The sequence below is a fragment of the Squalius cephalus genome, assembly GCF_949319135.1.
Source record: "Squalius cephalus genome assembly, chromosome: 12".
In the NCBI taxonomy this organism is placed as follows: Eukaryota; Metazoa; Chordata; class Actinopteri; order Cypriniformes; family Leuciscidae; genus Squalius; species Squalius cephalus.
This window is the reverse complement of record NC_137133.1, coordinates 9282221-9424037: the sequence shown is the minus strand read 5'-3', so window position 1 is coordinate 9424037 and position 141817 is coordinate 9282221. Positions and strand designations below refer to the sequence as shown.

Here is a 141817-nt window from a genome sequence, read left to right as displayed (position 1 = left end):
GAATCCTGAAATATTCTCTGATAAATTAGGTGCAACAAAATCACATTTTGTAGTGTGTTATGCTGGAATTCTCATGTCAATACTTTTGGATTGGTTCCAAATAATGATAGATATTCGAGCATGAATTTATAACCTGGTTTATGTTCACATCAATGCAAGTGAATACTGATGAAGGTAAGGTAACCAGTGCCTCTTTTATACTGCCTCTTGTACATTTGTCAAAATAATAAACTGTGGCAGCATGTTTCAACAACCCAAACTATTGAAACTATGTTGCAAAAGGACCAAAATAATCCATCGTGCTCGAAAACAAGACTCGTTTCCCGAATAGACTAAAATGCAGAACATTTAAATGTCAGTTATTTTTGAAACTAATGGATATCATGTACAAACCACCAATGGAGCAGCATGTGTACTACAGAAACGTGGGACAGTGTGGTGTGACACACACGTTGTGCTCTGCATGTGTTAAACAGATGAAAGCCTCTTATGACGGTCTTATAAACTGCCCAAGAAATTCAGTCTCACCTGTTTTGCGAGGTACTTGCTGAGTTCGTTGTGACTTTTCTCGATATGTCTTGAGATTGCACCCAGAGACGTCAGGCTCAACTCCAGGTTTTCCATTCTATCATTTGTCGTGATTATAGGGATTTCCGACGATGTCTCTGCGGCTGGCAAAGGCTTTAATATTCCAAGTATTCTACGTGATGGGAACCATAAGACTCATCACTCGCTTTGCTGTCCAGGTTGTACACAACACAGCGAGCACGTTCCCGTCAGTATTAAAATCCCTGTCCACATGTGAGTAAATGAAGAGCACTTCCGGGTCATTCGACTGTGTCTGTCGCGGGGCTCACGCTCTCTGTGCAGCAAACTAACCTCAAAGAGATGTTTCTGTGCGAGGATTTCGCATTAAAACGCATTAATAATTTCGACTAAATATGTTATTTTGGGCGGCAACGGTTCTGAAGCCCGTGTGTGTCCTACAGCTGTATTTAATATCCATCCTCTTCAATTGTAAATGGATTTCATCAAATTTGGTCAATCAACAACACAGAGCTGTGTAACCTTATTTTAGAAACATTTAAGACGCAAAAAAGAAAACTGTTGGCAATGTTTGAAATAAGGGCAATGTAGCTATATTATTATATGGAGTATGTTTTGTTCAGCAGTTAGATTTAAGCTTTATTGATTATCGTTGCAATCTATAATAGTATTATATTTCGCAAACAATGACCATAAGAATTTAAAGGGAAATTATTTTATCAAAAATATTTACTGTTAATGTTATTAATGTTGTACTTAATGTACTAAATAATTGAACAAATTAACATTTCATTATTTTGCCATCTGCTTAAAAAACATGAAGATTTTATAGATTTTATATAAATATATTTAAATGTATGTTCAATATATTTTAGGAAAGGAGAGACCGCGGGAAAATTACGTCACTTCCTGTTTGGCGAATGTGTACGGTGTAAGGATGGCGCGGAGCTGGTGGAAATATGCTTCAAGATTTTTTTAAATCGCTGTCTACAAGCAAGTTGAAAGTTGCTAATTGACTGTAAATTATATTTTATGCGCACGATAGCATGGGTGTCACATCCTGAACTCCGCTGTACAGTGTTTGGTCCATCTAACTGTTTTATATCCGCCTGTTGTCGTTTGCTCACTACCAGAGATACAGGTATTGTTCATATACTTTCATTTAATTTCACTTTGTACACATACTATACTAATAAATAATTAATTTTGATCGCTTTGCTTCATCGGTGTTTGTGTAAAACCCACGATCTTACAGTTGCAAGTATATTTTGTGTAAATAGTGGATTTTTGTGTGTGTGTGATTTATTACTTTTTCACCTTAATAGTTGACTCTTGTATTAATATCGCATATAATTTGCATTAATTTACTTAAGTACAGTGTTTCTTCAGTAAATGACAGGAAGTGGTGTAGTTGAACTGACACATGCCCACTGTGGTGTATTGTCACTGTTTTCAGGAACTTGTACTCTTTTCTGTCTTTCAATTAGCAAACTGAAAATGGATTTAATGGATGAACTTCATGGAGATCTTATTGATCAGCCCTCAGGTAAGACTCTACTGCTCAACAGGTGTACTTTATTTTCACATATTTAACATGTTTTCTGGTAGGATCAGTAGAGTACAATTGTATTATCAATCATCTATGGATCTAGCATTTATTGCTGCCTTTATCACGAAGTTATAATGTAAATTGATCTTAGATTGATCTTAGATCCATAATAAATACTTTAACAAGACCACATTCTTGTCTAAATACATTTCATTTTCAGCAATGTATTGTACGGTGTCACTGCAATAATACTTTAAGTGTATTCTTGATAACGCTCATTATAGCAGATAATCAACTTTACTAATAATTTCACAAGATCATAGACAAGTCAGGCAAAATAAACTAAATGTAGATACTTGCAGTACAATAACTGCATTTAAAATTGAAGTCATTTAGTCCATCTGAGTGTGCTTTCTAATATTTGTTTATCTATATGAATGTAATTTGATCCAGATAATGTTGTTTGGTTTACCTTTTTTGTTTTATTCCCCAATTTCTTGTCTTAACAGGTTCAGGCCTCAGCTCTAGTAAACAAAACATACATGTATTGGACAGGTGTATATGCTGGAATTGTTTTGCATTATGACTGTATCAGTGTTTGTATTTGATACAGGTAAATCTCTGCATTACAATGAGGACTCGGTGGACATTTACTCTGGCCTGGAGAACAGCCCTATGGGTGATGGGCACAGAGGTGGGTTCAACTTTCATCAATGAGTCTTGAATTGAGTACATCATATTTTATAGTTGTTTAAGTAATTTGTTCATGTATTGAGTACCAGAGAAATAGAAGGATAAAATAATTTAGATTGTTATAATTGTTTATAATTAGGTGAAGTCAACCCGTTCATTTCCCCACGGACAATGGAATCAATGGATATATATGAGGAACTTATCAGGGAAGAACAGGAAGAAAAGGAGGCAACTTACAATGAGGTCTGTAAATTCAATTTACAATGAGGTCTTGTTACTTGAACTCTAAACTTTGAATATGGTTGCATGGCTTGCTATTGGTTTGGTTTTGATTTTGCTTTAAAAGTTAAGAAATTGACAGAATATTTACATTGTCTCATTGTACATATCTTTTATTACAGTTAAAGCAAAAATTTGATGATGCACAAAAACAAGTTAAGGAACTGGTCTCAAAGTTACAGCTACTGCAGACAAAGGTGTTTACATTTTTAACGGTTGTTATATAGTGATACATAATGAATACCAAAAACTTGGAATAAAGAAGTCTGTTTTTTTTTTTTTACTTCTTATTTAAAGAATTCAAGTTTGAGCAGTGAAAACATACTTCTGAAGAAGAACATTTGTTCTCTCGTCAAGACGGCTAGAATGGAGATTGTGCGTAAGGATGAGGAGATTAGCAGACTCAGCAATAGGTAAAAACTTTAACTCTGGTACTGAGATCAGCAAACAGATGATGGACCCTGGCTTGTGTCAGGATTGGATGGATTTATATTAAAGTCACTTAGCTGTTTTTTGTGTGTTGCCATCACAGGTCCAGTCGAGGAAGTTATGGTCAAAATTTCCGTCGATCTCAAATGGAAAGTGGTCCGGCAAACATAAGGCACAGTTTAAACAATCCTTCAAGTTCTGTTTTAGGATCACAAGGTGCTAGACAAGATAATACTATGAATGAAGTAAATCAACACAAGGGCAGAAACACTGTGTCGGATCACCCTGCATGTCCGCCAACTGCAGCACCCAAACCATTTGAGGTGCTCCAGAGATGCCCTAGAACTGATCTTGAAAGTCCTCTAAACTGTCAGAATAAATCTGCTGAGACCCTGGCTGTCCAATCAGAGCAAGACTACAGACCTTACAGAACATCAGGGAGTATTAAAGATCCCTCCACAGTTGCAGATGTCTCGAATGCTCCCAAAACAAATAACTCTGGACTGAGAGCTCCCGATACAACTACTGATTGTCGATTCAGTAGCTTGAAGGGAAATAAGAACCCCCCCTTAAAACATATAGGCAATCTAGAAAAACCACAGAATTGCACAATAACTGAAAAAGAGCTTGCAAAAGATAGTTCTGTGTCTACTGAAAACAGAAATCAGCAGCCTGAGGTTCCAGTCGTTCTTACCAGTTCAGAACAATCGAAAAGCCCTTCCTCCCTGTCACACAAAGCCTCACCACCTGTCTCTTCACAGCCATCTAAAAGTTCAGTTAAGACAGCTGCAGATGTGGAGACACAGAGTAAAGGGCACATGCATAATCAAAATGCAGACAGAACTAGCAGAGAAGCAAGACACTCTGGCTTGAGAAGTACAGATTGTTCTGTGGTGGATGAAGAAAGCCATTCCCAAAACCACAAATGGAAGAAAAGAGATTCAAGTGGCCATGGAAGGAAAGAGAAGAAAAGTTCCAGTGCAGTGAGGAGCAGCAGCAGCAGAATGGAAAGAAGCAGAGACCATGAGCAAAAGAGGCCAAAGGAGAGTGAGAGGAGTAAAAGAGTTGAGGGTAACAATTGCAGCAGTAGTAGTAGAGAGAGAAGCAGTAACAGGTCAGACAATAGCAAAGAGTATGAGCGAAGAAGTACAAAGGAGACGGATAATAAAGATGAAGATAAAAGATCTAAGAAACAAGTTGATGCCTTTGACAGTAGGCAAGATTTTTCTTCTCCCAGACTTGATTCTCAACGAAAGGATGTTTATAAGGGGAAATCATCAAGCAAAATCAATGAGCCATCAACAAAAAGCAAACGGTCTCATTGCTATGATAATTCTAGAATGGAGGATTTGAAATGCCCTGTCAAAAATGGAAGTTCTGAAAAGAACTGTTTTGAAGACAAGGGTATAGTCAAGGACAGAGAAAGAAAAAGAGGTGGACATTTGAAGGAGCATAGGGTACAGAAGCATGGAGAATCAAAACATTTTCTTACCAAAGATGACAGAAAGAACTCTCGTAAAAAGCACAAACATGCCAGAAAAGATCAAGATAGTAAGACTGAAAAGGACAAACATCTTGAATCTGTTCATGCAGAGTCACCATCAGTGGTAGCTGTCAGCATAAATCCCTGCCAAACATCTGAGGATAATAGTCCAGACAGAAAACTGAGTTTCATGGAGACATTGAACCTTACCCTATCGCCTCTTAAAAAACAGAAGCAGTCCTCTGAATCCACAGAAGCCATTGGAGCAGCATCTGAAGATGCCTCCTCATATAACAGCAGATTATCTGACGTTGGGGAGGAATTCTATGTCATAGATGAATTAAAGAACAGCCAGCACAGCGATGAGGAAATGGATAAGAATCTTGAGGCCACAACTGTAGGTGAAAAAGAAGACTTTACCAGTTCTTGCAAACAGTCTAGTGAAGTTGTTGATCTCTTCACAGCTGTAGCCTCTGAGATGCCGTCAGCAGAACAAACAGATATGGAGGTACAAGAAGAGAATGCCACTGAAAGTCAAGAGGCTGTGGACAAATTGCCATCCATTGTTAAAACCTCAGAGGAGAAAAGAGGCAAGACTTCAGATTCCAGTGTGTTAGACAAAGACTCATTATCAAAATTAACCCTTACAAGTGAGTCTCCAAATCATGTATGTGAGAATGACACAGAAGACTCTCTGGGAATTATGAGTAATGCTGTTGTCTCAATCACTTTTCCCTTTAAAACATCAGAAGTGGTAGTTTCAGATAATACTCCTGATTCAATAGTTGATGGTTGTCAGCAACAAGATCGTTTTGTCACTTTAGCTGAGGAGACTTCTCACATGGAAATCCAAAGGAATCCTCAGGCCAACTCTCAAGATTTACTAGCAGCATCAAAAGGGATTTGTCAAGATGATGTGTCATGCTTTGACAAGGCACAAAGTATTCCTAATATTAATTCTTCTGGGAGTTCTGTCAACATGGAAGTTTCGTCTAGTACAATAAGTGTAGATCTAGGTGACCCAAGTAAAGTTATTTGTGATGTTGAACAAGTGGGCACTTCAGAACAGGACAATAAGAGAGCAGGGGAAACATTTGAATATTCAAAATCTATTAAAAAACAGCACACATCTGAAAATTTGAAAATATCTGAAAAATCCCATCAAAGTCCAATATGGAGTCAGAACACTATGGCTCCAAATAATAGCACCACTGTTGAAGAGGATACCATGTCGTCATCGCAACCTGGTTTCTTAGAGCCAGATTCCACAGAAAAAGAAGAACAGGACACAAAGTCATTGAACCCTGTTGTGTTTTGCCACGATGAAGACTCCATGATGCTTACCCTGAGGAACATCAGAGTTATTCCAGAGCCCATCAGCCCTCTCACAAGCCCGGTCCGTCAGGTGAAAAAAATACAGCCTCAGCCTGCTGAGAAGCAACCACATGTCAAAAGTCTTAACAAAGGTAAGTGTTTGTTTTGTTTTTGATAGTAATGCTTTGTTTAACATTGTAACCCCTGGTTTCACAGACAAGGCTTAAGCTAGTCCCAGACCAAGATGCATTTTTGAGCTGTTTTAACTGAAATCAAGTTGCATTGATATATCTTAAAATATGTCAATGCCATTGTTTTGTCTTAAGATGCAAACCAGTTATGTTTTTTTCTAGGGCATTGTTTTATGATTTTTTCCTGGCTTAGTCTAAGCCCTGTCTGTGAAACCCGGCCTATGTTTCCCATAATTGCCAAAATTGCACTAATTATTCTATTGAAGTGCATGTTTGTGTGACTCTTGCTATAATTGGCCCAACAGGTTAATGTTTACATCTTGCTAATGTTAATTTCTTTATTTCTTTTCAAGATCTCTCAACCGTAACAACTGGCAGTAATAAGGATGAAGTAAATATGGACATGAACAAGGAGAATAAGTCACCTGACTCTTCTGTCACAGCTTCTTCCTACAAAGGGACAAAAGATGCCCTGTCGGCTTGTGGAACTGAGGAAGATGAGCTGGAGGATGGTGAGATAGTGAGTGAGAGTGAAGAAGAGGGACCTCTGTTTATCCAGACTCCTCCAAGAGAAAAGGAAAAACCAACCTCAGGGACTCCAAGTCCAAAGCTACCTGCAGTTCGGAAAAGAGTGTCCCAAAAGAAATCTTGCGCCCCTGCTAAATATTCAGAGCAAAGCAAGTGTTCAAAGTCGTCTGCTTCTAACGACAGTCCTACCTCAAGCAAGAGACGCTTTAAAACTGTCAGCCCACCATTCAAAGCAGCGGTCTATACGCTAGATGGATTTATGGACATGTTAGGATCTATTCGAGTTGAGCTGAGGAAAAAGTACATGAAGCTTCAGAAAAATGTCACTAAGACTGCCTTCTGCTGTATAGTGGATATGTCTCATGCCTCTTTTACAGAATTTATCAATGCGGTTGACTTGGATAAATTGTGCTGCCAAGGTAATGACATCAAAGTTAGACTAAATAAGATTATTTCGTCAATAATGAGCAAGGTCACCAAGAATGGGATTGTCAATCGTATCTTTGAGCAGAGAGCTGGAGACCTCAAGCAGAAGTTGTGGACATTTGTGGATGGGCAGTTTGATTTCTTGTTCAAGGAACTGAAGACAGCACTCAAAAGTGAGTCTGAGCCATCCAAAAATGTATCAAATGAAAATAAAAATGCAACCCTTAAAAGAAAAGAGGCTGAAAGTAAGGTGGTAGAAAAAGAACCATTTAGCACACCTGGGCATCTTTACAGGGCCAAGAAGTCAAAAGTTGACACAGGAAGTTTCGTCAAAGAGGCCCCTGCAAATAATCTGCTTCGCAGGGGCCTTGGGAGCCGAGGTAAAAACATTAAAGCTGTCATGAATGAAGACGATCAGCCGGCAAAGGTGTCAACATCACAACAGCTTCCTACTTCATCCTCTGAAAGGTCTTTCCACAAAGGTACCTCAGAATCTGACAATAGAATCTCTTCCTATGTCCGACGTCTCTCCCATAATGGATCGATTCAGGATAAGTCAGACTTTGAAATTCTAACCGAGCAGCAGACATCAAGCTTAACTTTCAACTTGGTCTCTGACTCTCAAATGGGAGAAATATTCAAGTGTCTTTTGCAAGGGTCTGATTTGCTTGAATCCAGTGTACCTGTTGGTGACAATACAAGTTGGCCACTCAGCACACCTCGAAAAGAAGGACTTCCAGGGGATAATTTGATTGGGATTATGACCCCTAACAAGACAACCCCATCTAAATTCATCACATCCTGGTCTTCCTTTTCCCCCTACAAGTTTGCTTCAAACAGCAAAATGCTGGTAGACCCTGCAATTCTAGATGAGAGCTGCTTGTTAGAAGTTCCCTCTAATTCTGAACCATGCCAGCTTCCTCTTCAGTCAACTGTAATCTCTCAAAGGTCCTTCTCTATCTTGGCGGAAGATCTAGCCGTGTCCCTTACCATTCCCTCACCGTTAAAGTCCGATGGTCACTTAAGTTTCTTGCACCCTGGAACAGGACAGCCATTATCTGCCCCAAACAGTGTCCTCAGTGCCCATTACAGTGAAGACGCTCTTCTTGATGGAGAAGATGCCACTGAACAGGACATCCACCTTTCTCTAGACACCGACAACTCCAGTTGTGGGTCGAGTCCCAGCAGGACATGGGAGGGCTCTGATCCATCCGGTTTCCAATTCCAACCTAATTTACAAATGCAGGCTGTGGTAATGGAGAGGTCAAATGATCATTTCATTGTGCGAATAAGACGGACATCTACTGGCCCAATTGAAAGTAAACAAAATGAAGGGAGAGTAGTACCAGCATTACCAGAATGTTCAGAGCCATCTCTTAAGCCTGATCTTGCTCTGACCCATGAAGACTTGGGTCCTGCACCTGGAGAGATGTTGAACAAAAGCCCAACCAAGGTAAACGAGTCATGTCACATTGCAGATGAAGCAAGAGAAGCTCAACAGTCAAGCCAAAAATCCTCACCTGAAGGTGCTTGTGATGACAACTTGTCCTGCAACAATGCTGAGCCTGTTTCCATAGAAGCATATGTTACTGCTCCTGAGGAAAGCAGTGCAACAGAGGCTGAAACATCAGAGAAGATATCAGGAAATGTAAGTAACACAACTCAGAGCCCAAATCCACCAGAGTCTAAATCCAAGAGGGTGTCAAAGAAACGCAAGGAGCAACAATCGGAGCCAAGGGCAAAGCGCCAAAAGGTAGAGAAATTTCAAGATAAGCATTCCAAGTCCAGGCATAAGAAAAGGTCAAAATCCTCCAAAGAAAAAGGCTTAAAAACTGCAATACCCCAGGTGTCCCCTAGCAGCCTGTCTGCTAAGAATGTAATCAGGAAGAAGGGGGAAGTGGTGGTGTCATGGACCAGGTGAGTTTAATGAATTTCCACTCCTGTTTTCGGTTATTAATTCTGTGTGCATAATGTGTGTTTGTGTACTTAAGTTTAAGAAACCAATAAAAAAAGCTGATGTCTTTTAAAGGGATGAAGATCGGGACATACTCATTGAGCTTAAAATGAAGGGGACTTCACCCAAGACATTTGCTGCTCTGTCGAAAAGGTTGAAGAAGTCAACAGAGCAGGTATGCTTTGTTATTATTCTCTTATGACGTCAGCTAACTGCTTTGTCGTAAACTAATGATTGCTGTTCTTTGACAGATTGAGGAGCGATTCTCTCAATTGATGAAGCTATTCAAGAAGAAAGAGAAAATGGAGAATTGATCGAACAAGAATGAAATTGAACAGACTTTACAAAGAAGTCTATGGAGATTTCAATGCTTGCATCAGCATCCAACGGCAGAAATATAATACATTGAATATGAAAATCAGTGGATTATATCTGTTAGTGTTGTCCATCTGTTTGAAAAAGCACTTACAGTTGTAACTCACCAAAAGATCTGCAGTAAATGGTATAAAGTTATTTTAGAGGCTTTTTTTTTCTTTAGTTAACATTCAGTGTTATAAAATTCATAATTACTGCAAACCAGACACCAATCAGGCAACATTTTCAAGAATCTATTAACTAGAGAAACATTTGCAGTGTGGTCTACTCTGAAATTTACATTAATCTGTGTCAAGGACATAAACAGACACCACAAAGTAGATAAATGACGCTTCATGGTATTTTTAGTGCTTGAAGCCCTGTATGATGCCTTAGAATTGACTTGTTTTTCATTATTTTGGCAAGTTGGTCATTGCACAAAGTACTACAGTTGTCGCGTTTTTATGCAATTAAATGAACAAAAAAAGTATTTAAAGGACATTGTAAGTTGATTTTTGTGATATTTGCAATGCCTTTTAAACCTACCTCTGAACTACAAATGTTTTTAAATCTTTAACCTAAATGCTTATAGGCCTCAAGTTTTGATCACTTAGTTTTTTTTTTTTCCTTTTGGTTATGTGAATGAGGTGGGTGTAGGAGTAACTTGGCTCTAAATGTAGAGATGGAAAAGATTCATATTAGTATTTTAACATTTTTTCTTCTTTTTTTTTTTGGTCTGTAATTGTCAGGATTTGAATTTTCAATCTTTGTTCCATTAGTCATCCTGAAAGATTTGATATTTTCATATTGATGACTGAAGAGTAACATTAAGAGTACCAGTTTTATTTTATTTTTTATTTTTTCTAGGTGATGAATGAGGTGTTCCCTTGTGTATATATTTGTAAAGTTGAACTGAACAAAGATTTTTCTATGATCTTTTTTTTTTTTTACATTTTTTTTTTTTCTCTAAGAGAGAGAAAACTAGATGTGGGAAAAATACCTTGTATGTTGTTTGGAAATACATTTTGTAAATATTTGTAAGTTCTGACAAATCTTGAAATAAATCTTATTTATGAAATCTTATGGCAAGTTCCTTTTGAGATGAATATTTTGCGGTTTTCAAACTGCATCGAAGACTTATCTAAACTTTTGGATCTACAAAATAACATTTGTCGGAAACAAATTTGATATAAAATATCAAAACAATGGCAAACAAAAGATATTTGGCTTTTCTGTTTTTGCAATTACAATTGACCAACTGGTGTCAATTTGATTTTTAGTTGATGTTGGCCTATAAAGTCAGTTCCTATCAATAATATATCACCATCATGTTTAGGCTTACTATTATATCACAGGGGATATAAATCCAGTGATTCATTGAACAATTCCAAGCTCACTGACAGTCCTATTGTCCAGGCAGAATTGAGATATTTAGGTCACAGTCTGGCAGATGTTAACCTTACTTGACCTCTGAAATCAGTGTTGCCAAGTCCGTGGTTTTCCCGCGGAATTGGGCTACTTTTACACTGTTGAAGATTTGGTCGTTATTGGGAGGGTTTTGAATAGCAAGTGGGCTGGTTTTGTTATGCAAACCTGGCAACCCTCTCTGAAATACACTGATGTAACCTAAATGAATGTGCCAGTCCGAAATTCGCATCACTTTATATCTAACCAAAATTCTTCACATTTTTGTACATACACACTACAACCTGTTATTAAATCTGAACTTTGCACCTAGTGAAGTGTTTGGTATGCAATTGTTAAACTCCACAGTTAATTACATTTCTATCTGCACTAAGCTATCAACAGCTGGCTTACATTCTTGAAGGTGGTTTTCAGCTTCTCTTTTGTTACATCACCCTCAGACTAGCCTAAAATAGCCCTTAAAGCATTAGACTAAAATCGGACATGACATATTGATCATCATGTCTCGCCTAGACTAGTGCTATGTTCAGAGAGGAATCTGGCTTATTGCTTACTGAATACTGCACAGTACACACTGTACATACTATTTTTAAGAATTAGTGAAACTGTGTATTATGAAACAATACATTTATCAAGAAGCAGTATGCTACATTGTTGTCACATGACTTCATCACAATGCATGTGAGTGCAATTTTGCACATGTAATGTAGAGTAAAAATGAAATCCGATAAAATGAGTAAATATAAAACTGATACAAATTGCAGCTATAATTATTTCCAGTTCATTTTCACACTGGAAATGGAAGGTCAAGTCAAACACATTGCATTATGGGATACAGTATTTCATGTTAACTGCACATTTTAGCCTTAGTATTCCAACTGTGTGCTGTGCATATTGAAAATTTGCATACTGGTTGCTGTATACATACTCTATACTATAAGAGTAGTGTGTCAGTATGCTATTCCAAACAGCCAATATTTTATGTGCATATATTCGATTAACATTAAGATAATGTTGGGTATGTTCAGATTTTACAGTTCATTATTAAGTACACTTTGGCACATTTTTACACAGGCCATGCGGTATTTTGGGATTGTATGTTCCCCCTGACCTGCCCTCAACAGTTGTGATGCAGTTTAGCCCCCTCAGGGTATTGTCCAGCCCACAGATCGATAGTAGCATTGTATGAGTTCAATGCACAGAGAAACTGGACTTCATTCAACAAAGCAAGGTCCACAGAGGAGTTCTAATTACTCCCACGAGGATGAAAGGATACTGGACTTGTCTGATATTGTTTTTAGTGTGATGAATTGATGCAGCAAGTGTTCTGTGAATACCACTAACATAAAATGTAAGTTTTTATTTTTATGGGTGTAATTAATCTAACCCTTTTAATGTGACCTAGTATAGTTGAAATTCTATCTATCTATCTATCTATCTATCTATCTATCTATCTATCTATCTATCTATCTATCTATCTATCTATCTATCTATCTATCTATCTATCTATTAAATATAGGCTGTATCATAAACAATATTTTTTCTGTCCTTGTAATTTATAACCTTCACTCTTTCAGTTTTAGGCCATGTGAAAATGGGAGATTGGAACTTGTTAGGGAGTATCTTGGAGGAGGTTCACATTCACTCCACCATTGTGGGCAAAATCTGGCTCACCATTCTTTTTATATTCCGTATGCTTGTGCTCGGAGTTGCTGCGGAAGATGTGTGGGACGATGAGCAAAGTGAGTTTGTGTGCAACACGGAGCAGCCTGGATGCAAGAACGTCTGCTACGACCAGGCGTTCCCCATATCTCTCATCAGATACTGGGTCTTACAGATCATCTTTGTCTCCTCGCCATCTTTGGTGTATATGGGACACGCACTCTACCGACTCCGAACGCTAGAGAAGCAGCGCCACAAGAAGAAAGCTCAGCTGAAAGTGGAGCTGGAGGAGACGGAGGCTTTGGAGGAGCACAGATGTATAGAGAAGGAGCTTAAGAAGCTAGAAGAGCAGAAGAAAGTGAGGAAGGCCCCTCTGAGGGGTTCCTTGCTGCGCACATACGTGTTGCAAATCTTAACCAGGTCAGTGGTGGAGGTGGGATTCATAGTGGGGCAGTATGGGCTTTATGGTATCGGACTGGCGCCATTATACAAGTGCGAGCGTGACCCCTGCCCCAACAGCGTGGACTGCTTCGTTTCACGGCCGACGGAGAAGAGCATCTTCATGATTTTCATGCTGGTCATTGCAGGGGTATCCCTGTTCCTTAATCTCCTGGAGATATTCCATCTTGGTGTGAAAAAGATCAAGCAGACCATATATGGATCCAAGTACACTGGAGATCCAGATAGCATTTGCAGGTCAAAGAAAAACTCCATGGTCCATCAAGTATGCATCCTTACAACCTCCTCACCACAAAAACAAATACATTTGGTGCACAATACAGAGGTGCCAGAAGGACAGATGGCACCTTTGCCTCTCTATATGCCAATGGCTGGTCCACCATATAGCCACGAGGAGCCAAAAGGTGACCCTAATGGATCTGAGCAACCCCACAGGGAGAACCGTCTTCCTAGCCAGCCTGAATTTCAGGCTCTCCAACAGCTGGGAGCCACAGAACGACGGTCCACTTTAGACAACCGTCAGCACTCCTGCAGCAGCGACGAGTCTGGGCCCAAGGGCTCTGGACCACCCAGAAATGTTGATCAGCAGCCCAGAGCTTCACTCAGAGCCAGTCACACAGAGATAATAGCAGCATTACGGAAGCAGAGCCGTGTCAGTCAATGTAAAGACTTCAGTGAGGATAGTGATTCCCCGGAGAGCGTGAATTATCCCACTGCCAGGAAAGCTAGCTTCATGTCACGGGGGCTTTCAGAGAGCCCGTCTGATAGTCCAGACTCCAAGAGTGGATCGGACACGGAGGCCAACCGTATAGCTCAAGGGGAGAGTCCAGCTATGACACCACCCCCTGCCTCTGGACGCAGAATGTCAATGGTGAGTAGAGGAACATATAATCCACTATCCGTTTGTTGTAAGTCGTGACGAAACAAATACTGTTTCTGGATCCAAGCCTCAGCTCCGTTTCAAGTGACAAAACTTCTGTTTATGAGCACTATTCATTTATAGTGCACCTTTAAGATAAACATTTAAAAACTCAAAATGTATAGTATAGTCTCCGGGCTCATGGTGTCTCAAACACCAATATTTAAAGATTTAGTAAAGATGAATCACTGTCTTGCCAACTAAGATTTTGATATGGAGATAAAGGTTAGGACTAGGTTTTTTCACAGCAAACCAAAAAAGAAAAAGTGATGTATAAGTAATGCATAACAGTGTCAAATCATGAAATTGTCTGTTATTTTTCTCAAAGAGATAAAATGCTCATCATAACAATAACTAAGGAAGGGTTTCAAGTTTTTGTCAAAATAATAAGTTTGATATGTTAATTTCATTACCCTAATGATTCATGCAGTAAATATGAATAATTTCTTCTTTTTCAGAGCATGATTCTGGAACTGTCTTCAATCATGAAAAAGTGACATTTTGGAACAGTCTTCTAAGTGGATAGCAAAGACGGAAATTGCTGTATATTCCGCTGGTTTAATTCTCATTGACTCCATAATTACTGCATATTAATTCAAAGGACATACTGTAGTGCTACTCTCAATAAATGCTTTCACAATAATTAGGCCAACTCTTTTTTTTCTTATAATTTGTAAGGGGTTTTACAGTCAAAGACCCAGAACCAGATATGATGAATGAAGACCCGGAGTCAGAATTATAATAAATTAAAGATTTTTTTTTACTGAAGATAGTTTGCAGTTTCATCAGCAGAATCAGCTTCAAGACTCACAAGGAGTTCGTAGGCTGCCCCACTTACAGTTACAAAGATATTTGGCTAAGAAATAGATAAACATAGTAATTTTCCACACATATACAGATAGATTGAAGCATATCTCCATCGATTATGCAGCTGTATGCAGGCATGTCATGATCTTCCAGGTCGCAGATTTGGGTTGCTGGGCGCCAGCATGTCCCGAACAACAACAACTCAGTCTATCTCCAATAATGCCAGTTGTTCCTTAACCTGTAACAAAAAAGACACACACACACACACACACACACATACCGACACACAGCTTTCCCAAGGTTGGATTTGGCCAGGCTCTAACTATAAACAGGAGAGTCGTCTCAAAACATCAAGATAATGCATTCTTTCTCTCAAGGAGAGGACACTTTAATATAACGCATTATAGTAAAACTTTAACAAAGAAATAGTCCCTTAAACTATAGACTTCAATGACCCCTGTGACCATAGCTGTTAGAGTAGCCTACCCTAGAAAAAACAGATGAATGTATATCACATGTTGAGGGTCTCCTCTCAAACCCCTCTCGCTATGTGATTTTCTCACTCAGGAGATACAGTTATCCCAAGGCCCCGTACATGTCAGCACGGCCTAGATACAGAGATCCGAATGTACCTAAAAAGAGCTAGTTAAACACTCACAACAAACATATGATCAAGAGTAGGCAATATTTGAATCATTCATTGAATATAGAAATGAAATAAATAATCATTCAGAAGGATAGCTATATATAAATCCTTATGGAATGAAGTGCTTTTGTATTCTCTGTGATATTATTATCAGACAATTGGTTGTCTTTCCTTAATATTTAAATAAAGGAAGGGTAGTCAATTTGTTCAAGAAACATTTTTTGTTATGCTGGTTGAAAGTCTCTTCACATCCTGATAGCCAGAGATGGGGGACTCGAGTCAATGACTTGACTCGAGTCAGACTTAAGTCGCAAATTTTAGGACTTGAGACTTGCTTGACAAATATTAATAAAAGACTTGACTTGACTTTGACTTGATATTCATGACTTGAGACTTGACTCGGACTTGAGGTAAATGACTCGAAATAACTTGTCTTTTTAAAAATAAATATCTGTATTTGAACGCACCGCAACAATCCCGTGACGCAGCAGGAACGCGCACTGTGTGAAAGCCGCGTGTCGTAGTGATGACGCTGAAGCGCGGGATCGTTCGCCAGCTGTGAAACGGTATGTAATGCGCAAGTTTATGATCGAATCAGAGAGAAAAAAATGCAGAAGCATGGTTTCTCGAGAGAGAAATCGCAGCTCATAAGCAAACTTAAGACGCTGCTGAGACATTAAAGTCACATCGATGTCATGTGTCTTTACGGGATTTTTACGGGTTGTGTGTGAACGCACTATCTTATTCTGGAAAATCACTGGCAGTGTGAATGAACCTAAATCAAACTAACCCGAGTCAAATCTCGGGTCACTTTATCCGTGTATTTTCCGGAATCTCTGTGTGAAAGGGGCTTTGGTCACACACCCTGACGAAGGCTCATCCGCAACGCATAGGTGTGCAAGTAACTACTTGTCACCTGATTTTAAAATATTAAAGCCATGATGAAATAAAGGCTTTCTATATATTTTTAATAATATTCGAGTGCCTTGGATTAATGATTTTTTTATGATCTGAATAATCCCTTACATACAAAAGCACAGCGAAAAACAAAACATTTCTTGAAAATTAAAATCGGGTTAAAATATGTTAAAATATGCCATATTCCAGTTTTTCTTACCTGCATACATCCCTTTGTACTGTCTAGTTATATGCTACCAATATAGTCTGCTATCCCAGGGTTGACTTGAATGTTAAAAGAAATATAAAAAAAATGTAACTGTAATTTAATAATAATTAATAACACATTGGTACAGAGTCTACCGTTCTCTGGGATTTGTTTTCATGATAATCGAATGTAAAGAGTTTTATCTCTAAAAACTGATTAGCTTATAACGCTAGTATATGGGGCATAGAGTAAGTAAAAAGAAATCGCTAGTTAATACCACTAACAAGCACCCTCATTATGCTACCGTGTTAGTGTGGGGCTATTTTGAGCCTTGTTAGTGGTATTAACTAGCGATTTCTTTTTACTTACTCTATGCCCCATATACTAGCGTTATAAGCTAATCAGTTTTTAGAGATAAAACTCTTTACATTCGATTATCATGAAAACAAATCCCAGAGAACGGTCGACTCGGTTCCCATGTGTTATTACACCCCAGGTTCATTTTCCGCCGGAGTTGTCCTTTAATAGCATAATAGCATGTGTACAGTGTCTAATAATTGGATAGTTTTTGGGGATGCACATAAAAGATTGTAAAAAGACACCTACACACAAAGAAAAAAAAAACATACAGACTTTCGAACCGAACCATGCATACACAAATAAACAAAACAAAAATTCAAACTTGCAAGCACAACCATGCACACATGCAAACAAACAATACACTCTTCACTCATACACACGCACACACATTCACTCACAAATATTAATGAATCAATCACACTCAATCAAATCACCTCTCTCTCTCTCACACACACACACACACACACACACACACACACACACACACACACACACACACACACACACACACACAGAGAAAGTCAAACACAACCATGGACATGCAAACAATACACCTTTCACTCATACACATGCACACACATTCACAAATATTAATAAATCACTCACTCACACAGATTAATAATGTACAATAGTCAATCCACCTGATTGACAGGTTTATGTTTTGTGTTAATTCAATTATTACTGTTTATTTCTTGTTAATCTTTTGTTAAAAAGGAAAGATCTAACTTGTTGTTAAGGATGTGTTCATGTTCCATAAAGGGGATGCCAGTTTGAAGAATGCCATTTGGTGGCATAGGAACCATTATACTTGAATTGTGAATTGTTTAATATCTTTTAATGGTCTACTGCAATGTTTGAGGCATATTTATTTTTCATGCTTTAATGTTGGCCTAATTTCAGTTACATTTACATTTTAGGCTATGTAGTTTGAAATTTTATTTCTTTTTTAGATTTTTAACCACTCAGCTGTATGTGGAAATGCATATTTAAAAAAATGTTGCAAATAAAACCATAGTCCACAACTTATGTAGTTTTAACTTATTTTAATATATAAATTCTGTGAAATCATCAAACGTTTGTATGACTTGCCGTGACTTGTGACCCAAGCTACGACTTGACTTGACTTGCTTGACATAAAGCAGTGACTTGACTTGACTTGACTTGCTTTTCACAAAATTGACTTGGACTTGCTTGAGACTTGAAGGTTAAGACTTGAGACTTACTTGTGACTTGCACATGTGTGACTTACTCCCACCTCTGCTGATAGCAATCACTAAGTTAAGTGGTCTAAATGTATTTATCTATCATCTGTGGAAGGTGTAGGAACATAAGTGATTGTTTATGTTGTTGGTCCAATCATTGAATTCGGTCTGAATGCAATGATACGATATCCTGCCTGCCTGTCAACTATCTTCATACCTCCGCGTGGCCTGCTCGCGCAGACAAAACACACATCTGTGAGTTTCATGCTATGTAGAGTTAGACAGACGCCGCCACCTTTTAACGAGTCTATACTCATAACTACTACTGTTATTTGGAAGAGATGGAAACCCGTGACATTATACTCAGAGCAGTTCGTTTTTGATTTTAATGCGTTTCAATGGCAACACAATCAGTGAGTCTGCAGCAGTCAGGTGGTACAGGTCAGTGCTCTTTAAACTGTTTATGTTCGTTATTATTGTAATGTTATGTGCTTTGAGACATGGGGTAGTTTAACGTCATCTCTGATGCTTTTGTTTGCTCTGGCTGTGCGAATTCATGTGTTTTGGAGGCGTGGGTTTGTAGACCCTCTGAAGGGAGGGTGGGATCTTATGCTTTCAAAGCTAGCCTCTCCGAAAAATACCTATCCTAGATTTTATAAACAAAATCTCTCAAATCCATCCTTTTTATTATCACAAACTGTTTTATTTTATTATAAATTGTTCTGAATGAAGTTGGTGAGTTCTGGTTTACCACAAGACAGTGCCATACTGCCATCTGGTGGTGAATTACATATTATAAAAACGTTTGACCTTTAACACTAGAATAATGTACAGCAGAAAATGAGATTATAGGGGGTTGACCTAATACACTTTTGTCAATGCTGCCGATTAAAGTTAGTTAAGTATGTGGCAGCAACATACAGATCTATTGTCTGATTTCAGTAAATTGACTGAGACAGACCTCATTACACACACACACACACAGGCATTATGTTGGATTAATCTGTTCAACAGGTTCATCTTGGATGCATCTGCTTCCATTTCCTCACAAAATTTGTTTTTCTTGTCTATCACTCGATATTACAACTTTAAGGCAAAAACAATGTCAAATATTTACTGGAAGTACTAACAAATGTATTATTAACTTCATAGAATGAATTGACTTACAGGATAATTCTCTCACTACAAAGTATTTTCATATTTTGCATAGGGGTTTTGATTAAATCTTAAAACCACTAAACAATTTCTTTACAGTTTGAGTGACTGAGTTGACCTTGTCACCAAGAAAAATATATAAAACTCACCAGAGTGTTTGAAATGTATGAATACAGTTGTGAAATCTGACTGTGAAATCAAAGTTAACCTCTTCTTTTATGTGGACATGTTAGTATTTTAAAAACTCAATATTCCTTATCTCAAGAATTAATATTACACAACATTTTATTAGACAAATTTGCTGAATAAATGAATTATTTGTCTAAATCTATTTATTATCTTATTATATATTGTCAGCACACAATAAAGGCACAAAGTAAATAATAAAAAAAAGCCTTAGAAAAATTGTTCTATACACTCATTCAACAATGGGAGAACCAAGCAATCACAACACAATGTACATGATATGTTTCTTTATTTCATAAACAGAAATGGTGTCTAGACATAATCTGTAATTTATATAACACTAGCAATTGAAATGCATGAAAATGAGTTCTGCACAATACCGTATGTACAATGGTTTTTAAGTCATTAAATGCATTAGGGTCATGTAGCATTTCAAAATGAAAAAAGTAAAAACTCTTAGTACAGAATAAGCAAAGAAACAGCTACCTCAAATCGACAATATTAACACAAAACAGTCTTCTAGAAAAAATGCGATAAAGAGTCAGAAAGAGATAGAGAGAAGAAAACAACTCGTGTGACTACTAGCCAAAGAGCTATTCCATTAAAAATGATGCACCAAAATCTACCAATACAATAATCCATATAATCTGTGTAAAAAGCATGTAGAAAAAACACCTGATGCAGTTTGCTGATACAGTCATTGACCAGTAATGAGAGGTATGAAGGATTTCACAGGTAGATAAGTGTGAGAGAGTCCGCTCTGCTTGCCGAAACATGGGGGCTCACAGCCCCTGCATACACACTTCACTTGAATGTGAACTATGGCCTCTGGAAGTTCTAAGGCAAAGTTGGAGGTGCACTTTGTATTCATGGTACACTGGAGCATCCCCGTCGGGCGAAAAGACAACTTGAGGAAAAGGAGCATAGTTATCAAACGGCCATTTCTCTGTTCGCTTGTAAAAACGTACAAAACAAAGAGACAGAATGCTAAACCTATCCATTCGAACGAGCCTCACGATTTCTATGTACATGGCAAAATTCTCGTAAAACACAACACCTTTTTGTAAACATTTTGCCTTTTTCTTACGCCGTTTTCTGCCTGCGCGTTCAGTCCGAATATCAAATGTTTTATAAAGTTAAGCAAATTGCGAAAAAGGCAAGTTTTTTGAGCAACCCTTTGGAACGCCAGTGTTCATATTTCCGAGAAGCAGCACGAATGAAACAAACCGACCAAATTATTCAAATGACATTAAACAGGAGCTTACGTAGATGAAGAGATGTAGGGTGTTTTCCTGTACAGTATTGGGTTCTCAATACATGTACAGAAGCTTAAAATACGCGTCTTTTGACCGTAATTGCAGATCGAAAGCTTAAACGATTAGCTGTATCAGCCAATTTACAACCAAAAAAAACCAAACAAACTAATAGCTGGATTTCATTTCGAGATATTCCATAGCCCTTGTTGGGGTTTTTTTAAATCCAAAATAATTGTGCAAATCTAGGTTCCTCTATGCATCAATTATTCTTAGCTTAGAAACTACCAAAAAAAAAAATAAAAAGAAAAAGAAAATAAAAAGAATTCAGGCTACCCACCCTTTAGCTTTATGAGAAGACAAAAATGCAAGACACAAAAATAAGTGACAAATGAAAGCTGAGCTCACCAGCTCCCATCGAAAATGTCCGAAGACCAAATAAAAATAACAAAAAAGACGTTGGCACGCACCCTGAGACAAGATACAAGAGCAACCACGAGTCCGATACGAAAATAAAACCTCTGTAAAACAACAAAAACTAGCAGAAGTGTTGTTGAGAGGAGAGCTAATAAGCTTATTTTAACCTGCGAGGCTTTCTGTGACCAGGACGAGCCCTTGAAGTCACTGTGTAGGCAAACATGATGCAGCTTTTAGTAACAGAGGCTAACAGAGGTCAGAATTCCAATCCTTGTCACTCAGACTCTCGGCTTCTTCCACCGTTTCTTCCACATCTTCATCGAAGCGTCGGCCTGAACCGAAGCATCCCCAGGCTCTTAAGGCCAAGTGTGCAAGCGTGAGGAGTCAGCCATTTCATGTACAGCCCAGAAATACACAAGTACACGACAAATGCTTTGCTATGCGAGGAACATAAATAAAAGCAGATTTGGGAAAATGTTTTTGGATAGCCTTGATGCAGGTGCGACCTTTTTGTTTTTTTTTTCCAGAAATGTCAAAATTGTGTACGACAGTGTGCTTGTCAAGTGGAAGGTCATGCTTTCCCACGCTTCATTATTTATACAACAAGAAATAAGAAAAACGCATCATTATAGGGATGATTTGCATATGTGTGCACAAATGTCCACTTGGACCCATAAATCTTTAGTTCTAGTCTTGTACCTGATTACAATTTAGAAATGGCAAATACTGTTAAAATTTCTTTAGAAAAAGAGAAAGAGAACAGATCCACAATGAAAACAACAGCACAACTATCCATCACAACACCTCTAGATTCTACATCCCTAGGAGAGACACTCCACCCAGTGTGACACGTTCGTGTGTGTGTATGTGCGCGTGTGTGTGTGTGTGCTTGCATACGAGAGGGAGAGGGGATGTATTACACCTTGAAACGTGTCTGAATATCAAACTATCAGACTCGCAAATGCACAAGCACGCACACATAGAGCTCTAGGGGTCAAAGGTCATTCAAATAATACATGGAACTATGTTAAATGAGTGGCACTCCCAACTGTGTTGCATTACTTATTGAGAGATCCTTTTTTTTTTCGAGATAAATGCTCTTAGTTTTTGCTCAACTAAACCAGAGTGAACTCATCGAGATTCAAACCGTTTTTCCGAGGCCTACATTTTGAGGCAAAGAAACTCTAAACAAACTATATAAAACATACAGGCAGCATGCAATCCCATTAGTATGGATATACGTGTCTAACAAATGTACAATAAAGGGAAATATAGGACGACTTTAAAGAATTGGCTTATTCCATCCAATTCAGAGCAGATTTTCGATGCTCTCTAAAATAGCTTTTTAGTGTCTTCCATAAATATGCAATTGAACTTTTTTTATTTATTTAAATGAACCTGAAAACGTTCTTTAAAAGATAGCGTGTCGTTAAAGATCATCTGCTAGGAGAGACACTTTTAAGTGCTTGATTTCAGACTTTTTAGGGTTCTGAAAAAGAAACCTACCCTTTCAGAAGTGCTAAATGGTCAAAGAGTGCTGAGGGGGGGGGGAAATTCAAGGGCAAGGCCCTTTAATTGAGTTCAACATCATTTCCTGTTCCTGTCCGAGCAGTAAAATGGGGGCGAAACTGAAAGTTTGTGGGATCGTGATGACGTTTGTTTTACGTAACACTGTTCGGAGGTGTCTGCAAGCACACTGTAAATACTGATAAAAGAGCACGTTTTCACATTTAAAGGAGAACAGCTCACCACTACGCACACCATTTACATCCAGGTTACATGCAAGGGCTCTGCGCGCTGCACTGGGGGGTTCGTATGCGAGCGTGTGTGTGCATGCGTGAGTGTAAGAATGCTAGTTTCCTGAGTTTAAGCACACCCATCGTCATGGGGAATTCATTCGAGACAGGAAACAGCAACGATTTTTCCTTCGTGGCAAAAAGGTGCTTGATCAAACCCCAGAGAAAAGAAAGAAAAGAAAAACGAATCAACGGAAAAAGCCATCTAAACTCCTACCTGTACAATATTACCGAGACCGTCTCCATGCGCCGTACTATTTACAATACGCTTTCTGCCGAGCGAGCACTTCTCGAAAAAAACATCCAATGGTACAGTATTGCTGACGCAAAAGGTGGCCGAAACTGCGATTCGAATCGTTCGTCTTTCCGTCGTACTTTCTTGCGTATCAGTGCTGTGGAAGGCAAAGGAGGAATGTTTTTAGATACCACCATCTGTACAAATTAAGTGTTGCGGTACACAGACACTACAAACGTATGATGCAGAAGACATTTTTGCATATGGACATTTACAGTCTAGCTGCTGTAGAAAAAAAAAATCTGTATTCTTTTTTTTTTTTTTTATGAGTTATACTGAACATTCAGAATATTTCCTGAGTTTGAATTTACTGTGACAAGGGCCACAAAGAGAAAGAGACGAGAGGAGGAGTGATAGAGGTTTAGAGGTAGAGGGCAGAAATAGGGAACGGAGGTGGGGTGGGGAGAGAGAGAGAGAGAGAGAGAGAGAGAGAGAGAGAGAGAGAGAGAGAGCGCACAAAATGCTGCTGCTAGGTCCATAGAGGTCTGAATTTGAGATGTGGTCAGAGCCCATCCCATCTGAATGGACTGTAATTGGAAACAGACAGTGTTGTACTGTCATGGAAAGGTGTAGCACCATCGTGAAGTTCTGTGAGAAGGTCTCAGCCACTGCCATGGCTGAATGAGAAAAAACCTGGAGAACAGTATTGCTGCTGTTAAGACAACTGTAGTGTCAACCTTTGTTTAAAAAAAGACAATTACAAAGACATAAATATGTATATAAAATAATCAAAAACACTGGCAGAGGCTGGCCATCTCAACAGCCCTCGAGTTTTGAGGGGTTGTCAGAAGACGTAACTAAATTAAATAATAAAAAAAAAACATCTAAAAAATAAATCAACACAGAGAAACAAACCACCATCATTAAGTACAGTCCTTTCTGTTGGGCTGTTCGTCGGTTGTACATTTATCTGTCATCTCCTGACAGAAGTCTACTGTCACCGTCTGATTGGACTGTTCCAGGGACAGCCCCGCCTCCAGGTAGGCAGAGCCGGCCTCTTGCTCCTCCCTGTCGTTGCCTACGTCTTCAGACCCGTTTCCGGTCTTCCACTGGGCCGGTCGCGGTTTTCCGTCTTTTGCATTGGCCGATTTAAGGAAGCTCTGTTCGGGGGTGGAGCAAGTGGTGAGGTCGATGCTGCCGGTGGGCAGGGCCTGGTTGCCGGGGGCGACGGAGGCGGTGTTGCCGGGGCGCAGTATGGGGCAGTAGTGATGGACCTGTTCTGGGCTCAGCTGCACGTCTCGACACACCTCCTCAGACAGACAGGAGAAATTCTCCCATAACTCTCCCATGCACGCCTTCAACTGGTTGCGCTCCGTTAAGAGCTTCTCCTTCTCACACACCTGTGGGGTGGACACATAAAAACACATTTTAAACCTGTGTGTGTGTGTAAGGCAGCTTATACACGTTTTGACCAATAAATAACCAGTTTTTTTGCATGACCCTTCTGATCATTTGGGATTCTTTTTTTAGAAATCATTTTGCAGAGAAGATTTCTGGCAGATTTGTCGGTCAAGTTATTAATACATTGTCATGATTTAAGCATTTTCGTTAAGACCCTCAAATGACGCGCTCTTCTGCTTTACACAAACACTCAATGAAATATTTTAGTGCAGTGTAAAAAATCACTATACTGAATATATATTATTTGTACTGAACAGTATTTACATATAAACAGTACTATTCAAAAGTTTGGGGTCAGTAAGGTTATTTGTTTTAGAAAAAAATTATATTACTTCTATTCAGTAAGAACGCATTAAATTGATCAAAAGTGAGAGTAAAGAATTTTATAATATTAAAAAAATTTCAGTATTTCCTTAAAATATTAAGAAGCACAAATAATAAAATAAAAACATTTAAGCACCGAATCAGCATATTAGACTGATTTCTGAAGGATAATGTGACACTGAAATTATGCTGAAAATGATGCTTTATAAAAAAAAAAAAAAATCTTTATATTAAATATATTTTATATATTATTCTATTTTAATATATTAATATATATATATATATATATATATATATATATATATATATATATATATATATATATATATATATTAGCTCTAATAATATTTCATAATATTGCTGGTTTTACTGTATTTTTTATTGGATTACACTGAACATAAATATTATAGAATACCAGCATACATTAGTTTTTTACAATTTTCATTTTTTTCACTTTTTCAAAAAAATGTATTGAGAACTGTCCTAGCGATTGTAAAAAAAAAAAAAAACCCTGTAATGATTTAGTGAGTTTTGGTTTTACACAGCACTGAAATATTTCATTACATCTATACTGAATATAGATATATTAATTTGACCAATTTCCATGACTTTTCCAAGATTTACAATCACAAATTCAAAATTCCCTGATATTTACAAGTTTTGCTTAATTTGGGGGACCCTGTACATAGAAATAAAAACTTTTTGAGAATATGTACAGTATGTTGGTTTTCATTTAACATTATTCAGTATGTCTATTAAAGGGATAGTTCATCCAAAAATGAAAATTTTGTCATTACTTACAGGTTGTTCCAAACCTGTATGAATTTCTTTCTTCAGCTGAACACAAAAGAAGATATTTTAAAGAATGCTAACTGTTAGCAAACTGTTTGGTTACAAACATTCTTTAAAATATCTTCTTTTGTGTGTAGCTGAAGAAAGAAATTCATACAGGTTTGGAACAGTTTGAGGGTGAGTAAATGATGACAATATTTAATTTTTTTGGGGCGAACTATACCTTTAATAGACATACAGTAGTACATACAAATTATTTCGGGATCCCCACAATGCCCTTGGTCTACACAATGTAGTCAAAACCTGCTCCACACGCATGCATACACGCTTTGTTATGAACGTACAGTGATCTATAGGGACCAGCTGAGATATGTAGGTCACCCTGTAGCACTAACACTGTCATCCCGCTCTCAGTCTCCATGGATATCTACACACATCATATATTTCCTGTCCTCATAAATTCATTCATTCTACAACTTCATTTCAGTTGTGCTTTAATATAGCTGTCAAACTCCAAGATAAGACCAGGAGGAGGAGGAGAAGAGGAGCAGAGGCATCACTCCTGCTGCTTTCTGCGAGATTATATGGAGGATGCGCATGTGGCATCAAAGCGCGGGCTGTCAGGCTTCATGCACATACAGTACATGGCTTCACACATCAAAGACAGTCGGCTCCGCCTCCATCACGGAAACACGGGACCGGCTCTGTGATTGACAGGTAGCCCTGCTGCCATGGCAACGTGACAGCCTAGGAGATGAGTTCCCCTGCCGCTTATGGGGACTGATAACAACCTGAAGGCCGACGTGTACAATAAAGATGTTATGTCACACACAACAGGACAGAGACAGCGAGAGCTGTTTGTGTAGGCTACTTACCAGTTTGTGTATTTCACACTCAAGGTTCAGGATGCAGTCAAGTTTCCTCTTGCGGCAGCGCTGGGCCGCGATGCGGTTCTTACTGCGTCTGCGCACGTCGTGGATGAACTCCAGCTGCTCTGAGCTCAGCTTGTGCATTTTCACCATCATTTGGAAGTCGTTGCGTGGAAGATTTGTGATTTGATCGACGGGGAATGGAAGCTTGACCTGTAAAGACATACATTAGCAAAGTGTTACTCTATGAACGTTTTGCTTTTCTTCCATGAGAGCATTTCTCCTCAAGCCATTAAATCAACATAATCAGAGCTCATCTGGTTGACAGCTGATGGCAGAACAAGAGAATTCAACACAATCAGCATCACACAAGGAGATTTACTACGCCATTCGTTTCAAAAAACATCTTTCTCCATTGACGGCCATTGAAAATGATCTATGTATTCTGATGAAATAAAAACATACTAAAATGTAACCTAACTTACTTGCAATGTATTTCGTCACCGCTAGATGGAGGCAGAACACAGTCCTTCACATTCACAAAGTGAGGTCTAACAACACAAGCTTCTAACATCTAACCAGCAGCATCACTTATTAACAAAGAGGTCAAAAGAGTAAATAAAAGAGGCTGAGAATAAAGAGTGAGAAAGACAGAAACAAGAAAGCATCTTTCTGTCAGAGAAATAAGATAAAACATCGGCACAGCTGCTTTAGTCCTTTCTTCCTCTATTTCACACTCCTGTCAGGTGATTTCCAGAGGGCATGAGTATGCAAATTACAACTGTTAACGAGTTAAGCTGTCAGCGGATTCTGAACATATATCACCCAGTAGGAAACAATGTCTCCTTCATGTACAATGAGCATGATACGCAGGCTGTTTGACAATATAAAGCAGCATTTGACTTCTCTCCATCATAGTCTGGGTGGCTTTCTGAGGGCATGTCATACTTAGACACCCTGCTGTTGTCAGAGAGAGCTTTCATGAGGGATAAACGAAGGAGTGTCATGAAAAGAAAAAAAAAATCAGGTTAAGAAAGCGAGAGGGATTGAGCCAGTCCTCTATAGGTGAATCTGCTGAAGTGCAGTCGATCAGGGTTTTGAGGGAGACATTGACTCTGTCTTTGGACCTGCTTAACACTAGATACTGGTGACCTCAGAAATCTTTTTTATGTGTAGCCTAAACATCATAGTTCATAAGTTTGGGGTTGGTACGATTTTTTTTCCAAGTATTTTATGCACACCAAGACAAGTACAGTTAACAGTAATATTTTGAAATAATATTTTTCCAATTTAAGTATCTGTTTTCTATTTGAATATATTTTAAAATGTAATTTACTCCTGGGATGGCAAAGCTGAATTTTCAACATTACTCCAGTCTTCAGAGTCACATGATCCTTCAGAAATCATTCTAATATGCTGATTTGGTGCTCAAGAAACATTTCTTATTATCATCAATGTTGAAAACAGCTGTGCTGGTTAATATTTTTGTGGAAACCATGATTTTTTTCCCCAGGATTCTTGCTGAATAAAATAATTATTATTATTATTTACCAAACACCACATGTAAAGATGGAACATAATTTGACATACATCAAATGCACAATATATAGGTACCTTATCAAGTTTTTAACCTTGTATTGACCGATATTGGATTTTCAATTGCGTTCAATTTTCCCTATATTTACATTTAGATTACCTTTGCCATCATCAATATTTAAAACACTAATAATTCAATAACACTTTTAAATGGCATCTTTAGCAAATCTCAAAATAAATATCTACAGTATTTTCATACTGTACATTATAATGCCTACATTTACTTTCAGCATCACAAATATTTTTTTTTAGTTTTAGCATTTGAATTTTAATTTATTTACACAAAACCTTACAGAATTTTTATATTGTCTATTCATCAGTTTTTGACCATAACATGAAAATAATCTCAGACAAACTAGTGTGGTAAATGAATGAGGCAACCGTAGTGTAACCAGTATAGTGGCTATATAGTGCTGCCCTACTTAAGAACTCACATGGGTTTAGTGTGATTATGACCCCATAAACCTGGACCACAGCGGTGCAGCGACTCTTCCATGTGAAGTGCACCGCTCCGCTGGGAAGCCCACGGTGACTCTGGTTGGGACTGAGAGAAGATGAAAGTGTAGATCTGGCCCAGTCTGGCTCAGAGCAGCAGGGGGCCCGGAGCACTGGCAGGTCGGAGCAGCATCATTAATAAATGATGGACAGACCTACTCTTTTTCTAATCTCAGCTCAGCCGACATCGAGAATCGCTGTGTGTGAATTTGTGTCGTCTTGATGCGATTTTTAAGCTAGACTAGACGGAGAGAAAGGTCTTTTTACACGGTCCAAGGAGACACTTTTTCTCTATGACCTTCTCATGTGTCCTTTCCTCTCTCTGGTACATTGGTTCGAGGTGTGTGTGGCTGTAGCGTAAGAGTGATGTCTATATTTAGTGTCTTACCACCAGAACCAGTGTAGAAAGCAGGCAGAGATGACAGAACGTACACCAGTGGCGTTTATAAATTCGAACGTGATCCCGATTCTGTCTTCTCTCTCTCTCTCTACTCTTGTCCCTTTACTCTTTCTATAGGTCATTATTCTTGAAATGGGTCTGGAAAGTAGGACTCCTCTGTTACTGGGAGCAAAGTGGCCCCACTCTTTTTGTCCCTTACTTCCTTTCTCTTACCATGGACATCTGCAGCAGGGAATTGTGGGAAGGCGACGGACAAAAGAGGTGCATGAGCGAGGTCAAATGCCTGAGGTCTCACACAGATATTTTAGCAATTTTACTGGCACAGTGCTTAATTTCCAGTCTAATGTGAGTAAAAACTAATGTGTGGAAATGATTTAAATGTGCAAACAAGAAGGAAAGTTAGCCGTTCGGTCAGTTAAATGCCTTTGGCGGCAATTAGATTATCCGTTTGCTAAATATCATTACTGTCCTTCAGAGATTCCCAGAAACGTTACTGTGCTGCTATGCATCTCTTCGTTTCACATGTCTCGGTAATGAGACGCCATGTGACACAGATAAGAAAACAGTCTGAAACAACCCCTAAGATATTCCTCTTTTTTCTTCTTCCCTCCTTTCTTCTCTTGTTTTTCTTCTCTCAGCCCTGTTGCTATTACTGGAAGTCTCCACAGGGGCTGAGTAATGGGGGAAAGCTATCCGCGTACACACACACACACATGCATGCACCCCCCTTTCAAAGACACGGGACAGACACACATGCACACACTCACTCTGTCTAATGGAGTGATGGGCCTGTCCGTGGTCACCATGGGGCTTCATTCCCATCAGGACCAAAGTGTGCTTGTGTGGGTATGTGTACACCTAAGATAAATGGCCTGTATGAATGCCTGTCTAGGTCAGTGGTAAATTCCTAATGTAACACATCTGGAGTAAAAAGCACCATCCTTTCTCTTAGACGGCAATGAGATTAAATGGTGAGCAAATGGAGAGTTAAATCTCTTAAATCAGCTTCTCACATTTTTTTTGATTCCAATAATGCAGTTTCAGAGGAGATCTTAACAGAGTCTCAAACTGTGCTCGGATTTCCCAAGATACCAAAGTTTGCAATTAGTGTCAGAAATTTAAATGTAAACAAACAACATTTCTTATTCAACAATTATTCCAAGACCACATTATATGAGCAATATCAATAATAATTGTATATCCTATATTTACATTTTATGTTTTTGATTGATTTTTTCCTAAGGAACTGAAGGAGAAACATAATATAATTAGGGATGCACGGTATGTTCATTTTTAATGTTATCGTTATTGACCCCCCAAAAAATTGCCCGATATATTAAATCCGATAAATAATGGATTATTTCCTTCAGCTGAGACACTTCAGTTGCGCACTGTTCGCCATGATGGTTTTGAATTGCTTGAAATATGATTAAAATCACAACAAAAAGGAAAAAAATGGTTTGCATGCAGGTCTTCAAGCTACATAAAATTATAATGAGAACATTATATAATTGTGTGGACATGGATTTTAATGGTGAGACTTTTGTTTTTGTAATCAGGCTCTCAAAACGCACATAAAAAATTGGATTTAGCATGTTCATGCGAAACAGTACTGTAAAATAAAGTACAGTTGTGCTGCTTAATATTTTTGTGAAAATTCTTAATGACCCCAAATTTTTGAATGATAATGTATATAATGCCAATTCTATTATATATACAGTATATATATACACACATATATATAACAGAATTGGCATAACTGCAAACTGCACTCTACGTGATATCCACGTCTACTTCTACAAGCAAACAGTGAGCGTTCATAATATTTCAGGCTTTCACCTTGAACATATTTCAATCGTGCGGTTTTACACCTCACCAATGCGACGTCTGACGAATAATTTGTAGACCACAATCGGCTCATATTGAGAGAGCGGCTTGGCTTTTAAAGTCGGAATGAGAGGAACAGAAATGGTTCTGACTTCACTCTTCACTTCCTGAGATGCAGGCGGCTTCATTAAAGGGTTAATGCTTCTTGCACCGTGATTTTTAAGAATGAAAATGAAGAACTGAGAGTGAGATTTTCGTCTGTGGGCTTTTCTGATCACACCCACTCACTCCGAGATCAATACTTCACCCAGTGTAACCGAATGACTAAAGCGTAAAGAAAATGGTAGATAAATCTTCTCAAAGATCTCAAAATTTGATAACTGTCCTCAGTAGGGCATTGTTATTTTTTATTACAGGACCTTTCTTTGCCCCCGCAAGTGAAATCTCTCTGGTCAGTCTACAGTGAAATCTTCAGGTTACTGTCAGAGTGAGTAAGACTTCAGTCCTCCAGTATCTTCCAGAGGTGTCAAGTCGGCTTCAAACAGTAAGTATTATTGTGAGTGAAACAGGTTAAAGTAAGGACAAATCAAATGATGTGGCAATATTCTTGGACCTGAGCTCTTTCTGTTTGAATAGATGCAGGTCACAGCGGGTAAGTGATACTGTATATGACTCATGAAAAAGAGAGTTCAAAGTTCAAAGACCTGACTTCAGTATCTAGACTGGCCTAGAAGGACTACACTAGTGCTATGATTAGCCTACAGTTTAACAACTTCCTTCCTCCTTTGAATTCATTGTTTCGAGCAGCAGGCTGAAGCTATTTTTGAGATTGTGTTTCCCTCTTTGTGTGCTGCTCCTCTCCCTCTCTCTCTCTCTCTCTCTCATGCTCTTTCTCTTACATGCCATTTGCTGTGCAACAAAGGACTGTCTGACAAGTCTGTGTGTTTGTATTGCATATCACTAGGAGAGAGAGAGAGAGAGAGAGAGAGAGAGAGAGAGAGAGAGAGAGAGAGAGAGAGATGGGAATTTCTTTAACTATAAGTTAAGCATGATTTTTATCACACACACACACAAAAAGAAATCAACCATTTTCTTTTTGTTATAGACTACCATTCAAAAGATTGGGGTCAGAATGACAGTAAAGACATTTATAATGTTACAAAAGATTTCTGTTTCAAATAAAAGCGTTATTATGTGCTTTATAAGTACTAATAAACAACCAATATCCTAGTCATATGCATGCTAATAAGCAACTAGTTAATAGTGAGAATTGGACCCTGAACTAAAGTGTTACCCAAATCATCATATTAGAATAATTTCTTGAGGATCATGTGACATTGAAGACTGGAGTAATGACGCTGAAAATTCAGCTTTGCTATCACATGAATAAAATACATTTTAAAATATAATAAAATAGAAAACATTTATATTAAATTGTAATAATAATTTACAATATTAGTGTTTTTACTTTATTTGTGATCAAAACATTTTTACACTTAAACCCCCCCCCCCCCCAAAAAAAAAACCTAGACCCAGGGCCCATACTTAAAAAAGGCATATCAAGTATATGAAAAGCATATAATAAGGTAGCATTTGCTCTCGAGATGAAGTTTCTGAATAGAAGAAGGGAGATTTTAAGTCCTTTTCTCAGACTTTCGTCAGCTCAGCTTCACAGAAATGGTTAGGTGTTGATGAGAAAATGAACAACAACAAGAATGCAACTGAGAAGAAGAGTGAAAGCTGGAGTGAAAGAGTGTATCAGATACTAGATTGACATGAAAGCTTTCAACTTCAGCAGCTATCTGAGATCTTGACCCTCATTTTGAACATGTATTGAACAATTCCAACCCCGTTGTACTTTAAATGAATCTATTTAGTGAAGTCAGGAATCCTTAAGGGATTTTGTTTCTGTTTCTAAATCAAAACTGGAAAGAAAAGTAAACTAGTTGAAATACAAAGCTCCATTGGAAAGTCAAATGAAGAGTCAGATGCACTATGAGTGTGTGGGGAGGGCAAATACTTTGAGGCCGACTTTTTCAGGTCGGGTGCAGTGTGTCTCAAGTCTTTTACAAACGAAATGGAAACAATGCACAAAATGCTGAAAACTAGCCAATTCGCTCCTGAGTGCTTTGTGTTACCATGGCAACAAACCATTTTCTCCATCAAGGCCCCCACATGCATTTCTAAAGGTCTCACCCCCAATCTCGAAACATGATCTAGCCTTCTCCTTTATAGTTATTTGCTCTTTTAAAATATACAGCATCCCAAGTGAAACTCAACTTGCATTCAGATCAAACAGCAGCTTCACTCAAGTGTTTATCCATTCTTTCTCTTCATTCTAAATCTCTACATTTAAACTCTTTTCTATCAGTGTCTCACCTTTCAGTGATATTACAACTATCAGTAACAGACACTCATTTACTGACTGTCACTTAGATGAATAAAACTATTTTTTTTCTACATCTCCCTTATTAATCATTTTGCTTTGTTTATTTTGTGTCAAGAGAACATATACAGTGCTGGTCAGAATTATTTGCCCCCTTGATAAATGTGATCAAAGATGGCTGTAAAAAGCACCTGACAAGAGATCAGAGACCATTCCTCCATACAGAATCTCTCCAGATCCTTCCGATTCCCAGATCCATGTTGGCACTTCTCTTCAGTTTAGCCCACTCATTTTCTATAGGGTTCAGGTCAGGGACTGGGATGGCCATTGCAGATGCTTGGTTTTGGGCTCAGTGACCCATTTTTGTTTTGATTTTGATGTTTGTTTTTGGATCACTGTCCTGTTGGAAGATCCAAACATGGCCCATTATAAGATTTTGGTTCACACAGGGATAAAAAAGTACCCCATGTGTAAAATGAAATACTCCACTGTATCTTTAATGCTGTGGGCCTAATTTTCTGCCAGAGGTCCTGGACATCTTGTTCAGATACATGGCATCATGGATTCGATCAAATACCAACAGATAAAAAATCAAAACCTGACAACCTCTGCTAGAAATCTTATAATGGGCCATGTTTGGATCTTCCAACAGGACAGTGATCCAAATACAAACATCAAAATCAAAACAAAAATGGGTCACTGAGCACAAAACCAAGCATCTGCAATGGCCATCCCAGTCCCTGACCTGAACCCTATAGAAAATGAGTGGGTGAACTAAAGAGAAGCAGCGCCAACATGGATCTGGGAATCTGAAGGATCTGGAGAGATTCTGTATGGAGGAATGGTCTCTGATCTCTTGTCAGGTGTTCTCCAAACTCATCAGGCAGTATAGGAGAAGACTCAGAGCAGTTATCTTGGAAAAAGGAGGTTGCAAAAAGTATTTAAGTATTTATAAAAAGGGGGCAAATAATTGTTCCCAACGTGTTTTGGAGAAAAACATTTATTTCATAATGTGATTTTCCCCCCACTTTCAATTCTTTTACTTCAATGAAAGGTTTGATTTTTGCAATTTTTTAAAATAAAATATCAAAAGGATTAACAATGCAGATTTATTTTTTACAGCCATCTTTGATCATATTTACCAAGGGGGCAAATGATTCTGACCAGCACTGTATGCTATCTGAACTACACTGTAAATTATGTTAGCAAAAAAACAAAACAAAAAACAGAATATACAGCAAACTTTGAATGGCTGTCAATGGAGAAAATCTTTTCTGCATAGACAGATTTCTGCACCCAGCATCTACCAGCAGGGGCTAATAAATAAAATGTTTGACTGATCAACCAAACCTTTGACAAAACGAAGAATAGTGTGTGACTGTGCCACTCAACATTAAAGGGGAATTTCTTAAGAAAGAAGCATCGTGTGCCTTGAGCTTAGGAAGCACTGGGGCTTGGTGTAGGCACATGCGCTCTGGATCTCTTTTCTCCTCTCTATCTTTCTTTAAAATGTTCAGAGGATGAGGCTGTGAATCGTTGCTTAGTATCAACCAATCACAGCACAGAGCAGACCCACACCCCCTTATTAGTCATATGGTATGTGAGCAACATATAACTAAAGTTGCATATTCAATATTACTCTGCTACAGTGTACATTGCTGTTTTGCATTGGGCTATATTGTTGACATATTCTTAACTGCCCTATTTTGCCCGGTTTTACTTTTAATTTCCAATGCTTCTTTCTGTTGCATTGAACACTGCCATACGAAAGGGAAAAACAATGAGACTTGAGAAAAATGGTTTCAAATGTTTTGACTGAATTTTGATTTGAACGATTTTAAAGGGATGGTTCACCCAAAAACCTTAGGTGAACTATCCTTTAACACTTTCTCAGAATCTGAGCAGAGGTAAGACAAGCACTTCTGTTACAGGACAGGTCATTGTCTGGGAGATCCGATTCCAGGCTTAGCTCAATTTTGATAAAGTGTGTAGTTACTGTGTTTTCTCTTTACACAACAGGAATCCAGACTTTATTGTCAAATTGAGTTTGCTCCTCTCTGCTGTATACTACTACATTAGTCTTCCCTAGACAACACACAAAAGGTCAGAGTAATATCATTGCAGTTATTCCGTTTATGTCAGCCCAGACATGAAAATTATTACAGTGTTCATTGGTCCATTAGCAGTCAGTAGCTCTATTCAGTGAATCAGTGAAAGTCAAAGGGAAAGTCTCTAATAGCATAAGGGCAGCGTGCACATCTAATTGGTTTCTGCATGAATGAACGCTAGGGTATGAGATGCAAAGTGTGCTTTTAGAAGGAATTAATAGACAACAGGTAAACACATGAGAGAGAAATTGGTAAGACTCACCTCAGGGCCTTGCTCTCGAGCATGACATGATTCACTGTCCCCCTCCGAAAAGGACCCTGACTCATCACTGGAATTGGTTCCATACGACTGCTCACACTTTATCTTTGGCCGGACCCGTGTGAAGAGAGCATCTGTCCCACCGCCTGCCTCCTGCGGGTCAGTGGTGAGACACCGTGTCGCATTGGGGCAAGGCGAGGATGAAAACTCAAACTGTGGAAGGCTGCAGGGGGACCCGCCGCTCCCGTCCTCAGCATAAGAATACGAAGAACAGGAACTGGAGGTCCGGGTGCGGGTCTCTGAAGGGGGCGATCGAGAGCATACCTTGATTGGCACTGGGCAGCTGGTATTGGGCCTTTGGCGGCAAAGCAGGGGTGGGTCACTGGCTATGGTGCTGGGGGAGTAGGTCTGGGAGCTGGGGAGGGACTGGCTGGCGCCGGCCCACAATCCCTTTGGCATGTGTTCTGAGAGCTCCTTCTCCAATGAGTTTCCGCTGGGATGGGAGTGGGTGGGAGTACCCAGTCGGTCACAGGCCCCTGGGGGGAAAATGACACTGCGACGGTCCAGCTCCACCTCTTGCTTGCACACACCATCGCATGAACTCGACTTCAACGAAAGCCCTGGTGGGAAACCATCAGCGTCTTTGGGGAACGCCACAGGCATGCCAAGCTCATTGCCAAGCGAAGGCCTGTAGTCTTTTTTGTGGTCTGCCTGAGTGGTTCCTTTATCCTGGGCATTGATGAGTCTGTTAACAAAAAGCTCATGGGGTGTGCTAGGCAGGTCCTTACTGAAAATAGTTCTTAGGCAGGTCGGTGACTTGTTGCTGCCTTTTGGTTGGTCCACTGCGATGGAATCATCCAGCTCCATCTCAGCCACACCGTCCTTTTCACCTCCGTCCTGCTCGTCCCCTGACAGGCAAAGCGAGATGGACTCTTCCTCGCTGCGTGGCTCCTGCTTGATTTGCATCACTGCTGGCCTGCTCATCTCCTTGAATGTGCTTGGAAAACCTGAGGTACTGGTGTGTGAGGAGGCGTCGTTATTGTGCTTGTTGCATGCCCACTGGTACTTCCTGTACTTAGGGCATCGTGGCAGGTCTGAGGTGCCGTGTCGCTCAAAGTCCATCAGCCCATCAGCGAAATCTTCCGTTGCCGCCAGCTGCTCATGGTCTGGTCGCCGCAAGGAGTTCAGGGTCTCTGCACAACGACGAGAGCGTGGAGAACCGGACAGGGTCACTGCAGTTGTCGTTGTTGTCAGCAACTCAGGTTGCATGCTCTCATCCTCCGAGTGATTGCTCTCAGGCGCCATCTTGCGACACAGGAGCAGGCCATCCTCCTCGCTGCGCAGTTGGGCTTCCAGGAAGCGAAAGCAGGAGTCTTCCAGGTTGTGAATGCGCAGGAATTCGGCACAGCGGATGACCTCCTGGATGTTTTCTCTGCTGAGCAGCAGCTTAGCCGTATAGGCAAACTGTAACAATGGAGCGAATCCCCGGGCACTGACCTGCGGACACACACACAGAAAAAACGGGAAATTGCCAATGTTACCATCAGCACTGCTATTGTTCAAGGCACTTGGAGTGTGTTGAGAGAACTAGACAGGTCAAATGACCGTAAACAAACACTGTAAAGTGCCAGTTAATCTTTTATCAGGTCAGCACCGAACGTTCTATACAGCGGGAAATAAAAAGTGAAAGGGTGGAGTCTGGCAGTAAGGTCAAGAGACCAGCCTCATTTATGTAACAAAGACATCTGACATTCCACTCTCTGCTCAAGTCAGCCCTGTAGGTTCATCTTGGCCCCCTGTTTGTTGCAAATGATATTGCAGCAACAGGTAGAAGCATGCAGGTTTGTAAGTATAATTTCACTTCAATCCCTCAGGTGAGGCACCTTAAAGCCTAATAGGCTCTAGGACTCTTACAGCCTTATCCCTACTACAGCCATCCCGAGCTTGCTGAGAGAGAGAGAGAGAGAGAGAGAGAGAGAGAGAGAGAGAGAGACAGACACAGACAGATATGGAAGCTTTCCATTTGACCTAATGCTAGATAATTAGGTAAATGCCTGAGCCTGCAAAAGCTTGGCTGGCCCACTGTGGTCTTTGCGCTGTAAGGGCATATGAGTAAGTGAATCTAAACAAGGAAAAAATAATAACCCAAGCTCACAGGTTTTCTTTTCACAGGTGTGAAGCAACTTGTGGAACCTGTAAACACAGGTTCTATAACTCTCTAGTCTCACCTGTAAACTAGAGCTGTCAATCAAATAAAGAATTTGAATGGAATGCTGCTAATTAATAAATCAAATTAAGCAAACTATCATATTTATCATTATTTGCAGAGAAAAGCCTCCAAATGAAGATAATTTAAGACTTCTTATTGTGGCAGCTGAGTAACTCAAATCATTTCACAAGAGCTTTAGATGCCCAAACAGCTATTCAAATTGTGTTCTTTCTCTGACTGTGAGTCAGACTCTGCCTGTGCTATGCTGGAGTCAAAACGTCATGGACAGACATCGATGTAGGTGTTGTGTTCTTCGTTCTCAGACACATTACAATGGCTGGACTTTGATCTGGGTCAGCATTGTTCAGTCCACAATGCGCTCTCTCTTCTCCCTCAATTACGTAAAGTGCTCAACAGCACAAGTGAACTTGTGCTCATAGATGGGAGGGAATGAGATCAACACTTTATGTTCAATGAATGAGGACAAGACAATGTTTACTATGAGTTTGTTTCTTTTGTTGATAGGAACAAACTGCTAACTCTTCATAGATGTTATCATCAGATTTTTTTTTTTGTGGTTAGAAGGGAGTGCAGATTATCTCTTTCCTACTATAAAACCAGAACCATAGAATTTGTTTAGTAGATTTTTCCATTTGGAAAAAAACATGGGGATTGTATTTAGAGTCATGGCCAAGGCATGGAGGGAAAACCCAAGTCTGAGGTTAAAAGGGCTTTTTCTGTTACAATGAGTTGAAACACAGCTGATTACTATAGTGTGGGGAATGTGAAACAAATTAGACACACACAACATACAGACTCCTGATTAAGCAAACTGACGTCTTCTTGATTATAGCAAAGTCAAACACAAAAGTGCACATTCCAAGAATTCTGTAGTACAATTTCAAGCCTTCTTTCCTGTAAAAACTTTTTAGGAAATGCAATAGTTCAGTTAAGTCTAAAAAAACCCACACATTTGAATGTTAACTGTATTAATAATCAACTATATCTGTATATTTCAAGAAGGAAAAGCCAGTGTCTGAAAAGCAGAACAAGCACAGTGTTAAACTTTTGGCTTTGGTTCTGCTTTGAAACTTTAATCTTAAATGTAAATTTGAAATAGAGACAAAGTAAGAAATATTTTCTCTCCTCTAACATAACATAATTTACAGTCACCTGGATATTAACTCAAAATAAACCCAGACAGGTTGATCAGAATCTTTCTGAAGGGAATTATTTTGTTATAATGATCAGCTGACTGTACATTATCCTCCTTATTATATGGCTTTTTTTTTGCAAATAAATAAATAAATGCTCATGAAACACTGATTTGAGTCAAAATGATTGTTCTATGTGAGAAGAAAGATACAGCAGAATGATATAAAGACATGAAACAAGCACAGTTATAGGAGATTGGTTGCCAGGGAAAACAGTAAACTGGTTGTCATTATACAAAACATTTGACTGTGAAATGCTTTCCAGAGATATGTATAGTGATGTATGATAATCTTCAAATTTATAGACTTCCATTCTACAAAGAGCAGAATGAAGAACAGATCAAATCTTAAGAAAGGATTAGAATGGATAGATCACATTTAATTTCCATCTCCTTCAGATATACTCATGCAATCATACACAAACAAAGGATTCTAAAGCATCCACAAAATATGCACACAAACAAAACTGATGACTACTGACTGAGTCATCCGGGGCTGTCTGTGTCCAGTAGACGCATTATAGTACAGACAGACAGACAGAGAGAGAGAGAAGAGAGAGAGAGAGAGAGAGAGAGAGAGAGAGAGAGAGAGAGAGAGAGAGAGAGAGAGAGAGAGAGAGAGAGAGAGAGAGAGAGAGAGAGAGAGAGAGAGAGAGAGAGAGAGGCTCATCTGCCTGCTGGCAACACAACAGCGCCAATCAGTCACTGCTGAGAGGAAGCTGCTGACTCGTAATCTTTGTGGGGGATGGTGTGCTAGTGTGTATTGTATGTGTGTGTACAGTGTGTATGGGTGTGGGGGAGGATGGCATGTAGTGTGCATGTGTGTGAATGGGATGATCATGGCTCTTTGATAGGAAGAGTGTCCACTTAGGAGAGAAAAGAGTAACCAGAAAGAGGGAGAGATTTCATTCAAACATACAGTGGATTTTTTTAATGGTTAAAGCAGTCAGTGCAGCCTTATCAATCAAAACCCTTAAATTAGTGAATACTCACAATATATTCATTTAGTTGGAGATATACAAATTAAACATTACGGATGATTTTGATGCAATTCTTCTTTCCGTTATTTTCAATGTTTTAATCACGTCTCTGATTTAAGATTCAGCAGCAATTAGAGTTCGATTCATTTCCAAGAATCAGTTCAAATTGTCAATTTGAATGAACTGTTTAAATGAATCATTTAAATCAACGTTTCTGTGCATAAGAATTTTCATATATTAAAATGTTTCAGTAAAAATGTAGCTGAATATTGCTGTTGTTATATTGGAGCATTTAACTGAAACTGATTCGGTATAGTGTTAATTTATTCTTCCTTTAGTGTTCATTTTTGCTGTTTAAGTTACATTTTAATGTCCTTGGCTAAAAAAAAAAAGGAACAAATACATAGATAATTAGAAAATATATTGATCATCATCAAAAAGCGGAAAAATACCTACATTTGTATATTCAAGCTATGCAGCTGTAGTGCTCTCTAATGGGCTCAGATCCAATTGGACATTCCAGATTGTGATTGAAAGTGGAGAGAGACAGTGATGTTGGGGGTGTGAAGGTATGGAGAGGCTACGGCTGACAAACAGCTCTCTCTGCTGGGGGAAAAAGTGCTGAAATGTGTTTTTCAGCTGACATCAGCAGCATCGGCTGCACCATCTGTGACTGCTACTACAAGTGTTTCTACGACACACACCATCAGCCTGATGAAAAGAGAGATGAGGGGTGTGGACAAAAAGAAAGAAGAAAGGCAAAATGGATGGAAAGAGAGTGAGAGAATGAAGAGCATGAAAATGTGAAAAACAGAAGGAATAAAAAGGTGGAGGGGTTAGAATTAAAATGGGATGGGGGATGGGTGATATGGTCTGAGACAAAGGCTTAAAGGTATAACGCCTAAGAAATAAAAATTCATTCATTATTTACTCGCCCTCATGTCACTATTAAAATAGACAAACATTTAGTCTGTTTTGTTAAGACAATCTTTCCCTTCAGTGAGCTGTTAACCGTTGTGACTGGACCATCGAGTCGGTGAGTTGAACTTAAAAACTGGTTCAGTTTGAAAATGATCATTCATGAACAAACCATTCAGAAAGGTTTGTGAATTGAAACAACCGATTTATTAAAAGTGATTTTGTTCACAATTCTGACATGAGGTTGAGTAAATGACACGAATTTCATTTTTGGGTGAACTATCACTTTAGCCGCGTAGCACTACGAATACAAACAACAAAAGAGAAGATAAAATGTGCTCACAGAAGAGGAAAAATAAAGCACAATTGCAGCTCATTAAGGGACTGACTTTGACATATGAGCCACTGGACCTGTTAACAACATTTATTATGTGGGAAACAGACAAAGGAGCAAATTTATCTCCACGACAGATCTGGGACATTTATGCTAATTCCGACTACAGACTATTCTCCCTCACTGGGCCTCAAAAGGGTCATATTGTTACAAAGCAGGAAATTACATGAATTGTGTATCATACATCCTGACAACTCCTGACTATTCGGGAATTGTGCCAAGCGTTTCCTTCCATGAAAAGGTTGCAGAATGCTATAAACCCATCACACCTGCCCTCTCGTTCATTCATTCCCTCTCTCTTTGATATTCTGCCTTTCCCCTCTCAGTAGCAGAGACGGCTAATTTATGTAAATTTGCTCCGCCAAATTCCTGCATGTCATGAATGTTAATGAGGCAAAGATCCGAATGCAGGGTGTACAGGGTGTCTGAAAAAATACAAAACCTCTACTGAAGACGGGGCGCCTGCGATATGAAATCTGCTGACTAACCTGACATTAAACTCCACATGCAGACACAATCAAATGAGCCGCGGTGCAGCACAAAGTCACGGCTCACGCTGAACTGGAATATGCGGGGCTACGGTAAGGGCATTTATTGACTGTGCTTTAGAACCTACTGAGACAGCATTTTTAGCCATCATTATAGGCAATTTGAACGTTCGAACACTAAATTGAGCAAGGCAGTTCAGTAGGCTTTGAAACACAGACCTTCAAATATGCCACAAAAACCACATGTAATAAGATGTAATAGAATTTTAATGCTGCATAAAAAGTAAGAATGGATAATGAAAGGATAATGTAAGGCTCAATGCTCTTTTTTTTTGGTTTAACTATTAATTACATTGATGTGATGTGAATACTCCTCTTTTATGATGAGCTTGTATTTCTTTTTTGAGGCATAAAATACAAAATGTCAGGGTGATATGACTGTCCTGATATCATAATGAAGAAAAACAACCTCTGTAATATAATAAAATTCTTTAAAAAAAAAATTCGGCATAACGTTTTATTATTACTATTATTTTTAATATAAATATAAATATAGGTAATTTTCATTGCCATTTAAGTGAAATTACTGAATTTAAATATACAAGCTTGATAAAAATGATCATTCTAGAAGAAAATTTCAGATGGCACTTAGAGGCTTTTGCATCTGAACTCTTCATATATATATATATATATATATATATATATATATATATATATATATATATATATATATATATATATATATATTTGAAAGGTTTTGTCCACATTAATCACAATTATGTGAACAACATGCAGAAAAAAACAGGACATGATACTTTGATAGAAAAGACATGAACAATTCATTTCTAAGAAGTTCATTTAAAGGAACATTTTTATTCATTTTTAATTTTAAAAAAAGTCTTTCCTTTCAATTTCACTTCCTTTTGTTTATTGTCGACATCTTTTACATCAGTGACCCACAAACAGCTAATTATAATTCTTTCTCTCTCACACACACACACGTTGAGTTTTTTACGTTTTATGGGAACTTTCCATAGACATAATGATTTTTATCCTATACAAGCTGTATATATCTCCTAACTCTATATCCCTAAACACAACCTTAACGGAAAAAAATAAATAAAAAAATGCCAAGGTCAAACATCTCTGGCATTACTATCCTTATGGTCCACATAAAGTAGGGTTTTACCAAGAAAAAACCCCACAAACACTAACACACACACACACACACACACACACACACACACACACACACACACAAACACACATAGACACAGACACACACACACACACACACACCATTTCAGTTGGTTAAAAATAATTGGAAAAATAGCTAAGTTAATTCTGCAACATTTGTTTTCAGATACAGATTTTACGTGTGTCTAAGGTGCCCAAATTCATTTTGTGTCCACTGTATAACATCTCATATACACACACAAAGTCACAAGCAGACGGTAAACACTTGACAGATTTAGAGTTAGCCCTCCCTATAGTGCGATGGATTAAATCAGATACTCTACTGGATAATCCTCTCAAAATGAGGTTTACGATATACAACCAGACAGAGAAAAGGACATGACCTCTCTGTCTTTAAAAGCTAGACGTCGCTGTGTCTTTTGGCCTTTAAGACTCTTTCACTCTTGTTTCCCTGTTCTCGAATTATTCCTCTTCTAACTGAGATTTCCATTTAACAGACGGACTTCCTCTCTTTTTGGCTTTCCCTCGCAGCCCAACCCCCCCGCCCGGCTGTGATAGAAGACAGATCTCCCTCCATCTGCATGATAGGCTGCAAATGTGTGATAGTCTCGTGATGGCATTTATGTAGTCTGTTATTTCCCCTCTGACCTGCTCTATCCCTCAGGATTACCCCTTGACCGTCCCAGCCAGGTCCTGACCTGCTCAAAAGCCTCTCACTATGTTTGTGTATATCACCAATTAACCGTAGCACCTGTTAAACATTTAGCCTTTCTCTCAAATGTGACATTTTCTGTATATGATGTGGTCCAACTAATAACCAACAGGGGGGTGTTTGAGAAATCTGTTTGGAAACAGTAATATTAGTATTGTGATGCTGCTAGTAGCACAGCAATTTAGTTATAAAAGTTCAGTAGCAAAAACAAGCAGAAAAATATAATTCTACAAAAATACAAAGAACATGTAAAAGTAAACCAATAAACGATGGCTGGCAACATTTTAGAAAAAGAAATGCATTAGGTACCATGCACTAACAATTAACAATACATATTTATACTTGTATTCATTTAGGTTAGATCTATTACTATAAATAATTAAATAAATATACTATTGTTTATTGTTAATTCATTTTCATTCATAATATATTTAGCTTACATTAATTTATACAACTTGAAATGTAAAAAATATATATATATTAGTTTATGTATTATTACAATTTTCACTAAGTGCAAATAGCCCACCTTGTTGGCAAATGCTATTTACACTAACTTAGCCTACTGACGTCTGGTTGGGGCAGACAAATTACAGAAGACACTAGATTGTATAGGGGTAAGGCGCATGGCAGAACATTTTGATGCAAATCGACCCGAGGTTCGAATCCACTTTTTGAGGAATTCGCTCTACTTCACTTTTCCCATCACATATCAGATCGGAAAGGCATTTATTTTCAATAAAAAAATGAAGAAAATATTCGATAAATGGTGGAAATAAAGTGTCTAACGTGTGTTTATGTGTTAGGGGTAGGTTTAGGGAGGGCTTTATTGTCCCAATAAGGCGGCATCCATTTAATAATTTTAATAAATAAATATTTTAATATAATTATTGCATACCGTTTAATGTAGGCTACAACAACAAGGAGGTGCAAATAGTATCTGCCACTATTTATGAGTATAAATATAATCTAACTACTATTTCCACTGAAAATACTGTTTTTTTTACAGTGTAAATAGAATCTATCGCTGTTTTCACTTAGTGTAAATAGCAGATCGCTAAGAAATGCTGCTATTTCCACTTAGTGTAATTAAAATCTATTGCTACTTGCACCTAGTGTAAATAACAGCAATCACTATTTGTACTTACTATTTGTAAAATATGCTATTTTCTCTTAGTGTAAATAGAATCTAGTTGCTATTTACACAGTGTAAATAGCATCTATCGCTATTTGCACTTAGTGTAAATAGCCGCTGTCTTTAAAAAAAAAAAAGTTTTCTATTTGAATATGTTAACGTTTACAATTATGTATGAATATATGTTAAAATGTCCAATTTATTCCTGTGATGGCAACATTGCACACTAACTAAAGTTGAAAAAGTGAAAAAAGCATAATAGGACCCTTTTAAGAGAAGGAAATCTCTTTTCCAAGCCGAAATGGAACGACCCCCTTCAGAAGGAAGGAAGGCCCTTCAGGTTTTGGGGAATGAGGATATTTTGCAATTCAATCTAGTAGGGGTTGTGATTAGTTATGTGTTTTGATGAATGTGTATTTTGCAGTGAATGTGTGTGTGTATATATTTGGGTTTGAGAGTGTTGCAATGGTGCTGAATTTCATGTGGTTGCTGTTCACAAGTGGCTCCATGTGGAGGACTGTAAACTTTATAACAGGAGGTGGTTTGAGGTCGCTGTACAGACTAATGCTGAATCAGACTACCCGAGACAGACATACATAAACATAGACACAAACCGACACTGGCTGTCTAAAGCAATGCTGAATCACAGTGACACAGCTGCAGTGCACAGCTGCGGGACTCGATTATGCACACACACACACTGGAATACATCAATAGTCAAGTCCAATCAAGCTCTGAAGGACTGCATTAAAATAAATTGTACTCTGCGAAAAACAGAAAATGGAAAACAGGTAGAAGGGATGTTGTACACGAGGAGGCTTTCTCTAATGATGGGCTAATGACTGTACGTTATCCTGCTTGTTATACAGCTACTCGCCAAATAAATACGTAAGTGGACATAAAACATTGATTTTAGTTTAATTTATTGTATAATATTACCTGCATGCTATCTAAAAGCTTCTGCTAAGAAAAAGTAGTCCATTACAATGTACAAAACAATTCGCTATAACAGCTCTGCGAGAAGTAGCGACACTGACAAGTGGAGTATTTTGAGCTTTGGACTAACACTGCAAAATTATAACAGTAATAGTAAATACGGAGTCCTCTGAGGTCATTTGGGAGGAATGTCCATGAGAGGAATGATGTCGCCAGTAGCGTCTGCATGAAACAAGAGTGAGCAAATCTGCAGTGCGACAAGATATTATTTGGTTATTGAAGTATTTTTCACATAATTTTTTCCCATAGGGCTTTAAAAAAGTCTTCGTTAAAGAGTTATAAGCCTTGAACCCATCCAACCAGCTATGAGGTGAATCAAAATATTACAAACCTGATATGAATCAAAAAAATCATTTGAAAACTGGACAAAAATACAAAAAGGTACAAGACTGTGTACTTTACGGTTTTAATGAGGGAAAGAACTACAATCCATGAAGCATTTTAAAATGACAATCAAATTAAAATGATGGGGCAATATAAAACTACTGGTTTACAGAATTTACAGACTTACAGTATACCCCTTTTCCACCAAAAAAGAACTGGTTCGGAACTGGTGCTGGTTCAAAGTTGGTTCAACTTTCGAACCTTCTCAGAACCTGTTTGTTTTTCCACTGACTAGAGAGCCCAGCGAACGACGTTGTTACGTCACTGTGTACGTTGCCATAGGCTACATTACAATGGCGGACTACATCGTCTTTCTGCAAATGTTTCTCCTGGCATTGCGATCCTATATTGGGGTCAGAAGAAGACGTTTAGAACACATTTGTGCTGCTTGTCTGGATTACTATAGACGGAGGTTACGTTCGAGAAGAAGTTCGACAATAACCCCGCCCCCAGCCCCCGACATAAGCATGACGTGGTAAAAGAACGGTTCTAGTCCAGCAAAGAGTTGGTGCCGCTTTGGAACCAATTTTCCTGGCCGAGAACCGGTTCTTTGGCTGTCGAAACACAAAGAACTGGTTCGCAAGTAGGCACCGGCTCCGAACCGGCACCAGCACTGCCTTGGTGGAAAAGGGGTACAGATATGCATATTATGCATAGAAATCTTTAAATAGTTTGATAGCATTTGCAGTGCTTCATGCCAGTGTGTGGGCACTAAAGTGTTCTTCTGCTGTCGTTTTGTGATTGGTGGAGATTTCTCTGCAGAACTATGGGTAATGCAGTGTTTCATCAGGAATTCTGCTGTTTAAATGACTGTTTAAAAAATTTGTTGAAATAATGCTGTCTGATGGCTTCAACAATGGTTCATAAAATCATAGTTCACAGTAGGTCTTTTTTTAAAGGTTTGTAAGTTGACGTTCAATTCAAAATAAATGGGATGTTTACATCTGGAACCCGACTGTTGCACTATATTAAAAAATATAAGAACATATCGGACCACTGGATGATGTGATTAACCAACCAGAACTAAGTATTCAAGAGAGCTGTGCATAATAAGACATAGAGTGCACTGAATGATGGTTTTATTACATGACAGCTTTAAGACAACTCTCGAAAGTAATGCATGAGTCACAAGAGGAGCAGTGAGGGGGAAAAAAAGACAGACAGAGATGAAACAGGGATGAAAACATGAGCTGGGTGGTGTCGCAAAATAATACAGAAGAGAGAATTACTTGAATCAGCAGAGGTTACACTGGTACGACAAGTTATATGATTAAGGAATATAATAGAGGAACAGAGAAGTGAATCAGTTTCCCTTGAAAATTAGTCACATTTAATACTGTTTATGCTGAACTGTGTCTTATTCACAGATGAAGAACAAACTAAAAGAGATATAAGCTGACAGAGAAAGATCTAACGAACGGTTTCATCATGTGGCGATTGGCCATTTATAGGGTGCTGACAGCGCTCGACTGCTAATGCGCCAGCTAATAAGACCGATTCACACCCATCTGAGTATCTAACTGGTAGATTGCTATCTTGGTAACACCCACTGGTAGTTATTTTTATGTTGTTAATTTGCATTTTAACTACAATACAAGCGCAGACCAAAATTTCTGAAAGTGTTTACCAAGATTAAATTTCAATATATTTCAGATCTGCAATAAAATTGGAGTTACATGAAGCCAATCGAATGAATGAGTAACCAAGCAACCATTCATTTTATGAGTGGTTCACCTTTTTCTGTTACTGTGTTAATGTATTTGCTTGCATAAGTATAAAACAAATTAAAAAATATGTAAGTAATCATGTATGCAAATAAGCTCGCAAAATAAGTAGGCTTATCAACTTAAAAGGGAAGAAAAAGCTTCCATTATCTTTTAATGTAGACAAAGGCAATGCAATCAAACTCTATGGTATTTTGATGCAAATTCATATGTCAATTGGTAATAATTAATACTAAGAAAATATTTGGCCCAGTGTTTATTCCATGTGTTAGACTGGCAAATCACTTGTTAATTTCCTCAACCTATGTCATGTTAACAATTTTGCATATTGTTGTGCCTTATGCAGGTCATGATCATTTTAATAGAATTCAAATGTCAATTTTGTTCAAAAACTATTTTGGTACGGTGTTGGGTTGCCATTAGTTGTCCAATATAAAATCTGTAAAAGAGCGAAACCATTAGAAAACCACTGATCTAATGTGCGGTTTGTCTCCTAATGACTGTGGCTGGAGGGAATCCAAGACCGTCATCAAAGCAAAACCTCTATTGTGATAGTCAAATAATAACCACTACTGACATAACAACCATATTAACCTGATAATCACACCCAAGACGTAAAAATACGACCTATGCATTATTAATTTTTTAGGCATTAAAAAGCTTCAAAGAAAATCTCTTTGTGTAAAGACATGGCAGAATGTACAGACAGTGATTTCTTCATGGATCTCTTCGTATTGGAATCCTGGAAGTCTAATACAGGGTTTTTTGCATCTCCGTAGGGGGTTGAAGCTGTTTTTCTGTCTCTCTTCATGATCTGATTCCCAACAAAGAGCCGATTAAGAGCCCCTCTCTCTCTCTCTCTCCCTCCCCGTGCTCAACATTCGCTGGCTAACACAGATGATGTCACTAACCCGATGCGGTCCCCACGACTCAACAATAACAAGGTCATCTGGGAGGGGTGGGGTGGATGTGGGGGGTGTTGCAGAGGGGAAGAGAAGGAGGTGGCAGTGCTCTTTGTTTCACATTTCATCTGCAGTGGATTTTTTTCATCAACCACCCCACCAGCACACCCCCAACCGCAGCTTAAACCCCCCATTTTTCTTTGCCTTCACTTGCCTCATGTGACATGTAGGGGGCGATGTTCAGCAAACCCTGAATGCTGTGCTGAAATCACTGGATGCTGCGGCGTATGTGTACGACACACGGAGCACAAAGTCTATACATATTTACGGCACAGCAGATACACCGCCTGAGTCTTTCAAGAGCAGCAGACTATGAATCAACATGACAAAACAAATCATCCATTATTATACAAAAAAGGCTCTGTTACTAAAAGAAACCGGTTAGAAAATATGAAATTCTCCTCAATTTTCTGTGCTATTGAAAAACGCCTTAAAACAAACAGTATTTTGATCTTATCTGGAGTATGCATGACATTTACCTGTATTAATAGTAAGAGACAGTAACACATTTTCTGTCACATCTGAGGCGAAGATAAGCACTCTATTAAATCCTCAGACTCTTTTTTTTTTTTTAAATCTTTGAAAGACGCAATTCCCTCCTCGTTCACACTCACACCTGAGTATGAGAGTGAGAGACTGATGAATAATTGATGGAGGAGGCAAGATGTGAATGAAAGAAGTGTTCCAATTAGCTGGAAGTCTCTAGAAATCCATTAAATCGCATTAACTCTATATTTCTGCACAGAAAAACCTGTTAACATGTTTCTTCCTAATTCTTAACATTTCTCAATCACAGAACAGGGGCATGCCAATACTCTTCGACAGGCATATTATAGATAATAAATACATACTCATCACTAATGTTGTCATAGGCATTGTTATTTTACTGTTTTATATATTTTATTATATTATTTATTCATATTTTAAATTGGCTTTTATTTTTATATTTCAGTAATAGTAATTTTGTTATGTGCTTTTGTCATTTTTATTAGTTTTTAAAAAAATATTTCTACATGGCTTTAATGTATTTTTCAATTTTAGTCATTTTGGTACTTCAACAAACGTATTTATTTCAGCTAGCTGTCAAGGCAATATTTATAGTTTTCACCTAAGTTTTTTTTTAAGTGTAAGTTTTTTTTTAAGTGTAAGTTTTTTTTGTTTTTTTTTTACTTTATTGCCCATATTAAACATTGCTGGCAATTAAGTGTAAGTTTATCTAATATTTATATGTTATTTTACTTCCACAGTACTAAGTTACCAAAAATAAACTTCAATTGTTAATTGTTAGCAATAACACTGGTCGACGCCCACCGTAAACCACATTACAAGTGTCCCACTTCTGAGCATGTGCATGTGAGAGAGAATTTAGGAGCAGAGGTGTGAATACATCACTGGAGGCGTTCTTATGTCACATTAACACCCCTGTGGAAAACTCAATCACTGCAAAAGTTGGAAAGCAGGGGTGTGTGTGTACATGCATTTCTGTGGTTATGTGCATTGCGATTGCAAAATCCCAGCATGCCCTTGGAGTCCAATGCTGGGCTTGGGTCACAGTTTTAATGGTTAAATTTCATTAAATTAATCAATCACATTGCTTTAAAACATCTAGAGGTATAGATTGCTACAGTCATGAACCAAACCAGCTAAACGGTGAATCACAACATTACAAACTTTGATTTGAAGTACAATGAAGAATGGCATGAATTAAAAATGATGTAGAAACTATTGATTTAAAGACATTAGTTATATACTGAAACAATATATTTTACATTTATTGTAAAATATGCATTTTATGCACACAAATATGTAGTTTTTTTTTTAACAGGAATTTGCTATGTTAAATATTTTATCAAATAATAACTTCAAATAATGTGGACTGGCGGCTTCAACAAGTTATTGTTAAAAATGAATTCCCCTATGGAGAAAATGAATGGAATTTTTACTTCCGGAACCAGACTGTTGCACTCTATAGTATTTAATTCTCTTATCCATCAATGTGGTAAATCAGTAAGTATGCCATCAGTCAGGACAGAGACAGTGGGATGCTAATGAAACACACGGTTTGCTAACTAAAATAATGCTTGTCACACTACAGTCACTTTTCAAATCTGAAATTAGTGTCTAAACTAAGCCTTATTATCAGTATTAGAGAATAAAATCTTAATAATTTTGCTTTGTTTACCAATAGCTACATGAATTGTTTTCTAGCTGCTTGCTAGCTTAAGCAAACTTTAGCTTCTTTGAAAACTCAGCCTCAATTAAACATTTTTATTTTATGTGTGGCTACATCTTTCTTAAAACAGTTGTTACGGACTTTAAATGTATGCACGACACGTCATTAAAACACTAAATAGGTACTTGACAGGCTAAAAGGAGGATATGGATCAAGTACATCCCATTAAAATCACACTATGTTCTTACTGTGCTACGTAACAGAAACCATAATAAATGCATCCATTTGTTATGCAAATGCTCTGCTTTCAAGAAACTATGCATCTTAATTTTGGATCCATGAACCAGAGAGTGGAAATGGAGGGTTAATGCAATAGATGCTAGTTCAATAAATGTGCACTTTGGGCTGTGGGAGAACACAAACTACTGCTCATGTAGGTGCATGAGTGCGTGTTGGGGAGACATGGCTATTGCTCATAAAGATGAGGAAAATAATGGCTGCTGCCATATGGTAGTTAGACAGGTGATGAGTGGCAATTATAGTCATTCATTTATGTACAGTATAAAGCTAGTATAGTGATCATATAGCCATTTTCATACCTTATACATTAAAAAAGCTGATGCATGGAAGACCATGCCACAATTTTGTTTACCTAGCAATACCTTTTCTATCAGACTTTTAAAAGCTAACTTGTGAGGCTTACCAATAACATATACTACCGTTCTAAAGTTTGGGGTCGGTAAGATTTTTTTGGGATGTTTTTAGTAATATTGTGAAGTATTAATACAATTAAAATAACTGTTTTAAATACTACATATACAGCATTTAAAATATAAATATTTTGTAACATAAATGTCTTTACTGTTACTTTTGATAAATTTAATACATTCTGGGTGAATAAAAATTAATCTAAAAAAAAAAAGAAAAATCTTACTGACCCCGAACTTTTGAGCAATACATTATTAAAACATTAATGTGCAAGCTAGCAAAACTTTTTAAAATCTGTGAATGTGGATGTGTTTATTCATACCTCCTCTGGCATGCTGAGAACCAGTTCATTGTCAGTTTGGGTGACGAACCCCTGTAGGAAGTACTCGCTGCAGGCCGCTAGGACAGCCCTGTGCGCGCGGAACTCCTTCCCCTCCACCAGAACGGTCACATCACAGAGCAGGCCCTGCTTCCGCTGCTCATTCAGACCCAGCAGGATGTTGGTACAGTGCACCGTCGACTCATACACGTACATGGGAGCTTCAGACTTCTCATCCACGGACATACCGCTCACACCCTGTGCAGAAAGAGACAGACAGACATAGCGGGGTCAACTTATGTCATCCAGATGACCTCAGCAGTGCAACACAATGCATCCAAACCGGGTCCAAATTTAACACTCTTTAAAAGTGAGTAAAATTAGGCTTTGGAGAGAAAATAAAAATGAGCTAGAGAGGGAATACATTTCAAATCTTAAGTTGTTTTATCTGGTATAAGCGACATAAGCCAATGAAATCAAAGACAGGTGCACAACTGAAGTGACTATCTAATACCGATGGAATTGTTTGTGTTTACAGTGCACACAGTTCTCTGATCTTTTGAAAGCAGCTTGTAAGTGACTGTCGTGATTTGTGCATCTAACATTCGGTCTCTCTAAACCCTTTTTCCGAGAGCCTACTCTGCTCTGATTGGTCAGACAGTCCAGCCTATTGTGAGTGGTCTACTGCTTACAGCACGTATCCGAAATGAAACACCTTTTACCATTTCTAAACTTCCTCAGCACTTGATTCACAGAGAGCAGCAAAAATGGTGTCAGTTATTTCATATCAATTAAAGTGCATTCAAAGGGAATTTGCAGGGCTTAGAGTATTGACATGCAGACAACACGAACCAAACTCTTCCAGGCCTCAGCTACAACTAGTGTAAGAGGGCGAGTCAAAGTAGACATTGTTCATAAGCAGCCAATGAACACCATAGGCTGGCATTATGCTAATTTGTTACATTGTTATGTAGGTGAAGTGAGACTTTAATTACCGACGAGTTTTTTCGGCAGTTCAGAATTGAATCTTTCTTTTAGGAGACAAAAACTTCAATTGTTGTGCATTCTGATCTTTAAAACTTTGCAGACCTTTTACATTCACAAACATCTATATTACACTGCAAGAAAGGTAATATTCGCAAAAGCATAATGGGGCACTTTAATATGTTTTCATGAACTAACATAAATTAACAATGCGCAATGGTATAAACTTAATCAATTATATAAATTGAATTAATATTTTTCCTAGATTAATCAGTGCTGTAGAAATGGTTGTTTATTGATAGTTCATGGCACCTATGCATTAACTATAATGTTAATCAACAGAAACATATTTTAAAGTGTTCCTGTTTTCTCAAGGTAATTTTGCATTCTGGCTTCAAGGCTCAACAATCTCACCGTGACCACCTCCTCAAAGATGCCACCTACAGAAAGCAAACGCACAACCACACACAAAAACAAAGCCCCAAACCCTCCCACACGACCAGTGTGGGGATCAGCTGCTGTCGCACTATTCACACTCTCTCATTTAACATACACCCCCACGTAAGCAGGTTCACATTCACACTTTAAACAATGATCTTATGTGCGCACACAGTGATAGATTAGCTGGGGAAGGTGATTTAGCTGTCAAAACAGTGGGGTTTCTGCTATCGGTTCTTTTGTAGGAGGTACACAGAGAGATGCTGGCGCATGTGATCTTCAGACATCCAGTCACAAAGATTACCTTGAGCTCTTTTTCCTTTTCCTTTCCCCTTATTTCACCCATCAAAGCTGCTCAACCGGTGGATGTGTGATTAGGGACTTAAGTGTCTCAGGACTCTGGATCAATTGTGTGTATACAAACCTGCCCTGCCCCCGTACCTCAGGTCCTGTATCAGAACCCTTCGACAATCGCGCCTCACAATGACTCCGACGCGTTTAATCTCATCAGACCGGGAGCGGGGATTCTCGTCGGATCGGCTGCCTTCTGGCTGCCAAGTGAATATCACTAACCTCAAATTAGCATTCCGCCCTGCAGCTGATTTGAATAAGTGCAGATTGAATATGACGAGTCAGGGGCAGACCTCAGCATAAAGCACAACCTTAAGATCCTCTCAAGGAATTTTATTTGCAGTATTGGCAAGGTGTGCATGATCTCTGAACATATACCAGCCAAGACAAATCCGTTCATTTAGAAAGAATTGAAAGAGAGAGATGGGCTTGAAATTGTTACCCCATGCAGTGCCATGCTAAACCCTAGGTAAAAGTAACTTTAGAGACTTGAGATGACTTCAGCTTGCCATGGGCACATGACCTGCTTTTATAACACAAAGTAGAATACAATAGGCTAATAATATTACATGGTTAAAACAAATATACAAAATAAAAATATAAGAGTACGGTATCTTGTTCACGACAGTTTACGACGTGTTGTCACAGTTTAACATTTTCATTATTCTCTCAGATGCTGAAACTAAACAAAATGCAAATGGTTCAGTGACTGTGCATTCAGAACCGGATTTCACCAAGAGCAACATGTTCCTGGATCCACATCTTTGTTAAAGTACCTGGAACAAAATTCCTATCAACCAATCAGATTTGAAGGACGCGTTTACAGTTTATGTCAAGTTTAGGCTTACAAACAGGCTTTGGTGCTTCTACCTGTCATTTCCCTCTGATTTTACGGATAACTTAGGGTTAGGTTTAGGTGTAGGGATACGGTTAGGATTAAAGCATCGGACAGGAACGTTGTTCTAGGATCAACAAAATATTTTGACCCAGGAACACGTCTGACTCAGAGAAATCAGGACATGCTACTGTGGATAGCGTATACATAATTAATAAGGTAAGCACTGTGTAGTTTATGATTGGTTGTCCGATGCTACAAGATCTCACTGAACAGAATAATTTTACATCAGTTTTGTTATTGTCAACAATTTTTAATCACTCTCAGTAATTGAAATAAAGCTGAAATATAAATATTAGATGAATAACAAATGAAAATTAGAAACAAACTGAAATAAAGTGTTTATTTAATTTTAATTTATTATTGAAATATAATTTAATTTGAAACACTAAAATGACTTTTTTTTTAAATAAAATTAAGGTATATAGAAATATAGCAAAAAAGATATATTACAAAATTGCTAAAACTTAACTGAAAATCTAAAATAAAATCTAATTCTAAATATAATAATAGTATATATATATAAATACAATATTTTACATTCATAGTATAAAATATAATTAATTATTTTATTATATTATAAATTATACATTATATTATGTTGACGCTTTCATATATACCATATACTAGAATTCATGTACCATAGTATTAACATGGTACTCCAAGGTACTTCCAAGAAATTCCTTGGTAATGGACCAAAAATACATGGAAGCATTTTTTTTTATGTTGTACCACTGTACATGTAAAAAAAAAAAAACATGGTAGACTCATGCTACCTTGTCCAAAAAGCCATGATACTTTGTGGCACACATTTTCAGAAGCTCCCCCCCCCCCCCCCCAAAAAAAATTACAAGTACAAACGTTGCATTGCTCAGGGTTAAAAGTGCATTTTGCCTGGGGTTTAAAAAGCTGAACAACCAAGGTTAAGCACAGCATGAAAAGACATACAGAAAAAGGGGATGCTTAAGCTCTGAATCAGGCAGATTTAAACTGCTTTTGAAACTACACAATCTCTACTTTCAGTCTCTGCCAGTAGTCTTTTCCACAACACACTGAGCTATTTAAGTTGTCCGGGGCCAACTTCTGCTTGCGGAATGATCGGTGCATGACTAAACAATTCCTACAGAGCTCTAGTGGCAGCCAACACTGCTCTTTCCATCCCCGCTGAAGCCAGGGCTGCCCCTGTCTGCCCTGCTGCGGTGAGGATTGTGCAGCCAGCGCTCCTCCCTGCTCCCACAACCACCACTGACTGCACCTTAGGCAAACTCTGACCCACAGACACACAGGCCTGAGATTTCTTACCCTTGTCATCTTGATTTAACTCCTGACTGGGTAAAATTGGCAGGTTATGTACTCCGTACAGACGAAACAGACGGACGCAAACCCTCAAAGCTCGGCTCCACAAGGCAGGTTGCATGCGGTGGATATCGTTGTAGGGCTCCTTCAATCAGAGCGAGCCTGTAAAAGCCGTGAGCCTTGACGAACACTGACGGTTTACTGCAGCACAAATTAAAACATGAAAGAGGAAAGTTGTCCTTGGTCATTGGAAATGGCTGTGTGTGCAAATGGAAACTCCTCAACCAAGAGAATGGAATCAGTGGGCCCGACGCCTCTTTCTTATCTCTCTCAGTCAGTCTCAGAGAAATTCAAACCACACGGCATGTGGGTTCTGGGATCCTATACTGCAGTGTGTGAGTGTGTGCGTGCATATGTGCGTGTGTGTGTGGGAGGGACACTGTGGTTACCATGAAAAGAAAGAAAACGAAAGACAAAGATAGGTGGCAATAATGCATCTGTGCAAAGCACCAATCACATCCATAAGAAGCAAATAATTATTTTAACCCTTAAATGCATGAATGTTTCGCCAATCATTATTACATATTCAGGTGTTTAGCGACCTGGATCTATTTCTAACACGGATGGATCTCTACGCGTCACGATAATATAAAACTCTTCTGATATTAGAGAGTAACAATTACAGAAGAATAAATTAAAGCATATTTTGTTACCTTTTGGAGCTTGGAAGAGTTCAGTTTGAGCAGATGTTTTATACCATCATCACTGTCCTCTTTAGAGCTAATTTCCCAGTACATTCAGCATCTGGCTCATATTCTCGATCTCAACCATATTCTTAAAACTATCATTTTCAACATCTTCAAAATCAATATTTGGATCGCTGACAGCTTCTTCACCAGATCCACCATTAAGTGAGAGTGACATTAATATTTGATTGCGTTCAGTACTTGTTCTGCAGTAAATCACTGAGCCATTTCAAGTTCTGCTGATGATTCATCCTATTCTTTTGTTTTCTGCCTGCGGTAACTATGAGTGAAAGTCACTTCATTATTGTGTATCAGACATTGCTACCTTGTGGAATAAAGTTTATTTGCACTTAGTCAGTCATCAAAGATTCAATTATTGTTGTGCAGAGCCTCGGTTCGTTCGCGACCCTATACAAATTTGACAAAAAATGAATGGAAAAACAGGCATTCTTTTATAATTTTTTTATTGTTTTGCTTGTTAAATAGTTTATGATGAATTGATTGAGGAATACTAAGAAGGTTGATGTCTAACTTTAAAAAATGAATGAGGAGGAGGGTAGTGAATGACGTCCCTGGTCACTAAAGATCTGAGGTAAGCGCTTAAGGGTTAAAATAATTAATGTAAATTTTACTTGTGCTGTATGTTTTTAATTTGCTAAAAAGAACCGGTTTAGGATTATACAGCACAAGCAGGTTAGTTTGATTCCTGAACTATTGTTTCTTATATGAACCGGTCCTTTTAATCAAATCCAAAACAAACAGAGCAAACAGTCTGTTTTTGATTCACTACAAAGAACCATTTCATGAGATTCAGTTGTTCTTGAATTCGACTGCACCGGTTGCGTTGTATGTTGTTTAGGCCGCAGCCTGCGAGGACAACTCAATAATAAGACATTTCTTGTCAGCAGTATTTCACAGTATACAGCCCCTTTTATCGCATCCCATTCAATACAGTCTGCAAACTCACATTCACAACAATTATTTTGCCGTGTGACTGAAGATTCAGTAGCGGGGGATTGCCGCTGCTTTAAAAGTGGTGCAGGAAATACTGATTCGAACTGTGAGATTTGACAGAGCTGTACCCATGTATAAGCAAGTTTGTGTCCTACATTCCCAGACATTTAGAGCAACAGTCCAACTGGTCACTCCAATTATTGTTTTTCGTTTTGTTTCTTTTCCTCGCTCTAAATATGCTTTCTATCCTGCCTTTGGTGGATAATGACCTGTCTTCCAAGAATAATATTTCCAGATGTGGTTGCAAGGTTCATATGATGCCAAACACACTATTTCAAAATTGGAATGTGCTTTCTTTCCATGCTGTGATTTTCAGATGTGTGCATTTTGTGCACAAAAGGATGATGCATATGCACACAAACTCACCACAAATGACTACTCTCGGACGTGTTACCGATTAGAACTGCTGAGGGATGCAAGGGGTTTGTGCTCCGTCTCGTTCCCTCGAGAAGTTCCCTTTCTTCTTTTTATTCCGCAGGCCTTTCTCAATCTTGTTAACTGTGGCAGCTAACTGGTTTTGCAAGGAACACTCCCACACACATCAAAAGCAGAGCTCTGTGATGGGTTTCCGACAGCTGTCGCTGGCGTTCTACTTTTGCCCGCTCAAGGGCCTGAAAGACTACCAGAGCACTGGGACTATTCTGAAACCAGCCGATTGAGCATGGAGCCTTACTTTCAGAGATGAATACTGCCAAGACAATGGACAATGATTGTGTATCCAACAATACAGATTTAGTTACCAATTGCTAGTAAAAAGAACACATTCAAAATGAAGTGTTTTCTCAAGGTGTTCTGATATGATGGAAAAGGACTATCTGTGCTGACTCGAGAACCTGACTGATTTCAGTCTGATTTGAGAACGAATTGTTCAAACTGGTGTGGTGAACCGGTTCAATTGATTCAATTGAAAAGATCTGATTCAAAAGAACAACCCAGGCTCATTGGGAAAGCATGTCTGTAGCATAATTTCTGCAAAATGATATTACGCTGCTTCTTGCACATTTCAAGACACAGGGTTAAATGCCACTAAGGTAAAAGTGGTAAAAGTGTTTTCAGGTCTAATACAGTATTGTGCAAGGAATCAAACTAAAATAAGAATTTATTAATTGATAAGCTGCCCCATAATAATAATATGTGTGAAAAGAAATAAAAGTTGTTGGTGTTTTATTGCCCCAAGTGGTCATTTGAGCTGGAACTCAATTGGCAGTGAATTGGACCAATTTCCAATTCTCTCTCTCACTCTCTATGACCACATTTAACAAAGCAGTCATTTTCCTGATATAGAGTACACTGACCTAATGTCCTTATAATTAGCACTTGAGCAGTCTTCTCTTGGCTTATTCAGATTTCAGACGAACTCATTGGAGACCCTAAAAATAAACAAAACCCTGAGAGGCCTTCTTTACAGCTTCACTATGCCAACAAAGCAGATATTGGTGTCTCCATGCCTGTCAACCATTAACCAGTTTAAATATCTCAGCTAACATCAGTAAATGACAGCTCAGATTCTGTCCTGAATGGGAATGCGCTCCGCAGGAAGGCCTGACATTGCGGTTTGGGGGATGACAGCATTTGATGCGTTCTGTGATGCATGTCCTCTTTCCCGACTCCACAGACACTCTCTGCTGCTGAGCAGAACACTTCTGACAGAAAAAAGCTGTCTGCGCTGCTACGTTAACAGAAAACATACAGCTCACCTGTGACAATCTCCATACACAAGCCTTGCTAAAATTACCACAGTAACCATGGTTTCCATCCAGATACCACAGTTACAGACCTAAATACACTTCAGTCTGATCCTTCTACAGATTGTTACTACTCGGGTAATACAATAAATCAGACATCAACATCAAGATTACGATTACAGCTGTTGCAACAAGAAAAGTATAATTTACAGCATTGATTTTGGTCAAGTTTCATTCGATCAAAATGTGAAATCTTTCCCAATATACTGTAAATCAACAAGACAAACAGTGTAAATAAGAGATTTATTGTGCACTACAAACAGCTTCACTGACAGATTGAGTGACATTCTTGTCACATTGCTTGTTTTATGTGTGTCATTTATTCAAAATTTGAATCACAGTTTTGTTATTTATGCTGCTAAAAGGATCAATGTGAAGTTGATTTACTGATGAACTAAACAGCAGTAAATTAACTCAGAAACAGCCTGCTTTGTATGAAATCAACTTGTTTAAAATATCTACACTACTGTTCAAACGTTTAGAGTAAGATTTTATTTTAAAAGAAATTAACACTTTCATTCAGCTAGGATGCATTATATTGATCAAAAGTGACAGTAGAGACAATGCCACAAAAGTCTATTTCAAATAAATGCTGTTCTTTTGAACTGTCTATTCAGCAAAGATCACGGTTTCCACAAAAATATTAAGCCGGTCCACTCTTTTCAACATTGATGATAATAAGAAATGCATATTAGAATGATTTCTGAAGGATCATGTGACACTGAAGACTGGAGTAATGATGCTGAAAATTCGGCTTTGCATCACAGATATAAATTACATTTGAAAAATATATTACAATAGAAAACCGGTATTAAGCATATTAATTGAAATGAATAATCATGATTACATTGTCACTGCAAATAATCAAGGAGCTATACTTGCATAAGCTGATGGTAATATGGCCACTGAGTGAACTGGACTTCAAGCTAAAAGACAAAAATTAAGATAGCACAACAATTGTGCAAAGCTTCTTCAACTGCACTGTTTTATAATCTCACATTGATTTGTGATGGTTTTACAGTGAAACAAACAAATTTTATTTACATGGTACATTTTCTTCTTAAGGAAAGTGCCTCGACTTTCTCAAATTGCTGGCCACTTAAATTCATTGCGCTACTGCTGTCAACATTAGCATCAGTAACTAGTATAGCTGATTGCATAATCATTACCAACACTCATTTTACCATTACTGCAGATGAAGTGTTAAAAGCCATTGATTTGCTTTATGCTAATCCTCATGCTAAATCCTAGCATGATATAGGTTTACATTCAACTTGGCATTTTAGCAAATGATCCGATGAACTACGTAGCAGTTTTAGATGTGATGACACCAAAAAGCCAAACCTGCAGTTCGACGGGTTTGCTGTCCACCAGTAATTACTGGCTATTAACTGTTAAAAGCCCATTTACCTTGTGCAATCACACATGTGAACACACACACACACACACACACACACACACACACACACACACACACACACACACACACACACACACACACACACACACACACACACACACACACACACACACACACACACACACACACACACACACACACACACACACACACACACACACACACACACACACACACACACACCTTGTACAGGCTTGTGATTGAGCCTAGAAAGCGGTAGTACATTTCCTTCAACCCTCTGACACTGAAACAGACTTAATGGCTCATTACATTCCAGCTCTGCTGGGTATTAATCATCAGCGTCTATGACTAATCCTACTATTCCACATGCACATACTCTGGCAAAAGTGCACACTCACTAATGGAGCCCTTTTAATGGTTCTGTCTCAGTGGGCTTGAATGACAATAATGGACATTTAGAGCAGCGTTTGACAGAGTGTTCATCCGCGGCAGAAGACCGTCTCGATTGTTACCATGCTGAACTCTAACAGCTCTCCTAGAATTATTTATCTTAATTGGGTAGGAATCTTAGTAAATACCTCTTGTTACAGAGGGTAATGTGTAAAGACAAGGAGCATAATTCCTCGGCTTTGTTAAAACATTAGCCACTGGCTACAGATTGATTCATGCGCAGCAGTGCAGGAACAACCCTCTCTGGACCTTCTCACATGCAGTGGGCTTGTGAGATGCTGAGAGTTGTTGTTCTCGATCATTAGATGACAGAAGATGATTTTTTTTTCCATGAAACACTCTTGACTGCAGAAATAAAGCTAAATGATACTTCAGTCCCTCAAAGGAAAGTCATTCTGGCTCTCTCCGTGCACGAGTGTGCTTGTCTGAAGGAGATCCTCCACATGCCTCCTCAGCGGCAATCACTCTTTTCCACTTGTGCATGTGTGCAAATCTGGTGCATGAAATGGCATAATAGGTTTGTGGGAGTATCCAGAATGATAATCTAAGTGTGCATCACACATTCATATTACTACTATTGATCCTCTGTGATTAAGATCAAATGAAGAACTAAGAAGCTTATTTAATTTGTGCATGAGAAAAAAATATATTGTGTGCGGTATATTATATAAGCCTCTAGCAAAGTTTGGCTTACTAAGTGCTTATGCTTAAACTGAGACACATTTATGATATTATTGATTTATTGGGTATGTTGTGACATTTCTCCTACAGATATTTTATTTTATTTTGCTGCTTTCATTTTACTGCAAGGCTGCAGGGTTGTCAGGCAAAACTATATAAACAAACACATTTGCAAATGCATCATCTGGAGTCCTGTTTGCAGTCACTGCCAGATGTTTTTAATTAAGCTTTGAATGAATGTGGATTTTTGTCATGTTTTTTAATCATACTTCTACTGACTAAGGGAAAACGGGTGCTGGATGTGGTGGAAATAATTACAAACGCCTCTGGGAAATATCACAAAACAACACAAGATATAAAAGCAGGCATTACTTGTTGCTAAGAGTTTTGCACCTGTAAAGAATCTGCATCGTCCACTAGGCTGTTTTAAAGAACTAAAAAGACACGTCAATGTTTTATAGACAGCTCTCTGGAATACTTGATTCTGTTTGGTTAATCATCTGTGGTCAAATATATTTGTATTGCTATGATCATCACAGGCATCTGATTTCCTACATCACTCTGCGCTCTCTTTCTTTTCACATAATAAAATAATTTCTCAAATAAATAATTGATATCTATTTATTTATTAATTTGGCATGGGGTCTTGTAATTAGCAGGTAGAAAAATGTGTACTCAGCCAGTTGTTATAGCAAAATAAACCCCTTCATTATGATACAAGACCACTTTAATATTTTTTGATTTTGCAATAATGACTGGGTAACTGTACATGATCTATTTTTATTACTGATAAAAAACAGGCTCCAGGCTCATACCCTGTTCCTTCAAATTGATCTATACATGCAGAAAGCCTTAACCTTGCAATCATATCGGTAATAAGCACTTAATAAGAATAAAATGACATTATAAATACACTTTCAGTGATGTTCCTAATGGAATGCAATTACCATTCTCAATGCTAACTGCATATCCAGGATACATAATCATGCTTCATTAGTGCCGAACATAATCAGGCTATCGTTTCTCTGTGAGACTCTCCTACGCACTTATGAGGAATGTACCTCTTTCTTTCTTAAAGGTCAAGAGACTTTACCAACTCACTTCTTATTACTGACAAGAGCAGAAAATTTCCACTTTCCCACTAAATTTGTTTCAATTTCATCATTTATGCAGAAGCTGAAGTCTAGATTTCGCGTGTGGGTGCAAAGTTTTTGATGTGTGATGGCCTTAGAACACATCCAAGATATTGCTCTGCTCTGTCTGTGTATCCATCCAATTATTAATCCATTTTTTTTTCTTGCTTGTCCACATTAGCTAATTGAAAAAGCTTATCAACTGATAGTGTATATGTTAATATAATCTATCAACAGTTTAATTTAGTCCTCTACTAAATTTAAAATATGCACCTCAAGCACCATATGTCGCTATAGTCAAGGCATAAAATCAATGTTTCAATTGAATGTTTACCTGAAGTTTCAGCACTTAACCATTCTTTCTTCACCCTCAGTCCTCCCCACTTTATTTCACCCTTTTCATTCATTATACAGCTAATAACGGCTCATTCATAGAACACTTTACTCCAATCCTGCCCTTGTCTGAGACTACTCAATAAATCTACTTGAGAACTAATTAAAGCCTCTTTAACTTTGGCTGGGTCTTGATGCAATAATTCACAAATGATCACACACATAAGTATCGCACAGGGCACCTGCTTTCAGCAGACATCAGTGAGTTCAGGTGTTTTGTTTTATGGAAGAGGTCTAATAAGGTCAAGGCGGTATATTGCCACAGCATTGTATATACATTTAGGTCAAAAGCACACCTCACCAAACATTTGACAAGAGGAACTAGGTTATGTGAAAGTGTAAGAAACCAAATCGCCTGACACTATTCAACACCCTTCTTTCAGTATTACTAACAGGCTTGTCTGTGATTTACATGAACATGATAGATACTGACAGACAGAGAGGCAAGGAGAGAGAAAACAACAAAAAGCTGGTGTGACTAGAGTGAGAAACGACAAAAACAGACAGATTTAGAAATGAGAGGACAGGAAGAAGGGATTTTTCTTTATTCTTTCATTGGGGCTTTCCAGTTCAGCCACATGCAGATAAATGACTGGGGACCTCTGGGTCTGCACGCAAAAGGCTTGATACAGTACTTCCCAAACTTTCTTTGCCCCATCATTACACACTTTATCTTTAACAAAGCCATGTTTTTACTTCTGGTTGGGAATAACTGGCACAGTAGACACAAATTTGGCTATACAATTTTGTTTAAGATAAGATCTAACTGGTCCAGGCAGTGGAGAAAGCATGAAATCTTATGCATGGTGATGAAGTTCATAAGATCTTTGGATCGATTGGGAATGTGCCTGTTCGATGCAGATATCCCATTATGCCTCTGGAAGCCTTGACCGACATCCTGACTGAGCTCTTTTGTGCTGAATACACAACTAAGTGTTATCTGAGCTCACTTCAGTCATACTTCAGACATGCTTATCAGATTAAAGTCAACACAACCGCACAGTTTCATAACCGGCAGACACAGCAGACGTAATAAGGATATTCTACGTATATGAAATACCGATAACCATTTTATGACTTCACTGCAGATTGAGGTCAAATGTTGTTCCTTCTCTCTTGTTATTTAAAACTATGATTACACACACACACACACATACATATACATATATATATGAGTATATGAGTACATATATATATATATATATATATATATATATATATATATATATATATATATATATATATATATATATATATATATATATATATATATATATATATATATATACACACATATATATATATATGAGTATATATATATATATATATAAGTATATATATATATATATATATATATATATATATATATGTATATGAGTATATGAGTGTGTGTGTAATCATAGTTATATATATATATATATATATATACATATTTAAAATATAATAATATTAAAAATGATATATTGTATATTAAATTTTTTAAGTAATATAGGCTTTGTATCTTTTTATGTAATAATATTATTTTTTAATTTTAAGAGGTCATCACGCTAATAAAATGTGAAATATTGCAACTTTATAGGATATTACAATCCTATAAAGGGGCCAAACATTTCACACTTTCATCAACATTACAACATCGCTGTTGGGCTGAAACCTGGTGCACTGTCCACTTGGCATTCACATTGGCATTTTAACACAGAACCTAAAGATACCGAAACTAAAGGCACAGGGAAATGTTCACAACCTGATTGGTCGGCTTTTGTTGTGTATATTTCGCGACGGAACATACCGAACATCCAAAACAATGCTGTGTGCTATTTCGTTGTGTGTGCGTAGCCTACATATGATGGTATTTTGCCAACTCGTGAAGGCTTATAAAATGTGTAAAGGAATCAAAACAGCGATTGATGACAAAAAAACTTTATGCTTGAGCATTCTGTCCTTTTTAGGGTCGCATCTTGTGACATTATGTCCCGCTTTTTTGCGTTCGTTTGGAAGCGGATCGAGACACATCTTTTCAGTGGTCTCGATCCCGTTGTTTGGTGCGCACCAGGGTTCGGATGGCAGCGTTCACACAGAGGAATCACACCAGGGTTCGTTCAAACCAAACATGCTAAGTGTGAATAAACCATAAGACACTCTTCTCCACTCCTCAAATACATAAACATTATATAGTCTTTATACATAGTGTTTCTTGCGTAAAGAAAACGCTGTACTTAATCAAATTACCAGTTCTTTATTTACACTTGCATTGCGATGCCATCTTTATACATGTAAGCATGGTGATCTGGTTGTGTGAGGAAAGTTCAAGGTAAAGGTATGAAGTCATGTCTGTGTTCATTATGCCCAGCTCAATCTCTAAATGGATTCAAGTGCCTCTTGCTCAGGCAGAAATCAATAGTATTGTCTGCTTGTGCTACAACCCTAGGGAGAGAAAGAGCTATGCATCATCCCTTTCTCTCTCTCTTTCCTGGAGTACGCAGAGACATTGTTAATTATTCATGACTGAGACTGCCAGCTGTGTGTGTGAGTGCGACTTATTCATAATGGAAAATGTAGAGGGGGCACAGCTTTGCTTGAGTTATTGTACAGCTGGGGTAGGCAGAAGCCCAATCCCATCATCATCAATCTCTCACGACCCCTACCGCCCGAGGATCTGCGTGTTGCAGACATGTAGAAATAACAAAAGCGACAACAAAATATTACACATGGACAATATCACTGACCCTCAAGGTGATGATACACAGGGCAACTTTTTGAGCAATGTTGCTGGGCAATCTTGCCGAGCGATTGTTGCTTGGGCACTTTCCCATTGAAAATGGGCAATACATTTCTATCTGGATAATTTAGATCGGTCGTGGGCCCTGTGTCTCATCTGGTTGCCCGTTGACAGCAACATTGCCCAGCAACATTGCTAAAAAATTTGCCCAGTGTATCATCACCTTCAGATGTGTTAGACCACTTTTAATAGAGCAGTTAGAAATCAAGTGCTAGTCAAAACTAGTCTTCTCTCACCGCTGTACTTGATGTCACTGAGGGAGACGCAGACCAAAACACTCTTCGAATAAAATCAATACTAAACACAGCCATCTAGGAAAACCACTCAGTATACATAGTTCCTACATGACGTCACAACATACGGCATTTGCCGACCCGGTGCCATTTCTGTGGGCATGCTGTGGGCAGAACATTAGAAGAAGAAGCTGAAACGAGTTAATTTCGTGATCAAAAGTGAAAATGGTCATCTCCTGAGTCAATGGATGTTCAAATCGTGCCGGAGGTTCAGTTAAATTTGGATTTTACAGTATAAGTTACCCGTCATTAGACTTCATGAATGTGAGAAGTCAGAACAACGACGGAGGTTATGGCTGGCGAGGACAAACAGGAAAGAAACTTGAATAATGTCACGTATTCAAAATTACGAGGTATTAAAAACATACAAAACAACATTGTTTCCACTGTTCGATCGCGCCCGCGCCTCTCTCTCACTCACTCACACACACACACACACACACACACACACACACACACACACACACACACACACACACACACACACACACACACACACAGAGACAGACAGACAGACAGACAGACAGACAGACAGACAGACAGACAACACACATTCCAGCATTGCAATCTCAGATTATGTCCCTAAAGAACCCGCGTATAAAGTAGTTCCGCATTCCATTAATTAATTTGCACGCGAGTTTTATTTATTTTTATACCGTGTATATTCATGCTACTTTTCCATTGATTGCACTTGAGCAAACTGATTGTACGCCTCCAGTGACTTCCAGGCTCGGAATTGCTCACGTGTAAAAACTCCTAGCCAATACCAGATAATGGTACACATGATAATACTGTATCTGAGGCAAAGCTGCATAATCAGTGCTCAGTGCTTCCTTCGTTAGCGCATAAATCCACACCATTTATGACTGAAATTTTCGCATTATACCTCTCTCTGCCTTGTGTTAATAGAGTCTCTTTATAATCTCTGTCACTTTGTCTCTTCATGACTTTCGTAACATTATAAACAAAGAAATATTTGAAATTTGCTTGTAAAACTTAGTAAACACAGCAGCTTATGCCATCAAAGATGAGTGAGGTGAGGTCACGTGACATTAATTCGCCTGTGGGAACTATGTATAAAAAGCACAATGTCTGCCTCAAGATAGGTGGCGTTTATCTCCGCTATGATATGGTCAGTTTGCTTTGTGCAGGTTGCTTAAGATTATTTCTAAATATGAGACAGAATACGTGTATAAACGGTAACATTTTCAATCACCCTCAGAACATTATGCCAAAAATTAATATAACACAATATGATATAATTAAAATAAAGTTCATATTTATTTTTGAAATATAATTAATCAGCAAAAGGCAAATTTCAAACTTCTCAAATGTTTACAATTTTAAATTCCAATTGATTACGCATAAAACAGAAAAGCCACACATTAAAAAAAATCAGTACTCGTCATAAAAGCCTTCACAACAGAAAGCCTGTGATCTGATGAAAGCATCGTTACCTCTGAATGATGTCACAGCAGAACCATGTCAGTGCAAGGGATGATGGGATAGTCTGGAAATTCCAATGGCAAACAAAACCATTCCAATGAAAAAAATAAATGTTCATGTTGTTTTAGATCTACGTAAACGTAACCTAACTTTGAACTCAGGCCACTGCAAGCACAATGACACAAGTGTGGCAGCATCTGTGGAGATGATCGTTTCTGTATGTGTGAGTGCAGGGGAGGTGGGGTCACGCATGCCGGAGTATTTTGAGCTGAGGTTGATTAAATGTAGCTTGTATGAATCATGACTTCCCACATTGCAGGTCACAAAGCAGCATGAGTCATGAAACAAGTCTTATATGGTAACAGGCAGGGCACAAACACACACTCTCACTATGTTATGCCTGAATGGGTGCAGATCTCTTCTGCTGAACTGCAATTGTTACACCCTGAATCAGAGAACTAATCTAAAACTATCTAACTCAAAGTAAAATGCAATTAAGACATTTCAGTGTTTTTATAAAAACAGACAGCTATAACCATATTCACAAAAATGTGTGACTCTCGAATAATCCTGTTCACGCACAGCTTACAGAAGCGATGTCAAACAACTTTTATATTCTCTTTCAAAATGTGGATCGGAGTCTTGCTAATTAAACGAGTCAGTTCGGTTACAGAGGCAAATTCTTCACGTTTCCAGACACGCACACACAGTTTTGCTTCAGCCAGAGTCAATCATCAAATGCATTATTGCAGCTACCCTGCAGAGATTTCAACCCAAGACATCACTGATATGACTAATTAAAAAAATGCATGCTTACATACTCATAAATCCATTCACACATAGATACAGTATCAAACACCATCGACAAGCCTGACCACTGAATCAACAAATCCAGATAACTAACTGGTGGTTAGACCCGTTAGAGGACTGTTTTAGAAAATGGGATGCACATCTGCATCACTGGAAGAATTTAATTACATATAGCAAAATCATATTAGAGTTGGCAGGATTGTTTTTTTTTTTTTTTTTTGCACAAACCTCAACCCAACAGAAGCTGATGGAAAATCTCCCCATAGGAAAGAATTGACACTTAGCACCACCCACATCTGCACTCTCACAAACTGTGTCATGTGTGTCTTTGAAAACAATGCTAGTCTAAATGGAATATGAACATTTGCACAGATTATATACGTGCAATTTAACTCTCTTTGCACATTCCTTTTATCTGACACACTTCCGTTTAAACTGCGTCTCACATGTCAGAAATATATTCCATCATTGACGACCAGTGTTCACGAATCACTTTTTTTGGTGTCAATACAATAGCTGCTTCATTGATAAAAGTAGCTTGTTCCTTTTCTCCAAACCTGTCATGTGGGCCTATACATTCAAAGCACTATTCATTCAAAAGGGAACTAAGATTTTATGCTGAGGTTGTCAAACTTTATATTACTATATTACTCCAAATACAACTACATGCTGTTTACCCTTGAGTAAAATGCAGTCCCTGCATGTGTTTAGAGAAGCTACAAAGTAGAAATAGAGAACGGACTCCCTCAGGATCAGATAACGTGCTGGCAGCCCTGGTGACAAAATGCTAAGAGCTAATATAAGCACATAGAGATGTGCATTTGCTAGTGAATCTCTCATACGCGCACGTAAGACACGTAGGTTTCCAAAACAACGGAGGTTCTCTGTTCATAGGTCTCAGCAGCTGAGAGATGCGACAAATATAGCAAGAGAGAAAATAAAGGTGTTAAAACATGATTCCTTCGAAAATGACAGAGAAGACTAGCCTGGTTAAAACCAGACATTCTCAGTAGTAACTGAGTTATAGACAAACCACAGACAAATCATTTCCAAAGGGGCGTCACCAACGGACGTCGCTCAAATGCCTCGTCAAGAGCGATCGTCATCGTGTAAAGCTGCGTCCAATTCGCCTAAGTTACACTATGCCATAAAAGTATGTACTCTTTTTGTGAAGAAAAGGTATTTACTTTTGAATGTGTAGCAAAAAAGTAGGCAAGCTTTGGGACATACTACTTCGTCATCTTTATCGGACGGATCTGTCGCGTGCATCCTGTCACTTAAACTGCCCTGTCAATCATCGTGTCACAGTTAAAATCCTCTATTAAATCTAATTTAATTTCCTACCATTTCGGAGAGAAATGTAGTAGCACGTTCATCTGCCAGTGGGTCTTTCACGGAGACTGTCCTCATGTGTTTGCAATTTGAATATAATAATGCATTTAAAAGTTGAACGGACGTCGCTCAAATGCCTCTGGGCGCAATTGGATAGACCTAAAACCAATCAGAGCGATCGTCATTGTGTAAAGCCCGCCTCAACGTTTCTGATTGGTGCCGCGATTTCTAGGCCATGGAAATGGGCTTGAATGAGCTCTTTGCCCGACTACTTCGCGAGCAAATCTGAATTTACCGGAAGTTGTCTGGGTTTTCCCAGGCTAAGAGAAGACAAGAATATGGACTGGGCCTCAAACTATCAGGGGCCGCAAAAGCCTCAGATCGCACGGCCCAACACTGCCAAAGGATGCTGAATGTGCATAGCACAGGTCCCCTCTGCACATACAGTGCAAGCTGATCACTAGGGCCCCCAGACACTATTTATAGGTGTCTAATGTTAGCCAACCAAAATCCATTTCCTTTTTGTTTTTTGTAAATCTAAACTCATTGTCTGTCTGTCTGTCTATCTAGAAGTCAAACTTTCATTTAAAGTTTTTGTAGTCTTTTATAATGAATAATTGTTTAATAAACTTCTTTGAATTAAAGTTTTTTTTAATTCTACGTCCTTGCATACAAATTGCATTTAGTTTTCTACCTCAATTGAAACTGAGAAATTTAAAAAGACATTTGGGTGGTGCTGTAGAGGTCTAGACATTGTGAGAAATTACCAATATTTTAAGACAATATTATTGCCATTTTCACCTTCCTCTTCTTGTATTCCATGAAGTCATAACCCATGTTTTTTCCCCTCTAAACGGCTGTGTATTTGCCTGGGTGCGTGAGTGCACATACTCTCCTTCAGATAAATCATAGTTTTAAAGGTTATGATCCCAAGTGTGCGCAACTGAGACTCGCTGTGGGTTTGGGGTTAAACACATATGAGGCTGACTAAGAACTAGAGGACAAATATTTCTCTCTCTCAAACGCACACACATAAACATAAAATGGAAATATTCAGATCAGCTTAAACCTGTAGAATGTTTAACTGATGTCAGACTGTGGGAGGCTTCTGCCCACTGCTTGCTTTGTGCTAGTGACAGGGTTTCCTTTATCAGCCATCTGACATTTGGGATGTGATATTTATGCTGTTGACCTATTCGAATATTATCCGTTAACTGTTTTTATACAAAGCTCCCACAAAACTCAGCACTTCAGTCATCGAGATGCTCTAAAAATGCCAGAGATCTGCCTCTTTTTCTTGCACACTGACATCCACCCACACACATACGCACTTGGCCTGTTTCGTATCAATAAAGATGTAGCATCTGTTTTCATACTGATTATGCCACAGAATTTCGCTAGCCGATGTAGGGTCACCGGCAGCATTGAGGGATCAATATGAATCTTGCAGAATATTGATTCAATCTTGATTAAAACACTGAATCTTAACACCGTGTGTAGCCTTGGAGAATAGTAATGCAGATCTTTCTGAATTCCATCAGTATCGATACAGTCCAGGGATGCGGGGCGAATTCACACATACATTTGCATGAAGGGCCCAAGGGTCCCTCAGGGGATGTACTGGCCAGCTGAACTGTACAGCTATTGTCTTAACCCAATGCTGCTCTACATTTACTTCATGTGCATTTAATTCACTGTAAGTGCCTATAGAGGTTGACAAGTGTATGCCAAATAATGTAACAAACATTTGAAATGCCAGATATCTGCAATATCCTGAAGTTTGTTGTTTTGAAAAGAATGTTCTGAAAATGTGTTGCTTCCACAGCATTCAGCACAGGTTCTCTCTGCAGTTACCCATTCAGCACCATGCATACCTGCCCTCAATTGAAGGGACACGTTTTTTTGTATCTTTTGAGTGTGGCTTAGTGGTTAAAGATCTCTAGACTGAAAGAGTGCGTGTTTGAACCCAACAATGTGTGATGAAGAAATTCTATCACCAGCACTGTCCCAAAAGAGCCCCCCAAAAGTCTTTTTAAAACTAGATACACACCAAATTTCCCAATTGTGAAAAGTTGTGATGTCAAATGAATCTTGTACAGATAGTCAGACATTCTTGATTACATTGAATTCCATTCAATCTTCTCAAATCATACTGGAGAACATGAGCATCAGGTTTGACACAAACTTGTGGAGCTCATGCAGCTCAAGTACTGCTTTTATTAAAGCAAAAGCAGGGCAATCCGAATACTAAAATATGATATATTTGAATTCAACTTTTCACTCAATTGTTATGCTGATAATATGTAAACATGTTTATTTAGGAAAATGTAACACTCTTAACATGTTTTGAACCCCACTCTATACATTACAAGCTGAAGAAAAATCCACGAAGATGACTTTTAAGAAAGAGATGGATTTATAAGAAAGAGAATAAATAGTATCTTATTCATAAAGTAATAATGATATTACCAGTGATCATACATTTCCAAACAATAGAAGAAAATCACACTAGAATGATTCAGCTCGGGCTCAGGTTAGTCATTCAGTGGCAGTGTAAAGATTGAGGGAATTAAACTCAGACGAAGGCTGTTACAGTCTTGAGTCAATCTGAATGACTCAGTACAGTGAGGACAGGTAAAAATGAGCCCCTCTTTGGAAACCACATTTTCCAGTAAGAAGCTTTTGAAAATCTACCAGCTGTCATTTGACTAAAAGAAACCACTTCTTGAAATAGAGCTTAAAGGAATAGTTCACCCAAAAATGAAAGGTTTGACATCATTTACCCTCCCTCAAGTAATTCCAAACCTGTATGACTTATGACTTTATTTCTACTGTAGAACACAAATGAAGATATTTTGAAAAATGTCTAACTGCCAGATTTTTTGGTCCGTAAAATGGAGGCCAGTAGACTATTTGGGTGTTTGCAAACAGAGATGACATGTTTTTGTGGGCGGAGCAGTAGCAGTCTATGGAAGCCATGGTATAGGGTTATATTTTTAGGGTTGTTTTCTTGCAATTCCAAGTTTATATCTCAAAATTCTGAGAAGAAAAATCAGAATTGAGATGATAACTTGATTTTCTGCCTTTTTCCATCAGAATTGTGTTTAGATCCTGCAATTTTCTCAGAAACATAATATAAACTCGCAATTGCGAGTTATAAAGTCCCCTATGAACTGCATTTTGAATATTATGTAAACCTATTGTTTACATCAAATTCATGTTTTAATAGTATACTAATCATTGCAGGTTTCATCAGACCAGTCTGCCCGTTTAATGGCTTGTTACTATATTTAGCTTCGAATGGCATCTTCGACCACGGTATTCAGTAAGAATGAAAACTCTCTTTTATTGCATTCTGATTCTGACATCCAAAGCCACAAGACATTTTGTCTCTTATTCCGAGGATTTCGCCTGTTTTCCTCCATTTGTTACCACTGTTTTTCTACAAACACAATGCAGCTGCAGTGACAACTGTGACGTCTGCTCCCAAATAGTCTATGGTAATGCATGAATGGTATGATCCACATCAATGGTATGCTTCAGTGTTATTTAGAGCTTACTAGCCTGTTGTAGGTAAACATGTCATGAGAAGTTCAAAAATGTTAAAATTCTAAATAACTTTTTGTTCCACAGAAGAAATCATACAGAAAAGTCATACAGGTTTGGAACGACATGAGGGAATGTAAATTACATTTTAAATTTTTTGTGTGAACTATGCCTTTAAGAGTGTGCTGCTAACTGTACATGTTAATTATTGAACCCTACAAATCAAATATGGATGAAGTCTCCTTCTCTTTTAATTTATGAATATATCCTCCCTGTTTTTTTATGATGTGATGATTCAAGCGCTGAGTAATAGAGAGACCCAGTATGATTTCATCTTTGTCTGAGAGAAAAAAAAAAGGGATAGTGAGAAACAGGAGGAGGATGACAAACAATTAGCATGAGAGAATAGAAAGAGAGAAAGGAAAACGTCCCTTCTGAACCAAGTGTAGTAACGGCCCTCGCTAGTTTCGCCTCGTGGTGAAAATGCTCATGGAAGCCGTTTCTATTTGCAGACAGGCCACGCAGCAGGTCAGCAGATTGAAATGACATGTCTGAAACTGCCTGGTCTGGTCCGGTCCGGCTTGGTTGGACCGGTCTGGTCTCGGTGCAGTTCTCAGAATGCGAGGGCTGGTGCGTGCCGCTAGCCACGGATGCGGTTTAGCATCATTACGCGTTTTGGCCCGTCTCTTGTGTTAATACTCCCACACGTTGACTCCAGGCTCCATGTTTGCGTGCGTCTCTGAGGCAGCGAGCGAGAGGGAATCATGCATCCGACAGTGCCTGACCGAGGTCAACCTCCCACAGGCCACAAATGACTCCCTGTAGCCCAGGGCAGACGGGCCCGCCTAGGCCAGCGGCGCAGATCCACGCTTGTTTGTTTATGAAGGAAGCAGCGCACTAATTCCCACTCTGCGTAAGTGCCTATTTTTAGTGCCTTTAATCCTTCAATGGATTTATAATGGCTCAGACTGCAGAGATGAAAAAAAACAAAAAAACATGAATAACATGGAATAAGAATGAGAAGGATAAAAAAGATGATGTCAAAATATGTCAGAGGTTTTTATGTGATCTTTCATTATATTCTGGGTGAAAACATCCACCTGGAACCTGCATTTCCAGTATTTTCCAGTGTCACGTTTAGGTTAATAACTGTGCCATATTTAGATTTATAGTCCACCATATAACTATTCCAGGGATGATTACTAAGTACATAGACAGGACATGGTACATGGTAATCCACACTGGACAGGATTTTGTCCACCACAAAGAGAAAAACATAAAAATCAGCATCTTCTCCGTCTGTGTGGCATCCTGTCTAGCCCATTTGTGACTCCGTTTAACTCTGCAGATACACAGACGGCTGACTGTGAAAGCATGGCTAATCTGCTCTCTTTATTAAACAGGGATGTGAATTCCCACACTAAACGCGGATCGTGCTCAGGAATGAAATATGAATCCAACTCAACTCTCAGATGATATTACGCAACATTCTATGCAAGACAAGACACTCTCTCATTATAAACTGCTTAAGAAATCACTTAAAGGGCCACTCAGTACATTTTTACACAGCAAAAAAAGTTTTAGCACTTAAGAAATGGATAGTACGTTGGACAAATATGTTTAAGATGATGTACACTAACGTGAGATGAAGGCTCCAGCCGTTTAATTAGCCTAATCAAATTCTTTTTTAATTCACATGGAGAGGTGGACTCATCATGGGGGCAGCCATTTTGAAATCACATGACCTTTTTGCTTTTTCTTGGTAAACCTGCTTGTATATCAGGTATTTCTTGAATAAACACTCTATTGTTATTTCTACAATTGAATGTTTAAATTTGCATGATGTTGCATCGACCAGGGAAAAAGCATAAAAAGAAAACTAAATAAAAAGGACGAGGTGCACATTTAGTGATACATTTTCTGCAAAATCTGTTATTATTATTGCTTATTTTTATTACCACTGGATCAAGACAGTGAGGACACGCAGGTAAGTGTACAATACAATCTCTCTGCTCTCTCTGGAGCTTAGCCAGTTCAGGGAGCAATAACAGGACCTTGTTGCTGGTCAGCAATAACTGGTAATAATTACTCTCTATGATAGAAGTAGGACTCAGCCTAAAATATTAAGAAAATAATATTATTGATAATAATAAGAAATGTTTATTGAGCACCAAATTCAGCATTTTAGAATGATTTGAATGAAGGATCATGTGACACTGAAGATGGATAGATTGACAGACTTAGAACAGGATCAGAATCGATATATTCTCATTTCCACAATCATATCGCTTACTGCGAGAATTTCCATTTAGTTGACTATTGTTTCTGACTTGCTGAAATTGAAGAACTGTTTTGAAAGCAATCTCCAGCTTCCACAGCCACAATCATTTCACATGCTCTCCCAGCATGTGTGTGTGCGTGGCCATTTACAGCTGCGTCACTCAATCTGCTCAATGTTTGCTTCTACAGACCTCGCATGGACCCCGGCCATTGATTCCTTTTGTTGAATGTGTGCGAGTACATTCTATGTGATCGATGCCTCACATGAAAGGCGATAGGAATTGAACACTAATTAGATGCATAATTAGTCACATGCATATAAGGCTCGGGTGATTGGCTCAAAAATACATAGATGTGGAATTCGCAAAGATGCTTACCTCCTTGTATTTACTAGTACCTGATAACAACACTGAATACACTGACAATGTTTGTCTGTCTAGATTCTGCACAGATTGAAGAAGAATGCTCAGTGCAGACATACTCGGCTCTGAATGAATCACCACGCATCAAGCTGTGCCTCTCATACTGTAATCATTGAGCCTGATAAAAGCCTTTTCACAGCCCTCCACCTGCCAGCGATCTCGAGTGATGACTCACCAGGCATCCATCACCTCGCTGCAGAGTGACTCAGTTATAGAAAACTTGCAGGTCATTTAAGGGGAGCGCTGACGCACTGCACCGTCTGAAAACACCAAAACTACAGCCTCGACCACCGACCCAAAGTAACCTATGAAAGTTTACAACATCAAAATCAGTTTCCTGTTTACAAAGGTGCACTCAGTGGCACAACAGATGTATAGGGTGCCATTGTGTAGCATGTTTAGCAACAACCTTCAGGCTAGATTTCATATCAGTTCATGGAAAATAGGGATAATAATTACAAAATATCTTGCTTGGTGTGTATATATGTATAGCCTATATATATATATATATATATATATATATATATATGGGTGTAATTAATTACCAAGTAATCTAATTACTTTTCCCATGAAAAAGGAAAGTAAGGGATTACTCTTAATTTTTCTGTTATTTAATTATGGTTACTTCTGATGTATTTGCATAAAATTCTGTATAGACAATACAACAATTCTAAATAAAACAACAGTTGATTTAACATAAAAATGTAATGTTAAAATGTATGTTTTTAAATGTAACCGTCTCCCATTACACACTTTGGGCAGTTTAAGAATAATTTATGGCATTTTATATTATTTATTTGAAAGAATTAAAAGAGCAGTTTCATGTCTATCCTTGTATTGTTCAACTGGTCGAGGTTGATATGGGATTTAGAAAGTAATTAGTAATAGGTAATCTGATACTTTTTAGAGAGTAATTAGTGCAGTAATCTAATTACTCTGTTGAAGATGTAATTAGTAGCTAGTAATTAATTACTTTGTAGAGTAACTTACACAACACATATCGACCTAGGGCGACCTTTTGATTCACACATTTCTTCATTTTCATTCACATACCTCTTTGTTTATTGCATTTTTTTTTAAATAGACTGAAGCAAAGTAAATTTTGGCAGAACCTCTGGTTATTTTGTTAAATCTTTAAAGTTAGCTTAAAGGCTTTGTAAACCAATGAAATAATAATTTCTTCAGAATCATGATCTCTATTAAAAATGTAATTATCAGTTGATCCAAAATTGTACAGTTCTATGGTGTACTAATGTAAAAAAAAAAAAAAAACCATTCACAGTTTGATATTGTGAAAAAATAACTTGAACTTGAGGGGAAACTGAGGGGATCAGTTGGTTAGGTAAAATAAAATGATTTAAAAAGTGAAGTTCACTTGGTTTGATATTTTGCTGTCTACACAGTAAATTTCAAGTACTTTAAATATTGCTTGGGTGTCCAAATCCTTTTTGGATCTACATATAAAGAAACTATTAAAACATACACGTACACTGTGTGGTCCCTGCATACTCCACAAACCCACATGCATACTTGAGATGAAAGGATGCACCTTTCATGTCAGTGCCACATGTAAAAAATATGAGTTTTCTGAACTTTGCACCAAAACTCAAAGCAAACACCTCAGGGGAGAAGTCTACTACAGGATGATAATCCTCTTTTCAACTTTACGTGGAGAAATCCCCTCTTCCTAAGCTCTCGAGGCGGTGCTGTCCCCTTTAAGAGGGGAAAATGACAGGTTGAGGATGGTAGACTGGGGCACGGGGTTTGAGACGAGACGAGGAAAGAGCTTGCGAGGGGTCTAACAGATAATTGGGACCACAGCTCTCGTTCAAAGGGCCTCATAAACTCCACGCAACACCCACCGATGCAGTCTCTCGTAAACATGCTCATGCGCACATGGAAAAATGCTGCTGTGGTTGTACGGAGAAATAATGCCACATATGAACATGCACGCACACCCACGTGCAGAACACACATGCGACACACACTAACTGAGCAGACGTGGTTGAGATCAGATTTGCATGCACACAATCTTCAAATGCATTAACAGCCAAAACAAACAGCTTCACAAATTCTTGTCACATTGTTCTGATTCATATTTTCTTTAAGGCACACATAATTCACAAGAACGAAACGTCTCTCACCCTGAACACACACACACACTTAAATACACACGAATGGCACAGAACACAAAGAATGTTCTGAGATGTGTGTGCTACTTCCTCTGAGTCATAATTTTTCAGTGGGTGCCAGAGATGAGTCATAGAATGTTCCACAAGCCCAATAGTACAGACTCGCTAGAAACGCCTGAATGACTTCCAAACACACTATTCATATTCTGTCCACATTTAGGTAAACAAACCACATTTGCACTGCTATTATTTACTGAATGAATAAACACTCTATAATGACATACTATAAGCGTCTCCTCAGGTGTAACGGTACTTTGAGTAACCTGTCTTTAGAGGTGAGCAGGGTTAGAAATATCAGTGGGTAAGATGTGTCACCCGCAAACTAATCATAATATTTGGTGTGGCACCATAAATGTATCATATTTAGAAAATACTGCTCATATATATATATATATATACACTACCATTCAAAGGTTATGGGTCCGTAAGATTTAAAACATTATATATATATATATATATATATATATATATATATATATATATATATATATATATATATATATATATATATATATATATACAGTATATATATATATACTGTATATATATATATATATATTAGATTTTATTTAGCAAGATTGCATTGATCACAAGTGATGACAAAAGTCCTGAAAAAACATAATTAAAAAAATATATATTTAAACAGAAAACAGTTATTTTTAAATTGTTAGAATATTTCATAATTTTACTGCATTTTTGATCAAATAAATGCAGCCTAATATAAGAGACATACTGACTTCAAACTTTTGAATGGTAGTGTATATCTTTAAAAAAATAATTAAAATAAATATTTTCTACATGTAAAATAATTTTGTGTAAAAGCAAACTCTACTTAAAAAATACTTATACACGTTGATGAATTGTCAATGTAAAGAACACAGAAATTCAACATTAGTACTTTATTTCCCTCCATCCACTGTCCTTGAAATTCAACTCCGTTTGAGAAATTAATTGGCTTTGCAGAAGAAAATGAGAAATGTATTGTGAAATGTTGAGTCTTGAATAAGGAGGCTTAGCAAACATGCACCACATCAAAGGAAGTTCAATTAGAGCAGTACTCTCTAGTGTAACCGAAATTTGGGAGTAACTGATGAGAAGGGCGTGTCAGAGAGGGGTCCCGTTCATTATGCATTCAGTAATTCTCCCTAGACGGCTCAAGTCATGGAAGCGCTTTCCGAACACGCTGAGAGTGAAGCACACACATCACTGTATTGTGAATTCTCCAGACAGCTGCGCATAAATATGCCCAGTCCGCAGACATCCTCACACTTACATGAACATGTGATAATATACAAGATGATCTCATTTGGCTTGGTTGAAGCGGACAGAGAAGAGCCTGATGTGAACAGACTGTGATCACATGGCTGATGTCTGGCTCTCGCTCACAACTCTCTGTATGTTGATACCCTGTTCTATATTGTACATTTTTCAAAGGTGCTCAGCTGGGTCAGGGACAAAAGACAAAATGTCCACAAAAAAGAAATATCTTTGAATACATATCTTTGTATTCATATTGGCTTCACAAGGTTTTGAAAATCCTGTTAGGTGATCAAAAAAGAGAAAAAAAGTTCTTAAAACTTGGAGTGTACACATCTTAATAATATATATTTAGAGTTATATACTGTTCAAAAGTTTGGGGTCAGCAATTTTATTGTGTGTTTTTTGAAAGCGGTCTCTTATGCTCAACAATCATAGGATTCTTGTGTTTTAAAAAATTCAGAAAAACAGTGCAACACTGCAAAATGTTATTACAATTTAAAATAACTCTTTTTCTATTTTAATATATTTTAGCAAGGCTGGATTTTATGCATCATTTCTCCATTCTTTAGTGTCACATGATCCTTCAGAAATCAGTCTACACTGTAAAAAAAGTTGCTGTCTAAAATGTTTAAGAACAATAAACTTGTATGTTTAAGTTATTTCAACTTAAATTACACTAAATTGACTCAAATAAATTAGTTGAATCATGTATAACTTAGAAAAAAATATATAAAAAAGTTGAAAATTGTTTAACTTATTTTGATGAGTTAAAGCAATGTAAAACATATGTTGTCAAAACTTATTGATCACAAAATTTTCTTACAGTGTAATATTCTGATTTGATCTTTAATAAATGTTTCTTATTATTATTATTAATGTTAAAAACAGTTGTGCAGCTTAATATTTGTGTAGAAACCATGATGCATTTTTTCCAGAGCTCTTTAATGAAAAGAATAATAACATTTATTTGAACCAGAATATTGATACTACAACTTCTGATCAATTTATTGCTTCCTTGCTGGATAAAAAGTACCAATTTCTTTAAAAAACAATCTTACTGACCTAAAACTTATGAACAGTACTGTAAATCATAATATCTCATTTGGCTTGCCAGGAGTGATTCAAGAAAGGACCAACACGCCGCTCACATGCTGATAATGTGGCGAAAGTAAATCAAGATCCCAGACAAAGACATCCCTGCGTCAGGAGGATTTGCCTATGGGTACTACTACAGTTTCTCAGCAGAGGTTGAGCCACTCGACTCCAGAAGAAGGCAAAAGAAAGGATTAGCATTTGAAGGCCTGCAACACAAAGCGTGGGTTCCCGGCTCGTGAAACGAGAGAGTGCCTCTTCCGTCACATTTATTGTTACCATGTGAGCCTCAAAAGGAATTAGAGGCATTCATCAAACCTCCAGAGCCACTACCCATGCGCCGACGTTTGAAGTGCGGTCAGCTTTGCCAGGCTATTCAGTTGTCGCAGGGCTACAGAGCCAAAAAAAAAAAAGGGTAGTATAGAACGTGAAAGGGCTCTTTTGTTCTAAGTGAGGAAGAGACGTCAACTGTGTGTGGACGCAATGTACAGGGATGATTTTCATAACGCCTGCTAATAAAAGAGAAAGCTCTTCGGGCAGACGGACACCTCATGATGGAGGACACATTCCTGGAATAGTCCAAACTAAAAAACATATATTTATCCTGTCTTCCGTGGGCAATTGAGGGGTTCTTGTAGGTCTTATGGTGAAGGTACAGGTGCTGTTCTGAGCATTAGGAGGTGGTAATCTCTACTGATGGAGAGGGATTATCCAGACTCAGTCTGATTTATTGCTTCCTTTATTGGGTTAGTCTGCAGTGCGAGATGCCATCAGCATCTTCCAGCAAGCTCTATTCTTTCTTGCAGTGATAAATATTGATTTACAGTCACAACACTTATGAGTCTTTATGTTGTACTGTCACTAAGAGGTGGTGTGCACCTTCTTCGGATGTCCAAAGGAAGGAGGCTGTCAATAAACCCATGGATAGCAACAATAAATTCACCTCGTATTCAACGGCTAGGGGAGGCAGAAGTCAGAATGTTTATTTTATGATTCAATAAATTGCCTCACACCAGCCTCAGAAGCATCAATCAACGTCCAAAAGCTCTGAGATCATCATTTTAACTGTGATCAAATCGCTGACCTCTCCTTTGCAGCCTGAACATCAGAGGTGGGATTAGCGCAATTACAATACCAACATTGTAGTTGCCATTATATCAGTAAAATTTCACGATTTTTGATGCAAATGTGCTATTGAACACACTTTATTAGTTATACATTATTATAAACAGAGTATGCATATTAGATTATAGCACTGCTTCAAGCTTTCCCCAATATATTTACAACATATTTTTGCAGGGTTAAGCATTGCAACCAATCACAGATATGTCTGCTGAGCACATTTGTAATGGCCAATCAGAAGCATTTAAATAAGCCAGGTGCAGAAGATATGGATTTCTGTATTAATTATACAGCATTTTTTTGTTACTATACATTGATTCATTTTAGCATTGACTTTGATTCTTTATTGGCATCCATGGATACATGAACAGCCTTTAAAAATACAGAAACCTTTCCATTGCAAAAAAGGTTCTTTATACTGGAAAAAGGTTCTTTAGATGATTAAAATGTTCTTTACAATAATAATAATAATAAAAAAAGGTTCTTTTCAGAACGGATTACAGAAAGGTTCTTTGGAGAACCCAAAATGATTCTTCTATGGTATCGCCTTAAAAGCCCTATTGGAACTTTTTAGGAGTGTGTAGGTGAGACTGTAGAAAATAAGGTGAGCAAGTGCACTATTCAGTGAGCGTGCAATCTTAGACAATGCTGAGAGTCACTGAGAGCCTGCAGGGCCCATCAATGGCTGTCAGTGTCCTATGGGTCTCTCAGTGTTTGAACAAGAGCACCAAGATTTCAGCGCCTGATATTGATGTCATAGTGTGCATCTCCACATTATCCCTGCTATTGAGGAGTCTGATCTCAGCTTGAGGGAGAAGTGTGGTAATCGTGTGGTCTCTCTTTCGACTCGCATCACCTTGATGACCCTGACTTTCAGCATTCTATTAATTACAGCATAGATTCTCATACAAATGTAGTTCAGGCTGAATAGAGACTGTAAGGCCACACATTTGCATGAAAACATGAAAATCTACAACTGTGCAAAGCATCTACAAAACACCGCTGCATCTAGCTAGTAAATCTGTGCTAAATGCATTAAAGACATCTGAAATATTTTTGCACACTCAAGTGCATTGTGCAATAATGAACTGGCTTATTTAGCTGACCATGCAAGGCTGAATTTAATTGATCAAAAATACAGTAAAACAGCTATATTATGAAATATTATTACAGTTTTCTATATTTTAAAATGTAAGTTATTCCTGTGATGGCAAGCTGAATTTTCAGCATCATTACTCAGAGTCACATGATCCTTCAGAAATCATTGTTATATGCTGATTTGATGTTCAAGAAACATTTCTTATTATTATCACTGTTGAAAACAGATGTGCTGCTTAATATGTTTGTAGAAACCGTGTTACATATCTTCAGATTCTTTGATGAATAGAAAGTTCAAACAAACATTCAAGCATTTATTTAAAATAGAAATCTTTTGTAATTTTATAAATATCTTTAGTGTCTTTTTTTGAGCAATTTATTGCATCAAGTATTAATTAACAAAAAAACAAAAAAAAAAAACAACCTTTTGGACAGTTATGTATATTACATATTTAAGGCATGTTTTCCATACAGGTTTTTTTTCACCAAATAAAAAAAGAAATGCTTTTCTTACATGAGCCAGTGTTACAAGAATATACTATAACATTTACAGTACCAACATATATTTTTTACTAAAACATTTGAATTTATGAAAAATGCCACGCAGTGAACATTTTTGCATGATAACGCAATTGTTGAATAAAAGTTCTGAATCGATTAATTTAAACAGTTTTAATTAATTCATGGAATGATACAGATTTAATTGAATGAAATTGACCAACTCAAACAACATTTCATCTCGGATTCAAACTTAATTTGTAGTAAAACATCTGTCTTTACATTCATATGCGTTTAAATTGCAAGGCAAGGAAGGAATCCCACAACTTTAGAAAACATAATAAATTAATTAATTTTATATCACCAGCAAAATCATCCTTAATACAACATAAACATTCAGTACATCACCCAGCCATAATATGAATACAGTATAAAATGTTTATCTACTCCAGTGCATTGGAAAAAAAAAAAAATATATGACTCACGGTCTAAGATATCAACATGCACCATTGGCCTCAATGATGGAAACTTTAAGTCGCCCACTGTAACATTTAATGAAATTAAAAGAGGAAAGGAATCAAAGAAACGTGGGCTGGGTATCTCTCACTCTCAGTATTTCCATAAAGGGAAGCAAAAAATGTACTTTCTGCATCATCATCATCACAACTGGTGATCTTTTATCAACGAAAATATGTCAGGAAAAATCTGATTAAACAAGAGAGTAATTTCACCCTTTTTTGTGGTTGAAAGAGAGTATTGATGAATGAGCAGTGTATTTTTTTGCTGCCTCTCTTGTCCATTAGAGAGCCAATAAACACAGACATGACTGGAAGTTCTCTGTGAGTGGCTTTCCCGCTACAGGATCATTTTCCACAAACCGAATATGGCACGCAGCCATAAGATAATGTGCAACAAAATAAATGATGATCGCCAAAGAGGAAAGAGTTTCATTGTGGTGTAATGACATCATGCAGGCCGGCTCACCTCTCCACCTTTCTCCCTCTATCCTTGCTCTTCCAACTCCTTCATTCATCTCCAGCTCCTCTTTCTTGTAATGGAAGGTGTACGACATGCTTAATTGGTCCTTGCCGTCTGGTAGGACACACTATCTGTGTCTCTAAAAATATCCCCGTGTGCAAGTCGACTCATGTGCACGGGAGCCCCGAAAACAGTAGAAGGGAAGGATTTCGTGGAGTATTGATAACGGAAAAAGACAGATAAGATGCATATCCGCGGCGACCTGAGAGGAATAAGAATGTCTCTGACGTCACCAGAAACTCGAGGAGGTCTGGAAGAGGAATGAATTTATGCTTTTTGCACGCTTCACTCAAAAGGCCATCACATCAGGTTACCTTCTCACGGACTTCAGTTACCCATCAAAACACTGTCTCTCAATGGGCTGACCTCATCTTTCTAGCGGGGTCTAATGGATGAAAATGGAGTGAAATTACAGTGTGCTGTTTAAGGCTGATGATAAACGGTCTGGGTACAAGATGTTATTTTTATGAGAGAGAAATGCAAAATATGAATGTAGAATCTTTTTGTTCATTTTAGAGATGCACAATATAAAAACTGAAAATGAATAAATGGCTGATAATAAAATTATATAAAATACAAGTGAATTTAGGCATCACATAGGCCTAACAATAAGATTTACAGTATGATAAATATTTATTTTGAGATTTGCTGAAGTTTGTATTTAACAGTGATATTAAATTATTTGTGTTTTTAAAGATTGATTTTAATCTTTAAATCAAATTAAATAGATAGTTTGAGCATTAGATGACACCAAATGTAAAAGTAATAATAGGGGAAAGAAGCATGAACAATTAAATATTCAATGTTCTATGTGTGTATATATATATATATATATATAAAACATTGAATATTTAATTGTTCATCATGTATATACATAGGGTTGTTCAAAACTAAATATTTCTAAACATTCTTTTTTTAATCTTTATTTTAATCTTATGTATAAAGGTGCAGTCATATTAGCAATATTTCAGCGAAAAAACCTCCATTGTTCATAGTTAATATAGCAATTTATGAAGCACTGCTTACACATTAGTCAATTTCAAACCAAGCAGCTTTCTGTTGCAGAATTTGGGTGACCAACCTAAACATGAAATCTGTTGTGACTTAGGAAGAAAAACAAATATGGAGGACACTTGACGTCGTCATCGGGACCAAAATCTTGCTTAAAATCTTCAAGTGAGCGGCCAGCATAAGCAAAAGTAAATGTGACGGACAATAAGGCAGGTTTTACGTTCATCAATGAATATACATCAAAATAATCATAAAAAAAAAAATTACGATTAAAGATGAAGATGGTTGCTTTTTGACATTGATTTTCTGTTGTGCATCACAAATTAACTGCAAATCAGTATCAAAAAGTCATAATCTCCATTTTATTTTCTTTAAATTGTTATTATGCATTTTCACAGATGAATTTAGAACCAGCCTTGAGATTATAATAGATTTAAAGATGTTCAGAAATATGTGGTTTTGCACTTTCCTTATCATGAGCCCTTGAATTAAGCCAAATGTCTGTGCTGAAATCAATCATATTAAATAAACACGCTCTTGGGCTCTGGTGAGAAAATAGTAGGCTATTACCTTTCCCCCCACAAATCCACATCCACCTGGCAAACGGCTGTCAGGCCTGTGGGTTCTCGGTGGAGCAACCAAACAGTGTAGAATATTGTTAGATCTGATCTTATCTCCCCTGCTTGTTTTTCTGGGCCTGGGTTCAAACGATAGACGAGTCACCAGAATATGAGAGGCTTCCAGGGGACAGGCTGAAAGAACAGTTAAACTGAAAAGTGGCGGTAGGCCTCTTTTTACCCTCATGAAACGAGAGGTGAGGAAGTGTGTGTGTGTGTGTGTGGCCGCACTGCCTGCTGCTCTCATCTTATGGAGGGTGATGGAAACACATGTCAAAAAGGAACTGAGTGTTTAACGTCTCCTGTTCAGCGTACTTCCTGAAACAGGAGGTCTGTGTGTATGTGTGTGTGTGTGCATGCTTTTGTGTAAAAGTGCTGTCTCATACTTTGTCTTTTCCTCTGATATTTCACTGACCCACTTTCAACACACACTCAACAGTGTATATGGGCCTGGGCCATCAACAGTGCGTACCCTGCATACCCAGACGCTATGCCACTGGTGTGAGCGTGTGCAGTTTACCTTGTACAACAAAACGTCAAAGTACCACAGGCTTTGTTTTACTCACAAATTAAAAAAAATCAAAAAACTAATAAATAAAACCCTACAGGAAAATATCAAGGGAACCAGGAACGAATTAGTCTTCAGGGTTTTTAACGGCATCCCTGCACCACTCTATAGTATTTGAGGTAGCAATGAAAAGAGAATAAAATTAGAATAATCTGTTTTTTAATGAATAATTACAATTATTATTTAATATTAATAAATGTATCATGCCTTACTGTAAATAATACATTTATGCAATGGCGTTGGTTACTGGAAACTTTTGCAAAATACCACAGAAATAGTGTCAGTAAAAGAGATAAACTTTTCCGAAAAATAGGTTATAACACAAATAAAGGTAAAAATGAAATTATATTAATTATATATATATATCTGAAGACTGATTATATATATCATTATAATTACTTATTATTTATTTTATAAAAAAAAAAAAAATAAAAAAAAAAAAAAAATATATATATATATATATATATATATATATATATATATATATAAACAAATTTAAGAATAGTAATAATTTACATAATCATTTTCAGAAGTTATATATATATACACATAATTATATAAATCCATATATTGTGTAGTATATGTATTACACACACACACACAACTAATTTATATAATTTAAGAATTGTAATTAAAAAATATGAAAACGGGTACTGCCTTTAAATAGCAATGCATCTCACGTCTTTATTGAAAAGGACTAATATTATAGCGAGTGTGTGAAAAAGCCACCAGCACGAAGAGGCACATCTCTCTGCATGCTTTAGCAGCTCTGTAGTGCTAATTGAGCGAGCGGAGTTAGCGCCAGCTTTGGAGGCCAACTGTTCACAATCCCCCTCAGAGCTAAAGATAGATTCTCCCACCAGTTAGCAGCAAGCAGCACAGGTTTGCAGAATGACATTACAACTACTATATCACACCCACACACGCTCAAACTTACACACTGCCAGCAAAAGAACTTCTGAATCAGCCACACATGTACACACTCTGCCATCACTGGTTTATAAAATATGATGAGCTCCTGTTGTAAAATCATGTTGAGCTCACAAAAGGAAAATGTTTCTGCCTGCTACTATCTCACTGGGTGGATAGAGGAAATTCGTTTAATATTTTAAAACACACAAAAAAAAAAAAAAAAAAAAAAAAAAAAAAGATCTACAGTATTTTCAACGTGACTCGAGGGCATCATGGCATGAGCATAATACTTTTGAGCATGATATTTCATTTTAATACTCACATCCGCACCGTCTGACTCTCTGAGTATGGAGATCACATGTCACTGTGCGGAAAGTGAGTGACAGGATGACAGTGCAAAGGACAGGTGCGCTCCATTTCCACACAGTCATGGATAACAACCGCTCAGAGAAACAGAATCATTCATCTGCCTTTTTCACCATGTCAGCTTTGGAACAATGGTAAAATCACTACTGTAAAACTGTAATTATTAATGCAATATCAATAATAAGTTGATTTATCGAGGTTTAGGACTACATTAAATATCTATGGAGAGAAACTCTATGACTATTGGTTGCAAACAACATCTGGATAGTTAAATTCCAGGGCTAAATATGTAAATACTACAATTCAAAAGTGTGAAAGAAAAGAATACTTTTATTTCAGCAAAGGCACATGGACATTGAAATGTTCCTTGAGCGGCAAATCATCATGATTTCTCAAGGATCACGTGACTGAAGACTGGTGTAATGGTGCTGAAAATTCAGCTTTGCCATTCCAGAAACACATTACATTTAAAAAATATATTAAAATAGTTGTGTAAAATTTTTATAATATTTTCACAATATTACTATATTTTTTAAATGTAAACAAAAAAGAAACCATTCATAGTATTTTTTTTTTTTTTAAGAAAACAACATAAAAAATAAAACTTTTTCAAGTTTTATAAACATTCATTTATTTGAATCATATAAATTCTCATAGTTACCCCTGGAATCACTGCTGTATTCGCTTTGCACTGATACATGACAGCTTAGGACAGAATGTGCATGATTATCAACACACAGCTCTTCATTACAGATAAACAAAGATCAGTGCAGCATTTCAGACCATCCGGGAGAGAGAGAGATGCGTGTCTTAGAAGGTCAACGGACAGATTATCCCGTCTAAAAGAAAGGGGGGTGAGGGCTAAAGGGTGCAGATAATGATATTTATCGCAGAAAAAATGACTCTAAAGGTTTACATGCGTTTATGGTGTTGTTATTAATTGCTCTATTATCTAACGGCTCTGAGTTTTACATTCACCAAAAGGGAGAGTCTCATTGCCATAGATGTTTCATCACCCATTTTCAGCATATGTTCATCCTCACCTCAGCCTAGACAGGAGGGCGAGAGGAGGCGGCGTTAGAGGGGGAAGGGTTGATTTTGACACTGAGCCAGGAGTTCTGCCAATCACACAGCAACAGCTGTGTGTGTGTGTGTGTGGGGGTGTTAGGGAGCGAGAAGACGGGACTACAGAGAGAGGGACAAAAGAAAGAGCGACAGAGAAGGACGAGGCCCTGACATGCGGCGGGCTGATGAGGAAGCCGCTGACTCAGGAGTTCCTGGTGTTTAGCGAGTGAATATGTGACTAAACTGAGTGCATTCCACAGCCTTGAGTCACCCTGCTCCCTTCCCCCCCAACAGCCGCCCGCCCAACCTCCCTCGTGCCTTTTTTTCCAGGGTGATCCCTACATTTCTCTCTCTCTCTCCCTCTCTCTTTTCTTCATTCTTGGTATGTCAACACTTCCAGACTCACTCTATGCCAGGTCCACTCACTGACCACGGCACTTTTAATTGGGTGCGTTTGCCACACAAGGATCGCAGCCACCCCCCTTCCCCTCTCGCTTCGTCCCAAACAAAAACATCCTGAGGGCCAGGCCTGCTCAGTGCTCCACTACAGGAAACAGGGATTGAGCCGAGGCCAGGCACAGACCCAGACAATGTGTTATTAGTCAGAAAAAAAAAAGGATGTTATTCTGGAAACAATGATTCTGAGGCTTTGTGAGCGATATATTGATGTTAGCATATGCTAATTGAGGAATACATCTAGTTATGAGTAAGATTCCACACAGAATCTGTGCATGTTGCACTGATTGTGAGGGAATGTGTGGAACTGAATGAAATTGGTCCGAATTTCAAAATATTGAATAAAATTGCAGATTTTGTGAATACAGGCAGAAATTCTGTGGAAACAAACTTTAATAATTTCCAGTAAAATGCTATACATTTCTTTAAAAACAGATAAATATATTTGAGAAACTTAATTATTTAAGATAATTAGACTTCTTTTCAGATGATATATCTCAAATCAAGTTTTTTTTTTTACCCAATTATCAAATAACAAAATTAGAGGTTTATATACAAGAATGAACTACATTTTAAAATGTAAATATATATATATATATATATATATATATATATATATATATATATATATATATAAAATGTTGATTATATATAAAATCTAAATATATTTGTAAAAATATATACATATACAACAAATAAATGAACAAAAAAGTGTTCATAATTCTTTATTAAAATAGTTATATATATTTAATATTATAAGATTTAATTGTCTTCTTTTATGGAAAAACAGTTGACAGGGTAAAAACTGTTTTATATGATATTAATTTCCCGAACAATTATTTTTGTGCACCCGATTCACCCAAGTCATTGAATATTAAGTATCTGCCGTTACCAAGTCCCAATACGATACTTATATTTTTCTAGTGTTTTTGCATCAAGTACATTAAAGTTATTCAACTCAATTCAATGTTTTCAGGGCTGTGTAGAGAGTTTCTCAGGGGCATCTATCACTATGGTGTAATTCCAATAAAACAATTATATACACAGAATAGCCGATATGGATCAGCAAAAAAAAAAAAAAAAAAAACCTAAATTGGCCCCAATACCGATTCTTGAGGCCACCCCTAATAATAATTACATTATTATTATATATTTTCTGACAGCAAGTATTATCCTCTTATAAATTTTAAGGATTTTCCGATATTTTCATTGGCCAACAGGACAAAAATAAACATTAAACAAATAATTTTGCAATAAATCTACAGAGCTTTCTGTGAAATCCCATGAGTGCAGAGATAGCGATGAGCTCTGCTAATAGAGCTGGCCCTGTAAGGAAGTATGTGTAGATTACCCCCAAAGCTATGAGGAAACTAGCCATGGCACCATCTGCCCAACTTCAGCTAATCACCTCCGCCAGATGGAGGAGAATATGGAGCTTTTTTTGAGGTTGTTTCTGCAACACTGCTCCTCTGGCTGTTGCAGCTATTGTCAAATAATAAAAAAAAATGCTGTGTAACACAAATGGAGCAGGGATTATTTATTCACCTTGCATACACCTTATTAATAGTGCTTTGTTTGTTTTTGCACCATTCAACCTAACTCACTCAACATAATCTCTAATTTTCCTGACATGTCCTGTCACACGATTATAGGATTTAATCTTAATGCATTTTCAAGAGTCATTGATTTGAGCAGATTTAGCTTAGGTTAGGTCCGCAAAGAGTGAAGTCGGCCATCTTAGATTATTGACAAATCCACATTCATCAGATGGCTCTGTGAAGGGCAGCCAGTCCTTGACTGAAAGCCTTAGTATTCAGCTCAGCTCAGCTCTCAGTCAATATGTCTGACTTGAGTCATCGGCTCTTTCATTTGATGGGAATTTGATTGCGACAGTGCACACTTTTCAATGGGTGCTATAAGAAATGTGAATACTATTATCAACCTATCATGCCTAATAAAAATTCACAATTAAGATCAGCACCATGAATTACTCCATGTTACTTTAGGAGGAAGCTAAGCAAACTGCGTGAAGAAACAAAAGCGAGGCTTTGCAATCTGCCAAACACGCTCAGCTTCCAGTTACCCATTATAGCGGTAACCATGGCGATCGTGACTTCAGAGCGTGAAAAGGAAGCCATTCAAACTTTCAACATTCATGCTTTTATAAACCTGTGTTTCATGACAGTGGAAAATGTATTCTTAAATAATTTAGAAAGAATTGAAAAATGAAGAATGATTTTTATACTTCTCTTTCCAATCACATTAATGATGGTGTGTAGTCATTCCTTTACATTTCATGTGCTATTAAGCCTGCATTCCCTCACGCGTCGGTCAGGCCTCAGAGGCGTTCATAGTTTCCCATTGGAATTCAGTCAACTTTCAGTTTCCAGCACACAGTGGGATTTAATATGCCTCAGGAGATCTTTAGCATTGTCACTTCAGCTGAGACATTATACAACAAGTGCATATTAAATGTCTTTATCTCCCAGTGGTGAGTATATTGACATAAAATGGCTGCCATCAAGCTCAAGAGAGAAAATTTACGATGTTTTGACTGTTTTAACACCAGAGGGGTTTTCCCTTTGAAATATAGCACAGGGGGTCATTTTAATGTGGATATTTGTCTTTCGGCAACCCACATTTGAAAGCAGGTTAGAGCTGACGGATTTCTTTTCTCCTTGACACTTGCATTACAAAATTCCCTACTAGGCTTTCTGTTTCTTTTGGACTTGAATGACAAATACAGCAATTGTGGGATAAGTGATTGGAGAGTTGGCCGCTAACAACATGCTTCAGAAGACTCACTCAATCAAACACTAACTAAATCCCAATAACAGCAAGAGATCTGATCAATAGGTGTGAAATAGAGGCAGAATGCCAGTGAGCTTGAAAAATTATAAAATAAAATATAAAATGAATAATACAATTAAATTAAAAAATAAAATTATGAGAAACTGGAAATTTGGTAATTTTTAATAGTTATTTAATACGTATTTTTTAATTTATTCTTTATCTCAGTTTTTATATATATAAATAAAATCAACTAGAGTTTGGATTTGCAGCATTCCTCATTTCTAACTCAAAAAGTGTCTGCTAAATGAATACATGTGAAACGCATAAATAAATAAAGGCTGGTTTTGGTGTTAAAATATGAGTTCTTGTGTTGAAGAACTGGTAGACGGAGCCTCAACACATTTTTATAACTTTATAAATGTTAGCTTGAGTTGACACACCATCTTAAAATGGCCACTAAACATTGGACGTCTGATAGACGTGCAAATCATGTCTATATTGGGTCCGTCGGTCCACGACCAATTCTGGACATCTATTCGACATCCAAACTTGGTCCACTATTTGGACATCCAACCATGACCCAACTTGGACGTCATATTGATGTTCAACATTTTACCTTTGAACTGGGTAATTTATTTAGACGTCTATGACAGGTGCAGGAAATTTACATGATTAATATGTTTGTTTGTTTTTTTACAAATATCAACGTTGTTATCAACATGACTAATACATATGAATACAGATTATTTATAATTATTTAAGACCATTTTCCAAAAACTACATTTGATTGTCTCAGCAGCAGGTGATAACTGGAGACGCATACAAAGGTGTAATGCTGTAGCTCAAACAGTAGAGCGTTGGCGCTTGCAACGCCAAGATCATGGGTTTGATTCCCAAGGAAAGCAAGACCTGATAGGAATGTAAATGTGTAATGCAATGTAAGTCACTTTGGATAAAAGCGTCTGCAAAATGCATAAATGTAAATACATGGTACAGAAAACATGTCCTCCACCCTTTTGAAACATGGGACTACAGTTATAGAAGTTGTATAAAATCGATGTCTAAAATTAGTCTAAATTTGATGTTGAAAAGATGTCCACAAACGACCACATTTGGACTATAAATAACCCTTACAAGGAGGTCCCATGGACGTCAAGATTAGACGTGGGGTAGACGTCGAAAAAAGACGTCGCCTGGCGTTACAAAAGAACCCCTTCAGTGGACCGAAATTGGACGTCCAAAAATGACTTAGAAAAGACGTCACTCCGACGTCACATTGCGCAGTGTGCATGGTCGAATCCTCAAAAAATGATCTGTAAAACCTTTTTTACTTTGCAAACTGTTTAACAGCTCAAGCACAACACACAGTCATCAGACTCATTATTTACTACACTATTAAAAATACCACAATGAAAAAAATTTAGATATACCATAGTCAACTTCACTAATCGACTAGCCGACCATCCTGAAAACCCACAAACCTGCTGGTGTCAGACAGCACGTACACACACATTCTGATGTGGTAGCGGCCTGTGCGGTGATGTCACACTGGATGAGATGTAGTATAGAGGATGAAACAGATAGATAAGTGAGGGTACATCAGGGCCGTGTCAGCGCCTGCTGAAGCTTGTACTTAACCATGGTCTGAACCCTACCTCAGGCTGACAGGCAGGACAGATCCTGACACCATAATACTCAAATTAGATTTGAGAGGTGCTGAATGAAAATAACACTGACAACACTGGAGGGATGGAGTGGGGCCACAGATGTTACATGTCCATGTCCAACATACTAAATTTATACTGTTCTGAGAAATGCATAACTCAGAAAACCAAAATTTGCTTTTTGGGGAAGAATAAAAAAACATTATAAAATCTCCCACAAGCTTTTCAAATGGATTTCAGCCATTACATAGTTTTGCTGAATCATGCCAGCTCACCAGTAGCCAATTGTTGACTGACTCATCAATAGTTAATTAGCCTGACGCTGCATTCTTAATTTGTAACTTGGTTTAGATGAAAATCACCTACTAAATGAATACATGTAAATGTACTTATAAGAAAGAATTTTATTAAAAATAAATCTATAAAATAGAAAAAGAGAAATAACCAAAAAATAAATAAATTAAAAAACACACGCACTCAGACACGTGTGCAAACACACACTCCTCTCCTCCTTTCCACCATATATCTAAAGAGAAACATAATACGGTGTGGCCCTTGCATAATACAAACCATAACTAAGCGTAGTGGACACTGAACTCAAACCATGCTGTAGAGCGGGACTGGAGTCTCTGGAGTGCACGCAAACACATTACAGCCTGAAGGGAAGCGGTCAGACAGTAACATGCAGGTTAATAGGTCAAACTCAAGGCTGACACTTGCCTCTTAGTGTGTGAGTGCGCTTTTCAGCTTGTTCTGGCTTTACTTTACTGCTATGTTCCAGTCTGCTGTGAACGCTGGACTGGGCAGGCAGTCAGGGCAAGGCAAGAGAAAGGGAGATAGGAAGAGATGAACCTGGCAGGCACCTTGGTTCCCTCCCCTGCTCTCCGTCTGCCTGCTGTGTGTTAAAATATCTCCGTGCACATGTCTCCTCTTCCAGAGTCACCAGACATTACCTTATAAAAGAACCAGAGGGGAACGTACCACCTCTCTCTCTCTCTGTCGCTCTTTCTCTGTCTCTACCCTGATCACAGCCCAACCCTTGACTATATCTGGACTGCAAAAGAATCACTATCTTAATCCTTTTTTTTTTTTTTTTTTTTTTAGCAAACATATTTAAAAACATATTTTTCATTTTTAAGAACACATCTTAGATTTATGCTTAAAACTATTTTATTTTATTCTATTTTCCCCCAGTTGGCATTTCATTTTAAGATCAATTGTTAGATTTACGCTTAAAATCATTATTTTTTACCCAGTTTGTTTTTAAGAACAATTGTTAGATTTATAACAAACAAACAGATATAAATATTACTAAATAAAATAAATAAAAAGGGATTAAAAAATATAAAGTAAAAATAAATACTTTAATAAATAAATACCTGAAAAAAGGACAATTTTTTTTTGTTCAAATAAATGTATAATTTAATAATAGATTTTTACTTGAAAATAATTAAAAATGCTGATTGAGAAAACTACATTTTGCAGTGTGTCACCCTCATAAAGCAGTGGCGTCTGTGTGTAGTGTGTACACAGACTCACATGACTCAACATCTCTGGCGGTCTGAATCCAGCCTCAACTCTGCTCTGTTTTTCCCAGGGGGGAGAGGAAGAGAGAGTGTGGGGATCGAGAGAAGAATGACGGTGTGGAGTGGGGGGCTCTGGAGCATTGCCCCGCGCTGGCTCAAATTTCCCGCTTGTCAAGCCTGATGGATTTGGCTAAAAATAAAAGAAGGTAGAGGCCCAAGTCGGGCGGGCGGATGAATGAATGAATGAATGAACTTATCTGCAGCTTTACCCCCTACCTCATCCAAAAAAAAAAAAACAACAACAACAAAAAAAACAACACTCCCCAATAACCCTCTGCGGCAACTCCTAGACCTTCCTCCCTCACTTTCGAACAAAGATGTTCTGATGCCAAGCGTGGCTAAGAGAAGTGCATTCCAGAAACAAACGTCCCCCTATTTCCCAAAGTCCAGACAGTGAGAAATCACCAGGGAGAGATAGAGAGAGACAAAAGGGACACAAAACACCCAAGAGCTGCACGAAGGCTGGGGATTCCTCCGCTTTCATTAATACCACCCCCTTTGAGCTACATGTACAAACATAAGGTTTATGCTGGACAAACTGCTGCATATTATACAGTAGGGGAGCTAGTTGTAGTCACAAGGGCTACAACTCACTAACAATAAAATAACAATATATACATATATAAACACACACACACACGTAATTTATTTATGTAAAAAATCTTACTGCCTCCAAACACGAACTGTATTCCTTTTCAAGTGCAGTATAAAGTCAAGATTTTTATTCATTCTGTAGAGAAATCAATTTTCAAAAACTAACCCCGATCGCCCCTATCCCGACACCCCACATGAATGGGGTAGGGCAGCGGCTGCATCATGGGAAAAAATGACTTGTTACAAAAAAAAATAGGCCATTCCCAGAAACCAACTGGAACAAAAGAGACACGTGTGAAGGAAATAAAATAAAAGAGAGGAAGTGAAAAGGATTCAGTGTCACCTTTGTCAGGTCAGAGATTTATCTAATATCAAATTTATCTATTTATCTAATGAATGTCATCCCAAAATGCATTAGCTCATACCCTTGCAGGCATGAGAAAAGCATTCCCCAGCTATTTACCATATGTTTGAACAGCGTCTGAGCACTGCAAAGGTACTGTACTGTGCCATCTGTGACTGCAGCTGTGGTAAACACTTAAGTGCCACTGACCACTGTGTAATGTGTAAACACAGTATATTGCCATGGCTGATATATTGTCCTATATTTGGTATTTTAAATGATTGGCATCGACTGATAAGTTTATCAGCCAATACGTTTCAGATTATTTGGATAGCAACAGGACTTTTACTTTGACAGCGCTAACAACGACTGCACCAGAGTGCAGATGCAAGTGTCATCTTTAAATTCCCCATGAAATCAAAATTGACCCTATTTATTTTGTTAGCGCATATTACTAGTCTTGTGGTGAACAATTAATCCGTGCAAGTAAATATATATAAAAAAAATTTTTTTACCATGGTAATCTTTAATCAAAATCTGAAAAGTTACTTCCGGTCTGGAATGGCGTCTTTTTCTGATGACGTAGGTTTGACGGCTTGGGTTGAAAACGCTTAACCACTCCCCTCAAACCGTTAGTCTGTTATGAGCAGAGATTGAGAGGAGGAGCGCTAAGTAAAACCCTGCCCTCTGTTCAATATTCCGTTTCACTTGGAAATACGTCATAACACTGGAGAAAAGTCGTTTGCAACTTCCGGTTCACGCAGACTTTAAATCTTTGATTTCAAACTATGCCGCCATATTACCAGTTTACCGCTATATTATTATTTTTATATTTAGAATAAACTGGTCTTTATTTGACAAAATATGATTCCCAATGCACACAAACTGTCCCAAAAGCACAGTTGATTACAGTGTTTATTCATGTTTTTAACTATTTCTTTATTTGCAATAAGTAGTACTATAACAGGATTACAGAATCAAGTTGCTAAAGCATAAATCTGTTTATTTTAAAGCTTAATTTTTTTAATCAATTTAATAAAAAATTGTTATATTGATTAATTATATCTAATATAGCAAATACAAATGTTGCAGCAACTGTTATAGGCTATTTATTTACTTATCTTATTGTCTTATCTCGGCCAACAGCCACTCTGCTCTCCAATAAATCAGTATCACCATTGGCCATAAAAAAAATCCATATTGGTCAACCACTACTGACCATGGATATAGATTTTTCTTCTTCAGAAAGCATAATTGGATGAAAACATGAGAAAAGAACAGCACCTGGTTTCACCTGACCTAATACCCAAGAGCATCCTGAAATATCTTCCCTCACCCAATCTCATGGTAGGAGGTGATACATGATACAGCAGGGTTAAAAATAACCTCTTTCGTTCTCTATGACCTTTCGCTCCGTGCTCTCCTTTCCGCCCGGAGCATCGGAGGAAGCCTCAACATGCAGCTCTTTGACACAGAGGAGACTCCTCGAACCAAACACACACCCAGAACAGGAGATGGTGTCATAGCCCGTAGTTTCTCACGGGGCAGTAAGATGAGCTCAGCGGCCGGTGTCACATTTGTGATTTATAAAAGAACCAAAGGAAATAGCTGAAAAGAAGCCATGCAAGCCAACACAAAATGGTCATTTACGTACTGAATGCCGTCAGTCATTTCCAAAGGTCTATCTGTCATATTAAAAAGCACATGAAACATCAACTAACCCCAAGGGTGCCACTGAATGATTCACTTTTTAGGATATGACGAAATGTTCACTTGCACTCTTTCAAATCAATAGGCAATTTTCTGTCATTTAATCCTTGGAAACCCTTACCGACTGATTTCCCACATAACGTTTCCCCTCGCTGAATGGACATAAACGTCGCCAAGTTCCATGACGTAAGTGCCAAAACTCGCGGAGAGCAAACGCTCCTCTGCGACTCGCCGAAAACAAACGAGCACGTGTTTAGGGAAATCTTGAAAACTTTGTTTTCATATTTGCGTTGATCCACTCGTTTACCAGACCTCAAAAACATTACATCACCGCGAGCCGGGAGCCCCCCGTGGCACCAGGACACTTCACTTGTGTGGTTTCATCAATCAATGCTCTTTGAGAGAAACGAATGCATGAGAAAGAGGGAGAGACGTGAAAGCCATTTGTTTTCTTTGTTAGGCACAAGCGGAAGACTTGAATCAATAGCCGAGGCCTGTGAATCAAACTCTGGAGGTGGTCTGCTCACAAACAAGCCGTTCTGAGTCACACGTTTTAACAAGTCATTGCTCTAGGACATGGGAGAGAATGAGAAACACACCACTGTACGGTTCGGCCCTGATGCAGCTGTGCTGGGCATCTTAATCCATGACATTACAACATACTCAAATCACTCTTTCCTTTATGTTCTTTTTCCTCCATCCACTTCGTTGGCTGGTTTAATGTGAAACACATAAAGTCGTAACGTAAGTTTTGTTCCCCAGTTACATCACTTAAAGAGATAGTTCACCCAAAATTGAACATTCAGTCATTTACAAATGTTTTGACCATCAATGGGGTTCATGCTGTTTTGGACCCCATTGACTTCTATTACATGGAAGGACATTATAAATAGTCTTTAGAATGTTGTGTTCCACAGAAGAAAGATTGTCTAGAAGTTTGGAATGACGTAAATGATAACAACTTTGTTTTTTCAGTTGAATTATCCTTTTAAGAAAGCTGAGTGACAATGTCACTGAGTTTACGACAGAGATAAGAGAGCGAAAAATAAAAACAAAAGCGTTAAACGCCTGCTGCTTTTCCCTTCCACACAATCCAGTCATTCAAAGGCATTTCTGGTGCATGATGGGGGAAACTTCACCCACTCAGTTAGAGTTATAAGTGCATGCAACATGCCTCACTACGACACGAACAATGTCCTCTTTCACTGGCTTCACCCCATGCTGCACATGCAGAAAAGCACACTGGGAACGGGACAGATCGCTGCCTCACAGTTTGCACACACTCTGAGGAAAGAACTGAGGATAGATACAGAAGATTGACGTATATATAGGATATACAGTAAACTTGCTGTGTCGGTTATTTGCAAATGACCAATTTATGAATATGCCAAAACAGTAGATCACATGAGATAACTTCAGATGTACAAAATCAATGAATGTGCTTTAAAGCCAACTTTGTTTTTTTTTATGTTATAGGCTGTTTGAAATACCCAACTATTTCAATATTTATTTAAAATATATTTACTGTTATTATTTTAAATAAAAGTAAATATAAATTTACACCATGCTGATAACTTCAGGTGTAGTGCACTTGGAATAGAACTTTTTTAACCAGATGGTTAATAAAGAGGATGGTACTTGAATCATATTGTAGTTACATTTTTAAGTTGTTCTTTTAAGTTTTTTGAAACCGAAATCGTTCTGAAAAAAAAAAAAAAAAAAAAAAAAAAGAGATTTCAATTTTTTGCCAAATCGCCCAGCCCTAATGCATATGTTTTTTTTTCTTTTTTCTTTTTACCTTGTTGTAATTTTTAATCAAAATGTGATAACTGGACTTCTCTCTGGTGACAAATGCCAGAATTTGTTCCTGCAGGCTTGCAAGCAATGGCCACATATCAAAATCCAACAAGAACCGATGGGAACAACCAAGACCCCACCCTAAATTTTAAAGTCCATTACACTCAGATATACTGTATGTCGCAATACAGAAGAAACAATATGTCGTTAACTCTGTTTCAACGTGACAAAGAAATGCTATGTCATAAAATGAATAGGAAATATTTTGAATTGTGGACTATTTCTCTAGTACACTATAAGAAGTAACTTTGTGACTGATTATGTGATTCTTTGCACAGACAATCGGATGTTCTTGCTTCCACTGACGCTCAAGATGCTCTTTGGGTAATCTCAAATCATGCTGGAGAACATGATAATCATCAGGTTTGACACATACTTGTAAAGTTAATGCAGCTCCTGTCATTAAAGCAAAAGAGGGACAAAGCAAATGCAAAGAAATTCTGAAACTTTTGAATCAAATCGTTATGTCGAATTTTGTATTAAATTAGAAAAATGCAGAAGCATTTTCACTATGCTGGTCTCAGACATTTGAATTTCCCTGTCATTACAATAGTCAGGTGTGGCATGGCTAACATTAAAAGCCGTTAGAGATCTGCATACGTTCTGCTCCTAAAACAAAAATCATTGTTTTGTGCTCTTCTGACCTGCATTGCACCCAGAAATCTGATCTCACACCTAAGAACTTTCTTCTACCAACAACAGAAAACGCTGAATAACCAGAAGCATCACCTATGTAAGTCTGTGAGTGAGTATAATGACCCTGAGACAAGTTTTCCTTTGTCCTTTTTAATATGAAGCGTGACTTTACATACACATTTGGTGTATGTGAGACCGTTAACTCTAGGATTTTAGAGTCACGTTTCAAAATGATCAAATTTTTCCCTCTCACAGCATGACAAGCCGTTCCACCGTATTAATAGTTCGACTGGAATGTATGACTGATCTTTCAGGGAAAGAAAGAAAAAAATGGATCCAACAAGGTACTACAATGCATTCATAATTAGATTTAACCTTTTTTTGCAGGAATTCACCAACAACGAAAGTTGTTTTACTACATCGAGTTAATAGTACAGTCACTTTGTGGCTCGATATTTATTTATACGGTTGATATTTGCAGCACCTGGAGAGGAAACTGAAAAGGAAGCTTTATTTCCTTTGTAAGGCACTTTTAGAAATTGACGTACACAAACTAGTGTAGAAAAGCAAAACTTTTTGAAAAAATCTTTTGTTTATTGGTGCAGTTTCGCCCTCAAAGTGCCTTCTCCTCAAAATGGCAGACTTCCTAACTGAAACTAAACGCTTGATATGCAATTTTTAATAGAGATATTTTGCACGATGGTAGGCTGTTTCATTCAGCTCTACAAGGGGACCACTGGATATCTGCAGGGACGTTTGAGGACACGTCAAACGTTTACCCGCCCCGCAACTGACCTGATACTCTACTGTGAACGTGATCCACCTCATTGATCTTTTGAGGCTGTTGGGTCTATACAAAATCTGATAATGTCTTAAGTCTTTCTGACTTTCAAATCACGTCCAACAAAACATAGCAATAGCAATCCCAAACCTGGTGACACAGCCGGACAGAACAAGCCGCCCATTTTTTATGCATATGCATGAGGTGTAAAAGCAAAAACTCAAATTTGATCACTCACAGTGGTCTGTTCCATTGTTTGACAGTGACAGCTCCAAGTGTTAGCATGCGCTGAGATGCTCCTGTGTGACTGTGGGATTGAGACGCATGTTGTGGTGCAGCGCCAGCAACAGTTCTCGGCTGGGTTTTTCGGGTTCGACAGCACAGGCCTCCTAAGAGAGGAACGTCTCTCTGTGTGTGGAGTAAGCTCCACCTCTGTCACGCAAACACACGCCCCTCGAACTTCATCAACTGTAAACCCCAGCCATACTTCCTTTCCTGTAATGAACAGTGCATTTCTTATTATCATACATGATATCTTTCTCAGATAAACACAACAACGAATGAGGCTTTATGTCTTATCAGGCAAAACAGAGAGGTTTAGGTGCTTGCTCTAGATCACGCTTGTTCTAAAAGAATGATGTCATGAACTTCTGGCAGAACGACGGCAGGTTCGGCCGTGAAATATAGTTTACAAAGTGATCGTGTCATGTTTGAAAAGTGATCTACATCATTTGTGGTCTCAGAAACATTTGAAACTTAATTTGGCAGTCATTTGATTCTGTGTTGGAAACCTGTTAACTTACTAATGTATGCCAAACGACTTTTAGCATTCTCTGCCAGCTGACATTTTTTAAAGACTTATAAATATTAAAGTAGTTTATAATATAAATATTAAAGTGGTTTATTTTACCTGCACATCACCATCTATGACATTAAATTGTGAAAAATGCATAATTCTAATAGAATTAATTTGACCTTTAATTATATTAGATTTGCATTTGACTTTTTCTTTTCTGTCTTTCTTTAGGTTTAATTTAGGTATTACTAAAGGTTCTACTGAAGTTTAAAACTTCTAACTGTAAAATTGAAAAGCAAAATGTATACGATTTTCTGTAAAAAGTTTCAGCTTTCACAGTTGGTGTAAAATATATTCAATGGTAAAATAAATTATCTAAAGATAATGTTCTAATGTAAAATTACCCCCCAAAAACTACATAATATGATTTAGAAAAAATTATATAAAATGTATTTATTGAATAGAAAATCATTGAAAACATACAAAGAAAGAAATACATGTCATAATACTTTTTTTTTCTTTTGGAACAAGCTTCATGGAAACATTTTTAAATGTTGAAAACCATGTGTCAGACAGGCTGAAATGTTACATCACCCCACATTTTTGGCTTTCTCTTTTTCCACTTCTTTTTTTTTGTTTGTTTACTTAGTAATTGCTGTAAGCATTTGCCTTTTGGCAAAGGTGGAGTCCTGTTCTGCAAGATATTCCCTGTCTATGTCTATATGAGAAGACAAACAAACCGGACTAGTTATCTTCGGCTTCCGTACATCTGCATATAAACGTTCCTCTACATGGCATCGAACTGCACAAATATTTCTGAATTAGAACACCATGGCAACTTACACACCTGCATACCAAAACAGAACGAAATACAGAAATTACTGAGAAAAATAACACAGAAAATAAAAATGTTTTGTTATTAAAAAGTCTAGAACAAATATAGGAAGATTAAAAATAAATGGCTTAATAACAAATAAATAGAAGAAGATTAAAAAGAACTTAATTTAAGATATGCCATAAAAATGAGTTACTTTCAGAATGTTTCTCAGAATTAATATTTTTTACAGTTATTAATGTTGCTTTTTTGTTTGTTCTTTAAAATGATCAAATGATCTAAATAACAAAAAACTTTTCTAACAGCCATTTGAAAAAAATATTCAACCAATTAACATTATATATATATATATATATATATATATATATATATATATATATATATATATATATATATATATATATATATAAATAACATTTAATACTTATTACTATTATTTTATTATATGTATATTTTATTAAATTTGATTTAATACTTATTATTTAATAACATTATATAAAATAATATTTTACACTTATTATTTTATTATATAATATATGTATGTTAATTGGTTGGATTTTTTTCAAATGGCTGTTAAAAAAAAAAAAAAAAAAATTATATATATATATATATATATATATAAAAAATGTTTTTAATTATTTTTATTATATGTATAAATAATGTCCACAAAGTAAAATATAGCACATAATAACACTCAAAGCAATCTAAAACACTATTAACCAGTGAGTCTTTGACTATTAGAGGCTGCCGCATGTTTTCTTTCAAGACACTCATCATTGGAATGGCCAGGTCTCGGACTCATTGACCCCTGCCACTTCAACCTGTTGACTGTAAGTTAAGGTCGCAACTATTGACTGCAGCACAGAGCTGCACTCACATAAATCTGTCCGTACCTGAAGCTACCTGATAAACAGAGCTCGACTCTGACCGGCGTGCATGCAGAGAGAGATCCATTTATGGATCAATGCATTCTTAACAGCACTATTACATGCGTGCATGTACAGAACATTCAAAGCTTTTGAGGTCTGTGGTCGTGACCATTGCATTCTCGGGTTAAGAACCTTTAACTCTGTCCTGCGCAAACTCACGTCAAGCTTCCCACCTCAGGCAAGTCAAAGCAGCATTCTATACATCAAACTCAACTATATGACGGGGCGAACTCAAATACCACGTCTAATCTTTTCCATTCTGCATAGCGGGGTGAAACATCATTTCCTTTCACCTCAGGCTTTTCCTTACGCTGTTGTTTACCACTGCAACATTCGGCAAAAAGTTGTGTTTTGTGTGTACGGTATGTGCGCTCCTGTATTTTTTCTGTCGTAAATGATGTAGTGTTGTTATCGTTCTCCCTTAAGAGACACCGCGAAAACATCTCTACACGAATAAAGACAGAACAAAGAAAAGCTGTCTCGTTCTGCAAGCCACACTGCAAGAGCTCAACCAATGAGAGGATTCTGCCAGGCAGCGTAAAGCCACCACCGGTGCACGGTGTTGATTTGGTAAAAACACGACCGATTTACTGTACATTTGAGACAGGAAGTGGTCACGCCACCCCTGCTGCTCCACTCCCACCTCTTACCCCTCCCCCTCACCACCTGTGCGAGTCTCACAGGATGCACGCACATTTACACACCTCCAGCTGCACAAAGAGTAAAACCACATATCATGTTTGTTTTTTATTCATTCACACCTCAGTGCCCCACAAATCATCAATTTACTACAGAAAACGTAAAACGTCTCTCAGACAATAAACTGTTGTTTTGAAGGTTAAGTTAACGGTCAGTCAACGACGCATATTGAAATCATAAAACGGAGGACAGTAAGCGTGGTCCGCAAGTTGTCTAGCTGAAAAAAATAAATAAAAATAAAACGGTAACACTTTACATTTGAAGGTTTCATTAGTTAACAACTTTAGTTAACATGAACTAAGAATGAACAACAGCACTTATTAATCTTAGTTCATTTCAACAGTTACTAATACATTATTCAAATTAAAAGTTGTATTTGTTAACATTAGTTAATGCACTGTGAACTAACATGAGCAAACAATGAACGACTGTATTTTTTATTAACAAACATTAATAAATACAGTAACAAATGTATTGCTCATTGTTAGTTCATATTAGTTAATGCATTAACTAATGTTAATAAGACCTTATTGTAAAATGTTAACAAAAATAGATCTAAATGAATTATTAAATATTAAAACACTTAATAATAATAAGTAAAAGTTTAAATCCTTTAATATTAATGATTTTTTAATCTACTTTATTATTCATTTATAAAAATTATAATTATAAAGATTGTAAAAATACAGTTAATAGTTATATTATACAAAAAAATATTACTAATAAAGATTTATACCAAGTTATTAATCGAAATATTATTCTAAAAAACATTAATCAGATTAATCAACGAATGATGCTGAGTTAATTGTTAACATAAATGTATGGTAAAATATTTGTTTAAAAAAGTAACTGGCTGTTATTTGTCACTGTTTGAACTTTGCCAGCTAGTAAACATCCCTTCAGTTTGGTTCATTATCTAAAAGTATCACTCTGAAAAAATAAATTAAAATTTTTTTTTATATGGTCACCCCCCAGATCACCCTTTTTTAAACCTTCGAAGCAGTTAGTGTAAAGTAATAAATCCAACAAACGTACATTTTTTAGATTTGAATTTTTCTTTCTTTTTTTCCACACCCACGCACGCACAAACATGAAATTAGAAATTGTGTTAAAACCTCTAAGTTACCAAACACAGTGAGGAAAGCTTTACAACTTGAGGTTAATACATCCATCACTCCTCTAGAGTGTTAAACATCACAGACTTGTTTGCGCTGACCATGCTGAAAGATTATTATTTATTCATGATTATTCATACAAGCGTTCATCATTTGCAGATGTTTCCAATAGGCCGCTGTGTAAAACAACCTCCACACACACACAATGGGAATGTTTTGTTCATCGTTTCTGAAGTGCAAAGCAATACAAATAAATCCGTCTGGGAGGAATTCTGACCTTTGCCAGAGCCGACGTTCCCTCTGAGTGCAGTCCGCCTGCTGAGTCGCTCTGGCAAACGGAAAACAACTCGCCACACAGGGGTCACCCCTTCTGCCCTCCCTCGCTCACTCAAGCTCTGATTCTCCTTTTGCTTGCTGTCTCTCTCTAAAACAATGATCTCACCCACTTACCAGGAATCCGCTGATTGTTTAAATACCTTCCACTCTTGTGGACTCAAGTCACTTTTTCCCATCCAGAAAAAAAAAAAAAAAAAATGGCAGAGGGGGAAAGAAAATGACCTTGGCAGGAAGTTCAGTATCTAGCATGCCTGAGACACAGTTCATTCAGGCTCTTAGCCGACATTGTTTGAAATTACTGCTGTCCCATACAGCAATCCAATACGAAGTAATGGAGAAAAAGTAAGAGGGAACGAGGGGGAGAAAGAGGTCAAAAAACATTTTTCTGCAAGTTAGGGTTGGCTGAAAATCTAAGGAATTCGAAAATTAAGTTGCCAAGGTGAAGGAGCCGTCTCTTTTGTTTTTTCAATCTAACAAAAGCATTTCTCTGACGAGGTTTTGACAGCATAGCTGTGGTATGTTCACCTGGGATAAGCCTCGACAGAGCATCCAATGACGCAGGGAAGCGGAGAAAAAACATCTACACTTCTGTAAATCTGACTTCTGCTGGCACAGGTACCCAGACGGATATTTCTCTTAAACTTTTAATCATTCACATCAATGTATACGGTTCGGGTGTGTATATCCAGCATGAAACATTTATAGCAGCATTTCCCATTACCCCTGGAATGCTCTATTTTTCATATATGCTAAAATACGCATTTGATACCGTCATCCTGACAGATGGGGGAAAGAGAGAGAGAAAAAAAAAAGGTAACAACAAAACACATTTTCCAGGCTGGGCGGCACTAGTGTGCGTGTGTGTGTATATGCATGTGCTTTAGTAGGTTTTGTGGTATAGTGTGTAGGTTTAGGTTATATTTAGACTGAGCATCAATATTGACACAGCACAATGCATATGACTCATCCGTCCCGACACAGGCCAGTGACACCCCTGCCCTCACTCACAGTTTCCTTAGTCCTATTGTGGTGTGAAACCATTTTAATTTGTGTGGGTGTGTTAGTGACAGCGTGTCATGTATGTATGGATGTGTATATATATATATATATATTATATTCTGTGCATGTATGTAATTGCCTGAGGCTATGCCTGGCCCACATTCACTGCAGCTCTTGGACCGGCTGTTTGCATGGCGGTAAAGACACTCCTGCCTGCTTCACTCGGGTCACTGATTGCCGGTTTGTCGTTTCTGGAGAGAGTAGCGCTGAAGTGGTAGCGCTTAAGGCTTCAGAGCAGCCAAGCATTGATAAGATGTTCTGGAGAATTCTGCAGACAGCAGCACATCAGCGCATAAATAATGCTGGGACAGTTAAGAGAGTGAGAAAGAGAGGGAGAGTTGCAGACAGAGATCCAGTGACACTACATATGCTGCTTTCCAATTCCCATGGTGCACACTACTGTACACTCATCCCTCCATATACTGGACAGAGGATATCTGGAGAAGTTAACTTGGCATTCATTTGGAATACTCTGCAATGTTAAATATTATGCAAAAAACATACTTTTAAATACATAATACAAATACACTATCGTTAAAAAAATTGGATTCAGTAAGATTTAAAAAGTAAAATTAATGCTATTTATTATTAATTCAATTAAACTAAATAATATTATTATTCCACAAGGATGTATTAAATTGATCAAAAGAGAGATTAAAAACTTGCATTACTATATATATATATATACAGTACCAGTCAAAAGTTTGGAAACGTTACTATTTTTAATGTTTTTGAAAGAAGTCTCTTATGCTCATCAAGCCTGCAGTTAAAAAAAAAAAAAAAACATATATGTGTTTATATGTAAATATATATATGTGTTTATATGTAAATATATATATATGTGTGTGTGTGTGTGTATATATATATGTGTGTGTGTGTGTGTGTGTGTGTGTGTGTGTGTGTGTGTGTATATATATATATATAGTAAAAATGCAGTTGAACTTTCTATTTATTTATCAAAAACAATATCATGGTTACGCAAATTAAAATATATTCAAATAGAAAACAGTTGTGTTCAATTGTAATAATATTTCCCAATATTACAGTTTTTTTTATATATAATAATAATAATAATAATAATAATAATATAAACGCAGCCTTGGTGTACATTCATATATAAATATAAAATCTGCGTTTAAACAAATGTAAACATACATTTAATATTTACAATTAAATGTAAATATAAATTCTTAATATTATACATATCTGTTCTAAAATAATATATAATATTTAAATGAACATAATTTGTCAGTCATTACAAATGATTGTGTGAATAGATTTGTTTAATAATTAATACGCATGTGTCATTGTAACAGTCGCGCCGCTTATTTCCACAAACAGTTGTGTAAAAAGCCTATCTGAGATACATCAAGCTTAAAAAAAAACACCCTCAACTCCTTTTCACCACATTTATTTTAGTACTCGGGTGGTGTGCAAAAACTGGCGGGTAATGTTCCCTCTTCACCTCCTGTTTAGTCATGATGCGATAGATGTCGACTTGTTCAATATATGCCTGGTTGCTGTCTTTATTACTGATCATACATGCTTCCAATGATCTGGAATCTTTGAAGGCTACCAGTCGGACCTAACTGCTCTAATGATAGTGAGCCACCTGTTGGACCGCTCTATCTATTGTTAGTAAGTCAGCACAGCGTAAGCTGTACTGTACATTGAGATAAGACCGAAAAAACTGAGTCAGCCTTACTTGGATCTATAGTTTCTATTGGTTAAACTCCCACTCTAAGAGGAATGCAGAGGAGATAAGGAGAGGAGAGGAGAGAGAAGTCTGGCACATGGGAAATGTGAGAATGAATGAGTTGCAGACTGCAGAGTAAAGAACAGCTACATGAATGAGTCTGCAAAGTGCAGTGAAAGTCTGAAAGATGGAAAACAGTGTGATATAGTGGTCTGTAGTTCTCCAATTGCAGTGCACATGTGACACAGCAGCTGCAGGCATGGATATTCTGACAGGAATGACAGATCTAAATTTAACCACAGAACACACAGGACAAATCATCCACAGAAATCTCCAAGAGATGCACTTAGCTTTATACTTATATAGGTTGTTTTGTGGAATACAAAATCAGTACTTCTTTAAATAAATGCGAGATAGGGTGCAAGTTTAAGTACAAAACGGGTTCAAATCACAACCTAAAATACATATTTATATGGAAATAAGTATCTTATGCTCACCGAAAACACAGTAAAAACAGTAATATTGTGAAATATAATTACAACCTGATATAACATTTTAATATATTTTACAATATAATTTATTCCCGTAATGGCAGAGCTAAATTTTCAGTGTCACATGATCCTTCAGAAATCACTATAATATGCTTGTTTGATACTTAATATTTTTACGGAAACGTGTATTTTATTGATACATATTATTCAGGATTTTTTGATAAATCTTTTTTTTTTTTAAACCGGTTTGAAGAGACATAAGGATGGGTAGATGAACACATTCAGACATTCAGTTTAAAGCAAATAATCTGCTGAAGGAAGGTGTGACTCATGATAACTGCCACAGCGTTTTAGACTTTTCTTTACCTAGAATAATTGTGCCAATTCATTTTTAAAGATGAAAATTATATGGAAGATGCATTTAAACCTTCTTGGCTCAAAAATTCGAGCCAGGATGGAGTACAAATTTTGATTAGAAATATTATTAAACATGTACTTTACATAAAGAATCTAAAACTTGCAGGGCAACGTGCTCAAATGGTGAAACCAAACTTGTCGTAAATTGAAACTGAATAGTTTCACAATGCTGAAGAACTTTGCGGTTTCAATACCTGCCAAAGAAACAGCAAAACCAACAAATGACTGTAGATGATGTTCTCCTAAATAAGAGTGACAGATGAGTAAACTATTACACTTATCAGCTTGATCTAAAAAAATAAAAACACACATGAAACTGCCCCTCGCAGTTACTCAGACAGGTACGGCTAGTTTTCATTTTTCTTAGACAAAATTAGAATGGCAGTAAAACCGCTTCTACACTCCTACACGGAGCTCATAATGACTTGGATCTAAATTTAAGCTAAACTGACAAATTATGACAAATGTTATTAAGTCTTAGAACAACTTGCACTACCATTTATATAAGTTTGGGATCAGTAAGATTTTTGCTACTTATGCTCACCAAGGCTGCATTTATTTAATCAAAAATACAGAAAAATACAGTAATATTGTGAAATATTACAAATTAAAATAATTTTTTTATTTTCAAATATTTTGTAATTTATTCCTGTGAAGACAGGCTGAATTTTCAGCATCACTACTCCAGTCTTCAGTGTCACATGATCCTTCAGAAATCATTCTAATATGATGATTTGCTGCTCAAGACACACATTTCTTATTATTAGCAATGTTAAAAACAGTTGTGCTGCTTGTGATACATTTATTTCAGGATTTTTTGATGAATAGAAAGAACAGCATTTATTTGAAACGGAAATCTTTTGTAAATATCTTTACTTTCACTTTTGATCGTTTTAATACTTGCTAAGGTAAAGTATAAATTTGTTGTTTTGAATAAGAAAAAAAAAAAAAAAAAAAAAAACCTTAACACTTTAGTTTAGGGTCCAATATGAACTAGTTGCTTATTAGCATGTGCATTGCAGCATGTTTATTAGTACTCATAAATGCCATATTCTACATCCCTTAATCCTATGCAATACCTAAACTAAACAACTACCTTACTAACTATTAATAAGCAGTAATTAGGAGTTTATTGAGGCAAAAGTCGTAGTTAATATAGTGAGAATTGGCCCCTAAACTGAAGTGTGACCAAAAAATCCTACTAAAACCCTAAAGTTTTGAAAGGTACACTGACAATCTCCATCTAACTGATAATCAATGAGATAGAGAGCAGAATGGGAGAGGTTTACTATGTGCGAGACGGGCTGACAGTATCAAAACAGCAGCTGAAAATCCTACAGACACGTCATCCATTAATAACTACACGCATAAATCCCTCGATTCAGCATAAAAACAGAACTCCCGCAAAGAAGGAGTTTAAAAAGCAATAATCCAAACGTGGCGGTAATTGTGTTAATTCAGCGCTCCGAGTGGAATTCTCTTTCTGCCCGCTGCTGTGGGCCGGAGAGACTGTTGACTGTTACGGAATTCCTGGTGTGGATTTTATGGGCTTCCATTGAGTCGAACGCTTCCACTATTCCACCCATAAACTTCCTGCTCGTTCGCGCTTGTTGTTTTTAACTGGAGCTCAATTCAGGCCAGATGTGGAGCAGCCTGTCAATCTTTTCATTTATACGTTTATTTACATGTAAGAGCATTGGATGACAAGATGGGCAAGTGGATGCCAAAGTGCACAGACAAAATGACTAACAATCTGAATGAGGTAACGGCACACAGGCACGGCAATCCCAAAAATCCTAGAGCAAAATGGTCCAGTCAGGATTTGGCCTGTGGTAACAGCCAGTGAGATTTGCCTTGGCACAAACACTGATGAGGGCGAACACAGAGAGATTCCTTCTACTGTCTGTGGGATTGTGTGCCATTATAGACACGCTCACTGCACAGTGACTGATGATGCCAATCACTCACTGCCACCCAAAATGCCATGTGAGAACAGAAAAAAAGTCTCGTCTGTACTTAAATGGCTCAGCTTGCTCTCTCGCTCTCTTTTTTTTCTTCTTTTTCTCCTTCTCAAAGGCTGGAACTCGGTCAAACATGCCTTAGTGCTGACGTGGGACGGCTATGGGAACATGTTTTCATACCCAAGGCTCTTATTCTCTGCGAAGAGCTTTACTGGTGGGCTTATTCAAACAGGCGGGAGAGAAGAAATGCTAAAACTTGTAAAAACTCAAATGTACCAGAACACTGCTGTTCTAGTACTATGATGCATGAGTGTTTAAAATACACTTAATCCAATAACAATCACTAGGCATTAATGAGGTCGACGTAAAATATCCGTTTATTTTCCTACTCCAGTTATTCAACGCCATCCGTAAACTCAACCATAAATGGGATAGGCTCTTTAGAAGAATTATTGTTAAAACCTGTCAGTTTATGAATCATCAGCATGAGAACGCCTGAGAAAAAAAAAGAAAAGAAAAGAAAAAAAAAACCCTTGCTGTTAAACTGATCTTGAATGGACTATATTCAGTCATGTTCTTTAAAGAAAGAATACATTACAAATAATACAAATCATTAATTTAGGGAATTTGCATTTGATGAATAATTCATTCTAATTCTAAATATCTAATGAGTTGTGAGCAAAGCAAAATTAGCAAATCATGAGAGAATGACTTGCAGAGAAAACAAACTGAGGGTGGATTTATATCAGAAATGGAGGGGGATCTTAATAAAGCTATTATAATTGCGCTGCAGACTCATCCTCCCTGAGAATATGATTTTATTTTATGAGTGCTGACAGTGGCCTTTCTTTCCCTATAAGAAAATGTATATCTGATCAAATTGAACAAGATAGCTTGGCATAGGAGGAGTTTTATGTATAGTACTTTAAAACAGGGATTTTCAAACTTACGGAGACTCTGAGGGGGCTGAAAGGGAGTACTTGGGGTCCATGGAAAAGTTTAGGGGAGAAATGGGGTTTTCAAACTTTCGGAGACTCCGAGGGGGCTGAAAGGGAGTACTTGGGGTCCATGGAAAAGTTTAGGGGAGAATTTTTTTTTTTTTTTTAAATGCTAAATTAAAATGGATTAAAATACATCAAAATAAAAAGATATTAAAATAATACTAAATTGATTTAATAAATAAATAAATAAAAGTTTTTTGTAGACAAAAAAAAAATAAAAACTGTGTAAAATAACCTAAATATTTCCCACATATTATTTTTCACTTATTTATACACAGTATAAATGGGGTCTTTATGTATGAAAATATATACAATAGCTGCCTTTTAAAATGACACAAGGATGATCATATTTAGGGGGTCTGTGGAATCTAAAAAAACTGAAAACCCCTACTTTAAAAGAGAGCACAATTACTTTTGTTTAGGGGACAAATCTAATAAACTGATTATTATTATACAGTTCAGGTAAATTACCTTAAACCAGACCTATAGCACAACACAAAAATGTGTAACAATTATTAAATTTATATTCAGTTTGCATCATTTACTTCCGTGGAACACAAAAGGAGTTAGGCAGAATGACAGCTTTAGTCACCATTCACTTTCAGTGTATGATGCAAAAAGATGCAATGTTAGTGAACAGTGACTGAGGCTGTCATTGCCCAACATATCCTTTTGTGTTCCAAGGAAGGAAGAAAGTTGGACAGGGTTGGAATAATGAGTAAATGATGACAGAATGCTCATTTGAAAAATAAAAAAATAAAACTAGCCTATATCTTTAAGGCATCTGCTGATGGCAAATGTATATAGCATATCTGTGTGATCTCCATCAGGGAGACAATGGCGTCATATCTACAACACGAGATTATGCACGTGTTTCTATACATTCAAATCGATTTACAAACTTAAAATCATATTGATTTTTTTATTTTAAATAAGACAATACGGTGGGTTTTGTTGGTTTGCTACAGTCTGTCTTAAAGGCTTATAACAGAAAGGGGAGGGCTTAAGTGTAAACAGTTTTATAAAAGGGACAAGTGTAAAAAGAAGCAATGGCATGAATAGGCTATTAGGACAATGTGAAATTAATTTAACATTCAAAACTATGTAAAATTACTTAACGATACGTTGGCGGTTGACCAATTCAGTCTGTGGACAAATGAAAAATATCCTGGACGATTCAATAGCGCCGCAGACAAAGGAATGCACGCGCAGCTCAAACTGCTGCATCACCTCATTTCAAATGCCTTCATTACATTGATTCATTCAGACGCTTGTCAACTCACTTACTGAATAACCGGGAATTAATTAATTAAATGAACTGAATCATGTCCAAAAGAAAAATATACAGGTCTATATATTTATATTCACATATAGCCTACATTATTATTGTCGAGGAGTCACACCACAAAATCATCCTTCCGGTTCATGCCTATTATTATTATTATTTAGTGGCTTTTTGGATCAATGTGTGGGAATTAGTGATTTAAACCTGCGAATAAAACCGCCAAGTCATTCACAACAACTTAACAACCAATTAACATAAAATATATATTTAAAAAAAAAAAAATCTATTTTACAGATATTTTTCTACAATAGCAGAGATGAGTAATTATCACATCGCATTCCCGAATGCGCGCTCGCGCTTATTACATCCACCTCTGCCGGTGTCCGTTAAATTAGTCATATTATTCAAGGCGGAACTTAACGTGATAATGCGAAACACCTGCATCATAGAGTGCAGTTCGTTGAGTTTGTTCATCATCATTGAGGGAAGACCGGAGATCCAGCATTCCAGCGTGCGCGCGCTCATAACGCTCCCTCGTTCCTTTAAATGGTAGTCGAGACGTTTGCATTGGTTGCTGAACCAAATAAGGCTCGCCGTCCCTTACACAGCAAATATGCTGCTGGTTTTATGGGGATTAATCAGAGTGTGTAATGCAATGGCTGTGGTTTACATCAGAGATGTGCAGAACAAAGACAGCTTGCTTCCCATTTTTACAACCCACTGCAGTAAGCACATTTCCCAACCAGCCGTGTTTTTTTAGCCGATTGCTCTTTGAAACAGAGATGAGCTGATATATGCAGCGCCTGCTCTCTAGATTAAACCCTCGTGTGTAATTCTGATAATAATAGATAAATAATCGTGATTTTAAAATCAAATCATGTTAAGAATATTAAACGTTGCGACATTTATTAAACTACTGCGATGAAAAAAAAAAAAAAAAAAAACACTTTAATTCTCAACTCCTCCATTCATGGGAAGGAAAGGAGGCGGGAATCTACACCGGGGGTCTCCGTCGTTGTTATGGTCGGTCAAGGCCGAGTGACAACTTCTTTTCTTTAAGCGAAAACAAGCCATGCCTGACCCCTCCTCCTCCCCCCGGGATCGCAGTGCATCCCACTACTAGCAAACACACTCAAACTATTGTCACTGCTGCACAACAGGATGTGGTAACTACGTTAAAACGGGAGTGTGTTTTCAGCTGAAGTAAACCCTGGCAGGCATGCGGTCTAGCTTTTTCCCTTTCTGTGATATTTGCCTGTATAGCGTGAAACAAAGCCTCCAAGTACTGTGAAACAGCCCACTCAAAAACACAAGTTTGTCTCTCCGTTTCCATTTACGACAGATGAAGCACATGTAACGCACGGATAAAAACATAATAATAATAATAATCATGCAACTCACCTTCAGCCTAGTTTTTTTTCCTTGTGATGCAGCCCTTTTGTCCGTTTAGCAATTTTTTTTCCTCTCACATGATGACTTCCTTGCAGACTCCTAAAGTCCCCGGGCTGCAGGGAGATCACGTTTTTGCGGTGCGCTCTTACAATAATTCTTTTTCTTTAAGGGGGAAAGAAATATCACGTTTATGGTTGTAAAAGTGTTTATAAAAACGCGTGTGTGTAAATGTGTGTGTGTGGTGATCTCTGCAGCGTGCGGCTCCGTCTCCTCTGTTTGTTACACTCGAATGAAACGCCTACTCTCAATCGCTACATTGTTGACATTCGCGCACTGACGTCATCGCAGCCCTCATTCACAACAGCGCTGCGCTGCGCATTGCGTTGCTGCCTCCAGTGGCAAGGCACTTTACTCCAAATATGTGCGCTGCCGCGGTTCGCGAATTAGAGTAGCGGTGTTCCGACGCCAATTTCACGAGTACAGGCTGATCCCAGACGAGGACTGGGACCCACGTCTTGAGAGACTTTCATATAGAATACATACAGACTGAAACTGACATGCGGTTTGAAATGCGGTAGGCAACATCATTTTGTGCCATGCTGTTACTGTGTTTTCGTTTTTATATACATATATATATATATATACACATACATATATATATATATATATACACACACACACAACATTATTTTTGAAAGATTCTTTTTTTATTATTATTTAAAAGGGGGTAAACTAAACTACAGCTACAAGTTTTATTTTACTATGCAAAAAAATAATAGAAAAAAAAAAGCTCAGGAAAAAGCATGCATTAACTACAACATGATTAGTTAATAATATTTTATTGGTTTTCTCTTGTTTTTGCATGTGTTTAGAATTTTTTTATTATGGCAGCCCAAATATTATGTCAGTACAATTTGGCATATTTCATTGTTATTACAAATAAAACAACTGACTCTAAGCACAACTATGCAATATGCTTACAAAATCAAATGTATTTATTATCACTTTGAATAAAGTCAGTTTGCCGAACATCATTCTAGGTCACTACTATTTTCTGACTTTCAAATTAGTCTATTAAATACATTTTTATTTGTTTTACTTTTGTTAGATTTGTTTTACAAGTGAATATTTTTCAGTGTTTATTTTTGAAAGTCGATTAAAATATAGGCACATAAGTGTTGGTAAAGAAAAAAAAAAGTGAATATTTCCACTGTTATTGTCTTAAATAAATTAACAAAACAATTCAGGCAAAGCAAATAATACATTTATAAGATAAAGCAAATGTGACAACTTGCCCTGTCCTGATATTCATAAAAAAATGCTCCTGTCCTGTGAAGTTCAACCTTTCAAATACCTTCATTAGTTGACTCTTATGCCAGTGTGATTTCATTGTGTTAATTGTATTGCAAAAAATATGAACATGTTAAAAGTGTTTTAAACCAGCATACAAAACACTGGTATAAAAAGATAATAGTTACTATTAATGCAATAATAATAATAACAATAAGCTACATTGATTGTTCTAAACATCCAAGTACTAGAGAGCTGAGATGACTTTGTATAAGCAGCCTATACCTGCACATAATTCCAGCAAGCTTTGTGCCAAACCATCCTACTGTTTGCACAAGACTAGAGCGCTTCAACTGAAAATATTCTCATTTCTAATGTAGAATCCTTCCCCTAGGGAGCATGCATGTACTGTAATTATGAATTATCTAGCCGCCACAGACAGTTCATTTGTTTTTCTTATTTTATAATTCAGGGTATTTTATAATTTGCTTGATTTTGAAAAGAAATAGAAAGTTATAAAAAAAGAAAAGAAAAAAAAGACCCACCTTAAGAACATCATCTAGTGCACTTAACTTAATAATATTAAAGTTATTGTATGATTCCCGGGCAAAATAATTTAAACGTAATCTTCCACACTGCACCTTACATAGATATAAAGCATTCCTATTAGTCTTTTTTACTGAAGGATCAGAACACTTCAATCATTTATGGTGTTGACTGTTGCACAAGAAACATTTTACAAGGATTAAATGTACACATACGAAAGTGCCAAGGAGTTCGAGAAGCATTCCTGCACTTTGTGACCGTTCCCTGTGGTGTTCTCCCAGGGGCCCCACTGAGTGACTGATTTAAGGCAGATCATCAAAGTCATGGGACTTTTGATTCCCACCATCGCTCTACAGTGGACAAACAGACAGGTATAGGGAGAACAGGCGAGATATAACGTAGACTTTGCAGTTTGGACGGGGCCATTTATTTTACTAACTAACCTACAAGTGAGAGAAAGTGGCCCCTCACTGGTGCTAAAACAAACAAAAACCACCAAATCTTCCCTCTGCAATTACCACTTCAACACAGTGTCATATCTAAGGCTCAAATGGAGCGCTTACAGAATGAATTTCTCTGAACCTCCTCAAGCAAGATAGTGGACAAGTACTGACACGCATGTATGCAGATGTATATATAAGGTAGAAAGCACATGTTCATATACATATGCAATTTTTCAACATTTTTCTTTGAATATATTTTAAAACATAATTTATACTTGTGATGGCAAAGCAGAATTCTCAGCATCATTACTCCACATTGTGCTGCCTAATATTTTTGTGGAAATCATGATCATTTTTTTCAGGATTCTTTGATCTTAATTCAGCATTTGCAATATAAACTTTTCACATTGCCATTTACCTTATTTTTATGGAATTGCACCATCCGTACCATACTTGGAAGTTTCTAATACTAAAGATCTTATTTAGCTCTGCTAGGAGCAGGATTGGACACCCCTGGTATAAGAGCTTAAAGTCATTTTTTATATAGCGTATCGGAAAAGATCATCAGAGCTCTGTACAGGAAGAACTGCTAAACGGTTGCATGAAAATGGCTAAATAAGTGGTTTTATTGTTCTGGTTGAAGTTAGAGGTACAGCGCAATATCAGACGACATGTCAAATCCCGCAAGCTGCCGAAAGGTATGAGTCATAACAGTAAGGACTGGTGTAAAATCAAAACAGGCCCCCCTTGAACCAGTCGAATGCACGACAGTCGGCCACACTTGATGACTCATTTCGGAGAAGATTAATTGACTTTGCGGTCGCTGCAGAGCAACACGGTGCCAAATGACATCCCTATATTGGCTTGCTAAGGTGCGAGGCAAGCCCCGACAGAGGCGCAAAGACGTAAACTCCGATGCCAGCCAACGAAGCAGTTCAAGCCAAGCGCTTTTATTACGTCAATCGCTGCTTCCCCAGCAGAGCCTCGGGGAGCAGGCTAACCGCCATTCACAACACGGATATTAACAACAGCTCAGGTTACCTACAGGACAGGTAACACTTCCCCCCTGAGAACACTGCACATCTCTGCACACAGGACGTACACTTTCACCCACACTCTCACATATACTTCATTCACTTAGAGAGAGAGAGAGAGAGAGAGAGAGAGAGAGAGAGAGAGAGAGAGAGAGAGAGAGAGAGAGAGAAACAATAAATAAAAGAGATTGTTCTTTTTTTATAGTCAAAAAAGGCACTATACTATACTTCTGAAGTTATACAATAGATTAAATCCAAGTCATTATCCACTGAATATTTTTGACCTCTTATTGGCCTGTTCATGAGAGAAGTAATGCCTGATTTGTGAGAAAATCTTTTTTTTTGAATGGGATCTTTTCAGGTAATCCAGTTCACAAACCTGATCTGAATGATTTTGTTCGATCTGGTCCTCGAGTTTAACTTATACTGCAGTGTTATTTTAGTATAGTTTATATACTATTATAGTATTTTTTAGCTTAGTAATTAGCTTTGCTTGTTATTTTATATTTTCCTTTCAATTTTAGTTATGTGCATTTGCCATTTAAAAAAAAAAAAAAAAAAAAAAAATTAAATTTTTGTTTTAGTAATTTTAATACTTTAACTTATTTTTTTGAATTGCCAAATTGAATTTTCTTGCCGTTTAAGATGCACCTGCTTCACTGGAAAGCAGAAATGAAATGAAATAAATTATTTCATTTTATCTCAGCTTAGCTTACTTTCAGTTACCGCAAGCCTCCGTCCCCATTCATTGCGACAGCAAGGAAAAGAATGACCAGCACATAATTTAAAAATTCTGAAGAAAGAAAGACAGAGGTTTTGAACGACATGAGAGTGAGTAATCCTTTAAGCTTCGCTTTTGGCAGGGGTCTCTTAAAATCCTGGACAGAAAATTGTTACTCTGCAGAACATCTTCAGACATTCAGATGAAAGACAGAACTTCCATGCTTGACAGGTTGTTATTGTTTGTCAGCTGAGGCCAATTGAGTGGGTGTTTATGCATGTGTGTGTGTGTGTGTGGTTGGTTAAAGGTTCTTTTAGAGTTCAAACTAGAGCCAAACCAATTTTTGTTCTTATTCTTGGCTTTAGACACTGCATATTTTGATCAGCCACATCTTGTACTGAGAGCAAACCGACCAGTCAAACAATAACAGCATTGTGTTTACTTATTTATCTCAGTGATGAGGTTTGTGTGAAAAATGAGTGCACGGAAAAGGAAATGACATTTGTACTAGATTTATCAGCGATGAATCATAAGAAAAATCTTGATATCAAAATGTTTTTTTCTCCAGGAGGATGCTTTCAAAATGCATGCACTTTAAAAAAAAAGAGAAAAAAACCTTATTAGATAACAGATGGGCATTCTAAAAATAATTACAGCACACGAGTGCACTAAGATCAGCGTAACAAGAGATCTAATCTATTTGTGCACATTAGAGAACTTTGCACACTATAACAAAGTGCAGAGACAGGAACAATGGCCTGGCCATTGAAAAAAATCCTTTATGCAGTTTATAAAAAATTTGAATCTGTTAACTCAGGTGCTTTAGTATGTATACGTCTAAATACAAGAAATATCTTTAATTAATGCTTTAGCACACAAAGAACCACAGGAATTTGCGCTGTGCTGGAAACAAAGCTTGAAAACACCTCACCACAGAGCCATGTGAAAGTGTTGCTGTTCAAAGGTGTTGTTGTGATACCGCTGACACCCTACGAGCTGTGGAAATTATGGATCGTACACTCAATCTCAAATTAATAAAAAATATCAAAGCTTCTCCACAGAAAACATGTTCCTTTAAAAAAGTTAGAGGCCCTTGAGAATGTATAAGTGCATAAATTAGCATCCTGGTAGCTCATAATGCCTGAAGAGGATAAAGCTACGCAAACAGGATACAGCAATGCAGTCTCAGGCTATCATCGTCTCCCCATGTGGTCTGCTAGTGTCTGTGTGGATAAAGCCCCTGTTAGCTGGATTAAATGGATGAAATCCTGTACATCCAGACTCTCTAATTAGATTTCTGTAGGTGAGCAGCTACAGTGCGCTCTCTGGGCCATGTCTGACTAAAAACGAACAAACGGGGTGTGCGAGATGACTCATCAGTTTTGAAACAGAGTCTGAAGCTCCTGTGTTGTGCGGCCGGGGAGATGTTCATCACTCCACATGCTCAAAGCCATTACCTTTCCACCCACACCATTTCGCCCACTCACATACACACAGGCGATCACAACAATATAGTTGGTTGCACTTTGTCTCTCCCTCTTTCTCTCACAGTCACATTACCTTTCAGTCACTTACGTTTACCTTCATTGAATTTCAGACTTTTTTTCAGAATAAAACATAGTCGTGCAGTCCGTTTCTTTAAATGTGCTCCATGGAGAATGCAACAGCACTGGGGCTTTTCCCTGTTTGCATTGCTCTGCTTGTCTGTGTTTGAGCGTTTCAGTCTGCTCATTAGAGGTGGGGATTTTTTCAATCTTTCAGCAGGTATTTATGTCGAACAAGGGACTTTTTTCAATCATTGAATCATTCACTCAATCAATTCTTTCAAACACTGATTCATTCAGGAAAAAACTCAAGATTTGCATATCCGTCCTGAATAGTATTCAAAATTGGAATTAGTTAAAGCTAGGGCTGGGTGGTATATCGAGTTTGTACGATATATCGATATATTTTTTAGAAACGGTATGGAATGAGGCAATACCATTTATATCGATACAGTAGTTTGATACGAGCACATCTGAAAAATAGCGGGGGACGCAGTGTGAGCTGCTGCAGTGAAAGTACATAGAAGGCTACAAGTATTAAGGGCTTCAAAATAACTGATAAGATATAGTTAACAAGTTTAAAGCAGCTTGCCCTGTCAGATACTGTTGCTGACTGACAGATAAATACTTGCACTGTTTAATGCGTTTGAGATGTGGTGCTTTCCTCGGTGCTTACCTTACATTTCACAGGTATATTCTCCATCTGTAAATGTTAGAAAGTCAAACAAATGTCAATTTCACTGTCAGGAGAGCCGACGAGCCTTCTGCAAGTAAATCTCCGCTAAAACTCAAGCTTCTGTGAATGAGCGCCGGAGCACAATAGAATAGTAGCGTAATAAATCTGACTAAAATTTACATATTGCTAAAATATTTGTTGTTGGAGACAATAAATGTGCCATATGTGGAATTTTAAATCTACAAGTAAGTATATTTTTACGAAAGTGACCATTATAATGGGGTAATCAAATGCAGGCTAATATAATTAGTTTGTGCTTTTGTTTTTAATTTAATTTTTAGTTTAGCCTTTAGTCAATTTAAAAACAAAAGCATTATTTTTGTTTTTAGATTGTAATGTTACAATGTTAGAATGTAATGTGATTTTAATCACCTTTTTGCACACAATATATTGCATAGCCGACATTTACATTCACTATATTTGTTTCCATATACTTCAAAATCAACATTGTTTGTAGGATATCATTGGGCAGGATGTGAAATAACATTTTTTTTAAATAAAGATTTTCTTTATCCAAATAGAAAAGCGTAGAAAGTACTGATATATATATCGTATATCGCCATTTAACCAAAAAATACCCAGATATGATTTTTTGGGCATTTTGCCCAGCCAGGGGTAAAGCACAAGGTCACATACATTACAAATATCTGACTAATTCTCAAATAGTCATATATTTGTTGTGCTGCACTTTAAGAAACTGGGGATGTAAAAACCTTCTCAGAATGGTTTGCAAGACCAGCGAAACGGACTCACAGTTTTAGCAATTGCAGTTTTGCAGTTTTTCAGCAGATATTTATGCCAAACAAGTGATTTTGAATGAAACACTAACTTTTTTTGGAGTGATCATTGAATCATTCCCTCAACCAATTCTTTAAAAAAAAAGAAAAAAAAAAAGATTTCCTGCATCACAATTCGCTTAATAGATAAATAGTATTCGAAATTAGAATTAGTGTGTCACAAATCGTAGTGTGCTGAAATTAGTATTCCAAAGATACTTGGATGGTCTACTTTTTTTACAGTTAGAATTCGAAGTGCAGATCCATGCTCACTCGATCGACTAATATTGCCCACAACCCATTGCACGTTGGACGAGGATTCGATTAGAACTACAAACTCGAAAGACATGGCGAATTCGCGAGACCGATGGTTAAGTAGAAATGTTTAGATAAAAGGGTTTGAGTGATTAATAATCAGTATCTAACCTGATGAAAAAATATTTATTCATGTTATCTATTTCCACATAGCCTACAGCGCGTCTTAAACAAAAAACGCCCATTGCCCTAACTGAACTTCAGCTCCATCCAGAGGCTTCCTACGGCTCAGCAATTGTACACCTTAAACTAAAGACAGAATCAATCTGAGCGCGAGTCAGAAGATAAAACATTGGAAGAACTAGTTATTCAACCTGAACCTCCATCGCAAAGACAACTCGAGCAGGACGTTTCTCAGTGACACACTACTCAGTTTGAGGTAAGTTACATAAAATGTTGCAACTGTAATTCCTCACCAGTAGCATTAACAAGTGTATGTCCATCAATAATCCAATGAGTATATTTCTAATTTATAACGGTGAACATGCGGGAACTGTATCAATAACGGCCGAGCATTAAGGACTAACATAAATATTGGTCAAATAAATCTAGCTCCATCATTTCTCTTTACTCAAAGTAGTGAGAATGACAGATAATCTGCCTTTAGTTTTAGGTAAAGGTGGCCCACAACTGATTAGCATATAAGCATTTCAGTAAGACAGTAATAACGTGAGTTAGCCAGTTAGCAGGAAACCTACACTAGGCTATATAACACAAACTTGAACACTGGTAGAAAATATATACATCAATACTTAGTCATACTTACAGGCTGTGATTCTGAGGAGCAAGTTGGTCCAAATAAACTGGGTAAGTTGGGTAACGTTAACGTTACTAACCCATCTTTCCAGAGAGCGAATCCTCCGTTGAACTTGAGAATCAGTCGTCAGTAAAATGAAGGGAACACAGCAAAAGTTTAGGATTAAAGATGAATTTTAACCACTGATTCTTCACAGCCTCATCCTTTTGAAGTGAAAATAAACCGAATTTACTTTCACAGAAGAGAGCACTGCATCTTGACGACAAGATTATGGCGGGCATTATGCAAATGTAGTAAATCGTGACATATGAACTTCACGAAAATAGATTCGAAATCCAAACGACTCGTTTGAGCGGTTCAGAGTCGACTCTTTCTTTTAAAATAAACTAACTTGATTTATGATACACTTTCAACTTTACAACTTTGCAGACTGTTTATATTCACATACAGCTATAGTACACACTGCATGAAAGGTCATTTTCAAAAAATCCATGATAGGGGCACTTTAACTTTTAAATTCATCGTTATGCAAACACACGAGGAGTCTCCGCATGAAAGACACAAGAATGGCAGACCAACTTGCTTCTTCATTTCTCTCCGATACGGTAGGAAATTAAATTAAATTAAATGTAGAGGATTTTAACTGTGACAAGATCATTGATATAACTAAGCGGCAGAGCTGTCCGTTAAAGACGCAAAATTATGACAAACTAGTAGGCTATGTCCCAAAGCTTGCCTACTCTTATGCCATAGCCTACACTCAAAAGTATCTACTTTTTCTTCACAAAAACAGTACGTACTTTGAGGGCATAGTATGTCGGCGAATTGGGACGCAGCAGTTAACTTTATCAGGGCTGCCAACTTTTGAGTTTAGCTTGGAGTGAGATTTTTTTTTTGGGGGGGGGGGGGGGATGCAATAAAAAAACAAATATTGCATCACAATAAGTGTAATTGTGATTGTCAAAACATTTGGTAACTAAATAGAATTTTATGAATAGAATTCAATGTTTACATTGTACAATGACTGGTAGGATACAGTTTTTATTATTGCTTGACAAAAATTTCAAGATTTCAATTCCATTCTTGTGATTTGATTCCGATTTTGATTCAATATTGACTAATTTGGATACATGTTTATTTTAAATTTTATTTAATTATTTCTATTAAAAATAACAAATTAAATTAAATATAATGCAGTTTTTGTTATAATAACAATTATTTAATGACACAAGTAAAAATATAATAAATATGTAATATAGTGCTCAGCAAAATCTCCTCTCTAGCTATTTTTTCTATTCAGTTAACGTGCTATGGTCATTAAATGGCTGTTATATTGACCTCTTTCCGTGGTTGAAAAACACCTATTGGTCGATATTATGTATACTTTCGGTAAGTTGTACTGCATCTTTAAATAAAAAAGTAACAGATGATCGGTTCACGTGCACTTGAACTGAGGCGCTCAGCGATCTGTCACGTCACATTTACAAGCGCCAAACGTATTTTTGTCTGAATTTCGTAATAAAATTGACAGAATCTAAGAGCTGAGAATTAGTTTAATATTAAAAGTACCTCTTTGCTCCGCAATTTTTCTGTGGTGAGAAAATGGATGTGTGGCGTGAGAGCGTGTGAAAAGTGTCAATTGCGTGAGTTTCACGCTCAATGCGTGAGAGTTGGCAGCCCTGACTTTATAAATTAGCCATTTGAATCATTCAGTCAATTTGTTCAAAAACACAGATTCATTCAGAAACAAAACAGACTCTTTGAATCATTTTCTCAAACAATTCTTTCAAAAACAGATTCATTCAGGACCGAAACCAATAACTGTTTTTATGAGTGAGTGATTGAACTGACTTGTGAACTGAATAACTGATTAATTTGGAAAACGAAACAACGAAACAAATCAGTTCCTTTATGAGTGAGTAGTTTTAATAACCCAGTCAATTTATTCGTTTAAAAAGCCGCTAGGCCTACTATGTAGGCTACTACTTGGGGTCGTGTGGCGGTTTATCAACTTTGACCTTGTTTGGAACTTTTGGTGGTAAAAAAACCTGCCAATATTGTTTCTAAATTGTAAGTTACTCAAGATTAATTTCTTGTTTTATTGAAGGCAAGTTTACAGCACCCTGACTCGTAGCTCAGTGGTGTTCAAGCTGAAGGTAAAGCACAAGGTCGCATACATTATAAATGTGACCCTGGACCACAAAACCTGGCACATGGGTAATTTTTTTGAAATTATTTATAAATATATTTATAGGCTACATCATTTGAAAGCTGAATAAACAAGCTTTCCATTGATGTATGATTTGTTAGGACAGGACAATATTTGGCTGAGATACAACTATTTGAACATCTGGAATCTGAGGGTGCAAAAAAATCGAAACATTGAGAAAATTGCCTTTAAAGTTGTCCATTTATGTTTGCGCTTTTGCTGCATCCACTCACAAAAATAAATGTTTTATATATATATACATGGTAGAAAATTTACAAAATATCTTCATGGAACATGATCTTTACTTAATATCCTAATGATTTTTGGCATAAAAGAAAAATCGATAATTTTGACCCATACAATGGCTATTGCTACAAATATACCCGTGCGACTTTTGACTGGTTTTGTGATCCAGGGTCACAAATGGCATCATACCGAGAGAGCCGAAACGCTCCAGTCGCCGCAACAAAACTGATTCTCAAAGTGTCATAGATTTGTTGTTTTGTACTTGAAGAAACTGCTAAAGTAAAAACCTGCTCATGATGGTTTGTAAGACACAGGATCCTTCAAACCAGCGACAGGGACTCACAGTTTCAGCAGTTGCAGTGTGTGAAAATGACACTGTTAAAATAAGGCCGACATGTCACATCTTAAACGTGCTGATTTGAGTGAGAGGAAACATGCATCTTGTTAAAAAGATCTAAAGCATCTTATCAGCATACAAAAACCCTTTAACACTTTCCTTTAGGGAGGAACTATTCACATTATGTGTCAGAAGATTATTTTTAATGTTCTCTGTCCTTTAGATGCAGAAAGAAAGAAAGAAGAAGAATGAAACACCTCAGACTGTTGCACCAGCAGCAGTGAGATCTCTTTGTCTCCTCAGAAGGGTCTCGGAGGAGCTGTGCTTGCAAGCATGTGAAGAATCGCCCATAGCCACGTTTGAACAGGGCTGGCCAGGGAATCATTCTGATTAATGAAATAAGTTATCTGGAACACTGTGCAATTTATAGACTGATATACAGATATTATGACCCAAATTCTGGCCATTACTAAAAACTGCAACCACCTCTACCATTCCTAGCCTATTTCCAGGCAGTTACCATGGTTACAGAGAGAGAATGAGAGGGGGAGAGGAAGAAAGAGAGAGAGAGATCTAATACAAATTTCAGAGAAACTTTGTCACCAACAAAAAAAAAGAGAATGATGCTGCATTTAAAATGAGTATTTCGAAGGAACGCCGCTGACCGAGCGTGCAAAACAAAAGCCTTGCTGTCTGTGCAATGCATCACATTGCTATTAACAGCTCATATGATTTTATTGCATCAGCTTTTAACTTACAGTTTATTCACAAACTGTACACCCGGTACACAGAGACACAGAAATGTCACGACCGCCCTGCAGTTTCTGTAATGCGTAACCATTCCTGATGACCTCATCGAAAGCCCTGGGTCCCTCCGGTCACCCTAAACCCTCCGTAGTCTGCTTCTCATTTCTCGCCATCACCACCGAACAACAAAAAACAAAAGGACAGGATGACAGCATCTCATCCGATGGCCCCTAAACAATACCCTCAGTTCCTTTCTCAACCTCCTGAACACAACACTGGCCACACAACACACAATAAGGAGAGAGGAATGACATCATGTAGATTGAATGAGTTTGATTCAAGTGGCTCCGACCTCTAGCACATGGCGTGACAACAACTGAACTGCGCAGGTAACATGTATGCATAATTTGCACAATACTTGTTATTCTAGGCTGTAATACACACCACCTCCCAAATATCCTTTATCTGAAGATATTGGCGTCTACTTATTTTGCTAATGATATTATTTTAGTTTAGGCTACTACTAAGGTAAGAAATTACGGTTCACTTATTTTTGAAGAAATATTTGATGCATGCTGTTGTGTTTATCAGAGTATTTATTTATTTATTTTAAATCAGCATCACATCCACACCAGATTCCTTTGTTTGAGAGAGGAAGCGTTTGCACAGATGAAGAGCCAGCTTAACCTCTATCGCCCTCTTCTGGTTTAAAGGGATGGTTCACCCAAAAATGACAATTCTGTCATCATCTACTCACCATAAAGTCGTTCCAAACCTGTACCAGTTTATTATGGAAGTACTATGGAAAATACTATGGAAGTCAATGGCTACCGTGTTTTCCGGTGTGTTAGTTGTCAAACTCATTTTTTTTTTTTATGATTAAAAAATGCCATTATTTATTTTATATGAAAAAGGTAATAATTGTATTTTATTGAGAAAATATTTTAGTTTGTCTTATATATATTTTTTATTAGATCAGATATTATTTTAATTAGGGCTGTCAAACGATTAATCGCATCCAAAATAAAAGTTTGTTTTTACATAATATATGTGTGTGTATGGTGTATAATTATTTTCTATATATAAATACACACACATGCATGTATATATTTAAGAAATATTTGCATGTATATACTGTGTATATATATTTATATTATATATAATTTATATTATATATTTTATATATAAATAACACATTTTTCTTAAATATATATGCATGTGTGTGTATTTATATATAGAAAATAATTACACTCCATTAGGGTTGCAAAATTCTGGGAATTTTCAAAAATGGAAACTTTCCATGGGAATTAATGGGAATTTAAGGGAATTAACAGGAATTTATGGGAATAAACGGGAATAAACTGGGAATTTTCAAAGTTGAAGGTTGGCTCTTCATAGGGAACTTAAATATAGTTGAGGAAAGTATATTTTAGCATAATCTTGACTAAAACAAACAGATGCCATTCAAATACACTTGAATATCCATGCCATTCCTCAATCACATGCACATAGTACACTGCTCACTGCATGGCTATTGAGACCACACCCCCTACTGGCATTGTGCATGCCTCCATCACATGTACAGAAGCCCAAAGCACAAGACTATTGAAGGCACACATTTGAGCCTGTGGACTAAACAAGGTGAAGTACGTTTTGATGATATTATGGGGAAATATATTTATTAAATGTTTAAATTGCAAATATCACATACAAATGTATTCATCTAGTAGATAGCAAGCTGATAGGTTAGATGCTAAATAAGCTAGCATAACTTTATTTACCACATAAGTAGGGCTGGGCGGTATGACGCTATATATATCGTTACCACGGAAGAAAATGTCAACCGTAACAGATTTTTTTATTCCGTGTATACCGCGACATGTAAATAAGTAGGCGTGGTTAACTCGCGTGCAGCGTGCGTGAGACTGAGACACTGATATTTGTCAAAGAAACATGAAGAAAGACCAAGAGGATCCACAAAAGGAATTACGTTTTCAAAATTAACGTGATATTTTCGGGGGGGAAGGCGCAGAAGTCAACTAGAGGAGTGCAGCACACTGAAAGTTTAGAGAGACGCACATGCTCGCAACGGGGCTTACTTGACAACAAGTTCATATATCAATATTCTAACGAATAGAAATAACCTTAAATAATGTATATATCCGTCTCTTATGGGTACAGTTACTTTCAGAGTGGACGCGCAAGCGGTTGCCGTAGTAATGAATATTTCCAAAATTCCCCAGCTTAACTTCCCATGGAAATTTACTGGAAATTTACCGGAAATTTTCCGCCCCTTTGCAACCCTACACTCCATACACACACATATATATTATGTAAACACAAACTTTTATTTTGGATGCGATTAATCGCGATTAATCGTTTGACAGCCCTAATTTTAATCTGTCATATGGTCATGTTACAATGTATCCCACCTATGGGGCATGTTGTCACATTTCACTTCCATTATTTCGGGGTATATCAAGAAAAAAGTATACACTGTATTAATAAAACAAAACAACATAATTGTACTAGACATGTGCGAAATTAATGTGGGGAAAAATAAATACTCTGAACACTAAGTAGATTTACACAAACTGAGAAAGTCAAAAAGCGTTACGTTGTGCCCCGTTCTCCCCTATCCCTCGTTCTTTCGCCGAAATCTTGGTTAGAGTAGTGAGACAATACTATCTCAAAAGCAAAGCCCAAAACATAACCAATATACATTTAAACTTTGATAAGTACTAACTTTTTCTATGTGAAATTATATAATTTTAAATGTAACTGTCAACGCAAAACTGAATATAAAAATGATTTGAACAGCTTTTCAGCTCAAATAATACACAAGTTGTTGGTGCTTTTAGAACATTTTACAATTCTGCAAATTGACTGCATTCACATTTTTTAGGGAAATTTAAAAAAGAAAAATTCAAAATATTTTTTTTAACTGAAACTTAAATTGTTTCATTTTATCCAGCCGTACTTAATATAAATTCTCCAATTAAGTTTTTACTCTTATTTAATATACAGTTTATTCTAATGTACACTGTATTAATTCATATAAACACTATAATCAAAATGGTTTAAAGTAGGATACACAACAAAGAAACAAGAACACTGAAGTCATGATTAAATATGCTTACAATACGCGTTACAATATTATATGTAGGCTTACAATACATAATGCTTTTAAAGCAAATGCAGTCACTGCAGAACACCAGCCTTATTAATTCATAATATTAAATAAGATGGCAGATGTTCATTTGTTATGGTTATATTGTATATATATTTTTTATTTTCATGTATTTTTTTTAATAAATGTAAATAAATGTAATTTATTACGAAAAAAAAAAAAAGGTTTTGAATTAAGAATATTTGCGAACAACATTCTGGTTTTTAGAAAAAACTGCTGAACTGAAGAGCAGAGACAGCACAGACAGTCTGAAGCATGATGTTTACCTGTTCGATTTATTTCAAGATGCGACCTTCACCTGTGTATTCCCGTTCCCAACAGCTTAAGAAATCAGACATCTTATTTACAGCACATAGTACAGAAACTCATCATTGAACTCGGAAAATAATAATAATAATACACCACTTTACTGTTAAACAAAAAGATTTGCAGAAACTCACTTAAAGATCTTGAACATCCAAATGTGTCTTTACCCTGCTCAAGATTTCCTCGGTATATTCGTAATCAGTGATAACCAGTCGGGATTGTGCAAAAACCTGGGTGGAGGGTGTGTCGGGGCCAACGAAGTAAACAAAGTGTGATATCTAAAAGGAATTCATACTATGTAACAATACGGCTGATTTCTCTTTCAAAATCTTAAATTAAGTACAGGGACTAAAAACTAGTGGTAAGAACAAGGAACCTAACTAAAAAGAACCAGAGTGTGTTGACTGCCCTCATCGTGATTTCATGATTTCTGCAGCATATTGACAAGATCATACAGACCATCAGATTTCAGGTTGCATTCGCAAGCCTTTTAAAACTCTCATTCATGTTTCTAAACTCATAATTGCATTAAATCACGGCATGTGTGAGCGGTCTCGTTGCCAAACAGTCAAGTAAAACGCAAACAATTCAACTCTAAGGCATCATGTGAACTAAAAATACATAAATCCAAGCTCAGAGAAAGAGCGACTTTCCCACACTTACAACAAAAACTATGAAGCGGATCTCTGAAAACCCTGGATAAATTACCATACAAAGTTAGATAAAGATACACAACAGAGCAAAGAAACAAGAATACTGTAGTCATGATTAAAATGTTTGTACTCACAATCACATACACTCAAGTCCATTTGTTTGGGTCTCTTTTAGAGCGCGCTATGTTAAAGGAAGCGGATTACAAACAGCATTTTTCTTGTGAGGCCGCACATACACACAGATCGACCCGCGTTTGTCCATAAACACAAGGTCAACATGCAAGGCATATGTAAAATACATCCCCCGATTTCAAATCGATACATTATAACACTTTTTAGGGCTGACAATAAAAAAAAAAGAGGGAACATCTGTAGCACTTTTTTTGCATAATTGGGGTTAAAATGAAAAAGTACACAAAGTGAATGCAACAAAATAAAAACCTAAATTTAAAAATGATAAAATTAGCATTTGCATGTCACTTAAAGCCACTTTGCTTTCACATTCTTAAGGACCGACACCTAATCGAGAGGAATTAGGCAAGCCCCACAGAGAATTCTGGGATGGTTAGAGGAAGAAGAAGAAGAAAAAAAAAAAGTGACATTCCAAGAGATCTCATTTGTTCCTTTTACATCCTCTCTTTAAAATCCCTGGGATAAGATGCCGGGTTCCCAAAACGTGTTTGCAGACACACTCTGTTTGCTGGCTAGTTTAGACTTGATTTGTGAAGAACTGTCTGCATGTATCACGGCTTTAATCGTGTCCCTGCTATTGCATATCCTGCCGCAGACTCACGGGCACATGCAACGCAGCATGCTTGTGCAGTTGAGCGCAGGGTCTCAGAACCGTTTGCATGGGGCGGAAATGGCCCATGCTCACTGTGGAGTATAGGTCATACGGGTACCATCTTCAGGCTTTATGGGCACACATGATCATGGGCGGCCGGGGTGGGGTGCTTTTAGGCAGAATAAGGGGGTTTCTGGGCCAAACTATAGCTAACCCCAATGTTTGGATCGGGGTGGACGAGATAATGGGGACTGTGATTATACGAGTCAGTCATAATGAAAGGGGTTCATGAGGTGCCCTGTCTCTTTTGCTGCTGCGCTCGGATCAGCTCCAGTTGCTTCTTGCACTGCTGGTAGTAGGTGGACAGACTCTTGTTCTCCTCTAGGAGCTTCTTGTGCTCCTGAGCGAGGCGACATGCGTTCTGCTGATCCTTCTCGTCCTGGTCCAGTTCTGCTATCAGCTCTTTCCTGTAGAGATGGACAACAGACATCAGAGGAGGAGGGAAAATGGAGAGAAAACAAAACATAGATTTTCAAAAGTACCGGTAGTTTGGAGTCTAGTTTATCTGGTATTGTTGGTTTAGGGCATTTTCACATTTGGCTCATTTGGAGCATTTTTTTTGGAATCTGGCACGTTTTGACCCTTAGTTAAGGTTCGTTTAGAAATGTGTAACTAATAGTTTGAATAACAACAGTTATGGATATATTACATTGTTATGTAATTATGCATTATGTTATGCATTTATTTTTGTACTATATGTAATATAAAACAGCAGCTTTATCTTTATTGTACATGATATCTTTGCATATATTTTTAAATGTCTACTTGAACAGATGATACTCATGTTAGGTACCTACAATGCTTCAAGCCCAAAGATGTATATCTTTGTTCTATTGTTTTTAGGTTATTTTCACCAACCCCGTTTTCTTTTTTTATTTGTTTAATTAAAAGGATAGTCCAACCAAAGAGTTTCGGCCCTTGACTTCCATTGTATGATCAAAATTATAATGGAAACCTATAGGAACTGAAACATTCATACTAACATTCTTCATAATATCTTCTTTTGTGCTCTGCAGAAGAAAGTCTGTCATAGAGATTTGGAACGACATAACTGAGTAATTTTTGGGTTAACCATCCCTTTAATTACTTCAAATAGTTTTTATTACTTTTCAGAAAGAGCAAAAACGAATAGCATACATACAACTTACAAACAGAATAGAAGTACATTATTTGAACATAACTTTTCCATATTTAAACAAATTTTTAAAAAATTAGGTGAATTAAAACATTTATTTTACTAATAAGAATTTGAATATTTATAAATATTTAATATATGACACATTTAACTTTTTATATAGAATACTTTTTGCTGTGATATTAGAATTAGTATCAAGTAGTGTTAATTCTGTCAGCTATTTTTAAATTTTGTCTTTGTCCTAGTCCTGTCAAATGTACTTTTTAGTTTTTATATTTAGTCAACCTTGTCCTGTTTATGTTTTTTTATTTTTAGTCGACTAAATGTCTGGGCATTTTAGTCTAGTTTTAGTCAATGAAAACTTCACATTTTAAACTGCATAATGGTTAAACTGATAATAACGATTATTTTGCTCAATGTTTTATAAGAATTTTATTTGAACATTTCATCAGAATGAAATCAAGAGAGTCAACTGATTTGGTTTATTTTACCATCTCAAGTTTCTTGATTTATTATAAGCTTGGTTTTACCAGTTTTATATACACTGGTCAAACAAGAAACTTCTCTCAAAAATTAAATCCATTCCAATAATTCCAAATTACATTGATGTTTTTCAAACATCAAAAACAACAGCAAAAAAGGAAAAGAAAATTGTATTACAGTTTATCACTGAGAAGGTTTGATCGCATATTTAGTCGCAGTAAACGCACAAATGATTTTGGTTTTTGAAGTTTATATTTTTATGATATAGTCACAGTTATTGTTAAATGTCCTTATTGTCGTCTCATCTTAGTCATGATGAAAAAGCTCGTCAATAAACATTTTTCGTCATAGATTTCAAGGATTGTAAAATGTCAATGATGGTATGGAAACCCTTGTGTTATTTTAGTATTATTTATATTATTTACTATTATAGTTTATATTAATATTTTGAATGAGCTTTTAATTTTTGTATATTCAATTTTAATTTGTTTAATTTTTTGTCATTTTGTCGTGCTTTTGTCCTTTTCATTAGTTTTTCATATTACTATTTCTTTTTCATTTTTGTTCAGTTTTAGTCTTTCTTTCTAGTTAATGATATTAGTGCTTCAACTTTAACCTATTTCAGTTAGATTTTATTCGATCAATAAAGATTAATAAGATAACCCTGAGCCACCCTAGTTCCTATTGTACATACTGATGATTTGATTCAGATTCCTCAGACTTACTTCCTCTGTATGAGAAGAGCGATCTCAGTCTGCACCTTCAGGTACTCCTGTGCCATCTTACAGTGCTGCTCAAACACTGCCATTGATTCTTTGGAGTTTGGACAGGGGGCTAGAGGCTGCAAACAAACACAGATTCATTCATCAAATGTCACTTTTTGGCTAATTAATCTGAAATGCAAAAGTGATATTTATACCAGTCGTGGTCTGAACGCCAAAAATATCAAAATGTCTCGCTCTCAATTTGCTGCCATGTATTTATAACTGAATTACACCATATAAATAGCATAAAAAGGCTGGTAAAACTGTAACCCAGACTTGATTTAATTAGAGGGCTGTTTTTACATCTTGCAAACCTTTTCTGAGAGGAGTGATACCACAGCACCCTGGAAACAAAACCATCCACAACACAGATATAGACCAAACAGTTTCCATGCACATGCAGTCATACTTCATAGTATTCAATCATTTTCAGCTTGTTTTGGGTGGACAGAATCATACCATATCGTATTGGTCACATGTGAAGTGTGTACCTGTAACTGATGGTCCAGGGTCAGGTAGGCCATGGGGATGGAGTTATCTGAACCATTGGTGTCTACAAGAATGAGGAAAATCGTTTTAGTAAACATCCAAAAACCATGAATTGAGGACAGCAGATCTGAGCTATTCCATCTGTATTTATTCACTGGTTATTTATATTATATTGATTTGAAGAGTGAAGAAGTCTACGCAGAAAAGCAAGTGTTTTTTTTAGTTTGTTGAGCAATGCTGTTATAGTAAACTGTGGTAATCGGCAGAAAGAGAGTGAGAGTTGAGCAATAAATAGCCCAGTCTCATCTCAGTCCAGGACTGCGACTGTCAGACAGAAAAGCGTCCTAAATCATTGATGCCGCTTACGTAATGTCTGCAGCTCTGCCTGAGCCGTTTACTGTCACTGATATAGATTTACAAACACACTGAGGACGTGAACTTTGAGGTCAAACTGAGGGAACATCAAGTGTTCAGAAATATCTTAACAAAATGTCACAATCTGCAATGATGTAATTCCAAACATGTACAGGAGGCTCATAAAAATTCATCAACTATTATCCCAGCTTATTGGGTTATTATATATTTAGGGTGTACTCACACTAGGCACAGTTGCCTTGTATCGTGTCCTGGCATGATTGTCCCCCCTCCCCACTCCCCCTGCACTTAACGTTCTGGGCCGGAGCACGCTTAGGTCATTTACGATGCAACTTTTGGTTTTGAAGAAAACAGAAAGAAAAGCTCTTTCGCTAATAGACTGCCTATAGATTTATAATTTATGCTGTGCAGCGATTTTTACTTGATTGTGCTGCACGTATCAGAAGATTATCTCGGAGGCAGCTGACGTTGATGGAGGAATTTACAGCTTTACTTGCAAACTACAATTCCTGTTCAATAATAAGGTGAGAACCAAACCCGTTTTAAACCCAAATATACTCGATTTAATTTAATTAAATGAAAAGTGTACTGTCCAAATAGCAATAGAAGATGTTTGCTGTCGTAATGATGACAGTAGCACACACAAGAGTAGCTGTTCCGTGCTCTGGTGCGGTTAGCGATCACACTACATGCGTACCAGGCCCGAGCCCATCTGAACCATGCCAGATCCCACCTCTTCCAAGCGGGCCAGGGACGGTTCAGCGAACCGCATCTGGCCACGATATGATCACACTAGTCAAACGTGCTCGGGCACGGTTCAGATCGCCTAGTGTGAGAACACCCTTATACAATTGTGTGTGTGCATTCACACCGGTACAATTCTTACAGGAACTCGTGTGTGATGGTTAGAAGGAAAACTTTACCTGTCCTGTCTGGTGTAATCATCCTCACACTGGGGCTGGATGATCTGCTGTTGTTTCTGCTATCCTGTGATTGGTCAAACAATATGCCAGTTATAAACTTGATGATAAAAGCTCAATTTTGGAATACTGTGGATTCCAAAATGCTGTTTTTGCACCCATCAAGAGCACTGCAGGAAGGAGATGCTACAGTTTCTCTCATAAATGGAAAGTATTACCTTAATATTACCTCGCCTTAAAGAAAGTATATAGCTGTTTACAATTAAGTGATCATGAGTGCAACATCCTTACAAATCCTTTATGAACTGAGGTCATTTCTTGAAGATCTTACCTGGAATTTAATTGCTCTCACACACCCAGGGATATTTGGCAACAATCTTTACAGCTACAAAACCGTTCAAAAGTTTGGGGTCAGAGTTTGCCGTTTATTCAGCAAGGTTGCATTGAACTGATTAATAGTGATCAAATATTGTTATAATATTGTGATCAAAAAAGCCAGGTGCTGAATAAACTTTTGGTTGAATCTAGACCCACAACACCTCAGTTTCCTATTATCAAACACATCTTATGCCCTCTTTATTTTATTTGATAAACTATTGTCCTCCAAATACATAAGATGTGAGAGCTCTTATTTCACATATTTTTGTTACTTGGCAGTATAAAATGCAATTGTGAATATTGTTCGTCGCACCTAAACTCTTCGAAGTTCCTTACACATCGTACCACTGAAAGTGTGAAATTGAAGCATCTTACCTGACTGGACTCCGTACCAATGGCAGGAAGATCCTGCACTGATCTGCGTCTATGAGGCTCACAGGTCGCTGCAAAAAGAGACGAGACATAGAGAAAGGAGAGAAAAGAGGAATCTGATAAGTCTTATTGGTAGTGCATGAGCTCTCGTCCAACGGCTGGAGCAAGAGGGTTGTGACACCCAGACAGCTGCACTGATTAAATCCCCAACTCACTACCATGACAGCATCTCCTCTAACGTGGCCGTCACGTGACCAAACCCCTCATGAGGCCATCGCAACTCACACACACTACACCAAAAACAGTAGACCACACCTACAGAATAACACAGGCAGCTTGGCCTGCATTGATTGGACAGCTCCTATCATGGTTTGATGAATTTTTTGGGGGTTTTGGGAGTTGATTAGTGTGTATTTATGGAAAATGAAGCAGCAATGATGATAGGAGCTGTAAGTTTACTAAAGAAAGCCTATTCACAAACACTCACACAAATCACTTTATAGACAGACTATAACTCAGGTAAAGCATCTAGAATAGCACCAGCAGAAATTAAAAGCAACCATTACCGACAGACTGGGACTTACTAAATACTATGTTACTATACATGATGCAAATGATTAGTTGGAATATTCCAGGTTAATACAAATTAAGCTCTATGAACTTTATATGTGTCAGACAATAGAAAAAAATACACTTGTCTTAAAAGTCTGTAATGAAATAATAGAATTATTACAGAATTGCTTACCCTGTGGTCTATGCAAAGTCACATTCAATCTTTTACCTCATGTTATGCCTAGCTAAAAAAGTAAACCTGATTATTCCTCTGAGGATATATGGAAGGAATTTTCATAAAGCAAAACTCCAACCAAAGCAGTTATGTTGGTAACATATAACCATTTAGACAAGTAGCCCTACCTCAATTTTACTTAAATTCATGCGAGCGCTTTCAAATAAATAAATAAATAAAAGTAAACAAATACATTAATTTAAAAAATAAAAAAGGCTGCCAGCTTCTACAAGGCTTCTATTGTACGTTTATCACTGTAAATGCATTTTAAAACCTGAAGGACGAGTCAAAATTATTGTCTGTAGTCATCAGCTGCATGCCACAGATACTGTTCATAGATCCTAATTTGCATTTAACAAATAATATTCCTTCAATGTCTATGTAATCTCTCTTATACCACGAAATCAGCCCATTCAAGCAAACAATGAAAAATAAAGTTACAACAAAAACGGTAGAAAAAAACAATAATAATACTCTGATGAATATGGCCCTAACTCTTTTTATTAATAATGATAGTTACTGATGAGGTCAATTCCATGTCAAAATGATTATGAGAATAATAAAAATGATTGACAGGCTAACAGCATGCATGCAGGAGGGATACAATTCAAATGCCAATCAGATTTTCTCATTGTTACACCAAATTAATAACCTCTTCATCATGCAACTCCTGCTTTGAACTTTTTTTTTCCCACTCCGCAATCCTTGAATGTCTCCATTTCCTTCAGCATTATTAGGGATGATGATAATAATAGCGATGACCCTAAATGTGAAGGAGATTTAACCCAACCACTGAATTAATGAACAAGTTAATGAACTTGTGTGTATGGAGGAGGGAAGATCAAAAAGCTGAGCATTTGGCGACATCCTTTCTGCAGGCGAAACAAGGACAAGGACGAGCACGAGCTAGTGTACGACCACTGAGAGAGAGAAAGAGGGAGAGACACACAAACACACATGCTGGCAGATGTTCTTGCACCTGCTACAAAGCCAAACAGGAAGACTGAGGGATGGCATATCAATCCACATCCACATCTCCACCCTCATCCACCACGCATGCTTTAAATCACTGCTTATGGGATTTTCTTGATTATTTTTTAAACTGAATATACAAAAGGTGCCTCTAATGGTCAGAGGCAGATATGAGGATGGGGCGTGAAAATCATTGCTTGCAGGACACCATAATCAAAAAAGCAAAGAGAGATGAGCAGGAGAGAGAAAGAAGAGATTGTAATGGGTGTTACTCCAGGATCACTAACCACCGTCAAATCTGACACAACATTTTTTTTGGGGGGGGGGGATTAAACTATCTGAAAATATAACACGGAAATAAGATTAATAAACTGACTGACTCTGGATTTAAAATAAGGAATCAAACGCCAATCAAATAATCATCTAGAGCAGGGGTCACCAACCTTTTTTTTTTACCAACCAAGTCATTTTTTAAGTTGTTCATTACTGGACTATTTCCCAACATGCACCACAGCATGAACAAATCAAGCCACATTTCCTGACCAATGAATTTATTTGATTTTTCTAGTCATTTGTGAAGACTGCATATGGAACTTTAAAAAAAAAAATTTTTTATTACTTTGAACCAAGAATAACTAGAAAAAAATAAATATATATTGGCTACAGAAATTTCCTTGGCCTTTTAAATTTTTTAATTTCCATTATTTTTCCTGACACTTCTGAATGTTCCTGATGTTTCCAGCGTATCCAGGACCATGAGAACCTCTACTGCACATCCTGTGTTGATAACTTAAGGTACATTATGCAACTTTCTATTTTTTAATAATGAGTCAATACATCAATCCTTCTTCCAAAACGGGCTATAAACAACAAGACCTAGAGGGATGGTTTTCACAGTAAATTGCGAATGTCACTCGCTCGTGTGTCTCTCGTCATATCCATAAATAGAGAAAAGTTGCTCCGGCCACTTTGACGCATGTATGGTGTGGGAGTGGCATAGGTTAGTTGTCACTAAAACACAGAACAGAAGAGAGTCTTCTGGCGAAAGCGATGCGGAGATGACATTTTTATTACTCAACAGGTGAGTGAGGTATTTTATTAAACAGAGTTCATAGTAAAGCATTATCTATTGTGAAGAGTCATTTCATTATGGTGGAATTTATTTTCAAGGAAGTACCGCGGGTCCGCGTCTACTAATAAGTTAGCTTGAGATTCTTTCCACCTAAACTGGTCATATTTCTTAAGCCTATTAGTGAATGTTTTACAAGCAGTGGGATACACACTCATCAGCGCAGTCACGCAGAGCCGAAGCACAAACAAAACAAAGCTCTTCTGCAAAATGCATGCAGTTGTTTAACCACTAGATGGCCAAAAGCTACATGGTGTACCTTTTAAGTGCACCTCTTCTTCTCTAAATTATGTGATTTTGAGTGTCACCATCGCGTTTTGTGTGGCATGTTTAGAATCATGTATTTAAAACACAACTCCCTGTAAATCTCATTAATACTTAAGTATTAAGTGCAAAAAATGTACCATATAAATTAAATCAATTACTTTATATAAATGATTCATTAATTCACTGGATAGCAAACTTGTACGATTTGTCTAATGGATCTTTGTGGTTCACCTGGAGTATATGGCTTAAATACGGCTCATAACTAACCACAAGGTTACGACCCCTGATCAAGAGTACAATCCACAGCACAAATGCATGTGTACAGAAAGTGTTCAGATGAGGATCTTACATTGTTCTTCTCCTCTCCTCAAAATGAAAGTCAGGCTGACGGGGGATATATGACATTCAGGAGTAACAACCAATGCGTGCTTGTGCGTCACAGTGACGCCCTTCTCTGATTAGGAGCTGTTTGCTGGGAGCGCCTGGACTCCCGGTACCTGTGATGATGATCTTGGGAATGTCCAGAATGGTGCCGTATGATGCCGTTTTACGGTGACCTCGCTTATATTGTGGACGTGCTGCAAAAACACACATACAGACACGCGCATGTAGCGACAAACACAGGCATGCAGACAATGTGTTTACTGAGACAGAGACAGAGAGAAAGAGTGTGGTGCAGACATCAAAGCAGACTGGGTAAGGGACGTCACTCCAATCTTCTGCTACATTAAGACATGCATGCAACATATATACACACACATACAGACACGCAGCACATACATCCATGCAGTGGCAGGAAGCCTGATGAACTAGTGACTGCAGAAGGACAGATCTAAGGAGGGATGGAGATGCCATGCAGCTCTTTGTGTCTGATGTGTGTTTGGGCGCACTGACTGAGGTCAGCGGTACACTGGGTACTAGTGTACACACTATTCAGCCAGTGCAAGTACAGAAAAGTGAGGTCAAT

General features: G+C 37.4%; 5 protein-coding genes across 16 annotated transcripts in view; 2 read left to right on the top strand and 3 right to left on the bottom strand.

The window, feature by feature from the left end:
• mdn1 (midasin AAA ATPase 1) overlaps positions 1-807 on the bottom strand; it is a 60380-nt gene extending 59573 nt beyond the window's left edge. The window contains exon 1 of the mRNA XM_079888303.1: positions 529-807. Coding sequence (XP_079744429.1) covers positions 529-624 — 96 coding nt within the window. The 5' untranslated portion in view covers positions 625-807. The remainder of the gene's footprint in view (positions 1-528) is intronic.
• Positions 808-1450: 643 nt separating this feature from the next.
• casp8ap2 (caspase 8 associated protein 2) lies at positions 1451-10828 on the top strand. Of its 2 annotated transcripts, none has more exons than XM_079888109.1 (10): positions 1451-1687; positions 2034-2092; positions 2709-2789; positions 2928-3031; positions 3190-3264; positions 3365-3480; positions 3600-6445; positions 6838-9355; positions 9468-9567; positions 9644-10828. In XM_079888109.1, exons 2-10 carry the CDS (start codon positions 2044-2046, stop codon positions 9704-9706), a joined length of 5952 nt encoding a protein of 1983 aa, XP_079744235.1. In that variant the 5' UTR covers positions 1451-1687; positions 2034-2043; the 3' UTR covers positions 9707-10828. The 2 variants fall into 2 exon arrangements, with proteins under 2 accessions (XP_079744235.1, XP_079744236.1); XM_079888110.1 differs by having other exon boundaries at positions 1530-1564.
• A 1559-nt stretch (positions 10829-12387) lies between these two features.
• gja10b (gap junction protein alpha 10 b) lies at positions 12388-14849 on the top strand. Its single transcript, XM_079889167.1, has 3 exons — positions 12388-12522; positions 12749-14163; positions 14670-14849. Exons 2-3 carry the CDS (start codon positions 12766-12768, stop codon positions 14706-14708), a joined length of 1437 nt encoding a protein of 478 aa, XP_079745293.1. The 5' UTR covers positions 12388-12522; positions 12749-12765; the 3' UTR covers positions 14709-14849.
• Positions 14850-20561: 5712 nt separating this feature from the next.
• On the bottom strand, positions 20562-124426 carry bach2b (BTB and CNC homology 1, basic leucine zipper transcription factor 2b). 7 transcript variants are annotated; one of them, XM_079888328.1, is made up of 7 exons: positions 116095-116390; positions 102312-102568; positions 96106-96282; positions 52403-52657; positions 35894-37387; positions 26826-27032; positions 20562-24773 (listed from the first exon to the last, which is right to left on the bottom strand). In XM_079888328.1, exons 2-7 carry the CDS (start codon positions 102324-102326, stop codon positions 24297-24299), a joined length of 2625 nt encoding a protein of 874 aa, XP_079744454.1. In that variant the 5' UTR covers positions 102327-102568; positions 116095-116390; the 3' UTR covers positions 20562-24296. The 7 variants fall into 7 exon arrangements, with proteins under 7 accessions (XP_079744454.1, XP_079744455.1, XP_079744457.1 ...); XM_079888329.1 differs by lacking the exons at positions 96106-96282; positions 102312-102568; positions 116095-116390 and adding exons at positions 122340-122366; positions 124257-124426; XM_079888331.1 differs by lacking the exons at positions 96106-96282; positions 116095-116390 and adding an exon at positions 124257-124426.
• Positions 124427-131237: 6811 nt separating this feature from the next.
• map3k7 (mitogen-activated protein kinase kinase kinase 7) overlaps positions 131238-141817 on the bottom strand; it is an 18415-nt gene continuing 7835 nt past the window's right edge. For 3 of the 5 annotated variants that reach the window (XM_079887337.1, XM_079887336.1, XM_079887338.1), the window contains 6 exons: positions 141348-141428; positions 137699-137766; positions 136949-137012; positions 135653-135714; positions 135123-135238; positions 131238-133186 (listed from right to left, as the gene is read on the bottom strand). In XM_079887337.1, coding sequence (XP_079743463.1) covers positions 133006-133186; positions 135123-135238; positions 135653-135714; positions 136949-137012; positions 137699-137766; positions 141348-141428 — 572 coding nt within the window. In that variant the 3' untranslated portion in view covers positions 131238-133005. The remainder of the gene's footprint in view (positions 133187-135122; positions 135239-135652; positions 135715-136948; positions 137013-137698; positions 137767-141347; positions 141429-141817) is intronic. The other 2 variants (XM_079887340.1, XM_079887339.1) reach the window with 1 other exon arrangement.

What these genes read in the sequence shown, in the direction of transcription:
- bach2b (XM_079888328.1), bottom strand. An exon ending in CGCCAGAGATGTTGAGTCAT is followed by an intron (nt 52,658 to 96,105) that starts GTGAGTCTGTGT and finishes CTTTCTGCACAG; the next exon opens with GGTGTGAGCGGTATGTCCGT. An exon ending in CTCGAGAGCAAGGCCCTGAG is followed by an intron (nt 27,033 to 35,893) that starts GTGAGTCTTACC and finishes ATGTCTTTACAG; the next exon opens with GTCAAGCTTCCATTCCCCGT.
- gja10b (XM_079889167.1), top strand. Translation starts at nt 12,766, where the DNA reads ATGGGAGATTGGAACTTGTTAGGGAGTATCTTGGAGGAGGTTCACATT. An exon ending in CTGGACGCAGAATGTCAATG is followed by an intron (nt 14,164 to 14,669) that starts GTGAGTAGAGGA and finishes CTTCTTTTTCAG; the next exon opens with AGCATGATTCTGGAACTGTC.
- casp8ap2 (XM_079888109.1), top strand. Translation starts at nt 2,044, where the DNA reads ATGGATTTAATGGATGAACTTCATGGAGATCTTATTGATCAGCCCTCA. An exon ending in AGGAGGCAACTTACAATGAG is followed by an intron (nt 3,032 to 3,189) that starts GTCTGTAAATTC and finishes CTTTTATTACAG; the next exon opens with TTAAAGCAAAAATTTGATGA. An exon ending in TGAAGAAGTCAACAGAGCAG is followed by an intron (nt 9,568 to 9,643) that starts GTATGCTTTGTT and finishes GTTCTTTGACAG; the next exon opens with ATTGAGGAGCGATTCTCTCA.